At 35.1% G+C, this 144,179-nt stretch overlaps 1 protein-coding gene across 1 annotated transcript; it reads right to left on the reverse strand.

Moving 5' to 3' along the window:
• Positions 1–45,368: 45,368 nt before the first annotated feature.
• On the reverse strand, positions 45,369–71,877 carry LOC131161728 (uncharacterized). The gene is made up of 6 exons (XM_058117693.1): positions 71,196–71,877; positions 70,991–71,114; positions 70,642–70,798; positions 52,574–52,610; positions 52,212–52,476; positions 45,369–45,821 (listed from the first exon to the last, which is right to left on the reverse strand). Exons 1-6 carry the CDS (start codon positions 71,376–71,378, stop codon positions 45,742–45,744), a joined length of 846 nt encoding a protein of 281 aa, XP_057973676.1. The 5' UTR covers positions 71,379–71,877; the 3' UTR covers positions 45,369–45,741.
• Between the last annotated feature and the right edge of the window lie 72,302 nt (positions 71,878–144,179).

Consider the following 144,179-nt stretch of genomic DNA (forward strand, 5'->3'; position numbering starts at 1 on the left):
CCCAAAACAAATACAAACTTCCTAAGTTATTGCAATGAGAATGCAACACTCGGAAGTTCAACACAAGTCTTCTTAGGATAGGCTTATGAGCAAAGCCTCCTAAGAATACTTAGGTTATGCTCTCGTAAAAATTGATTCAAACACTTAACAATGAGAGAGCAAACCTCTTAATACCAACACTCAATACACTTACAGATGATATAGAGGATTGAAGAAGGTAAGTTTGAGTGTTTTTAAAGAGAGTAGAGATAGTAGTGAGAGTTTTTCTTAAGAGAAAATTTTTGGATTTTGTATGCTAATCTTATTGCTAATTTTCCCAAATGAAGGGGTATTTATAGACACCCCAAGAATTTTTACCATTAGGGACAAGACTGGTATTATTAGAAAAGTTTAATGATGTATTAGCCATTTTAACCTTGTTTTAAAAATATTAACCATGGTAAAAATTCAAAACAACCCGAGAGACCTAGTCGACCAGAAACCTTTCGGTCGACTGAAGTTCATATGGGTCGGTCAACCGAGCATATTTTGAACTAGGGACTTGGTCGACCGAGCATACATGTTCGAGGCGATTTTTCCATTTTACAGAAGTTCGATTGACTAGGCTAATTTTGAATTGATCGACTTGGTCGACTAGACCGTTGGGATTTTTCTTGAGGACCCTTGATTGACTAGGTTGGTGTAGTTCAAAATCCTCTCGGTCGACTAGGAAGTCAAAATGTTGACTTCCAAGTGGTTCGGTTGATCGAGTGTATTTGAACTATAATGGTTCGGTCGACTGGGCTATGGTCAACCAATTGACCCAGATCGGATTCGATCGATCGGGGCAGAATGAACTGCATGAGCCGATCGACTGAAAGTGCACAAAGTGTGCATTTCGGTCCTATTTTGATTCACAAGCACCCTATTCAATGTGCCTAACATATGTGAGTGCAAGGGTGAGTGTCCTAAGGTCTTTTCTAGGTCCAATTTTAGTTATGATTGAACTCTAAGCTTACCTATTAGACCATGCACATGGGGCGTGTGATTAGTACAAGTAAAACACCCTAATTTACTATTACAAACCAATTTTGCAAATGAATATTTATTACAATACAATTTGGTCTTCAATATTCTTTAGTTTTTACTTGCTTTGTGTCCATCTTGATCTTGGCAATTTTCGGTTCCTACACAAAGTCTCAAACACTCATTAGATACAATAAGTATTTGTTATAATCAAAATTGGGCGTGACCTATAACATTAACAAAGGGCTAAAAGAATAGGTTTCGAGCGACCAAACCTTGTGTTCAAAACACCTAGGTCGATCGAACCGTTGAAAGGTCAAATAGTTGACCTGACTTCGGGCGATCGAACCAAAAAGGACTTCACCATCCTTGATCAACCGAACACATACACTCACCTTTTTCACCAACTTGGCAACCCAAACTTTCATGTTCAAAATTGCCTCAGGCTACCGAACAAGCAAGTTCGGTAAATTGAACTTGACATCGGGCGACTGAATCTCAGACTTTTGGAAAATCGCCTTGGTTCAGCAAACTGACCCTTTCCTTAGGCACCTGAACGTGAAAAACAACTTTTTCACATTTTTCTATTCGGGCGACTGAAACTCTCAAATTGCTCAATTTTTACCGCAGGTAATTAGGATTAATTAAAGGTAAATTTATTTTAAAATTAAATAAACAAATTTTAGAATACCCTTTGTGTCCTAACGGTTATCTTTTTATTGAAGGCTATATATATGTCTTCATTTGCAAAAATTAAAGAAAGATTAGAGATTTAATTAGGTAAAATTTCCTTTGAGATTTTGAGAGCTCTAACTTCCCATACTAAGCCAAATTCTCTTCCATTGATCATTCTATTGCAAAATCCTTTTGAGTGAGAGTATCTTGAAAGATCCTACACTAGTTTATACTCTCATATTGTTTGCTTGATTTTGGATTGAGAGTTAAGCATAGATTTTTCCCTCGATTTTATTTGATAAATCTTTGTGTGGGAAAAATCTTATAGCTAAGTGAGTCTTTGCATTATTATTGCAAGGCTCATTGTGCTTGTATTTTTGTGTGTGCAAAAATATTTTTACAATCTTATATTTGATATTAAGAAAATTATTTTTGAGATATTCTAAGTTTCTATTGGTACAAATCTTTGAAACCCTAAACTATGATTAAGATATTATCTTTACATAGTTTCAAAGATTAGCTTGTTGATATACACTTGTGCTTGATTTGAGATAATCATTATTCTGAGTGTTGATTAAACACATACACCATTAAGCTTATAGTTCTTACATAATTAGTGTGCGTTGATTAATACTGGTACAAATCTGCTTGGTTGAGAATCATATATTTTGTACACATCTTGTATTGTAATTGATTATATTCCAGGTGTGGGCCTGAAGAGGGAGACTTGCCCTTGTAGAAGTCCCGGACTGGCTTCGACCCGGTTAGGAAAGACAGATGCACAATCCTGGTAAGGTGTAGTTGTAAGTTGAGGTCAGCCCTGTTAATTGACCTGATTGTAAACGGTGTCGTTCCACCCGTGAAGTGAGCCTATAGTTGAATCCTTGTGCTTATGAGCCAAGGCAGGGATGTAGGTAGTATTGGCCGAACCCCGATAACATATCATGCATGCACTTTACATTTTCACAATTTATTTACTGCATGTGTATGTTATATTATGAATGTTGTGCATGATTTAATTTCCGCATCTTACATTTATCTGCGCATTTGGGTTTATAAGTATATATAGACAGACCCTAAGTTGAGTATTACTACTGTTGATTTGGACATACCTAGGAATATGTATATATATATAGGTATATTTAAGTGTACGTGTGTGTGTGTGTGTATTTATGTATGTCTGCATGTATACTAGTGTGTGTAGTAATATATGTACATATATACTTGTATATGTATGTATGAATTCTCATGCATGAGCATGTATATATGTATATTTGTATGTGATACGTATGTATGTGTTTATATGTATATATGTATATATTTATATGTATGCATTTGTGTGTGTATTAGTGAGTGTTCCCTTACTATTTAATCTTGTCTTTATTGAAAGTTCAAAAAAAAAAAATCCCAAAAATATGGAATGGTCTATTGGTTCCCACAATTTGTTTGTGGCTAATTATGAAAACCTATGTTTTTCTAAAACTCGTGCATTTCATCATTTTCAATTTAAAACCATTTTCGAAACTCACCATTTTCAAATTCTAGTATACAAACTCGGCCCCATTTTCTTAAACTCTGGTTTCTCTAAGTCGGTAATACAAGCCTGACATTCTCAAAGTCATGTTCAAGTGCTCGAACAATGATACCTTCACTAGAGGACCAAAAGGGATTTTTCTTTTTTATCTTATATGTAAATTTATTTTAAGGCAACACATGCATAATTGAACCTTTTTTTTTTTTCATTTGAAGTCAATAATGGGCGAGGATCAATGGCCTTACCAATTTGTATTTGCGACAATAAGGATAGTCTAGAAACCTTTAGAACTTCAAGTAAAAACAAAACTCTGCATTAGTAACCTTTATCCCTAACATCCATAGGATAAAGGACTATCCTTGTACATAACTGTTAGGATACCAAAGAGCTTGCAATAAAGAGGCCGTGGTCATTATATCCTTAGTATTTCATGATAAGCTTGAAGTAGTGAATTTTTGAAGGGTACCCTCGACCCTTCTTGTACTCACGAAACATAGTAGTATGTCCTCCATAGGACAAAAGCTCCCGCATGGGCTATAAAATCAAAAACCTGAGATATTATGCAATTCAAGTGAGCATAATGACCCCAAAACCTTATTCATTTTGCTTAGTTTGCCTTGATTCATAATTTCTTGTTTGTGTAACTATTTTTCATCATTTCCTACATTGTACATTCTCTGTTATGATTCAAACTCTCTCAAGTTTCTCTGCATCTAGAAAATATCATCTCTTTCCTTGTCACCCTTTCGTTTAGGTCCCAAGTATATATGGATCTTCCAAACTCTCAGCAAGATGAGAAGTCTCACATTGACGATCGATAGTTAATTTGAAGTATTGGAGAAAGCAATGGAAAAGATAGTTTTGTTGAGAAAAAAAAAAAAGGCACCATTGAATTATCCGTCCCTTTTCACCATCAGAGAGCCAAGTTGATGAAGATTCTCCAATTGAAAAAGGAAGGCCAGATAAAGAAAGTGAGCAGATGAGTAGCACCAAGGATCGCATGGACTTCATTGAAGAAGATTTGAGAACAATCGAGGGCATGCAAGACATATAGGAAGTAGAATTTAAAGACCTTTATTTATTCACAGACTAAAAAATCCCTCCTCCCAAAGACCCACTTGAAAATATGTGCAAGGAAGATGACAATTTATTCTAGGATGAGAAGTTGCTTATACATATTTTTCATGAAAGTTTCATAGGGCCAACACTAAAATGGTATGCTTCCCTATATAAAGCTAGTATACAAAATTGGATGGAATTGCCTAACAAGTTCTTAAAGCAATACAAATTTAATTTAGATGTTGCTTTCAACAACCTAGACTTGCAAAATATGGAATGGAAAATGTCAAAAATATTTAGAGAGTATGCACAACAATGGAGAGGAGTAGCAGCTTAAGTTGACCCTCGTTTTGTTTGAAGAAGATATGGTGGACCTATTTTTGGGAATCTCAGAAGGAATCTACTATGAAAGGTTATTAGGCTTTTATAGTACTAATTTAGGTGAGAAAATTGAAAGAGGTTTGAAGAATGGAAAAATTATGGATTATATAGTGACGCAATCATCTCAACCATCAACGAAAGAAGAACCAATAATGAAGATGAAGTTGGAGAAGTTTGTGTCACTAATAATAGGGGTAGCGAAGAGGCAAGACCAAGGGCACATCCCATTCATTCATTTCATGCTTCACCCACCACCTATCCTCAATTTCCAATTTATATTCAACCATATATTTTCCCCAACACAATTCTCAAGGCCAAGACCTTTATATCAATCTACTACCCCAACAGTATATGAGTTATACCCAACACCATAAAATAAAGCTCCAAAGCAAAAAGTAGGATTTAATCCACTACATTTGTCACTAACAAACCTATACCACCAACTGGCCTCCTAAGGCAAGATTAGTCTAGTGCCTCTGACTATACAACCATCCTTAAAGTGGCACAATCCTAGAGTTTCCTATCGATTCCTTATTAACACTCTTGGTCACTCTATAGAGAAGTGCAAAACACTAAAGTACCAGATACAAGACTTTAAAAATGCCAAGATTGTACAATTTCAAACAAATCATGAAGGAGGCACAAGTGTAAAGGTTAAAGCCCCACAAGACTTTAGAGGCCCCTCAGTAAACATGATTGAGCATAAGTTAAAAAACCCTAGAAATCAGGATCAAGAAATCACTTGGCAAAGGTAACCAATTTGGGAAAAAAAGGTGGAATTCATTGAACAAACTTTGACTTAGCTATTCATCGAGGTTAGACGAAAGAACCTTGGTGATGGTGGTGAAAATTATCATATAAGATCATTACAGCAAGTTAGCATTGCTAATCTTCAGAAAAGATTCGAGATTATTAAAATAACTTTGGCAGAGCTTGTAAAGACCATTAAAGGGAAGAGTACTATTGATGATCCAGTTAGCCCTTTAGTCACTCACACCATCCCACTCCACCCACCCTTACTAGCACTGGAGCCCTCAAATTATTATAGGTCAAACATGTTAGGTTCCTTCAGTATCCTTTGCAAATACTGTAGTACTTAAAGGAAAGAACAGTAAAAAGGCTTATAATGTTCCCACCAAGTCAACTAGTCCAAAGCTCATAAGTCTTGCTAAGAGTTCACATCATTGCCCATCTCCTTAACAAAACTATTCAAAAAATTGTTTGCCCAAGGAAAAGCAATACCTATCCTATTGAAGTCTTAAGCCATAATGCAATACTTTAATTCAAAAGCCTTCACCAAATACTATATAGGAGCTCAAAGGCATGCCACATAAAATTGCGTCCAATTGAAACATAGGCTTCAAGACTTAATCAATACCAAACTCCTTGTTTTCAAAGCTGTAACATTCGTGAGAGAACAAATGCTAGTGCATGCCCCCTTATGATTCGAAGGAGTCAAGAATTCACTAGCAGGTTTAAGTCACATCTTGAAATCAAATTGTTGGATGTGATTTGTGTTGAGTCTTTTGCTCTCTGTTTGAATCATTACTTTTCCTTTATTGTAAACTTTGGTAAGCACTACCACCCTTTTTATGCTCTGCCCATTGCAACAAAACAATTTTTGTTGACAAAATTTTTTTTCTTGAATAATAATAAGCTCATTTTATGTATAACTTTTCTATTTATATCTCATTGCATCACTATCTTGTGTCAAACATTCCATTTTACTTCCATAAATAAATAAAAAAACTACTATAGAAAAGTCCCTATTTGGCAAAATATAATAAAGGTTTTGGTTGGATATATAAATCCTAATTAACTAAGGGTTTTTGGGAAAGAATAAGCGAAATAATAAAGAAAGATCCTAAGAGGACAACACAAGTGCAAGGATTTTTAGGATAAACAAGTACATGACAAGCTAAGTGAATGGAAATTCGACATTTCTTCAAGAACCTTAAGGTCTTTTACACTTCAATGTTTTGAGCAAGCTCGTGAATACCATGATAAGACTTAAATGATAGGTGGCCATCATTTCGCTGAACAATAATCCCATTTCCTATGTTGAGTTATCACTTGCTAACTCATTGAGCCTTTTAAGAGCCCTCGTTTCATGTACCCTTTATCCATATAATAAACTTGGGTAGGCCCCTAGTACCTCATGTCGGCCTAGGTGTGCATCTAGAGGGGGGTGAATGGACGTTCTTCGTAGATAATCAATTTTTCTTCAGACATAAAAATTCCTTGGCAAGAAGCAAGAGTGATATACCACAATATATTTCAAAGCAAATAAACACAAGCAAGTAAAGTAAGAAAGACAAGGAAAAGAGAAGCTTAACACAACAATGTTAACGTGGTTCGGCACCAAGCCTACGTCCACGCCTTGAGTCCAACTCAAGGATTCCCAAATCCATTAAGCAACCCCCTTCAAGGTAGAGAAGCCTTTAGAACACGGGTACAAAACCCAGCTGCTTACTAAGAGCTTCAACCCTAGTTGTTCACCAAGAACTACCCCAACAAATTTTCACCAAAAGCCTTCAAGATTCATAAACAACAATAAATGGAAAAATTACAATATGCTGCTCCTTCTTGAGTTGGTGATAGAGTATAGACCTCACACTACTCTCTTTTGCAACTGATGTGTAACTAAGAACAAGTAGCAAAAGAGCCTTAATCAAGTGAATGAACAAGTATGAATGCTTCAACTAACTTCACAAACAATCAATGTTCAATCAATGTCTTCAATGAATGCTTAGGGCTATATTTATAGCCTAGGAGACGAAATAGCCATTGGCTAGTCGTTGGGAATTTAATGAGGCAAGACAAATAAAAAACTATCCGTTTTAGTGCATTAATAACAATCTATCTTCATGCAAAACCATCAACGGTTTTCCCAGGCTTTCCCAAACCGTCGACGATTTTCTGTAGGATAGGCCCTTTTCATAAAACCATCTAAGTACTTGATTTGTTCCATTTTCCTGTGGGTGCTTAACCATTGTTTAAACAAAATGTGGACCAAGTTTATGAGATATTAAAGTTCTAATCTTGTTTAAAACTTGTCTTTATAAAAGTCTGTTAAGGTATAGGATATCTTGTAAAAGCATATTTGAAAACTTATTGAGTTTGTTAATGATACCCTAAAACTATCATGTAGATGCAACTGCTCAACTCTTGCTAAGTATTCTTACCAACATCATGCCATAAGAGTTACAGGAATATCCTACCTCGCACACAACCCATTATACATATAAAACATCATGTGGTCTTTGATGGTTGTGCCTTGAGTATTCCTTGTGTATGCTTTTGCTCATTACTTCATCATGGTTCCTCTGATCCTTACTGCTTGTTTTAGTATCCACATGTTTATTTGAGCTAAACTTGAAGAAAAAGATTAGCTAACCCAAGAACCACTAATGGGTTGTTATCATCAAAACAAGCTTGAATGAAGAACCTTAGCCACTAGGGCCAACATTCTCCTCCCTTTTGATGATGGCAAACCATTGGTGTTCTTTTGATAAGATTTTAAAAAAAAAATGCTCTCCCTCAAAATATGCATGCATGTTTGAAGAAATAATGTAACAGTTCTTCCCCTTTAATGTATGCATTATATGATCATCACATCATAGTTTATTTTAAACGAATCGAACGAAATTTCGGCAGCATGTGCTGTCTGTAAATAGAGCATTTTCAATAAAAAAATTGATTGATTTAAGTAGTTCAATATACACAACATATCAATAAGTCCAACACAAGCAGTTCAGTATGTCCAACCACAAGAAAATTAGTAGTACACGTCTGGTTAATAGTTCAACAATATTTCAAACAACAGTCAATATTTTCAATAATCAAGCAAGATGAATATAACCAAAAATTTAGCATGAAAGTCAAACGATGCTTACCATGTCAAAACAAAGTTTGAAAGATCATTTTAGCATATCTGTATCCATAGGAGTGTTTTACCAAGATCATGTACCATGCTCAATAGTGCATCAAGTCAACTAATGAATAAACAACACATTTTAGTGCAAAAGCATACACTTGTTAACCAATGTTAAATTTCAGTCAGCACAGAAAAGATACAACACCAAAGTTTCTCTCCAAAGAAAAAAAATTACCACCATTTTTTCAAAAAGGATTACCACCATTCTTTTCTGCCCCTTTTGCCATCATTAAAAAGTAGTGAGAGGTACCTAAGGGTTGTGGCGAAGATGCTCAAGAATTTCAGCTACAATGGAATCGACGTGAGCCATATGAGCCTTTTAAGAATGCTATAAGGAGTCAAAATAAGCGCGGTGTTCCTGATGCAAGGCCGCCTGAGTGGAGTCAATGGATTCAAACCAAGTACAATGTTCTAGTTCCATCCTTTCTAGGTGTTGCATAACGAACTCATGTGTCGGCTCAAGATACTCGGGTATGTCCATGAAAGCATTAGGGTCCTTTTCACCTGCTGCTTCTTTAGCTATTTCTTCTTGTCCTCAATAATGGGCCCTTTTTGTTGCTCTAGTTTTATCCATAGTGAGGTTTGTGCATCCTTCACAAAATGCATATGTTGCAAGGTAACTTATGAATATTCATCCTCTGATCTAGGAAATTCTTATTTAGAACTTGCGGCTTGTATGTCATAATGGAGGAATATGGCTGTAAGAAGATGACCATAGGGTAGAAAACTATTCTTTTTGTGTAGGTTATCTTCCATGACATGCATCAAGAGAGATGGCAGATCAATTCTTCAGTCATGCCAAACACAATACATCCTGAAAATGTCGGCCAGGGTCACTATGTCATGTCCACCATGCCTAGGGAGAACGTTATAGGTGATCATATGATGCATGACTCGAAATTCTACTGTCAGGTCCTTGGATTTTGGTTGAGCTACTACCGGTATCTGAGGAATTCCAGTCACTAACTTTAATGCAACATGAGGGTCAAACCATGTGCTATGCATTTTCTAGCCTTTGCTTAGGAGATTGGTAATGTCATAACGGTCACATTTGAGTATCTTACATAGGTTCGTAGCATCTAGAGAAATTTCCTCACCCCTAACCATTGAATGTGTGGGTTCCTTGGGGGCGCCAGAAACAAAATTGGCATAAAATTTTTTTACTAATTAAGGGAATATAGACTCATCGTAAGTAATCAAAAATTCCCAACCAATTCTTCTAAATTTATCAATGAAATTGGGAAGGTGCATTTGAAGGAAAGTGATCAAAACAATCTTGCTACTTACAATGTTCCTTTGTGATGTGACTAATCGGTATTACTGACAAGTTTCCTGGGAGGAGAAGAGGCGCTACCATTCATTAGAACACTTCTTTGTATGTTCTTCAGACTAAGGAGAGGAATTAGATTCCTCAAATGGTGAAGATGAGCTGCTAGGAGGTGGAGAGGGTGAAGGATCCCGAGATGCTTTGGATTTCTTTTGTGAGAAGCTGGCTTGACTACGAGCATGCTTGGGAGCCATGGAGAATGATGTTTGAGCATGCGACTGGGAAGAGGAGAGGGATCAGAGAGTGTTTAGGGGGAACAGAGAATGATAGATTGAAACAGAGAGGGTGAGGGTTTTAAAAATTTTAAGATTTTAATGAATTAATGACTTCTTCGCCTAGCTAAAATTGTTGATGATTTTTCTAGGTTTTTTTAAATTGTTGGTGGTTTGGTCTTAAAACCATCTGCCTATCTAAAATCGTCGACGGTTTTTCAGGGTTCCCTGAAATTGTCGACGGTTTGGTCCTATACCAAACCATCTTTCTTTCTTGCTATATGCTCAAACATCTTCACTATTTTAAGAGATGTCTTGAGAAGTACACATGCCTAGTTCATGCCTAATTTTGCAAAACCTCCTCATTTAGGGGTTTCCTCAAGATATCTGCTAATTGATTCTCGGTGTTAACGTATACAAGCTCAATGTCCCCTCTTTGCACATGGTCTCTAATAAAGTGGTGCCGAATTTCAATATGCTTAGTCCTAGAGTGCAGGCATAGGTTTTTTGAGATACTGATGGTACTGGTATTGTCACAATGAATTGGTGTACCTTTTATAAAAACTTTTATGTCCTCGAGTTGTTGTTTCATATATAATGCTTGGGCACAACAACTATCGGCAGCAATGTATTCAGCCTCGGTGGTTGAGAGTGCAATGGAGGTTTGTTTCTTACAAAACCATGATACAAAAGAGTGTCCAAGGAAGTAACATGTTCCACTAGTGCCTTTTCTATTTGTTTTTCACCCTCCATAGTTAGTGTCTGAATTGTAGGTGAGATCAAAGGGGGCATCCTTAGGGTAAAAGAGTCCTAAGTCATGTGTGCCTTCCAGGTACCAAAAAATTCTCTTAACGACATTTAAACGTGACTCTTTGGGGCATGACTGGAATCTGCACACAAGTAAACATTAAACATAATGTCTGACCTGCAAGAAGTGAGATACAGTAGACTACCAATCATCCCTCTATATAATTTTTGGTCAACATTCTTCCCTTTTTCATCAGTGTCAATTTTTGTTGTTATGCTCATAGGGGTTGCTTTGGTTTTTCCTATTTCAAGTCTAAATTTCTTGAGCGTGTCCTTGACGTACTTAGCTTGATTAATGAAAATTTCATTCTTCATTTTTTTTATTTGCAAGCCTAAGAAGAATGTCAATTCTCCCATCATACTAATTCAAAGGTCTCTTGCATAGTCCTAGAAAAATCTTTGCACATGATTTCATTTGTGGCTCCAAAAATGATAGTGTCTACATAGATTTGTACAATAAGCATATCATTTCCTTTATGTTTCAAGAACATGATAGTATCAAAGTGTCCTCTTGTGAAACCATTTTCCAAGAGAAACTTACTTAGTTGTTCATACCATGCTCTTGGATCTTGCTTAAGTCCATAAAGAGCCTTTGAGAGTTTAAATACATATTCAAGGTGTGCATGGCTCTAAAATCCAGAGGGTTGCTTAACATGGACTTCTTCATTTATGTATCCATTTAGAAAAGCACTTTTTACATCCATTTGAAATAACTTGAAGTCTTTATAGCAAGTAGCATCCTAATGGTTTCAAGTCTCACTACAAGGGCATAAGTTTCATCATAGTCAATTCCTTTTTGTTGGTTATACCTTTGTACAACAAGCCTTGCTTTATTTCTCACAATGTTACCATCTTCATCTTTCTTATTCCTAAACACCCATTTTGTGCCAATTATCATTGTGTTTTTGGGTTTAGGAACTAATTCTCATACTTTGTTTATTTCAAATTGGTCAAGTTCTTCTTGCATGGTGATGATCCAATTCTCATCATTTTCAGCCTCCTCAAAGTTCTTAGGCTTTATTTGGGATGTGAAGGCTATATGATTTCATCCACTTCTGAAGTGAGACCTAGTACTAACTTCCTAGGATGGATTTCCTATGATAGTTGGGTGATTTCTAATGAATTTCCATGTTCTAGGAGATCTTGATTTTTTTCTTCAGGCCTTTTAGATTCTTCCTTAGGAGACAACTCTTGATGATCACTTTTGATTTCTTGGGAATTTTCATTTTGTTCATCATTTATCTTAAGTTGCTCAAGTTCCCTTTCAACTCTCATGGTAGTCACTTGATCATCCAAGTCAACTGCTATTTTGGGTGCATATGGGTCAGTTACATAAAAAACAACAAGTGTTGACTCTTGAACAGTTTGGGTTCTTTTACTGAACACTCTATAAGCTTTACTATTCATTGCATACCCTAAAAGTATTCCTTAATCGAATTTTGAGTCAAATTTTGCTAAGTGATCTCATTCATTTAAAAGGAAGCATTTGCATCCCTCCTTAAAGTGTGAGATGTTTAGCTTTATGCCCTTCCATATTTCATATGGGGCTTTTGCCTATTTTGGATCTAATAATCACATGGTTGCTAACATAGCAAGTTGTACTAACAGCTTCAGCCCAAAAATATTTGGAAGATTGTATTCATTTAGCTTTATTCTAGCCATTTCCTGGAGCATTCAGTTCTTTATTTTAACTACTCCGTTCTGTTATGGGGTTTTTGGTGCGAAGAAGTTGTGTGAATAACTATTTTCATTGCGAAAGTATTCAAGTTCGTTGTTTCTAAATTCTCTTCCCCTATCACTCTTAATGTGAACAATTGGAATCTTTTTTTCATTTTGAACTTTTCCACAAAAAATAATAAAAGCATTGCAAGTCTCACTTTTGTTTGCAAGAAAAATAACCTAGGAAAATCTTGAGAAATCATTAACAATAACGAATGTATAAATTTTTCTGGTTTTGCTTGCAACATCATTTGGCCCAAATATATCAAGATGTATTGATTCTAAAGGTCTTGATGTGGAAATCATTTTCTTAGTTTTGAAAGATGATTTACTTTGTTTTCCACATTGGCAAGCATCACAAACTTTGTCTTCAATATAGTTGTCCTTACATAAACCATTCACTAGTTCTTTAGAGGATAATATATGCAAGAAATCCATGCTAGCATAACCTAACCTCCTATGCCATAGCCAACTAGTTTCACTTGTTACGGCCAAACATCTAACATCACAAGAATCAACATCATCAGATTCAATGGTGTAGATGTATGATTCATGTTTGCCTACTAAGATAGTATTTCCATTTAAGTCGGTTAGTAAGCATTGTGTGGATTGAAATAAAACATTAGTCCTTTGTCACATAGCTGACTAACACTCAACAAGTTATGCTTAAGTGTATCTACAAATGCAACATTATCAATAGATAGAGATGAATTACCTATTTTACCTTTGCCAATGATTCCTCCCTTGGCATTTTCTCTGAACATCATGAGCCCTTCTTTTTTGTGTGAAATAGAAGTAAATTTGCTCACGTCTCTCATCATGTGCCTTGAACACCCGCTATCAAGGACCCATTTGTTATTCATCGAAGAGGCCTTCAAGCAAACCTATAAATAGAATTAGGTGATTTGTTTTGGTACCCAATTTTCCTTGGGTCCTATAGGGTTAGTGTTCTTGATCATCCATATGTACTTCTTTCCTATCCCTTTATTTCCTCTAAAAGGACAAGTGAAGCATACATGACCATTTCTTCACAGTATAGACAAGTTTTATTGGTTTGGGTGCTGGATTTTTTCTTGGTAATAAGTTTCTTATGATGCATAGATTAGTGAAACCAATAGATTTAGACGATGAGAAACCATAACCTAAACCTTCTTTGAAAATCCTAAATTTTTGAGCCCCAAGTAATTTTTTAAAATTCTCCTTTCCATTGGTAAACTTGTAGATGGTCTTGCTTTGGTCCTCAATTTTCCATTTTAAAGACAAGTTTTCCTAAAAACTTTCATCAATTTGATTTTTCAAATTGTCAATTTTCTTTTAGAAAAACTCATGATCTAATTGAGAACTTTCATCAAGTTTTTCAAATTTTGATTTCAAAGACACATTTTCTTCTTTTAAAACAGAACAAAGACATACCTCTTTTTTCTTTCGTTTTGAGTGTGTTTCTTTAAAATGTTTATTTCTCCTTTTAATTGTAATTAATTCATTATAAAGTTTCCTACAAGTATCTCTTAATTCATCATATGAAGGAGAGTATTCGTCATCAGAATTTACCTCATCTAGCTGGTCCACCATGAAGCAAAAAATTTGCAACTTCTTCATTTTCTTTGTCGGTAGAGAGTCCATCGAGCTTATCCCATTCGGTTGCGTTCATAGCCTTATATTTCTTTTTATCCCCTTGTTGATTATTGTCTTTGTTTTTGAATAGGAGACATTTAGCCATTCGGTGTCTGGGATTCTTCCAATTGTAGCACTTCATATGGTCGACCGAACTTATAGTTCATTTAATTCCCGGTCGACCGAACTTCAAGCAACTCGGTCAACCAAACTTGGCTCGGTCGACCAGTGCTCTTAGGTTGCCTTATATTTTTTACCGTGGTTAACATTTTTAAACGGGGTTAAAATAATTAAATTGTATTAAAACTTTCCTAATAATTTCATATGTGTCTTGAACGGTTATATTTTTGGGGATGTCTATATATACCCCCTCATTTGGAATAATTATTAAGGAATTAGCAATCTTAATTAGGAAAAATACTTTGAAATTCCAAAATCTATAATACTCATCTTTTAGCCTCCAACACTCATTCTTACCAGATTTTATTGCTCAAATATCTTTGTAAGTGTGATTTGAGTATTATTGTTCTATAAGGTTTGCTCTCTCAAGTTTATGCTTGATTGATATTATTTTGTTTGAGAGCAAGACCTCAAGTATTCTTAGGGGACTTTATTAATAAGTCTTTCCTAAGAAGACTTCACTTGAGCTTCTGAGTATTGCACTATCATTGCAATTTCTTGAGAAGTTCTCTTTCGATTTTGGTTGCTAAAATACTTTCAAATCATTTTCAAATATCTCGTGTGTTTTTATTTTGAGAAAAATTCTTGAGGAGATATTTTTTTATGCTTTTAAAAGATCTTTGATGCAATATTCCTTGAGTAATATTATCTGTTGAACACAAAGATCAAACCTTTTTGCAAACAAAATCTATACATCTCTTGAGCTTTATACGTTGAGAAAATCTACTCATTAAGATATCCGAAGTATTGCTAATATCTTTGTCTAAGCATCGTGATTGAATATATATTGTGTGATGCAAAGATCATATTGTTTGCACTCTCATGCACTGATTACATCGCTTATATATTTATTTGAGAGTAGAACGTTAAAATCACATTGAGCTTACTTTATTATATCATTTGGTGGTGTATGTGATTGCGTAGATTGGGTACACATCTGCTTTACATGAAAGCATAATCATTGTTCCATTTTATTGTGATCAAATCTGTTGTATTCCATGCACGAGCCTAAAAAGGGAGACTAGCCTTGGTAAATAGTCTCAGATTGGCTTAGACCTGGTTAAGAAAGCTAGGTACGCCATCCTGTTAAGGCGTGTTGGTTGAGGTTAGCCCTTTGAATTGACTTGGTTGTAATCGGTACTGCTCCACCCGTTAAGTGAGCCTTTAGTGGAATTCTTGGCCTTTAGTTGGCCGAACCACGATAACATATTGTGTGCCTTGTTTATATTTCCGCACTTTATATTTACCGCACGTGTATGTTATGGTGTGAATGATGCGCATGATTTAAATTTCTACATATTATATTTATTGGTGCATTTGGAATTGCAAAAAAAGACCCTAGGTTGTATTATACGGCTATCTCATTTAACTTAGGAGATAAATTTTAAATTTCCAATTCACCCCCCTCTTGGGAATACACCAATTCTAACAAAATGTATTATTTATCATGTATTCTGAGAACATAATGTACTGTATTATACTAAAATAGCTGCAAATATGCTTTTCCTGTAAACTTGATTAACATAATACCATTTGAATAAAATAATATTCATGCCACACAATGCTGAATAAAATCATAACTTCCATTCTAAAATCATATTTCCTATAAAACAACAGTATTTTCCCAAATATGCATTTTCTACCAACATACTCATACATAAAATACATGCTTTCTGAAAATTAATTTTCTAATAAGTAATAATAATTTTCACGGAAAATAACTGCTTTAGTTTACTCCCTTACCTGACTTCTGAAAAGCCCTTATGAAGTTTAGTCCTATACCCAAAGGGTTTTCCGTTCAACACCCTGAAATCAACATTTCTCATAAAAAAACTTCAGTATTTTCTTGACTACTACAATTTCTACAACTATAGGAAAGTCAAATACTTAATATAAAGCCTTACCTTAAACTTGGGATGAAATCCAAGGCAGCCCCACCAACGATCCACCCCAGTAGATTTGAAAAGAACTTTCCCAGGAGTGTCGTGGTGGCCTCAGATCGTCGAACCGGTGAGAATCCGGCCCGAAAACTTAGAGAGAAGGAGTATGGGTCGAACAGGAGAGAGAGAGAGAGAGAGAGAGAGAGAGGAATTTGTGCGTGAATTTTGGCCAAAAATGAAGTTTAGACTTATTTATACACTGGCATTCGTTGACGAGCCACGTCACTTTGTCGACGAGGTCAAGAATAAAATTCGTCGACGAATACTTACTCCTCGTCGAAGAAATTTAGAACTGCGATATATCCTTTCAGTATCTTCTCATCGATGAGATACGCCCCCATCGACGAGCCCCTCATGTGTGCTTGTCGACAAGTGTTCGTCGACGAGACCCTATTTAATTTTCTTCTTTAATTCTTCTTCCTCTCCTCTTTCTATTATTAAATTACGATAATTATTCGGGTCCCTACAAATATGTTCCAAGATTTTAAAAATTAGAGTCTCTAGGTCTCTTCATTCCTAATGAGCTTTAAAATGAAATTTCATAATTTGAAAATACTCAAAGTACTTACAATACATTTCCTATTGACACTCTTCATTTCTTTTGAGCTCTTTGATAAACTTCGTCAAATTGTTGCTTTGAGTTTCTGAATTCTCAATATTGATCACTTGAGTTGATATGAGCTTTTAATGTTCTTGTGATCTTTGAGTCTTTCCATGTTGGTCTCTTAAGCTTTCAGAATTGATCACTTGTCCTCATAAAGTATGCTTTTGTTTCAATATCTGAAATATCACAACTTTGAAGAACATTAAATAACCTTACTTTGTTATCATCAAAATCAAGAGTCTTTAGCCTTATTTAGGCCAATAGAATATATATTCTTGTGTCTAAATTGTTGAATAAAATGACCAAGGAGAATGATGTTTTGAAAAATAAATACGAGAATTGGTTAAAATTATTTGAAATGGCAAAAAATTCTCATGCTTTGATTCTCAAATAAAAATATTTGAAAATTGATAAGCTTGAAAGAAAATTGGAGGATAGCTCCAAAATTGTTTTTAAAATTACCAAGGGCCAACGTAATTTTGAAAAACTACTTCGGGCCCAAAGAAACTCTCTTAGCAAAGAGGGACTTCGTTTTAATGGTGTTGAAAATATAAGATGACCTAATCTTTATTTGGGACATTTCACACAATCAAAATCTCAAATCGCACCTAAAGATCCAAGGTGTCAATTAAAATGTTTTAAATGCAAGCAAATTGGTCACATTCAATTTGATTGCCCACTTAGGAATAAACATGTAAAAATTAGAAAGGTATGGGTAGTTAAGGGTAATCCAATTACTAACCCTCGTGGACCCAACAGAATTTGGGGACCAATGTCAGTTACTTAGTCTACCTTATAGGTGTGTTTGAGATTGTCCTCTTCAAAGGATAGGTGGTACCTGGATAGCGGGTGCTCACGGCATATGGCCGGCGATAAAGCGAAGTTTGCATCCATCACTCCCAAGGATGGAGGGTACGTGACGTTTGGCGACAATGCAAAGGGATGCATCATCGGGGTAGGTAAGGTCGGTAAGGATCCTTCCTTGATTATTGATAATGTTCTATTAGTTGATGGATTGAAGCATAATTTGTTGAGCATTAGTCAATTATGTGATAAAGACTATAACATTTCATTTAAATATGATAAATGCATAGTTGAAAAATAAATTAGATCATAAAATTATTTTCACTGCAAATCGTCATGAAAATGTATGTACTACTACTCTTAATAATCTAACTTCACAACAAGTAACTTGTTTTTCTGCAATAAATGAAGCTAGTTGGTTATGACATAGGCGCTTAGGACACACTAGCATGGACTTGTTGTCAAAACTAGTGAGAAAAGACTTAGTGAAAGGCTTGCCTAAAACACCATTTGTGAAAGATAAAATATGTGATGCATGTCAAATGGGTAAGCAAACAATATCTAGCTTTAAGAAAAAGAAATTTATATCTACCACTAGACCACTTAAAATGCTTCACTTGGATTTATTTGGTCCTCCTAACTCTGTGCAAAGTCTAGGTGGAAAATCATATGCTTTTGTTATTGTTGATGACTATTCTAGGTTCACATGGGTGTTATTTCTCTCACATAAAAATGAATCATGTGAACAGTTTACTAAGTTATGCAAGAGAATTCAAAATGAAAAAGGTTATAAGATAACTCACATAAGAAGTGATAAAGGCACTGAATTTAAAAATAATGGCTTAGAAAATTATTGTGACCTAGAGAGCATATCATACAACTTTTTTGCACCTAGGAACCCTCAACAAAATGGTGTGGTAGAAAGAAAGAATAGGCCATTGTAGGAAATGGGCAGGGCTATACTGAATGAACATTAATTACCTAAATATTTCTAGGCTAAGGCTATAAATACTGCATGTTATGGCATGAATAGGGTGTTAATTAGACCTTCACTTAACAAAACCTCATACGAACTGTGGAACAACCATATACCTAATATTTCCTATTTTCATGTTTTTGGTTGTAAATGCTTTGTGCTTAGGGATAATGAGCATCTAGGAAAATTTGATTCTAAATCTAATGAAAGCATTTTCCTAGGTTATTCTCTTAATAGTAAAGCATATAGAATTTTCAATAAAAGAACTTTAACTATCATTGAATCTATTCATGTTGTATTTAATGAATCTAATCAATTTTCTAAGAAAGATGGTGAAGATGATATTGACATTAGAAAATGCTTAGACAAGCTATCTATTGAGAAGAATGTGAATGAAAATTTTGAAATAAATGATAAATCATCTGAAGATAATCAAAATGAGAATGAAGTTCAGAAGCTGCCTAGGGATTGGAAATTTATTAGGAAAATCCTATAAATCAAATCATAGGTGAACCTTCCCATGGTGTAGCCACAAGATATTCCTTGCGAAACCTAGTGAGTCACTCTACTTTCTTGTCCCAAGAAGAACCTAAAAATATTAAAAAGTCATAGATGATGAGTCTTGGGTGATGTCTATGTAAGAAGAACTTAATCAATTTGAAAGAAGCAAAGTGTGGGCCTTAGTTCCTAGGCCTTATGATCATACAATTATTGGAACCAAATGGGTGTATAGAAATAAAAAGGATGAGAATGTGGTAGTAACTAGGAATAAGGCTAGACTAGTTGCCCAAGATTATAATCAGGATGAAGGGATAGATTTCGATGAAACATATGCTCCTGTTGCTAGAATGGAAGTCATTCATATGCTACTTGCTTATGTTGCTTTTGAGAACTTTAAATTATATCAAATGGATGTTGAAAGCACATTTCTTAATGGCTACCTTAATGAAGAAGTATATGTAGAACAACCACCCAATTTTGAAAATCATAAATATCCAGATCATGTATACCGGTTGTCCTAAGCCTTGTATGGATTAAAACAAGCTCCTAAAGCTTGATACGAGAGGCTTAACTGTTTTCTACTAGAAAATGAGTTTACCCATGGCAAAATTGATACTACACGTTTCATCAAATTCAAAAATGATGATATGCTTATTGTTCAAATTTATGTTGTTGATATCGTTTTTGGAGCCACTAATGATGAGTTGTGTAATGAGTTTGCCAAATGTATGCAAAGTGAATTTGAAATTAGCATGATGGGTGAACTTAGTTTCTTTTTAGGGCTGCAAATTAAACAAGTCAAAAATGGAACTTTCATATGCCAAACTAAATATGTCAGGGACTTGTTAAAAAAATTTAATATGGAAGATGGTAAAATTCTTGGTACTCCTATGAGTTGTTCCATCAAACCTGATAAAGATGAGCAAAGAATCCCTGTTGATGTGAAATTGTATCGTGGCATGATTAGGAGTCTTCTATATCTCACACCTAGTAGGCCTGATATTATGTTTAGTGTGCATGTGTGCTAGGTTTCAGACCGCTCATAAGGAGTCTCATCTATTAGCAATTAAACGAATCCTTAGGTATCTAGTTGGAACCATAGAGTTAGGATTATGGTATCCTAAGCATATGAATTTTGAGATTGTTAGTACTCTTCTTATCAACCATAGAGTTAAGATTATGGTATCCTAAGCATACGACTTTTGAGATTGTTAGTTATACTGATGCTGACTTTGCCGATAGTAAGGTTGATAGGAAGAGTACTAGCAGCACTTGTCACTATTAAGGACAATCTTTGGTTTCTTGGTTCTCCAAGAAATAGAACTTAGTTGCCTTATTCACAGCCGAAGCAGAATATATTGTGGCTCTTAGTTGTTGTGCTCGAACTCTGTATGTGAAACAACAACCTGTGGATTTTGGGTTACACTATGATACAGTACCAATTAAATGTGATAATACTAGGGCAATCAATATCTCAAAGAATCCTACCTCACATTCACGAACTAAACATATTGAGATTAGACATCATTTCCTTCATGATGATACGCAGAAAAGGGATGATGCACTTGAGTTTGTGTGCACAAATGAGCAGTGGGCAAATATTTTCACTAAACCACTCCTAGAAGATAGGTTCATACAGATTAGACGTGAGCTAGGTCTAATGCACAATAGGGCTGCCTCCTAGATATTTGATAGATTGCATGAACTTAGGGGGAGCTTTCTAACAATCTTAAGTCTAAAAATTGATATAACAATTGGTATCACTTTCAATCTTTCATTGGTTTAGATTTTATGAATTTGTTGTGTTTTGAAATGCAAAATCTTCATATCTATTGCATGATGATGATTGTATTTATCTTTTATGTTTTGATCATACTGGGCTATTTGGGTTAAGTAGTTGTGGATAAACTGTTAATGTTTAAAACTCAAAATAGGTCATTATTATATAGGTATTTTTAGGAAAATGTCCTATTTTCAAACGGCATGCTGCCAAAGTTTCTATAAACTTTCCCAAATCTATCTTGTATATTAACGCATCATAACCAAAACCTATGACTATACGTTTTATATGTTTCATAGCCCTTTTTGCTGTTGCCAAAAGGGGGAGAAAAGGCAAACATTGGGTTAGTGGGTACTACTAGAAAAATTGGCTACTTGAAAATTATTTTTATTGATAAATCTTTAACATTATGCACATTGTCAGGGGGAGCCTTTCAAGGCTATGCCCACTTTTTGCATGGTGTATTTGTCATCATTAAAAATGGGGAGAATGTTGACCTCATAGGTCATACCCTGTTTTGATAATGACAAATACTCAAGTATTTGATGACTATCTAGTTTGTGTGTAGGTTTATATTAGCAGATACATTGATCACACATGAAGTAAAGACTGAAGACCCTGAAGATTATTTTATGCTGTAATTTATATCATTATTAAATTCGAGTCTATAATAGTAATAATAGGAACAAGGTTTGTAATAATCTCTGCATGTCGTGCATATAGGTTTATTGTAAGCTCATAAACCTTAGAAAGACCTTTGGTCCCTACACAAATACACAAAATAGTCTCCATAATCCCTCATAATATCAAGGGAATAAATTGAATTGTAGATGGACTTAATAGGAAAAAATGTGAGAGGTCGGGCGACCAAACCCTTTGTGTTCAAAACACATCAGGAGCCTAAACTGTGGACTGATCAACAAGTTGACCTATGTTCAGCAGGACGAACCAAAATGCACACACCGTCCACGGGTGACCGAACTGTTGAGGTGACCCCTTTTCACCTACTCAGCCAACTGAACTTTACGTTCAAAATGGCTCTGGGTGACCGAACACTTGAGTTCATTTAACCGAATGATAGACTAGGCGAATGAAACATGGATAGAATTAAAATACCAAGGTTCAGCCAATCGAGCCCTAATTCAAGCACCCGAATGTTCAAAAGTTACTTTTTTTAGTTGAGTCTATTTGGGCGACCGAACCATGGTTCAGCCACCCAAAAACTCTTGGGTTGTTTATTTTTTACCGAGGTTAAAATTATTTAAACATGGTTAATTTTTCTAAATGGCTTTTAAACAATTCTAATAATGCCCTCTGAGTCATTAACGGTCATAATTTGGGCAACTTATATATATAGGGTCTCATTTGTACTAATTAGCAAGAAATTAGTGAAATCATTAACAAAATCCTCTCAAACCCAAAAAACGTATTTTGCCCAATCTTCTTCAAATACTCTCATACAATCATTCATTTGATTAATCCTAGCATTGTGAGAGTTCTTATTGTGCTCATTGCTTTGATATATATTGCTTAATACTCTCATTAGATTGGTTGTTGATTATTTGATTTTTGAGAGTTAAGCAAGAGTGTTTCCCACAGATTTAATTTGATAAATCTTGTGTTTGGAAAAACTCGTTAGCTTGTGGATCTTTGCATTATTATTGCAAGATTCCTATAGTTATAATTTTTGTTATGCAAAATATTTTACAAGCTATATCAAACAAATCTTGTGCTTATTTCATTGAGGAAAATATTTTGAGATTGTTTGAATATTGTTTGCAACATCTTTGAAATCCTAAACTATTATTGAGAATTTGTTATACTTTGTTTCAAAGAAATAGCTTGTTAGAATACTCTTGAGCATATTTGTGAATATACCTTGCTGAGTGTTTGCTTCCACAAAATCACATCACTGAGCTTACAATTTCCTATATTGTTTATATGTGGTTGATTGATTACATTGGTACATATCTGCTTAATTGAGAAGCATAATCATTGTACCTAATTTAGTATTGTGTAATACTATTGTATTTCAGGCGTGGTCTGAGGGGGTGGTATTCCAGCCCTGTAAGGATTGTACGTGAAGGTTGAGGTCAGCCCTATGCTAATTGACCTGGTTGTTTAGGTGCTGCTCCACCCGTTAAGTGAGCTTATAGTGTAATCCGTGTGCTTGTTAGCTCAGGCAGGGACGTAGGAAGTTTGCCAAACTTCGATAACATTTTTGGTGTCGTCTCCATTTACTGCTTTATTGTGCATGCTTAGTTAAATAAATTGTGTAATTAAATTTTTACTGATTATTTATATTTATTTATTTTATATGCATTAGATTGGCCTTAGGCTTGCATAATACTCTTGTTAGTGAATTGACCTCAGGAACAAATTTATTAAAATACCAATTCAACCCCCCTTTTGGGATTACAGTAAATCTAACAAGAAGTTGTTTAGGAAGGATACATGATGAGTGAAAAGAGTTTATTTGAAAGATTGGTAAGGTCGGGCGACTGAGCCTGTGACCCCAGTCGACTGACAAGCTACTAACTTGTAAAAATTAAAATTCACCAATTGTCAGGCGACTGACCTTAGGACCCCAAGCCACTGGAGTGAGGGAACTTTAAATACTCCTTAGCACAAAACCCTAACTTTTCAAATCCTAGTCAACAGACCCTGTTTCATCACTCACCTAAACTCCCTTCTCATTGATCTCCATTGAATCTAAACCTCAAAATCCTCTGATCAAAAGTGAGAAAATCATCTTCCTACATCACCTACCCACAACTCCTAAGGTTTTAAACACTCAATTATTCTCCTTTGAAATCAACATGCCTTGAACAAAGAATACGGAAAACCGTAGTGTGACTTCGGGCAAGGATGACAAAAATATATATTGAGAGATGGCTCATTGCTCCTCACACCAAGCACAATATCAAAACTATCTTCGCTCCACAGAACCTATCCTAGGTAAAATCCTTGATACCGTGTTCTTTAAATCAGAGTTTCCTGAAATTCTATCGATGTTTAAGGAGATAGGTTGGAAAAATTTTGTTGTCTATCAATCAAAAGGGGTTTATCCGAATTTAGTAAATATTTTTTGTACGAATATGGTATAAGAAGAATCGGTAGTCACTAGGGAAAGGCAATCGCCATAACTGCACAGACATTGGCCCCCATTCTCCATATTGGCGAAGGTGACTTTGAGTGTTCGGCTTTTGCACAAACATAGATTATGGAACTAGGTTTCACACCTAAGGAATTCTCACCCTTAATCATGGTTGAATAACCCGTATATTTTGGAAATCCTCCTTTTTATAAACAATTGAACCCCCAAGCACAAATTCTTTGAAAAATTATCCTGTACAATATTTTACCCCAACCTGGTTCACATGATTATATGTCTTACGTCAACTGCTTTGTCATGTGGTGTTTGTTGAAAGGGAAGAAAATCGACTTGTAAAATTTAATTCTTAAATGGATGTGGTCAAGATTGGAAGCCCGACATGTTACTCTTCCATATGGTGGTATCTTTAATCTTCTATTTGCTCACCTTGATGTCACCACTCCTATCGAGCTGTTTATAAAATGGACTAGATACGATCTTTTCTCTTCCACAACCCTGAAACAAATGGGATACAAGAAACATAAGAAGGGTTGGTTTCTGAAAGGAATATGTCCACCGAGACAAGTAGCTGGACCAGCACCTGATCAGCAATAAGAACCCGAGCTTGAAGCTCCTTCTTGGTTTATTCCATTCCATCATCAGTTCACTACTTTCAATAGTGATATGCGTTTAGGACTTCAGTCTCTTCATGAAAGCCTTGTCTCACTTCATTCTACCTGTTCCTCACTTTACCAACAACTTAATCGTATGGAACATCATCAAGCTAGTTCCTTACAGAGAGTAGATCCTATGGACATTAACTCTGCACCTCACAGTGATGATGCATTTGATGAGGACTCTGAGGAAAATGAAAGTGATGATCAAAGCTTTGAAGAAAATGCAGATGATGAGGATGTAATTGATGATGATTGATATCTCTTTCTATTGCTTTTTGTGCTATGTATCTCAGTTATCTATTTGTATTTTATTTTCAGTTTTCATTTTTTTTTTTTTACTTTGGTTTGTATCTCCAAATGTTTTTGACACTGTATACACCTTTGGATGAATATAATTATTTTTTATTTTTGTGTTCTATTATGTGTCTACATTTGCTTTGCTTTGTTACTTTTCGCTCTTTGATTGATGTCCAAAGGGGGAGAAAGTGCGAGAAAAATTGAGATAAATAGCAAATTTAAGATAAATAACAACATTGTGGAGATAAAATGCAAAGTTGAGAAATTTGAGAAAAATTAAGATAAAATGTAAAATTGAGATAAAATTTAAAAGGAATATGACCATGATGAAGATATGATGATATGAGACATGATATGATGTTGCTAATACTGATATGATGATATGAGCTATGATACACTGGTACTTGATTGATATATAGATCTTGAACTTACATGGAATTTTAAATTGAACATGGAACTATTTGATTGTATGAATGATTTTTTTTTTCAAAACATTCTTATTAGTGTTCTTCTTATAAGGGGGAGCCTTATCAAGATTCACTCACTTTCGCTCCTTATTTATCATCATCAAAAAGGGAGAGATTGTTGGCCTAACGAGGCTTACGAATCTTATTTTGATGAAAACAAATCGAAGGAATTTAACATGCTTTGGTTAAAGTGATGATGTTTCAGGAATCAAGCATTAGAGTTCAAGATCAAGTGATTACAAGTGTTATGAAAGCCTACATTCTAAAGACAAGTGATCAAAAGAAAGCTCAAACGATCAAAGAAAGACAAATCTTATGAAAACTTTAAAGAATATTGAAGGTCAAGTCAATATGGACTCAAAGAAAGACATACATGAAGACTTCGTGTTTAGAAAGTTTTTAAGTCTTAAGAAAATCTTATGTAAGTACTTCAATTAAAAGTCAATATGGATGCTTTGAAGCTCATTCAAATTAATTATTGACTTAGAGACCAAATTTTGAAAACCCCGAAAAAAATTTTCAAACGTCTCAAAACAATTTTACCTGTCCAGGCTACTTACCCATTATGGTCAAGCGACTGAAATTTATGCTGAAGCAGTTTTTGGAAGATAGAATAGACCCAGTCAAATGACCCTGTGAGTCCAAGTGACTAACCCCGATAAGTCCAGTCGGCTAAAATTCATAATGACTATTTTTAAACAGTGAAGAAAAGTTTCTAAATTAGATTTCCTAGAGCCCAAACTTTGTAAAAATTTGGGAAACATTTCAAGCAACTTGGGCAACACGAAAAAATTACTTTTTAACTCTATAAATACATGAAAAATCAAAATATTTCATACATAAAGAATTACAATCAACAAATCAAAGCTATATTGCTCTCACTCTTTAAAAGCTCTCTTGCTCACACATTCTTGCTGAAGTGTTAATGAGTTTTCGTTGATACTATAGAGACCCGAAGAATTATAGTAATTAAATAATAAAAGAAATGAGAGAAAAGGATTTTTCAAAAAAGGGGTTTCAACAAGGTCTCGTCAATGAGTGTAGAGTGCTCATTGACAAACAGGCTTCTTGGGCCAGTTGACATGGACGCGTGTCTCATCGACAAGATATTACTGAAAGGGTTGATTTCAGGGCATGAAACTCATCGACAAGGATTAAGTGTTCATTGATGAACTCCCTTCATGGACTCCTCGGCAAGATGACGTATCGCATTGACGAATCTATGTTTTATAAATATGTTAAACTCGGGTTTCAACAAAGTAAAATGTTATGCAAGGGTTTTCTCTCTCTAAAAACGTCTTTCCCACCTTCTCTCTTCGATTCCGGCATCGTCCTTCACCAGTTTGACGATCAGAAGCTGCCACGCTACTCCTGGGAAAATTCTCTTCAAATCTGCTGGAGTAGTTTGTTGGTTAGGCCTACTTAGGCACTATCCCAAAATCTGGGTAAGTTGGGTATTTTAATTTTTATAGGGTATTTGGTGTTTCTAGACTAAGGAAAATGCTTTAGATAGAATAATACTGAAGTTTAGTTGGGAAAAATGCAATTTCAGGGTGTTGAGCTGCGGAACACATGGGTGTAGTTTTGGAATATTTTATTGGATTCTCAGTAAGCCAGGTAAAGGGTTAAATTAAGTCAACCTTTTTCATGAAATTATTTATTATTGTACAAAATTTATTTTTAGGAAAATATATATAATATTGAATTATGTTTGGGAATACTACCGTTGAACAAGAAAATTATTTTAACACATTTTATATGGAAATATGATTTCAAAATAAATTATGAGTTTAAAAGGCTATGTACATTTGTGTGGCATGCGTATAACATTTCCATGAAAATTATGTTAAATTGAAATATTATGATTTTTCCAAGATAAGTAAATTATGACAGTGTCAGGAAAACCATAAAAGTACAGGAACTAAAGATTATGTTAAAAAGTGCAAGAATTTATGTTTATTACGTTATGAATTATGCCAACATAAATTCCATGATTTTTAACATTATGAATTATGCTGGCGTAAATTCCGTGATTTTACGTTATTAATTATGTCGGCATTGATGTCGTGATTATGTATGATAAGTAAGAAATCATGAAATATATTTATGTCAAATATTACTCTGAATTGCGAAATAGTTATGTTTTTATATGGAATATAGTAGATGTTATCAAAACCTGGATAGTTTAGTTCAGTTTTATGAAGCACGGTACAGTAGGTGTATGTTTATGTTTACGTTTACGTTTACGTTTATGTTAGTGCTACCACACATCTTATGTAGAGTGTGGGAGATAGCAGTCGATGTGGCTTTATGGGAGTGTTGTAGTTCGCTTGGTAGTCTGGCACAGGTGGAACATGCCCATCGTACTTACACTATAACCGATATTTGACTTTGCATGGTCGGTCAGCCATTGCGAGGTCCCGCCTTCTGGCCGCACAACCCTGTCATATGGGGGGTAAGACTTGACAATAGCTAACTAACTAGCTATCCTGGGTAATAATTCGAGTATGATATGTTTATATAAGATGATTTTTCAGTACATAAATTTAGTATGCTAAATCATGTTATGCTAAATCATGTTTTATTCAAATATGATACAACTGTTTATACCTTATATGAATTATGTACTGTTTATATATATATCACGAAAAATACTCATGTTGCCACACACTGATATTAGTTTATCTCCCTTTCTAAGAGGTGTCTCGCCCCAGCATTACAAACATTGCAGGAAATCCAGGTATGAGGGCGGATAGAGCCCCGCAGCAATAGAAGTGAATTGAGCTACCCTGTCTGTAGGGTAAGTGGGTGAGCTAGGGTAAGATGGATTTTTGGGTTACTAACCTAGGATACTTTTTGGTCTTTTGGGATGTATGTATATGTATATAACTGATTTAGTAGAACTCTGGTATGGTTTCTGGTGTTTTATGACATGTATGTAATTTTATGTTTTCCGTTACTTAGGTATCAGAGTTGTATGATAGATATATCCCTAGTACCCATGGGTCTAGGTTGATCTCGACTATAACAGCTTAGCAGGACTATTATGTATGTTATTATGTGGAATATATATATGGAAAAATAGGTGGGTCGTTACAGATACAACCACACGATTCTTGAGCTTTTACTGAGATTTTTTCAATTTGAAGAAGAACCCGTTGATTAATTTCTTGAACTTCAAATTCATTCTCTATTGATATTTAAATTGAAGTATATTAACTATGCTTAGCCTTGTAATAATCAGCTCTATTTTGAGTGTGCCTTTGTACACAAGAATTTTTATTGTTCTTATTGTTTTTTGATGGTTTAAGATTGTTGAATCGTTAGAATACCGAGAGTGGGGTATCACTTGGAGGGGAGGGCTCCATCCTACTTGAAGGAGTGTGTAAACAGTTTTCACCACCTGGTTAAAGGAGTGGTATAGTGTAATTCTTGGGTGGTGTACCTAAGGCAAGGACGTTGGCAGGTATAGGTGAACCTTGTAAAAATCTCGGTGTCACTCTCTTCCCCATTCTCTTTTAAATTTTTGCACATATATAAACTGCGTTGATGCTTATTGAACTGCTATAAATTAATTTGTGATTGAGAATTATGGAAACCTTCTAAGGGAGTACATTGATTAAATCTTGCAGAATCCTTCTAAGGGAGTACGTTGATTAATATAGGTCATTCATTCATCAGCTACATACTTGACTCCAATATCAAAATCAAAATCTTGGAGCTTGCTGAAACATCTATATTGATTCATATTGTGAAGCTTATCTTGATTGATTGAATTGAATTATTGAGTTTTGGTTTAATTTTCTGAAAAAAGTATTGAGAAACTTACAAAGAATTCACATTAATATAATCACCCATAAAGATTTAAATTAAATTGTGTCTTGGCTGATCTTGTGAATTGAAAATCAAACCATATATGTGTGATTGCTAAATCTGAAAATTAGTTAATAAAGAATTCACAAAAAGAGTTTCAAAGAAAGTTTTAAATCCCAATTCACCCCCCTCTTGGGAGAACACCTTAGCTTTTCACAATCCAATGTTAACTTAAATAAAAATAAATCCAACACGAGCTTAAACAAAATGAACTAAGCTCAAATAAAAGCTTAAATTAAAATAAACTCAAACAAAATATTAAAGTAACAATAAAGTAAAGAAAAAATAAATAAACAAAGAGAAGGGAGGGAGGAGAGAGAGAGAGAGAGAGAGAGAGAGAGAGAGAGAGAGAGAGAGAGAGAGAGAGATGGCTGAATAGGGCCCCTAGGCCTCTGCACATATAGCAGCCATAGCTGTTGTGTCTTTTTCTTATTTTCTTTTCTCCTAGTTGCGGCTCCCCTCTTCTCCCCTTTTGGTTGCAGCAGGCCTCCCCAAAAGCTCTCCAAAAACCCTATTCCTTTCTACTTCAAATTAAAACGCTATCCTCCTTTTTGTTAAAAGCTTCCAAGTGGTCCCCCCTCTTTAGTAGCTCACGGCCGCCCGCCCAAGTAATCCCTTGCTCATGCCACCTTATTTGCGTGGCACGACCCAACTCTCCTTCAATTGCATGGCTTTGCATGGCCCATGCAATGTGTTTTTGGGCCTTCTTTATGCTTTTATATCTTCCCCCAAAAGTAGACCTAATACTTTTTTGTTCCTAATTATATGCATGGCCTATGCAATTCTCATACCAAAATTTATGCCCTATTGTTGCATGCATGCTCTTGTGAAAGCTGCTGCACTTTTGTTTTGCATGAATTTGGGCCCCTATGCACGACTGCTATAGCAGGTGCAAAAATTGCAATCCCAATTTTGGCCTTGATGTAGTCAATATATCTCAAAATGCAAAACATGAAAGTTATAGATATTTTTCTTGGCTTTCCATAGTATCTTGAATCATCTCAATTAGAGCTTGAATGAGAGAATCATGCTCAGATTACTAAGCGATGTTGAAACTATCCATAATCGCCCAATTAGCTTCATTTTGCACTTAATGCTTCCATTTGCATCATTTTGCATGGCCTATTCCACTTTTTGCATGTGCATATTTATTTCTTCTTTGATTCCAGAAAATAGCTTGTAAAAATTAAACACAATTACTCATAAATTTACGAATAAAAATAGAATAAAAATTCAAATATTATAAATTGAGCTCAATATTGAAATATTGGATGTAATTAAGCATTTAAGTAAAATTGTAATCCTTAATTAATGCTTTTAAACACCTAATTATGCAACTTTGACACATAATCACACCCTTGACTAACAATTTGCTAATCTTTAGCAAATAATGTGAATGCATTCATACCAGGGGAGTATCAACCATAATTCCAATACTTTTGAAAATCACATGCCATGAAATATGCTTAATGAGTTTAGGAAGACGGAAAATAGATTAAGTCAAGTTAAGTATCAACTAAGAGATTTAGGCACCATTTAGTAAATCAACCAAGGTAATGGAATGTAACAAAGCTCACGTGAATGGAAATAAGGCTAGAATTCCAAGATTGACTACCAATAGACATTAACAGTTTCACTTACAACAGCTAATCTAAGACAAACCGCATGGTCTTACTCTAATTCAAAACCATTGTAGTGGTTCACACTATTACATTTTAAAAGGCACCCACTTTTTTATTTAGTTAGGACCTCGGTAGTAGGTAGCCTTTTCCAGTACATGAATGTACAATGGTGGGTGCAAGTTTATAAATTGAACTGACAAGTCTCTGAATTTGAGTCGCTACAATGAATCTGTTTTGTTACCTGCATAGAAGTTAGCCTCAATTAAATTAAAACTCTCCAAAGTATTAAACAAAACATGTGCATATTGACTTCATTGTTTTAACAAGATCTTTCTCCAATATGTTTTCTACGAAATTCACTTCTTTAAGAACCAGTCTTTGAGGTAAAGGTGTCGGAACAGTTACCTTTGGTTCTTCAGAAATATCAACGCTAAATTTTTTACCTGGTTCCTTGAAAGTTGAATTCTTACCATTCTAATCAGCCTCTTTATTTGGTGTACTAATCACTTTACCACTGTGGAGATTTGTTACAACATTGCAATCCTTGACATTTACCCCAGTAGAAGATGAAAGTTCTATGGTTGAAACCTGCACTTGAGTATTTAGCTGAGCTTGAGATGGGGATTCACCTTCCTGTAATGCACTCAATATTGTGTTCAACCTAGTCAAATCGGTGCTTATCTCATTGATGGCTTGAGAAGTCTGAATATTGATCATATTTTGGCTCACCATGAACTGCTGAAGTGTATTAGCCATATGTGTCATGCTATCATCAAGAGACTTCTTTGGTGGAGTAGCTACATTAGATTGGAATCTTGGGGGTGGCTGATACTGATGCTGAGGAGTGGCCTGATGATATATCGGCTGAGAAGGTGGTCCATAGAACTAGGGAGGTTTCTCCACTGCTTTCGCAGCTTCCACCTTTTTTAATTCTATAACCTTTAACCTCCTAGTCAAAGTAGTAACACGAGCTTGGAGATCACTTTTCTCTTTTATTTCATATTTACCTCCACCATCAATTGCTCTGAGAGGTTGTGTTTCCACTAGTGCCCAATCAGATCATGTATTCCATTGTTGGACACTTTCAGTAAGATAATAAAAAAATGAGAGTGTTTGATCCGGTTCCTTACTAAAGAATTCCCTATTCCACATGGTTTGTACAAATTGTTTGAATTAGGGAATAAGGGCTATGTAAAAATAATTAAACCAAATCTTCGCTTTATCCTTTAAAGAGAAAGGAAATAAACGAAGTTTAATAAACTTACAAGTGTCATCTCTAGTAATAAAGTAGTGAAAGCCAACTCAAAGTCTGTTAGGTGCTGGTAAGGACTCTCAGAATCCATCTCGTAGAACTGAGGTATCACAGACATCATCCCATGCTTAATCATAAAATTAGATGCATCATTAGGTAAAGTAATGCATGATGGTGTAGTGGTTCGTGTGGGATGCAAAAATTCTTTAAGAGTGCATGGTGCAGGTCCAGTCATAGTTCATTCAAAACTCTTTTTCACAAAAGGATTGTATAAATCAATTTCAGTATCCTCACTTGTAAAAGAAACCGAAGAACTATCTAACTCTGTGTTGTGAATATCTCTAGTAGTACTGGGTGTAATTTTTTATAATCTGTTTGAAGTGTCTCTGACATAAGGCATCAAACATCAATCTAAATAGCAGACACCCACCAATACAATAGAAAACAAACAAAAATGCAGCAAAGATAAAGCAACCAAAATGAGCATGAAATTTTATTTATTTATTTATTTTATATTATGAGAAAAATCAAAATAAAGGGAAACCACTAGTTTGAAACTAAATATGACAATTTCCTAGCAATGGCGCCAAAAACTTGACTCACTGTAAAATGAGCAACGCAAAGGTTATCCCAAGTATAGGAGTTCTGTCACGTAATAATTGGCCCAAATGGCCAAATCATTTTTTGAGTAAACGTAGATTAATTTCAAACTCACATTAAAAAAAAGGAGAAAAAAAAAAACCATTTACTAAACACAGTTCAGCTTCATATTTCTAGGTATTTGATAGTTTGTAATGAAATTAAAATAACGCGGGACATAAACTACGAACATAACATGCATAAAGTAAATGACAAGGAATAGAAAATGGTAAATAAACAATGGTAAGTAAATTACAAAAAAAAATTAAATGACAAAAAGACTAACTAAATGTTTAAGCAATTAACTAACAAATCAAAGTAAGAATTTCATTAATCTAACAAAAACCATTCAATAATAAAATAGGCTTAACCCAACACTAATTTAAAAAAAAACTAACTCAATCCAATAATAAATTCCAACAAGATATTCAAATAATATTAAAGTATAAAAGAAACATTCATTTAATAAACATTCAACTATGAAATTTCCAATCCAAGGTTAACTTAAATAAAAATAAATCCAACACTAGCTTAAACAAAATGAACTAAGCTCAAACAAAAGCTTAAATAACAATAAACTCAAACAAGATATTAAAGTAACCATAAAGTACAAAAAAAATAAATAAACAAAGAGAAGAGAGAGAGAGAGAGAGAGATGGCCGAATGGAGCTCCTAGGCCTTTGCACACATAGCAGCAGTAGCTGCTGTGTCTTTTTCTTCTTTTATTTCCTCCCAGTTGTGGCTCCCCTCTTCTCCCTTTTTGGTTAAGGTAGGCCTCCCAAAAAGCTTTCCAAAAACCCTATTCCTTTCTACCTCAAATGAAAACCCTATCCTCCTTTTTGTTAAACTTTGCAGAGTGGTCCCCCCCTCTTTAGAAGCTCACAGCTGCCCCCCCTCCCCCCACCAAGTAAACCCCAGTGCATGCCTCCTTATTTGTATATTTGCATGGAATGGCCCAGCTCTCCTTCAATTGCATGGCTTTGCATGGGCCATGCAAAGTGCTTTTGGGCCTTCTTTATGCTTTTATATCTTCCCCCAAAAGTACACCTAATCCCTTATTGTTTCTAATTGGCGACATAACCCATGCAATTCTTACACCAAAATTGATGCCCTATTGTTACATGCATGCTCCTATGCAAGTTGTTGCCCTTATGCTTTGCATGAATTTGGGCACCTACGCATGGCTGTTGTAGCAGGTGCGGTAACTTCAAACCCGATTTTGACCTTGATGTAGTCAGTATCTCTCAAAACTCAAAACATGAAAGTTGTAGAACTTTTTCTTGGAATTTCCGAGCATCTTGAATCATCTCAATCAAAGTTTGGATGAGAGAGTTATGCCTAGATTATGAAGCGATATTGAAATTGTCCATAATCGCCCCATTAGCTTCGTTTTGCACTTAGCACCTCCATTTGCATCAGTTTGCATGGCCCACTCCACTTTTTGCATGTGTATCTTTATTTCTTCTTTAATTCCCGAAAGCACCTTGCAAAAATTAAACACAATTACTCGTAATTTTATGAATAAAGAATAAAAATTCAAATATTATAAATTGAGCTCAATATTAAAATATTAGATGTAATTAGGCATTTAAGTAAAATTGTAATCCTTAATTAATGCTTTTAAACACCTAATTACGTAACTTTGATGTGTAATCACTTTGATTAAATCAGTTGAAGTAAAAGGGTTGGTGTTTAATCATACTATTGTTGCATATACTCTTAGATAAATCAACTTCCACAATTGAAAGTGTATTTGAAAATAAATTTGATTCTAGCTGAAAATCAAATGCTGAAAAATTGATTAACCGAATTCATTAAAGCTTAAGTTTTTTTTATTGTAAATTCAGATTTTATATTTACATTCATATTCATATCTAGGATGTAACGACACGACCCTTTATACGTACCCAGATTGCTACCATACATATATAATACATGTACCTGATAAATATACATAAACAACTCGCCCTAAATAGGGACATATGGGTGTATCTTATACATAACTGTAATTCAAATCTTACGGAAAAACATAAACAACCATAGGGATTCTATTAGACATATACCAGAGTTCTAACTGTATCTTTAATACATAGGATCCATACTTAAAACATAAACTGTATTACATCCCCAAAAGAAACTAACCAGGCTAACAACCCTATACTAGTAAAATAATTACTCCTATCAATCATATTCTAAGCTCCAAAGTCTCACTAGAAGACTAGGATCGATGCCCTGAAGGACCTGAAACAAAGGTTGTAAAATTGGGGTGAGACACTTCTCGCTAAGGTGGAAGATATTACAACAGCACGTGATTACATAAGTTTGTTCTAGTTAAAATAGTTGCACAATTCCATATTCATATTACTGCACTATAGAAGATATACAAATATAATTCAACATCGTTACAAGTGGGAGTTCCCGAGGTTACGGCAAGGTACAAGACCATACATTGTACGATCCCTCCACACGGTACTCAACCCTGTGACCTTGCCCATTTTAGTTTTTAAATCATGTATATGAATATTTTGAACAACGAACAACTTTGAAATGTCATAATATGCCAATTTACCCCATGGCACGGGTTGTGCACTAATAACTTTGAAATGCCCTGTTTGTGTAGCCACTCTCAAGCATCTATTATATAGTCCGACTGCCCTACCTAGTCCATTATTTCACCAGTGGTCCCAATACTCCTGCAAGCTGACTATCTCTGTACCCACACTGATTCATATGTGTGGTTGCATTGTACTTTACTAGCAACGGAACTGCGCCTTTAGAAACTGGAGTATCTTTCAACTCCTTTAATCTGAAGTATCTTTCAACTCCTTTAGTAACAAGTTGTGGTCTCATTTATCATATATATAATTTATAATGAAACCATAATAACCTATGCATTTCCAGTATTTTCACAATCTCATTAATGAACTAAACGAGCATTCTTTCTTTCTTTCAAACTGAGGTATCAACTAACACACGTACTCTCGGTTTACCCTTTTTCACATATAAAGCCCAATATTTAACCGGCATCTGTTTTCCACAATTTCAGATAGTATAATGGAACCTTAGTTCATAACTGTATATACCAATGCATTATAAGTCCTTTGAATAACATATATAACGTTCGTTTTGTCAAAAAACTGCTTTAAGGAGTAATTAGTTCAAAAAGTCATTTAAATGAAAAATGAGGGTTCAAACATCTCCTATTAGTAGTTTAAAGAAACTAGATAAGTTTTTAAAACGTTTGAAGATCATATGCAAAATCCCTAAATTTACAAAACCGTAAAAATAATTAAATCGACACTTTTATCTAGTAGAATTTTGCAAACGAACAGTCATAACGTGCATAATAGTATAGACTACAGTTTTACCGGTTTACTTTTCAAAATAAATAGATATAAACAAATCCCCTTACCTTAAGCCTAAAATCGAAATACGAACGAATTCATCCAAAACAACGACTCGAGGTCCCCAAAACTAAAAACCGAAGAACAATACTTTAATATAATTTCCCATACTATCGATCTACCAAACCAAAACCGAATTAAGACCCTTACCTTGATTTTAGGGAAAATCCCAAAATTCCACAAATGTTGATCCGTTCCACAATAAACATAGAGATTCTTCTCTTAATCCATGTGGAAACGACGGATCGTGGATTCCGACAACAAACGAACCGAAATCCTTGAGAGAGAGAGAGAGAGAGAGGGTTGGTTCGAGTTCTAGAGAGAGAGAGAGAGAGAGAGAGAGAGAGAGAGAGAGAGGGAATGAGAGTTTATAAAATTAAACCTAACTTAACCTTTAAGTAATCAAAATAAATATCTCCTCCAAGATATTTATATATAAATATCTCAAAATATCTCCTTTCAAAATATCTTCTCCAAAATATCTCCTCCAAAATATCTCTTTATTTATTTATTTATTTATTTATTTTTGAGTCGGGTTACTACAATATCCCCTCCTTAAAAGAATTTCGTCCCCAAAATTCTCCAACCGATACCAAGAACACTCTACCTTACGTCGAAGACCTGAGTCGGCAGCCACCCACAAAGCAGCTCTGGCCCGAATTTATTATCTACCCTCGCTTATGACAAAGGAATACCATGGTTACAATGCGATGCTTTGGAAGATTAGACACACACACAAAATTCTCCTGAAGACCATACCACCTATACTACTATACGTAACTACGTACCATCAGCAAATAACTACGGGTACTCTTGGTGTATCTCTGACTCTTAACTCCCATGCAACTTCCTCCACTGCATGGTTACGCCATAATACATTCACTAGTGGTATTTCCCTAGTCCGTAACTACTGAACTTTCCAATCTAATATAAGTACTGGCACCTCCACATATGATAAAGAATCACTGATCTCTAAAGGTTCATAACTCGGCATGTGCAAAGGATCCGACACGTACTTCCTCAGCACCAAGATATGAAACACATCATGGACTCTAGATAGTGCTAGAGGTAAAGCCACTCGATAAGCAACCAAACCTATCCTTTCCAGGATTTCAAAAGGCCCAATATACCGAAAACTTAGCTTTCCCTTCTTTCCGAACCTCATCACCCCTTTCATCGGACTGATCTTCATAAACACCACATCACCTACCTCGAACTCCAGCTCTCGTCAACGAGTATCACCATAACTCTTTTGTCGACTCTAAGTTGTCCTAATTCTTTCCCTGATCAATTTGACCTTTGCAAAGGCCTACTGAATCAGCTCCGGACCTTGTATATGTCACTCGCCTACCTAATCTTGGTAAAACAGAGATCGACACCAATGACCATACAATGCCTCATAAGGTTCCATCTCTATACTGGCCTGGTAACTGTTGTTATACGCGAACTCGACAAGCGGTAGATACCGTATCCAACTATCACCAAAATCTAGTACACATGCCCGAGGCATATCCTCTAGCGTTTGAATAGTCCTCTTAGACTGTCCATCCATCTGTGGGTGAAAAGATGTATTGAATGTGAGCTGCGATCTGAAGGCATTCTATAGACTCTTCCAGAAATGAGACATAAAATGCGGATCTCGGTATGAAACAATAGAAATAGGGACACCATGGAGTCTTACTACCTCCTGCATATAAAGCTCAGCCAACCTATTCAGAGAATAGTTGACTCTGATTGGAATGAAGTGTGCAGTCTTCATTAGCCGATCCACTACAACCCATTTAGCATTCTGACCATGCACTGCCACAAGTAACCCCGTTACGAAATCCATCGAAATGTGTTCCCATTTCCACTTGGGGATGTCAAGTGGCTGAAGTGGTCTTGTGGGTCTTTAGTGCTCTGCTTTGACCTACTGACATATCAGGAACTACTCTATAAAACGAGCGATCTCTCTTTCATGTTGGACCACCAGAAAGATTCCCTCAGGTTTCGATACATCTTCGTACTTTTAGGATGTACGGTGTAGAGTGAATGGTGTGTCTCCTCCAGAATGACCCGTTTAATCTCAATGTCATCTGGTACATATACCCTATTATGGAATCTCAACATCCCATCACTTGAGATACTGAAATCCGACTTTAAACCATTCTAGACCCCTTCCATAACTTCAACAAGCTCAGGATCCAGCTTTTGTGCTGAACGTATCCTCTCTTATAAGTTCGGCTGTACCACCAAGCTAGAAAGAACAGCATGATGATTTCCTTCCACTACTTCCAAGCCCAACCTTTCCAAGTCAATACAAATCTGGTGCTGAACTTCCACTGCAAAGATTAACGCATCCACATACTTCTGACTCAAAGCATCAGCTACCACATTTGCTTTACCCGGGTGATAGCCAATGAAACAATCGTAGTCCTTTATCAATTCTAACCATCTACACTGCCTCATGTTCAACTCCTTTTGGGTGAAAATGTACTTCAAAATTTTATGATAGGTAAAAATCTCGCACCTTTCACTATACAAGTAATGCCTCCTAATTTTCAATGCGAACACTACTGTAGCTAGTTCCATATCATGTGTCAAGTAGTTCTTCTCGTACTCTTTAAGTTCGCAAGAAGCATAAGCAACTACCCTTCCCTATTGCAGGTGCATTAGTCAAACCGAAAGGCATAACCATAAATTCATAATGGTCGTACTGAATTTGGAAGGCTGTCTTTGGAACATCCTCCGCCTTCACCTTCGGCTTGTGATACCCAGATCGTAGATCGATTTTGGAGAAGATTTGCGTGCCCTGTAGCTAGTCAAATAGATCATCGATCCCAGGTAACGGGTATTTGTTCTTTATTGTTACCTTGTTAATTTCCCTGTAGTCGATAAACATCCTCATCAACCCGTCCTTCTTCTTCACAAATAGTATAGGTGCTCCCCAAGGAGAAACACTCGATCGAATGTACTCCTTGTCCAGCAGCTTCTAAAGTTGTTCCTTTAACTCCCTCAATTCTGCTGGAGCCAAAAGATACGGAGCTTTCGATATTGGCACCGTACCAGGAACCAACTCTATACCAAACTCCACCTCACAATCTGGAGGTAATCCCAGCAAGTCTTCTTGGAACACATTTGGGAACTCACAAACAACAGGAATCTCTTCTAGTTCACATTCCCCTGTCAGTGTGTCTTTCACAAATGCCACATACCCTTTGCATCCCTCTAAAAGTAATCTCCTAACCTACAAAGTTGAGAGGATCCGTGGCGCGGAGCCCATACACGACCCTAAGAATCTAAATTCCTACTTCCCTGGAAGTCTAAACACCACTTCTCTCCTATGGCAATCGATACTGGCATAATTGGAAAATAACCAGTACATACCCAGAATGATATCGAAGCCATGTATATCAAATTCTATGAAGCTAATTGATAGTACTCTTCCTTAGATCACTATTGGAAAGTCACGAACAACTTCATTACATACGACTACCGACCTTGAAGGCGTAGTCACCACTAATTCAAAATCTAAATGTTGAGTCTCAATGCCACACATTTTAACAAATCCTCGGGAGATAAAGGAATGTGTTGGCCTCGAGTTGAATAGTATAACATCTTTATTGGAAAGCATGTAAATATTACCTATTATCACATCTCCAGCGTTTTCAACATCCCTTGGAGTCAAGGAGTACACCCTAGCCTAGGCATTACCCCCTTACTGTCCACCTCGTGGCACCTGCGCACCACCTCTAAAAGGCTTATATGGAGCTCCACTGTAGTTCGGCGAGTTGCAATCCCTCGCCTAATGATCCATATTTCCACATCGTAAGCAAGCTCTCATGGCCTTCCAACACCGCCCTGCATAAGGCTTCCCACACATAGAACAACCAGCAGTGAACGTGGTATTCTGAGAAGCACCACTATGGTTCTTCTTCTTCTAGTTTCCTTGCCTCGTACCATAGGAATAATTGGGAGGCGTTGGGATCTTATTCGAAGCCTGAACCACAAGGTCCTCCTGTAGACTCTCCTCTGCAACGATGGCTTTGTCCACCAAAGCGGCAAAGTCTTGCATCTGCTAGATGGTCGTCTACTTCTGTATCTCCTTCCTTAGACCCCTCTAAAATTTCCATGCTTTCATCGTCTCATAAGGGATCATGAATGGAGTGAATCAGGAGAGCTCCTAAAATATGGCAGCGTACTACTAAACTGTCAGCTGCCCCTATGCTAAACTCATGAACTCCTCCATCTTTACATTCCTAACCATGGCTGGGAAGTATCGTCCAAAGAACAACTCTCCAAAATGGGCCCACAATATCGCCACTAGAATGGGTTGATGCTCCTTAAGCATTCTCATAGACTTCTACCATCTTTCTACTTTGCTTGACAACTTAAAAGTTGCAAAGGCCACCTTCTACTTTTCAATGTAGTTCAGGACGTCCACTATCTTCTCAATCTCCCTAATCCAATTTTTCACTTGAACTGGGTCTGCACTCCCCATGAAAACAGGAGGTTTTAGTCGAGTGAACTGATCAATAGAACAACCCAGCTCAGCCGTAGGATGATCGTGCCCCCTATTCGTCCTAACCACCTCAGCCATTAGCTGCTGAGCAAAGTCCCGTAGAATATTCATGGAGTCATTGCCAACCTCAGGGCCAACTCCCTCACTGTTACTGCCTCCAACATTGGCAATATTTTTCCTAGATTCCACCCTAAAAAGTAATTGAGAAACTCATCTTAGTACTTTAATACTCTACATATCAGTTACTATCACAATACTAATAGACTCGTGTTTCCAATTCTACCGCCCCTCTACTCGGAAACGAAACCTTCAGTAGATTGTCATGGTTTCCTGAACCATTTGAAAGATCCAAAAAAATCACGGAAGTTTATCGATGTATTCATGTCTCCAAGTATAATAAGCAAAACTCAAGGTCTTATCCATGTCCTTTACTCTGGTATATTCTAGACTATAGAAAGTAGCAAATCCTGAGTTCTGCACATATCCCTAACCAAGCAGTATGAATAAAATCACACTTCTGATTGGTTAAGGCTCTGATACTAACTGTAATGACTTGGTCCTTTATATGGACGCAGATTACTACCATACGTACAAAATACCTGTACTTGATAAACATACATAAACAACCCGCCCTAAGCTGGACATACAAGTGTATCACATACATAACTGTAATTCAAATGTTTCAGAAAAACATAAACATCCATAAGGATTCTATTAGACATATACCAGAGTTCTAACTGTATCTTAAATACATATGATTCATACTTAAAACATAAACCGTATTGCATCCCCAAAAGAAACTAACTAGGCCAACAACCCAGTACTAGTACAAAAACTTACTCCTATCAATCAGATTCTAAGCTCCAAAGTCTCACTAGAAGACTAGGATCAATGCCCTGAAGGACCTGAAACAAAGGTTGTAAGATTGGGGCGAGAGACTTCTCAGTAAGGTGGAAGATATTACAATAGCACGTGATTACATGAGTTCATTCCAGTTAAAACAGTTGCACAATTCCATATTCATATTACTGCACCATAGGAAATATACAAATATAATTCAGCATCATTACAAGTGAGAGTTCCCGAGGTTAGGGGAGGGTACAGGCCCATACAATGTATGATCCCTCCACACAGTACTCAACCCTATGACCTTACCCATTTTAGTTTTTAAATCATGTATATGAATATTTAGAACAACGACTAACTCTGTAATGTCATAATATGCCTATTTACCCCGTGGCCCGGGTTGTGCATTGATAACTCTAACATATCATGTTCGTGCAGGCACTATCAAACATCTATTATAAAGTCCGACTGCCCCATATGGTCCATTATTTTACTAGTGGTCTCAATACTCTTGCAAGCCGACTATCTCTATACCCACATTGATTCACATGTGTGGTTGCACTGTACTTTACTAGCAACGGAACCGCGCCTTTAGAAACTAGAGTATCTTTCAACTCCTTTAATTTGAAGTATTTTTCAACTCTTTAAGTAATAAGATGTGGTCTCATTTATCATATATACAGTTTACAATGAAAACATAATAACCTGTGCATTTCTAGTATTTTCACAATCTCATTAATGAACTAAACAAGCATTCTTTCTTTCTTTCAAACTGAGGTATCAATCGGCACATGTACTCTCGATTTACCCCTTTTCATATATGAAGCTCAATATTTAACCGGCATCTATTTTCCACAGTTTCAGATAGTATAATGGAACCTTAATTCTTATAGTTCATAAATGTATATACCAATGCATTATAAGTCCATTTAACAGCATATATCATGCTCGTTTCGTCAAAAACTGCTTTAAGGAGTAATTAGTTCAAGAAGTCATTTAAATGAAAAATGAGGGTTCAAGCATCTCCTGCTAGTAGTTTAAAGCAACTAGGTAAGTTTTTAAAATGTTTGGAGAACTTATAAAAATCCTTAAATTTACCAAAACCGTAAAAATAATTAAACGGACACTTTTACCCAGTAGAATTTTGCAAACGAACAGTCATAACTTATATAATAATATAGACTACAATTTTACCGGTTTACTTTTCAAAATAAACTGATGTAAACAAATCCCCTTACCTTAAACTTGAAATCGAAACACGAACAAATTGATCAAAAACAATGACTCGGGGTCCCCAAAACCTAAATACTGAAGAAGAATACTTCAATATAATTTCCTATACTACCGATCTAGCGAACTGAAACTGAATTCAGATCCTTACCTCGATTTTAGAGAAAATCCCGAAATTCCACAAATGAAGATCCGTTCCACAATAAACGTAGAGATTCTTCTCCTGATCCACATGGTAACGACGGATCGTGGATTACAGAAACGGACAGTGCAAAATCCTAGAGAGAGAGAGAGAGAGAGAGAGTTTATAAAATAAAACCTAACTTAGCCTCTAAGTAATCAAAATAAATATCTCCTCCAAATATTTATGTATAAATATTTCAAAATATCTCCTTTCAAAATATCTTCTCCCAAATATTTCCTCCAAAATATCTCTTTATTTATTTATTTATTCATTTATTATTATTATTTTTATTATTATTATTATTATTATTATTATTATATATTTTTTTTTGGTTGGGTTACTACATAGGACACTCGATTGGTATAGTACGATCACTGAATCGATATAAAAGGTTAAAATAACGAAGGGTTAAAGTAAATAGAAATTCTGCAAATAAATTTTTTAATAACCCAATTCACCCTCCTCTTGGGAATTCATCCTAATTTCTGTTGTGATTGAGATTGTGATTGAAATTAATTTAAAGGTTTAAAATAAACTAAGCTTCCGTGTAATAAAAATTTTAAATACCCATTTCATCCCCCTCTTGGGATTACACCGCTACTTTCAAATAGTAACTCATTAAGAACAGGTCCTATCTTTAATGCACTCATTTGACTCCCAAGCGAACAATTAGTGCAATAGCACAAGGACACCTAGCCGCGCCCCACCCCCCCACCCCCCCCCCCCCCGGGCCAAGGATGCACCCCAAATATGATAGAATATAATATATAATCTCCAAGATCCTTTTCTAGTTCACTCAAAAGTATTTTTGTTCAGAATTAGTGAGTTTATCTAAATAGACATATACAAGTCGTAACCAATTAGGATGGATTTTTAATAAGCACTCCTTGAATCAAAAATAAAATATAGAATGAAAGCCCCTTCTGAAATAGAATAGTGTAAACTTTTGATTGTTTTCAAATTGAACAATCTCCATAATATATCGCATTCTATAATGCTTTCACACAATAACTATCTTCAATAATCAGGTAGCATTTGATTTGGAATAAATGTCCAATAGATAATTTTTGTCAAGACGAAATACTAGAGAAAACCTTCTTTCCAAGAACCAAACTTCCAATATTAATTTGTTTTCCAAGTCAAACATTTGTTTCAATTGAAAAGTCAACCATTAATAGCTCAAAGAATTAACCTTATTGTGATATATGATTAAGAAATTAATCATGATTAATCAAGTGATAGACAATCAATGCAAATGATAGTTTAAGCATAATTATCTTCAATAAATGTTTTATGAGATGTCTATCACAACATCTCTAAATGCATATGTTAAAGCATATGTATTTGCATTTGTGATTTTATTTGTCAATGTATCTGTAATTGCATCTATTAATGCATTTTAATTGCAGCTGCCAATGTTTTTGTAAGTCCGTCTATAATTGCATAGTATCATTGAACATATTCAAGCATATATAAGTTTTGGCACACATTAAAATCTAATCCCAACACATGCTTGTAGTAAAGTTTTGCCAAATGAGAGCTATTTTTCACTTAAAATATATTACTTCACTACTCCTTATAATATCGTGTCTGATGCTTGGCATGCATCATCATTTGAATACCTTTCGGGATAAAATGGAAACTAAAAAATTACGATCTAAAATGATCTCATTTAACTTAGTTTGCAAATATATGCATCAACATAACTAGTTCATCATATATGATTAACCATAGGATTGATGTGGCTTGTTTCTTATGTAGAGATCACAGGACTTGACAATTAGATGAAGTTCTTTCTATTCCTCTTGCGGTTCATTAATAACATTACATAAACATGTCAACTACAGGTAGAATATGTATTGGGATTCACATGATAAAAAATTGAATTTCTTATCAGCAACATAAACAAAATTCTTTTTCTAATACACATGATGGCCTTTCTCAAAGTGAACAAAACAAAACAGAGGCATAAAATTTTATCAAGCTCATGCCCTCCATGCATATATCAAAGGGAAAGCAATGACCAAGAAGAATTTAAGTCCATTACTAATCATGCTGCAATTTCTGCAGAAATGTTTTTTGAAAAATCTGAACCATCAATTGAAATCACCAGAACATGTTTTTTTTTTTTTTTTTTATCCCAAGTTAATTACAATTGAAGAAGGGACTTCAATTTCATTCTAGCTGTTCATACATTAGATATGGAAGTACATTAAGCAAGAGACTCTGCATAGAATGAGTAGATCAAATAATGAAAAAATAACGGATGAATTTCAGTCCTTTTGGGGTAAAAAAAATAAAAAGAAAAAAAGAAGAAGAAGCAGAAGAAAATATCAGCATAAATTTGTCGATTAGTCCATCTTTGCCTTTAAAAAAACAAAAGAAGAAAAGATCAACATAAATTTGTTGATTAGTCCATCTTTGCCTGCCATATATAGCTGATGGGATGACAAGTGTAGTCTCTTCAAGGCTGTATTCTCAGGAAACTACAAAGACATGGAGAGAGAAGATCATGAAGAGCATATGAGGAAGCCCTCAAGATTGTATATAATTGATCGAGACATTATGAGCACCGCTTGATTCTGCTTTGATAAGATGCTCTAGGTACTGTTGGGACTTTCTGAAGTAGGTACCCCAGCTGCTTCTGTTTCTGTAGAGGTATGCGGTGGAGTTTGTGAATCTGACAAGCACCCACAACCACATATCCAGCTCTGATCAACTGTTTGTTTGTGTAAAACCCTAAAAAAGATGAGGAATACAAGTGCCCGTGTGTGTGTGTGTGTGTACAAGTAATGGTAAATTTATCTATTCAGATTTAAGTTGACTTAACTGTGAAAATTTAACACTTCTTGGCTTAAAGTTAAAATTGTGATAATTAAAACTTAAAAGTTTTGTTTGAATTGAGAATACTGTTGAAGAACAAAAAAATTCATTTTCACTTGTTATGACTATCTATCTCAATACTTAAAAAATGAAGATTTGTAAAAGATTGCTTCCACACTTCGAACCTGTAACCTCTAGATTACACGGCATGAACTCTGTCATTTCATAAAAATTCCTAATCATGGATTTGAAATAGGTAAATTATGGAATTTCTATAATTAAATTATTTTCATAATTTTAAAGTAAAAAATATTGTCCTTTTTTAAGGTTTGGAAAAAAATGCTCTTTCCTCCTTAGAAATTTTAAGAATCTTAAGGCCTTCCTTTGAGATTTTAAAAATCCCACGACGAGCTGGAGGTTTGTGTTCTTTTAACAAACCTCAAGGAGGCTATGGAATGTTTGAAATTTTAGAAAAGATTCCTCAATTTTTTTAAATTTTAAAAAATGTAAATATCCTTTAAACAAATATCAAAGGAAATCCTTTTTTTTATCCTAATATAAGCTTAAAAAGAAACACAAGAGGGTAAATCTTTTAGCGTCATAAGTTACCTATTCAAGTTCAATCATGCTTTTTCCATCTAATTTGTAAACAATATAGAGTGTGACTTCCCCGAGCGATGGCTCAGGTGACAATGGCAGGCTTAGGATGGGCCACTTGTTGGTTTAATTCCTAGGTTCGATTCCTGCCCTAGCGAGCAAATCATGTATTTATCCCTGCGCCATGAGAGGGGCCTTGTTGTGTGGGTATGGAAATAGTCTGAGTACCATGTGTCACCACTAGAGTGTGTCAAAGTGTGTCCGGTCAATGAGAGTGTCAGTTGGAGTGTCAATTGGATGTGCCGGAAAGGTTAAGACGCCATAGGTAAACGGTGACAATAAAATAAAGTAAGGAATAGTGACACATTGACCGGCACAACTCATAAAAAGGAGAGAGTGAGAAGTGTCTGAAGTGAGCTTCGCCAGGCTAGAAGCCATTGGAATTCAATGGCAAAGGCATTGGGGGTGCCCAATGTTTGGCCAACTCTGAGCGCAGATTCCGAGATTGCCATCATCTTGATGTTGAAACCACGTGCAGCCGCTGTTGGTTAGCACTTTGCTAATCTGGCAAGGCCTTTCTCTGACCCCACACGTGGTCAATATCGGTCCCGCCATAAATCCGGCCAACAGCTCATCTCACGTGGTTTTTCTTTCCATCTGGCCCCCAGCTCCCATAATTATATGGATAAATTACACAAAATAAATTATTAAAATTTATTTTTATTTAAATAGCATATAATATAATTTAGATAGATTTAAATCCAAATATCATTTTTATTCTAATTTTTATTGCGGAAAGGCATTTTTTATTTTTTTAAGTTGTGGAAAATAGTTTCTATTATTTAATTTTAAATTTTCCAAAGGATTATAAAAACTTTTTGTTACTTTTTAATTTTTCAAGATTTGTATTAAGAAAATAAAGAATTTTATTTAAACATGAAATATATATATATTTTTTTTCTTTTGTACTTTTTTTTCTATTTCAAAATAATAATAAAATTTATTTTTATAGTTTTTTAAAATTTATAAAAATTAATATTTTGAATAATGGAATTTGAGACTTAACTTTGGATTTGCGCATATTGTTTTTAAAAAAAATGTTTACACAATTTATACAAATTAAAGTTAAAGATCTCAATTATATATTCTCATATGCAAAGTAAAAGTTAAAAATCTAAAACATTAATGAAATGATGTTTTCATATTTTATATATAAATTTAGAAAATTAGAAAATAAGGTGACATTTTTGTAATTATTTGAAAAAATAAGAAATAAAAATAAAACTAGATGCGTAAACAAATGGTGTCAAAACTATTTATTGTTTTTTTTTTTTATACAAATTTTATAAAATGATAATTAGTTAACTTTCGTGCAATATTTTTTGAAAAATTAAAATGAAAAATGAAAACTGTTTTTTAAAACTAAATAGGCCTTCAATTTTTTAAAAATACTTTTGTACGAGAGACTACTATTACAGACGTGATAATGACTTAATGAGGACAACACATCATTAACAAATTATTATATTAAGAAGATAAAATTTTTACCCTTTTTTAATTTTTTTAAAAAATAGTACAAGATTTTGTTTGAAGTTGAATTTTCTCTAAGATTTGCATTGATAACTAATTACAATTTTTTAAGAAAAAAGTAATATAAGACTTAGACGTTGATGACGTAATTCTCTTTTATTGATATGTCATTCATATTAAAATTATGTTATCTTCACCACTTGTGTGACAACAATTTTAGAATTATAAAAAAGAAATTAAAAATATCTTCAATAGGAACCATAAAATATAATATAGTAAACTCTGTGCTCTAGATGCATGTCAAATTCAAATCAAAATCAAAATCAAAATCAAAATCAAATCCAAAGTAAGAATGCTATGCTTTCATATACATCACCAATACAAAAAAATACCAACTTTATATCCCATAACAATAACAATAATAATAATAATAATAATAATAATAATAATAATAATAATAACGACAACCACAACAACAACAACAACAATAATAATAATAATAATAATAATAATAACTCATAAGTGAAAATGCTATAAATTGGCCAAAAAACAATTTGTGAATAACTCGTTTTTGTTATCCTTAGCTTTAAATTGAATTATTTATATCTTCTGAATAAATTTACATTTAACATTCTATATGGGATATGCTTTTAGATATTCAATTCATACTTTAAAAAGAAAATCTAAATTCACTTGTAGTAGTTGTGCACATTGATGATGAAAGTTTTGACTATATATATATAGACATGCACACACCAATGCACAATAATATTCAACTAATATCTTGGTGCGTTCAAGTTTAATGACACTTTTTCATGTGAAGCTCATATGCCATTCAAATAAATAATTTCAATTGCTTGATCAAAAGCTCATCTCATACCTAATATGTTAGTCAAATTCATGCCCCCATCAAATAAGGTTGTGAATTTTCATCAATGTAATGAAAATTTTACTTTTATTTTTAGATTTTGACATACCCTAAATATACCAAGGTTAAAGGGTCAATTTGTCATATGGGAGAATTAAGACGCAGCAACAATAAAGATCATCAACACTCAAAGATAACTACTCAGAATGGGTCAAATGCCATAAAGGTCAGAGTGATTCACACCCACGCCATAAATAGCTAGTGTCAACTCTATAAAGGCCAAGAGTGATTCACGCCTGCACCATAACTCACCAATAAATGGCATGACATCCTCGGGTCAAATTCGGCCGCTATAAATAGGGACTCGTGTGGAGAGGCCAAGGTATCTCATTTTCAATCCATCTTTACTGTTGCTTCATACCTCTCAAAATCAATCCCCGACTTATGCATTAGAGAGATCCCTCGAAATACACCCCGGGTCCTCCAAGCCAATCTTCTCTTTGTCCTTTTTAGGTGATCGAGATCAGAAAGTTCGTCGAAGGTCATCGACATTTTTATTCAGCAACAGTTGACGTCATCTGTGGGAATGCTTTTGAGAGGCTTTCTTCCTACTTCTGATCTTCAATTCTTGAATCATGGTAACAACCACCAATTCCAGGTCTAATCCTATTGCAGGTGGTTAATCACCCCAGTCCGTCCACTCTATGCTTGGAGATCGTTCGAGAGTTACAAGGGAGGAATTCCTTATCTTCCAAAGGAGGATGGAAGCCTCCCAAAAGAAGAAGGAGGATATGTTCAACGTGCTCTTACAACAAAAGTGTCGTGGAGAACTTCTCCTCCACCAATAGCCGGTTGATCCTAACTCATAGGTGAAAATAGAAAACCCGAATGAAAAAACTACCCCTGTAAAGAAGGTAGGAGATGCAAACAGTGTGGGGATCAATGAACAATGATCGAACAAACTAGAGAAGAGGATCAAGAAGATTGACCAAATAGAAAAGATGATGAAGGAGGCTCGTACTAACCCATCCCGTTGGGAGACTTCATTGAAGTCTTCAAATCCACCCTTCATTAAAGAAGTGATGGAGGTTTCGTTTCCATGTAAGTTCAAAATGCCTACCTTTGAAAGGTATGAAGGCTTGACCAACCCGGTTGATCACCTGGATACCTTTAAGGTGTTAATGCAACTGCAACGTGCACCGAATGCTATCATGTGTCGTGCATTTGCCACCACCCTTAAAGGGAATGTCGGGGCATTGTATCGAACCCTGAAGCCCGGATCCATCAAATCCTTCTCTAAGATGGAACAACAATTTGCCGAACACTTCATTAGCCGTCGTAGGATGACAAAGACCTCAGCTCATCTGATGAACCTGGTCCAAAGAGAAAGGGAAATGTTGAAAAAAATTCATACATTGCTTTGTCGCTGCTACCCTAGAGATTCACAACTTGGATTATGGGGTAGTATTGGCAGCCCTAACCACGGCCCTCCAACCTGGGGACTTCTTGTACTCCCTAGGGAAAAGGCCTCTGGTAGATATGGGGGAACTAATGGCACAGACACAAAAATATATCAATCTAGAAGTAGTAATGGCCACAAGGAGAGACTGAGTTGATTTGAAAAGTAAGAGCTAGAGGGATACGGGGGAGGCCTCCAAAACAAGGAAGAAGTAAGAGAGTAGCAAGCTGCAGAGCAGCCCTAGGGGGTTAGGACATAGGTACAAGTAAGTTTCAGTCCAACAATCCCCTAAACGTCTCGCGTACCAATGCCCTAGGCGACTCTGACCCAATCTAGCATGCATATAAAGAAGAATGTCTCATAAAATTGCATCTCTATCAGTCATATCTTTGAACATTTTGTGTGCCTCTATTAAATTATCAAACTTTGGGTACATATCTATAAGTGCATTATCTGTCACGCTACTTGATTTCAGCCCAAAAGATGAGCACAACTCAATATGGAAAAAAGAACCGGCCCAATTGATTAGTAACGCTCGTGAGGCCAGAAGGCTACTCAACAAATAAGCACAGCTCATTAGGCAAAATCGGCTCAACTGACGAGCAAAACTCGTGAGGTCAAAAGACTGCCTAACAAATGAGCACAGCTTATTAGGCGAAATCAACTTAATTGATGAGGAAAGCTCGTGAGGCTGGAAGACTGCCCAACAAATGAGCATAGCTCATTAGACGAAATCGACCCAATTGATGAGCAAATCTCATGAGGCAAGAAGACTACCCAATAAATGAGCACACCTCAGTAAGCGAAATCGGCCCAACTAACAAGCAAAACTCATGAGGCCAGAAGACTTCCTAACAAATGAGCACAACTCATTAGGTAAAATCGGCCCAACCAACGAGCAAAACTCGTGAGGTTAGAAGATTGTCCAAAGAATGCCCCACGAAGAGTAGTTCGGCAAAAATGCCTTACAAAGAGCAATTCGACAGAAATTCCTCACCAAGAGCTGCTTAGCAAATATGCCTCGCGAAAAGTTGCTCGGCAAGAAAAATGCCTCAAGAAGAGCAACTCGGCAGAAATTCCTCACTAAGTGCTGCTCAGCAAATTTGCCTCACGAAGAGCTGCCTTGTAGGAAAAATGCCTCAAGAAAAGCTACTCGAAAGAAATGCCCCAAGAAGAGCTACTCAGTAGAGAAGCCTCACCAAGAGCTGTTCGGCAGAAATTCCTTACCAATAGCAGTTCGGCAAGAATTGCCATGAAGAGCAGCTCAGCGGAAATTGCTCACGAAGGGCGACTTGGCAAGAACAGCTCGACAAGAATTGCCACGAAGAGTAGCTCGACAGAAATTGCCCACGAAAAGCAGTTCGGCAAGAACAGTAATTGTGTTTATCGAGGATTATTTAATATTGGATGGTAAAATAATTAAGCCTTCCACAATGATCAATACGATATTTTCAAGAGTCCCTTTCATCCAATAAAAATATTTCAAATAATGGACTCATTATTTGAAATATTTTCGTTCAATAAGAGGAACTAATGGAAGGATCACGCTAGATAACCTTACTCAAATTCAATCAAAAAGTTAGGCAGGAGATTGACAACCAAGAAGTCGATATCAACTAATGTCTGTGGTTTCATGTGAGCTTCACCCAAGTAGCTACCAAACATAGCAGCATTCATGTGTACGTTAATCCTCAGTTATTGTAGGTGGATGTATGCATGTGTACGTGCATGTGTGTAGGCATGTGTGAGTGTAAGCTCGAAATCTAATGGAATTAGAAATGCTAGTGGAAGACCTGTAGAATGAGGAAGCGGGTGTCTGGTTAGTTGTCGTGGCGCTGGATATTGAGGAGGATAGGCAGATGTCCCCTGGACTTGCGGAGGATAGTAAAGGACAGACCGTGCTCCAGTGCGATCTCCGTGGAGCGTACCGGCTGTGCCCCTAGGAGCTTGGAAAGAATACGAGTATCCATAAAAATATGGAGAGCCCCCTCCAGAAGAGGATGCTCCGTACAATTGATGATAGTATTGTGGTTGCTGAGGTTGGGAGTTGTAGGGCATCTGCAACCCAAGCAAGAAAAATAAGAACTATCATTGGTTATTATTTCAATTATGATTTCCAAAGTGCTAATTATGAAAAAAATAAAGTGGCACTAACCTGCTGGTACCAATAGTCAGGTGTGCAGGTTGCATATCTGCAAAAGTTAGGTTCATTGGAAAGTTAGTACAAATAGGAGAGAGTTTAGTTCCTTCGTCTTCCAAAAAAAAAAGTGAAAATTCTCTATTTTTGTATTTTAAAAACAGTCATTCTAATAATTTTGATTAAAATATCTGTTCTTGTTTTTTTGGTGCAAGAACCACAAACCCACATTGAAAACTCATTTTTGGAAAACTTGAAATAAGTTGTATCTTGCTCAGACCAATAAATGGAATTGAAGTTATAGTTAAAGTTGGTAGTAGAAAATCAAAATAATTAATTATAGTAGGCATAAATGGGCTGAATGAAATATGTTCTTTTTTATACATACACATATGGCTATAAAAAAACTTATCTAGTTTCCATTTTAGAAAGATGCAAGAATAACTAAAAAAACCATTAAAAGTTTATGATTTATCAATCATTATCATTATAGATGGCACTGACAAAAGAGTGACAAAGATAGAAAAGAAATTGATTTATCATTTGTGACATCTACTCATGATTTTGAATCAACAGATGTGTTGTATAATGATCGCATATAGGATGTACAACGGAATAAATAAAACACAACAAGTAAATAAAACACAACCAGTAAATGAGAAACAACCAAAACAACGACATGAGAATTAATGAGGTTCGGCAAAGCCTACATCCACGGAAGCAATGACACAATAATTTCACTAAGAAATATCAAAGTAAACAATACACTTCACAATGATCTCTCTCTTATCTCAATACATGCCCAAAAGAACATAAATAAGATTCTCTCGGAAGTTTCCCTTTGAATTCCCAACCACCCCAACGTTCCCATTCAAAATTGAAATATTTTCTTGTAGCCCAGATGGACTCGTCGATGAGAACAGGGCACTCATCGACGAGCCAGAGAAGGCCACTCGTTGACTAGTACAACCACTTGTCGAAGGCCCCATTTTTCTACTTTCGGTATCTCAAAAACTTAGAACTTTTGGGCCTCACCGTATCTACTCATCGACGTGGACAGGGCACTCGTCGACGAGTCCCTGTTGTGCAGCACCCTTATGTTTTTCTTCCTTCCTTTGTTTATGAAACCTCAAGTATAAGAGCAACACCATAAACAACAATCTCCACCTTGATGATTATACGCCCCTTAGAAGAACCTGAAAAACATATCTACCCGCTCCACCTTTAACTTGAAACACTCGGTTAGGTTTGTCTCCCTTCTATCAATTGGAGACATGGAGTAAGTTCAAGCGATGCTTGAAGTTTTCACTAGTCATTGATTTTTTCAAAATATTCGCTGCATTTTCATACGTGTGAATCTTCTCCAATACGAGTTCACCTGAAGTAATCAATTCTCGAACCCTGTGGAACCTCACATCAATATGCTTTGTTCTAGCATGGTACACTTGATTCTTTGCTAAGTAAATAGCACTCTGACTGTCATAGCACAACACAACCCCATCTTTCTGTAATCCCAGCTCTTTAACCAAACCGGTAAGCCATAGGGCTTCCTTTGCAGTTTCGGCAATTGCCATATACTCAACTTCAGTCGTTGACAATGCTAACAGAGATTGAACCATGGATCTCCAGCATATAGGTCCTCCTACAAGGGTAAAAACATAACCTATATTAGGACTTTTGTCATCCATATCCCCCACATAATTAGAATCAACGAACCCCATAACTGAAGGACAACCCTGTTACTTGCTTAATATGATGCAATATCCCAATGTACCATGTAAATATCTGAATATTCATTTGATAGCTTCCTAATGTTGTATTCCTAGATTAAAGAGAAACTTACTTACCACACTCATAGCATGTGCTATGTTTGGCCTCATACACACCATGACATACATTAAACTCTCCACAGTGCTAGCATAACGGACCTTTGACATGTCTCGGATATCCTCATCCGTACTTGGGCAATCTGCAGTAGACAACTTAAAATGACTCGCTAGAGGTGTAAACACCGGTTTTGCATCAGTCATGCTAAACCTCTCCAACACCTTCTGTACATAACCATCCTGAGATAACCATAACCTCCTTGCAATTTTGTCCCAGCGAATCTCGATCCCAAGTATTTTCTTGGCTGAACCAAGATATTTCATGTCAAACCCTTTATGCAACAGTTCCTTTAACTGATTCACCTTAGTTAAATCTTTTGCAGCTATTAACATGTCATCAATGCATAATAACAAGAAAATAAGAGAACCATCATCAAGCTTGTTCACATATACGTAACAGTCACTCACATCTTTTGTAGCTAATCTTGATTATGTAAGAATCAAATCTTTTATACCATTGCCTTGGAGACTGTTTCAACCCGTAAAGAGATTTCTTCAACTTCAAAACTAAGTTTTCTTTCCCCGGTTCACTGAATCCCTCTAGTTGTACCATATAAATTTGTTCATCCAAGTCACGCGAAGAAATAACGTCTTCACATCCATTTGCTCCAAATGAAAATCAAAATGAGCTACCAACCCCAAAATAATCCTTATAGAAGTATGTCAGACCACAGGTGAAAAGATCTAATCATAGTCTATCCCCTTCTTCTGTGAGTACCCTTTTGTCACCAACTGTGCTTTGAATTTCTCTCCACCTTTTCTAAAATTGCCTCATTTTTCCTATATACCCATTTATAGCCTATCAATCTCTTTCCAAATGGAAGCTTCACCAAATTCCATGTTTGATTTTTATGTAGTGATTCCATCTCTTCAATCATCACACCCATCCACCTACCTTTCTCTTGGTGGTGCACTGCCTCTTGAAATTTAGTTGGATCGTTGTAACTAGTAAGAAAAGCATAAGATACTAACTCTTCAAACCCATACCTTGGCAGAGGCCTGATAGTGATAGGAAGATCGTCAACTTGCTAGTTTCCCAAGCTAGAGCTCCCTGCAACCATAGGACCATGATCATTGTCATTGTCTTGAACTTCCAACTCCACCTACACAACATGTTCATCTTTGCCCCAGTTTTCTTGCTCCTATTTCTGTTCATCACAATCTTGAGTACGCTTCACCATAGCCTTCTCATCAAAGACTATATCCCTACTAATCACTACCTTGTTTATCGTTGAGTCCCACAACTTGTACCCCTTCACACCCTTTTGATATCCCAAAAAGATGCAATGACTAGACTTCAGGTCAAGCTTAGATCTCTCCTCACTAGACACGTGAAAATAGGCTAGACACCTGAATACTTTCAATTTGGAGTAGTCTACTGCACTTCCCGTTCAAACATCTTCTGCCACTTTACCCTTTAGTGATGTTCTTGGTGATTGGTTTATCAGAAAATAAGTCATACTAACTGCCTAGACCCAGAAGTTCTTTGGTAGCTCTGTATTAAGTCTAAGACACTAAGCTCTTACAGCCAGAGTTAGATTCATCCTTTCAGCCACACCATTTTGCTGAGGTGTCCGACGAATGATAAAGTGTCTCTTAATGCCCTGTTGCTCACAAAACTCCATAAATCAAGAATCGGCGTATTCGATCCCATTGTCCGACCTTACACATTTGATTCTCCTCCCCGTATGATTTTCCACTTCAGTTTTGCACAATTTGAACCTAGCAAACGTATCAGACTTATGTCGCATGAAGTATACCCAGACTTTCTGTGAGTAATCGTCAATAAAACTCACATAATACACATGTATACCTCTTGATGCTACTTTAACCGGGCCTCAAACATCAGAATGCACATAATTAAGAATACCCTTCATCTTATGTACACTTGATTTGAATTTTGCCCTGTTTTCTTTTCCAAGAACATAAATCCTACAAAAGTCCAGCTGACATAATTTCAAACCCTTCAAGAGTTTCCTCTTGAGTAATTCCTTCATACCATGTTCCCTCATATGCCCTAAAGCGCATATGCCACAAGGCGGTTCCATTAAATTCAGCATCTACGGCTACAGCTCCACTTACAGCAGTAGTTCCCTTCAATGTGTAGATATTTCCATCTAGTTTTTGCCCTTTCATCACAGTCATATTTCCTTTCCATACTTTCATAACTCCACCTTCGGACTTGTAATTGAAACTATTACAATCCAAGGTACCAAGTGATATCAAACTCTTTCTTAATTCGGGAATATGTCTTACATTACTCAAGGTTCTCATAGCACCATTAAACATTTTTTTCTTAACATTTCATATATCAATGATCTTACAAGAAACATCATAATCCTTAAGAACTGAACTTGAATTTACTAACCTCTAAGTGCTGAACCACTCCTTGTTTAGAGTCATATTGCAAGAACATATCAAGTCAAGTATCTAAGAGTCCGTAAGAATATCCAACCCCAATGAAACTGAAAGAACATCACCATCACTATAAACTGAACCTCCTTCTTGAACCACATTCACTGATTTTGAAATCCCCTCATGCTTTTTAGCATTTCGTTTCTTCCAATCTAGACATTGCCCCCTTTTTACCACATTTATAACATTGAATTTCCTTTTTCTTCTTGGATTGAGGGTGGGATTTATGACTTGGCCCACTTTTGAAATTTCCTTTACCACGCTCATTGTAACCTTTCACCATAAGTCCTTCTCCTTCATCACATATTTTTAGCCTTTGATGAAAATTCAGTAAAGCACTTGTTACCTCTTCTAGATCAGGAGTCTCTTTTCACGACGTAAAAGTGGTAACTAGATTTTCATAGGTATGAGTCAATGGAAAAGAGTTTAGTAACATCAAAGCCTTATCATTATAATCAAACTTAACATCAACTCTCATCAAATCACTTATGATTTGATTAAAGGCATTGATATGTTGATATAAGTTTGATCCTTCAACCATCTTAAGCCAATAAAGATGCTGTTTAAGAAAAAGTTTATTATTAAGTAATTTGGACATGTATGACTTTCTAAGTTTCACCATATAACCGCTAGAGAATCCTCCTCCATCACACGATAGAGCACTTCATCGGCCAAACACAAACGTATTATAGAAGTGGCCTTTGCTTGCAATTCTCCCCAGGTTGCCTTATCCATTCCATCCAGTTGAACGCCAAGTAAAGCCTTTCCCATTCCTTATTGCACAAGTATATCTTTAACTCTCCTCAGCCATATACCGAAATTTTTAGTTCCCATCGAATTTGACAATGTCAAATCTTACAGAAGATGATCCTGATGTCATGACAACAATTGCTCTGCTACCAATTTGTTGTATAAAGATTGGATATATGATGTACAGCGAAATAAGTAAAACATAGCAAGTAAATGAAACACAACCAGTAAATGAGAAATAACAAGAACAACAACATGAGAATTAACGTGATTCGGCAAAGCCTACATCCAAAAAAGCAAACGACACAAGAATTTCACTAAGAAATATCAAAGTACACAATACATTTCACAATGATCTCTCTCTTCTGTCAATACACGCCCAAAAGAACATAAATAAGACTCCCTTAGAAGTTTCCCTCCAAATTCCCAACCACCCCAACATTCAAATTCAAAATTCAAATATTTTTTCGCAGCTGAGATGCACTTGTCGATGAGAATAGGGCACTCGTCAATGAGTCAGATAAGGCCACTCGTCGACTAGTACGACCACTCAATGACGACCCCATTTTTCTACTTTTGGTATCTCAGAAACTCTAAACTTTTGGGTCTCACGGTATCTACTTATCAACAAGGATAGGGCACTCATCAACGAGTCCCTGCTGTGCAACACCCTTATGTTTTTCTTCCTTCCTTTGTTTATGAAACCCCAAGTATAAGAGCCACACCATAAATAACGCGATTCATTAAACAACTCATTCTTTATCTTCTTCCTACTATTTGGGGGGAATGAAATGGAATATTTTCATCTATAGTGCAAGGGGTAAACTCGGACTCGGATAGGATAGGATATGATTGTGCGTGTTGGGCTCTTTAGGTGTCATATTTTGGCTTTTACGGTACTATTGACCCTTAGGTTAAGTAGTTGTAATGTTTTATTATGTTCCACCTCTATTATGCTAGAAGTAAAAGGTTCCACACGAGCTCCCATTCTACAACGTGGTGGTAGGACAACTATGGGATTGACTCTAAGTGTAGATAGGGTAAAATCTATAAGGGTCATGCAAATACATAGGCCCTTTCTCTTTTGGATGAATAGGGTGGTTTAGAAGGCGCTTTCCGATCTATGACCCCTTTGAATGAAGGGTTAGGTAGGCGAAAAGAAGCCCACTTTGGTGTTTGTGGTGGCTTTGAAATGAGTTGGGGGTATGCTAAGAGAATCGTACAACAAGGTGACTACTAGATGATCATGGCTGAGGATTGTCACAATGCTGTTAAGAAGTTTTAAATATGCATGTAAAACTCATTCTAATCTAATTCATACACCTAATACCTTCACTCTTTACATCCTATGAAATAAACCCACCCTTTCTAGCCTTACTCAAATAAGCTAGGTGAAATTTAATGCATTTTCTAGCTGGGTGAGCTTGTCATCATTCTTTTGGGTGGCCTCACACTGAGGGGATACAATTGATTGTCTCAAATTGATATTATAGGAATTGAAGTCCCAACTCTCTACCTTTCCTATGCCCATTTCTTTGTTATCAACCAAGGTAGTGACTAGCTAGTTGTCGATAATGAACTTTAACCTTTAGTGTAGCATACACCAGTCGTATAGGGAAGAGCCTTGCTAAATGGAGCCAAAGTATTCCCAATAGGAAAGTGAACGATCCCTCGATATCAACCGCATTCAAACTTATCTAGAATTGGTACGACTCAATCCCCCTTTACTTGGTAGGGCTTGAAAGGCTTGACTATAAGCCCACTCCCCAGGATTACATTAAGAGAGTAGGGAAGATTAGAAAAGCAAGAAGAAATAAGGAGCCTAACCCATGTGATCTTATGCCTAACGACTAAAGCTCCCATGTCTTTCTTTGTTGGCCAACTCTTTGTTGGCCAACCCAACCAATGATTTACATCGTGTCATTCTTCATTTTTGGAAATAAAAGAAAAAACAAAAAAAAAAACAAAAAATATGGTTTTTTTTAAATGGAAAACTTTTTATATAATCACATCATTTCAATCTCACTAGGGTTAATCCTTTTGATATCAATTTTTGGTGCCTTTAGAACTAGACAAGTCCTGGAAAAAGTTCCTTGAATAATTTACCATATAGTATCCTTGAGTTAACATTAACTACATTGAAACAAAAATTAGTTACTTAAAATGCTTTATAAAACTTATACAAATACATATGTAAATGTGAACTTACTCGAAGAACTTGATTTGAACTACATAGTTGAACTTCTTGTTTGTATAGATGAGTCTATTCATGAGAAGAATCTTGGGCTAGACCAAATCTATTTAGATCTCATTAGTAATAGTACAAAGAGTATCCACTTTTTTATTTTTTTTGAATTTTAGATACTTGTGCACATATCAGAGGCAACTATTTAGGATTTGTTTTATGGAAGCAAATAAAAAAGGTCCATTTTCCCACGTAATTTGTCAGGATTTGTTTTATGGAAGCAAATAAAAAAGGTCCATTTTCCCATGTAGTTTGTCAGTCAAACCAAAGATTCTCTTCCCAAAGTAATAGATATATCCTTTTCTATTTGGACTTATATCAACGTAATGAAAAAACCATCCCTTCCTATTTATTTGTCCTGTCATTCATAAGCAAGAAATGAAAGAAATTTGTCCATTTGGATTAGTTTTGACATAGTAAGCATGTCCATATGTTCATTTAGAAAATTGTTTTCTTAAAAGTAATAGTTAATTTTATTATACCATACCTTCGATGCTTGCTTTAACCTACATAATGATTTGTTTCGTTGGAGGATATGTCCTTCCATAAAATACCTGCAAGTTGGTCCTCATAAACTTTTTCCTCAAGCAAATTCTCTAAGAGAGTGAAATTAATATCCACCATATGTATCTTTTATTTATTTTGGGCCGCAAAAAAAAAAAAGAAAAGAGTATAAACCTTACTACTTCCAAATATGTACTAAGTGCAAACATCACACCATACTCGATGCTAGGTCTTTCGTTGTATACTTTCACAAACAATCCCACTTTACATCTCTGTGCTTCTCACTTGGTGATTTAATTGACTTTGTAAATTCATTTTACTCCAATTTCTTTTGTTCGTCTAGGTGTGTTACTATCTACCAAGTGTCATTATTCTCAAGCATATTCATTTCTTTACTATTGGCTTTCTCTAATTCTAGTCTTGTATGCATCATCTAAATTTGTAGGCTCACCAATGGCAAACAAACAAAAGATATAGTTAGGATTCTTACTCAAGGTGGTATTTTAGTTCATATTCAATTTAATGATGTTGAAAAAAATTGAATGGTTGATAATTGATGATGAGGGGTAACCAATATGATGATAGTTGTAGCATAGTCAACACCAACTATTTATAATTTTCTTATTCTTTTTCAGATAGAAGGAAAGTGCATTTCTCTCTTGGTGTACTCCAATTAATCTTGTGTACTCTCTTAAGCAACTCAAAATATTTGTTAATAATGATTATTTGAAACTTATACTACACGTGATAAAACACACTCCTTGTGTTTGCCGTCTAGTTAGCATGGTATGATTTTTATTTATTACTTTAGTGTATTCAATGCTTCCAAACATCCACAAGCTAATGATTCTTGATTTCATTTCACTATGTTCTTCTTACAGACTTCTATTCAATGGATTTTTTGCTAAACATCAATTCGGTAAGTGCACTACACAATTGATCATATCACCCAAAATTCTCTAGCCCCTCTCTTGCTCTTCAATATGCATACTTGCGATGTTGAGAATAGGCATATTCTTCATTTACACAACATTGTTTTTTGTTGTGATGATCCCAACATTATACGCATGATGAAATGAATCTCATTTTTCAAAAAATTTAAAACTATTTGAAATAAATTTATCACATCTATCAAGTCTCGCCTTAACTTGTAGCCTTCTCTTTTTCAACAATATTGGTTTTGAATTTTTTGGAAACATAAAACACCTCCACCTTTTCTTTTAGGAGATAAACTTATATATTTTTTTAATTAAAATTATCAATAAAAAGCAAGAACTAATTGTTCTTAGGAAATAATGATGAATTAGTTGGCCTATGCACACATATCTACATCACTATATTGTAAGGGTTCCTCAGCCTTTGTGTTAGCCTCCTTTATTAGAGTTTTTCCAAAATGATTCCTAAAAACAGATCCTTGACATAATTGGTTTGGTTGTTCAATGGAAGAGAAATATTTCATAATTCTTTTCTTGCTCAAGAGTTTTAAGCTAGCCATCAAAATTCAAATGTCCAAATCGTAGATGCCAAATCAGAAATGAATTTTTTATGTAAGACTTTTGGCATTTGGCAATATCAGTTTATTTGTTCAAAATGAACATATTATTTCTTGTCATCATCACTTAGGCCACTAAATTTCTCCTGGAATTTTTTATGAATAGATCACGATCTCTTATTTAAACATCAGATTTCTTTCTAGAAGTTTCCCTAAACTCATAATCTTGTTTTCATAGTTGGCCCATCATACAAATGAGAAATGAATTGGAGCCTTCCATCATTCAAGATGGATAAAGATTTCTTATTTCCTCACACCATAATTTTGGATGAGTCGGCAAAAATTAAAATGGTGCTCATTAATTAATCGAATTACATGAACAAGCTTTTCTTCTACTCATATTGATATTTTCCTTATCATAGGATACCATGTTTTATTTATCTACTTTGTATGCCAACAACAATGTTGACTCAATATTTCTCTTTTCCTCTTTAACACAGTTATTCTTCTCCTCAAAGGAAATCACTAGTCAATGCACAATCATATAGATAATAGCCAAATGATTTTGGCCACCCCTATATTTACTATTGCCTTTGAGTCTACATTTAGCACAAGAGGTCATGTTTTTTATTCTTTTAGGACATCATCGACTCCTAAGATTGTGGAAACTCTTATATGTTCTCAAGGTTGGTTGCAGAATTCACCACTACCAGTTAACTATGAAACGAAGAAGGCCTTGAAAAACTTGATAAACTTGGAAAATGTAAAAGATAATTTCTTAGTGTTTATCCTTTTTTTTTTCCTAATTGTTTTATTCTAATTAGTATTTTGCATTCACTTTTTCTTTTTAATTCATTTCAAAATTTGATCTTCTAGTATTGGCCTCGTCGATGATTTGTTGGTAAGATTATATATTCATTTCTTTTATAAATATTGATAATCAATTTTATTTTATTTTGTTACAACCTTCATTTGCTTTATTTTATTAGAAAGAATTGTATGGAGATCAGAAAATTGAAGCTACAAATTTGAATATTGAAAAATGTTGATGACTTCAATTCTTTGAAAGTTCTAGACATTGACTTTTTTTTTTGGTGGAAAAATTTAATGTTTGTTTTTTGGTTTGTAATTTAGATATTTCATATTTTCTTATTTATTTTGAATATTTGTTTATTTTGGGAAAGTAGGTACAAGAAGATCTAACCATTAAAGTGCCTAAGATTTTGCTCTCTTATTTTGTGCAATCAGGGATAAGGAGACTTAGTTATTAGAGTGCCCAAGATTGGGACATTGTCGCTAATTGATATGCAATTTGCACTATGACGATTTATAGGAGGCTAAGAGAGATCCAAAAGTGATCGATAGAAAAGCTATAGTAAGAATTAGGAACAAAAAGAAAAGGATGTATGTTTTCATATTTCCATATCAATTGTTATTTAAAAGTTTTAGTAGGACCAGTAAACAATAGATTCTCAATTATTTTTCCATAATCCCTATATTCTCAAAAGGTCCAACAGGTTCTCAACATTCTAGGCTATCTTGTAGCTTCAAATCTTTTAAAATTGTAAATCATTATGAAAAATCAAAAGGTCTAGTAGGTTCTCAACAACCTTTTGTGCAAAAAAAAATCGTTATATATTAAAAAATCCGATTAAGAACCAAAAAAATCGTAATCGAATTGGCCAATATTCCATTCTCCAAGGAATTGCCAATTTAGTTCGATTTCGGTTTCAGTTTCAATTTGACTAAATTTAACATGAGCAAATACATGATGCTAAAGAGGCACTTAATTCAATCACAATTTTTTTATCATAGTATTTCTCTCTTCATCATAATTCTGTTGAATTATTATTATTATTATTATTATTATTATTATTATTATTATTTTGCAATACAATTTACATGATTTATCCAATATTTAACTAACAATTTATGAAGAAGTGTGAATATACAAACACTTCTCCAATTAATTAACAAATTTTCAATTGCCATAAGTTTCTATCATTAAAATAGAACATGCTGATTGTAGTTCTCAATTCAATTGAAGAGAAAATTTGGTCTATTGGTAGGTTGTTAGGCTAACACAATGAAAAATGGTCCCATGCTCTAATTATTTTGGACCCTTCCTTTCACTATTAAAGTTTTGAGCTTGTGGCTTCAAATTTTAAAAGTTTCGGGATTTGTATTAAAAATTGGAAAAATTATTTTGTTTCTGAATTACAAGATTCAATGGTTTCTCTAGATCAAAATCAAAATTAGTTGAATTCAGAATTTTTGTATGATGGTGATGTAAGAACATTATATGATGTAACATACATACTGGATCTAAGAAAGAATTTAATTTCATTGGACACTTTGGATTGTAATGAGTTTAGTTATAAGTATGAAAGTGGGGTAATGAATGCGTGTAAAGGCGTTCTAATGGTGATATGAAGGGACAAAAGTTAGCGGGAAATATCGCACTATTGGGTACTACAGTTGTAGGTGGAGCTGCAGCTGCATATTCCGATTAAGATAATAATATTTTGTGGCATATGTGGTTAGGGCATATTGGTGAGCATGAGATGAAGGAACTTCATAAGAGGAATCTTTTGATGTGTGTCAAAACATGCAAGCAGAATTTTTGCAAATATTGTATTCTTGAGAAACATAATAGGGTGCAGTTCAAAACAGGCACTCACAAGACAGAGGGTATTCTTGACTACATTCATTTGAATGTTTGGGGGTCAGTGAGAATAGCATCATGTGGTGGACATATGTACTTCGTGAGTTTTATCGATGATTACTTACGAAATGTCTGGGTGTACTTTATGCAGCACAAGTGAGAGATGTTTGCTAGGTTTAAATTGTGGAAAACTGAGGTGAAAAACCAGACTAAGAAAAGAATTAAACACCTCAAGTTAGACAATGGAACCGAGTACGCTGATTTAAGGTTCATGGAGTTTTGCAAGTAAAATGGCATAAGGAGACATTTCACAGTACACCGTACACCACAACAAAATAGCATAGCAGAAAGGATGACCTGAACTCTAGCTAAAAGGGCTCCATGTCTTAGGTTGAATGTAGGGCTAGCAAAGAACTTTTGGGCCGAGGCAGTGAGTATGGTGTGTTTCTTGGTTAACTGATCACCAAGGACATCACTAGAGGGGAAAGTTACAGAGGAGGTGTGGAAAGGTAATGCAATAGACTACTCCGGTAGAGTATTTGGTTGTCCAGTCTATGTGCACATTTCTAGTAAGGAGAGATCAAAGCTTGCTGCAAAGTCTAGACATTGCATTTTTTTCGGCTATCGTAAAGGTGTGAAAGGGTTCAAGCTATGGGATCCAATAAAAATAAGGTGGTGATTAGTAGAGACGTGATTTTCGATGCCAGATAACTAGAGCCAAGATAAGCATGTTGCTGACTTTTTGAGTCTGCTCCCTATTTTGATGCTGACAACGCACTTGAAACTAGTGTGTGTGTGTCTAGCACTTGAACATGTTATAATTCAGAAGACACACATGGAAAAGGGTCATGGAAGTCAGAAGGAACTCAAAGAACACATACACCTGGCATATTCCATGATGTGAAGAGCAAAGAAGAAGAAAAAGAAGACATTTGTTTTAAAGTTGTAAATGCATTTTTGTTTTTATAAATTGGTTTATAATAATGCATTGCATGCATGATGTAAATGAAAGTTCAAAATGACTGTAGACAAACCCTAGGGACCAACACACTTCACAGAAAACTTTTTCTTAACAACTAAAATCATTCAAAAAGGTTTAAATTGGTTAGGATAAAAAACAGGGCTAAAAATTAATTTTACAAAGGGTCGACCGACGTTGTATTTTTAGGCTTAATTAAAAAGTCTCGGTCGACCGACCCTTTATATTTTAAAACACCTTAGCCAATCGAACTCGCCATAAGGACAGAATTGTAATTTTGGTAAGCTCGGGCGACTGACTGAATGCTTGGCCGACCGAACCTATATATTGGTTGTTTTAGTTAACCTCGACCGACCGAACTGATTAGTTCAAATACGCTTCAGCCAACCAACTATGAAGAACTAGAAGACCGACATTAGGCCTGATCGACTGAACCTACAAAGGTTCGGAATCGCCTTTGGCTCAGCCAACCGATGTTCTTCACGGCCAATCAAACCCCAAAACTGATTTCAAATTTATGAGTGTGGTTGGCCGACCGGCCCGAGCGCCAGTTGACTGAACCTCTCAGGTTCAGTAATTTTTTCAGCGTTAAAATGGGATTAAACTTCAATTAAACTTTTCTAAAAATTCCCGCTATGTCCATAATGGTCAAAATTCTCCCAGACTCTATATATATCCCTTCATTACTCAGTTTTAAGCATGATTTTAGATTAAAAATCCTCTGAAAATATTTTTGAGTTTTTATTCTTATATACTCTCCTATATTTATCATACTAAAATTTTTCAAGAGTATAATGATTTGGGCATATATTTTTTTCATATAAAAAATTTCTTACTCTAATTCATTCTTTTATTTTCTAAATCATTCTTGAGTGTAAAACTATAGTTTCTCCAACATAGTTTGTTTTGATAAATATCTTTGGGAGATAACTTTCTTCAGCTTGTGAATCTTTGCATCTTGGTTGCAAGATTCAAAAGCTTGCTTTCGTGCTAATTGTAAAAATATTTTTAAGAAGCATATCTTCATTATCTCATATACCTTTATTTCTGAAAAATCATTTTTGAGGAGATCATATTATTTGAGGTTTAGATATTTGAAAAGCACATACTTCATATTTCATTTTTATAAAAAATAATATATATTTATTTTGGAAAAATCATTTGAAAGAAAATACCCTAGTTTCTCCTTTTATTCTTTCAAATATAATTTTGGGAGAAAAGTTCTATTAGGGTTTGTATCTTTGAAGTGTTTTATCATATACATCTAACTCAAAGATTGCATAAGTTATTTTAAGAGAAACACATACTCACATTGAGCTTGATTTCATATCTTGTGTGAGTGCATTGTCCTTATTATTGTACATCACCTGCTTAGTATAGAGCATTGTATTGCACACAAATATTTGATTTTGTTTTATTCCCAACGTGTGGTTGGAAGAGGATTGTAATGACCTGTAACGTGCACCGGATAGACTTAGACTCGGTTAAAAAAGTCCTAAACCGGTTCAGACCCGGTTAGGAGAATTAAGTGCACCATTCTGTAAGGTGTTGTGAAGGTTGGGGTCAGCCCTGTAATCTGACCTGGGGTATTCCCTCGCCCAGTAAGGAGAGGATGTTGTATTTGGTGTCGCTCCACCCGTTAAGTGAGCATCTAGTGGAATCATCTTGCTTGTGAGCATGAGGCGGGGACATAGGCAGTATTGGCCAAACTCTGATAACAGATCTTGTGTCATTTTTTCTTTCCCCTATCTCTTTACATTTAATATATGTATGCTTGATCTTAAATTTTTGTGAATGCTTTATATATTTTAAATATTTGCATACATATTTATTTGGGAAATACTAAGCTTGCTATACTTTTTTTGATTATCTGCTCAGTTTGATATTTGTGGTATTTCTGTTTGCATAGGATGACCCTAGGTTATGTAATACTATCTGGGATTTAGATTCAACCTATGAAGAATTTTTAAAATACCCAATTCACCCCCTTTTGGGATTACACCAAATACACACACATGTGGTGTAGGTGGAGCTAAAGATGGCTCAGTGTAGTGATGACAATGTTTAAAATACAAGGAGTTCTAACTCAAAAAACCAGCAGGATCACATTATCGCTATACACTGACCCAGACGCACTATCAGGCCACTGCCTAGGTATAGATTTGATGATCTGGTGTCTTATGCTCTCATTACCAGTTACAAGGATCCAACTACTTTTCGAGATGCAGTGTGTAATCAGGAGAAAAGTAGATGGATGGGTGCTACGGTAGAGGAAATGGAGTCATTGCATAAGAACCAGGCGTGAGATTTTATGGAACTTCTAGAAGGGAAGAGGGCGATAGGTTGCGAGTGGGTTTATAGGAAGAAAGAAGCAGTATCATAAAAGGAAGGTAAGAAGTTCAAGGCTTGGTTAGTAGCAAAGGGATACTCACAAAAGAAAGGAATTGATTATGATGAAATCTTCTCCCCTGTGGTTAGACATACTTCCATAAGGGTAGTGTTGGGATTAGTGGCGCATTACAATATGCAATTTGGAGCAAATGGACGTAAAAAATAACATTTCTCCACGGTGATTTGGAGGAATAAATTTACATGGTATAACCAGAAGGGTTAAGTCAACCTTGATAGGAGCATTTTGTTTGTAAATTGAGGAAGTCACTTTATGGGCTAAAGCAGTCTCCAAGGCAGTGGTACAAATGTTTTGACTCCTACATGATCTAGATAGGTAGCAAGACGTGTGAGTACGATTTTTGTGTGTATGTAAAGAGTCTTGAGGACAGTTCTCTCATTTTTTGTTGCTTTATGTTGATGACATGTCGATTGCTGCAAAAGACATGATTGATGTAAATTAGTTGAAAACTCTGTTGAGTAAAAAGTTTGACATGAAATATTTAGGTGTAGCCAAGAAGATTCTTGGGATGGAGATTCGCAGGGACAGAACTGCGAGATTCTGGTTATCTTAAGGCAGCTATGTGGAGAAGGTGCTGGAGAGGTTTAGCATGGTTAATGCAAAATTGGTAAGTACACCATTAGAAAATCATTTTAAATTGTCTAGCGCTTAGTGCCCAAGGACGGATGATGATATCTGTGACATGTCAAAGGTCCGCTATGCTACTGCAGTGGGGTGTTTAATGCATGCTATGGTATGTATGAGGTCGGACCTGACACAAGTTGTAAGCGTGGTAAGATTTTTTTTTTTTTCAAATCCAAGTAGAAAACATTGGAATGCCGTCAAGTGGATTTTTAGATACTTACGGGGTACTTCTCACTATGGCATCATGTTCGGCAGGCAACAGATCGAGTGATCCATAAGTTGGAGGATATGTGGATGCTTTAAGTTAGGGATCTAGATGACAAAAGGGTATGTGTTAACCTTTGTGGGAGGGCCTATTTGTTGGAGTTCTATGGTACAATCTTTGATTGCATTATCAATAACTGAGTTGGAGTATATGGAATCGCCGAAACTGCCAAGGAAGCATTGTGACTTACATTTTTAGTCAAGGAGCAGAGTATACAGTACGGTGGATTTCTACTGCGTTGTGATAGTCAGAGTGTCATCTATTTGGCGAAGAACCAAGCGTATAATGTAAGAACCAAATGTATAAATGTGAGGTTCCATAGGATCTGAAAGTTAGTTTCTTCAACTGAATTTGTGTTGATTAGTTCAAGCATTGTTTGGACTTACTTAATGTCTCTAGTTGCTAGATGGGAGGCGGTCCCAACCTATTTTCTTAAGTGGAGCAGCGGGTTATGTTTTTGGTTTTCTCCTAAGCGGTGTATATTCGCCAAGGTGGAGATTGTTGTAATATGTGGCTCATATTTTGAGTGTAACGCATGTACAAAGAGAAAATATGGTAGAAAACAACAGATGCGTGCTTACAGGAGCAAATCATCGATGATTTGCATGAAATCGTCGACGGTTTTGTCAAAAGGAGAAGGAAACGGTAAATTGTTATGTTGTGTTTTATTGACTGTTTGGTCTTGGTTTTAAATCGTTGGCAGTATGACTGAAATCGTCGACGATTTTTTTTAGTTACTTAGAGTTGGTTTTAAAATTTTGAATTGGAAAGTCGTATAGGTTGGGTTTCGAGAGAAAAAGCTCCGGGAGGATTATATGTACATGTTGTATGATGTAACTCTATATCTTTGGACACAAGATAGTAAAATTTCATTGCCGTTTACTCCTGTGGATGTAGGCATTGCCGAACCACGTAATTCATCGTGTCATTGTTTTATTACTTTCATAATAATCAGTGTGACTGTGTTTTTTATATATTTAACTATTAAGTGCTGCATTACATGTGAGATTTTTGTTTTCGGTGCGCATTGATTTGCCCAATAGTATTATTATCATAATCACAATTATAGTATTAAAACTAAAATAATTAATATTTTATGTCTACAATGTGGTATTATGTGCATCCACGAAGACTATGCATCAAATATTTCTATGATCGTGATGTGTACTAGCAAACGGAGTAATAATGCTATTTCATATAGCAAAGAAAAATTAGAGAAGATCTCTTTAAAAAAAATTGAAAAATTAGAGAAGTGGATATAGAAATAGACACAACGAAACTCTAAAATTTTTTTTAGGGATTTCATGGAGAGCTTAGTTGCAGAGGTATTTTTATTTTTATTTTTTGTTTTCATTGTGGTATAGAAACATAAAGTCTAGCAAAAACACTCTTTTTTGGTCATTAATTTGCAAATTTTCAATTCTTTTTTAATCTTGCTTCAATAATTGTGTCCTATATTCACTTATGTAGATTACAACGTTTGAATTTAAATAAACATAAGAATAAAATCATCCTTATATTTCTTTAAAATCTAAAAAATAAAGACCCATTGAAAAATATTTTCACCAAAATTTCAACCTTTATTAATTATTGCTTGATGCAAGGATGAAAATAAAAATATATTATATTGAATGAAGATTTAGCCCGATCTAGTTGACTAAGCCTTAAATACTTACATGACATTTAATTTGTAAAACTAAATTAATTAATGAGTGACAATAGAAGAAAATAAAAATTCAAGTAAATTATAAAAATCTTAAAATAAAATGATAAATTTTATTTCTTTAATTGTTTATTTTATTTCGTGAATGGAGCAGAGAGTAGAAGACTAATAAAGGAAATGCCACTCACCCGTAAGATGGATAAATGATCGGAGGAGGAGGAGGAGGAGGAGGAGGCGGCGGCAGTGACGGCGGCAATGGAGGGAACGGTGCTGTGACTGCGCCGTAAGATGGCGCTGCTCCCGGTGGTGCCCCTCGCTGGAAGTGACTCCCTCCCTGATTTCTTCCTATATTACAGTAAAAATACAACAACCGGATTAATTCTCAACTCTCAACAAGATTATTTATCCAAATAATAATAATAATAATAATAATAATACACTTCATTTTTAATCATTCCTAATTTTTTTTTCGAATTAAAAATTACAAATATATGACAGTGGTATAAAAGTGAAACGTTAAATATCAACGTATAAGACCTCGGGGTGGCGAAGGCCGTGGCCGTCCCAATGAAGCAATGTTACAATTGGCTGTTCTTCCGTCGATCACTGGGTTCGGATTGGCGCAGGCCCTTCTCGCCGATTCCGGCTCACGAAATGTCACCTGCATGTCACCGGAAACTTCAGCTGCCTAGCGTCCACGGTGAAGAATTGATTAAAACAAGAGAAATAAAGAGGGACAGACAAATCCGTATCCTTTTGATTTTCCGGTGTTCTTATCGGTGATAATAACAGCTTCAAGAATGTCTCCAAACTGCTCGAAATATCTTCTCATTACAGGGGTCTCAGTTTCCCAAGCCAGGCCCCCGACGAACACTTTGGTGAACGTTGTGTCGCCGAACTGCGATCGGTAAAGCGGGTATGCCATGGCATGCGTGCGTGCGTCAATTAATCTAAATCATCAACTCTTCCAGTACTACTGGCTATGGTTCTTCCCTATCCATCCACACCAGCTGCTCGACGATATGATTTTGCGGTAGCTGCAGATCTATATTTGCCTGTAGTTCCATCGCTCCAGCAGCAGAAGAATCATTGAGAGGCAGCAAGCTAGTTCGCGAGGCAGAGAAAAAGATAGGAGATAGTTCGGTGATGACGATGAAGATGATGATGATGTTGTTGTTGTTGGTAATTTGAGGAGTTTCATTGAATTGAAACAGAGAGGGATGGGTTGTTGATTAATTGTTAAATTAACAAGGGGGATGAGTAGTTTTTATTTTGTTTTTGATTTATTTTATATTAAAGTAGTGGCAGAGATGGAGAGAGAGGGGGAAGAGATCTGACAGCTGCAAACGCTTATTTGCTGGCGATGAGGAGGAGAGGGTGGACTTGTATATTATGGAATGACAGCTGCGAGACTACGGGCACTTGAGTCTGTTTTCCCTGTCTCTCCACATTAATATACGCCCCCCTCTCCGCACGGTCCAATCATTTTTATTACTACGCCCCTTTTCTTCTTTTTTTTTTTTTTCCCATGGGTAAACAAGTTAATAGTAGTATATAGCAGCATGGATAGAACGAAATTGAAAGGCCTTCGAGATGATTAAAATCTAAGATTTTGATGTTGGAGGTTATAGGATTTGAATTTTGAATGGATGAGACATTATATTTGGTTGTATAAGTCAAATTTATTTGAATTTAAGTTGATGAGAAAAGGTTATTAAGCTAACATTCTAATGGTTAAGGTTTATAATGTTTATATTCTATGCTGTTGTATTTATTTTATAAATGAGCATAAGGAGATTTTTGTGATGCAAAGTAGGAAATATTTTTTTTCAGCAAACTTCCAATTGATGATATAGTGATAAAAGAGTCAAATTCTTTGCAAATATTCAATGTTTGGCTCAATAATTGCTTATTCAAGCTGTTTCAATAATATAAATAAGTCATGATTGCATTAAGATTTAAAACATATAAATAAATGAGCCAAACTCAGTCATATTTGGCTCATCAACACGTGAGTAAGTGAACTCAATTTAAAAATTGAAGTTTTCCTTTAAAATGAATTTTTTTTTTTGTTGCATATATGCTCAAATTTTAACTCCTGGATTGCCTCTTTAAGTGACTTCTTTATAAACTTAATTTAAATTGAAGTTTATATATATACACAAACACGCATGCATACACGTGCACAAGCGCACACACACACATACACATACATACATTCATACATACACATATACATATAAAACTACTTTTGATGTTATATATTCTTCAAAGTGACAATTTTTATTTTGAAAAAAACTTCCTTTTAAAACACAATATTTTATATTTTAATTCTCGTAATCCTTGAGAAGATGAAACAATGGGCCATATGAGTTAAGTCTCCTCTCTTGTGATGAGCAAGCACCTTTTCCTTGTTTGTAATTATTGAAAATTAAACTTGACTGGAGTCGTCGGCAGTCGCGCCAACTAGCCGCTTCTGTTGACATTTGAGATCGGCGGCCACAAACTCTTCACCAACTTCAGCCCACCATTGTTGATTATAATCTTCACCTATCGTCCATCCTTTGCTATAAATAGATGTGTGTGTGTGTGTGTGTAATGTAAGATGTAGTGTACAGAGGGTGAATAACTAGTGAGAGATTTTGTATTGAGATTTTCCTCTGTAATTTATTTCTAGTTTATTATTGAAATTAATTGTTTTGCAATTAAGTGCAACTCTCATTGAGTTTCAATCACAACCAGTGATTGAGTGAGTTCCCTCCACCCATCAGTGGTATCAAAGTATTAGGTTTGTCGAAATTCGCCAAATAGAGGCGAATAAAGAGAAATTCAAATTTTCTCCCAAATTTGTAGTTGCTAAAAATCCAAAATTGAGTATACCATTGTGAAATTCACGTTGAGATGAGTTTAGTGGTGAAAACCGTGCTTCAAATAGAATCCGGGAGCCTCTATACGTGCTCACATGCGCTGACAGACGAAACGGCGTCCTCCACATGCGCTGCACGCTCTAGCGAAGACACTGACCGCCAACGTCATGCTCCTCACGTGCCCACACGTGTCTTCTTTGCCTGGCTGGTGAGATCCGACCCGGACACCTAATCTACAACCCAGCCCAACAACCAGCAACCCAAAACCGACCTCGCGAGCACGACTTGACCCAGCTAACCGACTTGCATTTAGTCGCCTACACATGGCATGCGCAAAATCTACCACGTGTCCTAACGGTAATCTGATGTCATTACACTCCATTAAGTCAAACCATTAAAAAAAAAAAAAAGGTCCAAAACTTATTTTGGCTGGTTCAGTGTGTTTTGAACTGGTTTTTTGCAACCCAAAACCAGTTCCTAAAGTTTTTCGACCTTCTGAACACATTGCTAGCATTAGATTTGCCAAACTCTATTCTCCTCACTCTATTTTTTGATATATTAAGTCTAATGGCTAACGATACTACGCAAGCTATTATTCCAAAGCTGACATGAGGGAACTATGACAATTGGTCTATTCAAATGAGAGCCCTACTAGGTTCTTAGGATGTCATGGACATTGTTGAAGATGGGTATATAGAAGATCCATCAAAAGAAGACGAAACATCTATGTCTGATGCTTAAAAAACGATCTTGCAAGCCAATTGAAAGAAGGATTGTAAGACGAAGTCTATAATCTACCAAGGCCTTGATGAGGCCACATTTGAAATCATCGCCTCCGCTAAGACGTCTGAAGAAGTTTGGGACTCTCTCCATCGAACACACAAACGTGCAAACAAAGTGAAGAAGATTCGTCTTCAAACATTGTGAGGTGATTTCGAATCTTTAAGAATGAAATCTACTGAATCTATTGCTGATTACTATACACGAGTTATGGTAGTACCAAAATAATTGAGAAGAAATGGAAAGATTCTCAACGATGGGAGATTTTGTCAAAAAAATTTGCGATCTTTAGATCCAAAATTTGATCATATAGCGGTAACCATGGAAGAAACAAAAGATTTGGAAACCATGTCAATAGAAGAACTTGTGGGCTCACTCCAAGCCCATGAGCAGAAAGTCAACAGAAGGAGTGAAGATAAAGCACTGGAGCAAGCCCTCCAAACGAAGTTGTTCCTTACTATAGATAGATACGACAAAGAGGGGACATCATAGTGAGGAAGTGGACGAGATCGAGGATCTTGTGGAAGAAATTTTGGAAATTTTAACTCTAGAGAAGGTGGTAGAGGTAGAAGAGGTTCCACTAGAGAAGGACACAATCCATAGAACTATGTCCCACGAGGCAGAGGACAAGGAAGAAGAGGGGGATACAATAACTGTCCGAACGTAGACAAGAGAAACGTTTAGTGCTACAATTGCCACAGGTATAGACACTATAGTAATGAGTGCATAGGTTATCCCATCACGAAGTAAATGAAAATGCTAACTTTGTAGAATAGGAGAAAATCGAAGGAGAATTGTTGATGCTGATGGCACACAGTTCAACCCACAAGGACCAAAATGTTTGGTACCTTGACTCTAGAACCAGCAATCACATAACTAATAAAAAGAACCTATTTAATGAATTTGATGAGAAAGTCCAGGGAGAGATATCATTTGGTGATCTCTCTAAAGTCTCAGTTTGAGGAAGGGGAAATGTTCTAATCAAGAGGAAGGATGGAGATTGTGTTTTTATCTCCAATGTGTACTATGTGCCATCAATGAAGATTAATACACTTATTCTTGAATAGCTTGTGGAGATAGGCTATCGAATTTGTTGGGAATAAAGAACAAATTCCCGAAACCTGTGAGAAACAAAATAGAAGAAAAAAAAATAACGCCAAAGAAAATCAATCACACACACAAGACAATATTTACGTGGTTTGGTAATTTTGCCTACGTCCACGGAGTTGCAGGGATTTCAATATTATCAGGAAGAAAACACAGAGAGTGCGGCGATACAATGCTCTCCCTCTCGCTCTCACGCAGGTACAACCACGCCAACCCTAATCACCCGAAAGCAATCCCTTTTATATGTTGCGCCTAGGGTTCCGTTTCGAATGGGCTCCAAAATTTTTTGGACTAAGCTTTAAGATAGAAATCTCTAATTAAATAGGGGTCGGGTCGTCATCCAAATTAAAACACAACTAGGCTCCACAAAAGCCCAACAGAATTAACCTTAAAGATAAGCAGATGGTGATAATAGATGCTCGAGGTAAGCTCGTTACTCAAGTACAAATGATAAAAAATCAAATGTTTCTACTCGCCATTCAACATGATATGCCAAGGTGTTTGAGTATTATCATCAAAGACTGGCTATGGCATCTTAGGTCCGGACATCTGAACTTTGAAATTTTGAAATAGTTGGGAAACAAGAAGATGGTGAAAGGATTACCCAACATCCACTACCCAAGTGTGATATGTGAAAGTTGTGTTCTGAGCAAGCAGCACAAAAATAGCTTTGGAAAGCAAGCCGACTAGAGATCTCCATGCCGCTCTAGCTAGTATACACAGACGTCTGTGGTCCATTGAGGCCATTTTCAAATGGAAAGAACTGATACTTCCTCACCTTTATTGATGATTATAGTAGGAAGACTTGGGTCTATTTCCTAAAAAGGTAGTTAGAGGTGTTTGACAAGTTCAAAGAGTTCAAAGCCGTTGTGGAGAAACAAAGTGGCTATCGCATCAAGTTACTCTAATTAGATGAAAGAGGAGAGTACAATGATGAAGTTTTCCTAGAATTCCTTAGGCAATAAGAGATTCAAAAATAGTTCACATTGACCTACACTCTCCAGTTGAACGGTGTAGCTGAGAGGAAGAACCACACGATCCTTAACATGGCCAGGAGCATGTTAAAGGATAAGAATGTGTCCAAGAGTTTTTGGGTAAAAGTAGTATCATGTGCAGTTTATCTGCTTAATAGGTGTCCTACGAAGAGTCTTGATACGAAGACGCCACATGAAGCCTAGAGTATTCACAAGCCCAGTGTGAGTCATCTTAGAGCGTTTGGCTCTATAGCATATGCCAAAATCCCAGAGGCAAGTAGGACAAAGTTGGAAGATAAAGGAAAAAAATATATCCTTGTTGGATACGACAACAACACCATGAGATATCGACTATACAATCCCATCAACAAGAAAGTTATTCACAGTAGAGATGTCATTTTTGAAGAAAATGAATCCTATAAGTAAGACTAGGCTGAATCTTCCAAAGATATGAAATTGACGCTTGAAGGAGAAGAACCTACACAGAAAAGAGAAGTGGCGATTGAGTCACAAGTTCCCGAGCTGCAGACACCTCCACATGGTTCACCACAGAGGAATGAAGCTCCATCACTAACTGATCGTGAAATCTTAGACATGAGGCCTAGAGGAGCTCGTAATCTAGCTGATCTGTATGAAACTATAGAACCAATAGAGGAGCATGTTACACTATATTGTCTATTGTTGACCAGCGACCCGATTAGCTTTGAGGAGACTAACAAAGAAGACAAATGGAGAAAAGCAATGGATGAGGAGATTCAATCCATTGAGAAGAACAAGACTTGGGAGTTGACAAATCTCCCGAAGGGCCGCAAAACTATTGGTGTGAAATGGGTCTACAAGACAAAGAAGAACGCTTAAGGAGAAGTTCAGAGATAAAAAGCAAGACTTGTCACCAAGGGCTATAGGCAAAAAGAAGGGATGGATTTTGGAGAAATCTTTGCCCCAGTTGCCCGACTTGAAACTATCAGATTACTAATTTCACTATCAGCACAAAATGGATGGAAGATTGACCAGATGGATGTGAAATTAGCATTTCTAAATGGTTTTATAGAAGAGGAGATCTATATCGATCAACCACTAAGATATGTGAAGAAGGGAGAAGATAAAGTGTACAAGCTGAAGAAAGCACTCTATGACTTGAAGCAAACACCTCATGCGTGGAACAAGAGGATTGATGAATATTTTTAGAAGAATGGATTTGAGAAGTGTCCCTACGAGCATGCACTATACATGAAGATGGAGACATACAGGAGCATATTGATTGCTTGCCTATATGTTGATGATCTAATTTTCACTAGCAATAATCCAGAGATGTTTGTTGCTTTTAAAAAAAGCATGATTAAAGAGTTCGAAATGACGGATATTGGCTATATGACTTATTTCCTTGGTATATAAGTCATGCAAAGCAAGAAGGGAATCTTCATCTCCTAGAGCCACTATGCAAAAGAAATACTGAAGAAGTTTGGGATAAACAAATGCAACCCTATGACAACTCCGGTTGAAATGAGATTGGAGTTGAGAAAGAATGAGCAAGGAAATGTTGACCCCACATATTTCAAGCGTTTGGTTGGAAGTTTGAGGTATTTGGCATGCACCAGACCAGACATGCTCTATGGAGTTGGACTTGTCAACAGGTACATGGAGACTCCCAACCAGTCTCATTTGAATGCAGTGAAAAAGATACTTTGTTATGTCAAGGGTACCATCACTGATGGTGTGTTTTATTCATCAAGAGGTGATTACACACTCATTGACTATTCAGATAGAAATTGGGGAAGAGATCTTTATGAAATAAAAAGCATGACTGGATTCACATTCTTCATTGGAGATACAACGTTTACATGGTCATCAAAGAAGCAACCCATTGTAACATTGTCATTATGTGAAGTTGAGTATGTTGCTGCTAGCTCAATTGTTTGTTAGGGTATATGGGTCAGGAATGTACTGAAGTATCTAAGATCTTTTCAAGATATCCCCACAGAAGTCTACATTGAAAACTGATCAGCAATTTCACTTGCGAGGAATCCAGTTTACCATGAAAGAAGCAAACATATTGATACTCGATATTATTTTATCAAGGAGCATGTTAATAAGAAAGAAGTGGAGTTGATATCTTGTAGAACGTATGATCAGATTGCCGATATTTTCACGAAGCCACTCAGGCATGATATTTTTGTAAAACTGAAGACAATGCTCAAAATGACAAAACTAGAAGAGTCATGTTTAAGGGGGGATGTTAAAAATTAAACTTGACTGGAATTGTTGGCAACCACACCAACCAGCCGCTTTTGTTGACATTGGAGATCAGTGGCCACCAACTCTTCACCAACTTCAGCCCACCAATGTTGATTATAATCTTCACCTATCATCCATCCTTTGCTATAAATAGATGTGTATGTGTGTGTGTAATTTAAGATGTGGTGTAGAGAAGGTGAACAACTAGTGAGAGATTTTGTATTGATATTTTCCCCTATAATTTATTTCCATTTTATTATTGAAATTAATTGTTTTGCAATTGAGTGCAAGCCTCACTGAGTTTCAATCACAACCAGTGATTGAATGAGTTCCCTCCACCCATCAGTAATAAGTGTTATGGTTTCAATATAGGAGAGGGATCACACTTCCAACTTTGAGGCTATTGTTAATGGTGTTATATATATGTAAAAAAAACATATTTTACGGGATGTTGTGGGTTTAGATGGAGAGATATGGTGAATGGGATGTGAATAGACTCGTTATGCCAATCTCCTTTAGAGAGAGGTGTAATGATAGGGATGATGAGAGTCATAGAACTTGTAGAAATTATAGAAGGAGGGAGAAAAGGGGGAGATGAAAAAAGTTATATTAGAAGAGGTAAAGAGAGATAAGGATAGAAGATACTAAGGGGAGAAGAAAGTGAGAGAGAAAGAGATAAGGAGATAAAAGGGATAAAAGACACTATGGCCTGTTTGATGTTAGGTTATTGCATTATGTGTTTTGAATTGATTTTAAGATGTTTACAAGATAGTTCATAGACCTATTTATATTTATACCTATTTAATTTATGCCTGGTTGATGTCAAACCTTCATCAATTATAAGATTACAAATCATAAATTCAAGCCATAAATCTTAATTATAAATTTAGTATGCTTCTAAACATTAAAAGTTTAATCATAAGATAGTACAATTTTATAACATTAAAGCTACTTTATTATAGTTGACATGTTTGTCCAATGCTTGTTCACCTAATCGTCTGATGACTAGGTGATCTTTGCCTAATGACTAGACAATCAACATTGCCTAATGGCCATGTGGCCTTTGTCACCTACATATCAACTTCTAACTCTTGTGTTGCCAAATTGAGAAGTGATTAGTGTCACCTAGTGACTTGGACATCTATGACTGTTGGCCTAAACAAGGCTTACGACTCTTAATTTTGATGAAAACAAAGTAAGGTTATTTAATATTCTTCAAAGTTGTGACATTTCAGGTAAAATAGATATTGAAGCCTAGCATACTTCATATGATCAAGGAACATCTTTTGAAAGCTTATATAAAATTCAAGTGATCGATATTAAAAGTTCAAGGATCAATGAAACTTAGAACCAAAGAGACCTTAAAGCAATAAAGATTTGAAGTTCAGAAACAAAGAGAACTCAAAGCAGTAATTTCAAGATTTCAAGGAGTTCGAGAAATGAAGAGAGTCAATAGGACATATATTGTAAGTACTTCAAGTAGATTCATATATGAAATTTATTTTTGAAGCTCATTAGGAATAAAGAAACCTAAAGACCTTAATTTTAAAACTTGGAACATGTTTTTCAAAGAGAACAAATTGATATTCCGAATTGAGAAGCAAAGAGAGTGAATACAAAAATATTTTAAAAACTAGATTTTTTACCCGACAGTAGCCTAACTGAATATTGTCAATAGGCTGACACTTTAAAGGTTTTTCAAATACATAGACAGAAGGTCATTAGGCTACTATTTGGACCTTGACAAGCACCTGATGGTGCAAATTGAGAAGCCTATCCATGTTTCATCAGGCTGCTGTCACCCTTCTGCCCATTTTTTAAAATAGGGAATTTCAGTGACAAGCGCCTAACCACAAGGTGACGGGCGACTGCTACCCTACTGCTTGTGAAAATTAATTATGTAATTTATTGATAGGCGCTTGACTAAAAGCTCTCGGGCAATTGCCACATGGAAGATTTTAAGTTTTATAATGGACATATTTTTGAAAAATATATTGCTTGGGGCTCAAACCTATTCAAAACTTGGAGACTGCTCCAAGTAAACTTGGGAATCAAATTAGACACTTTTATAAATCTATAAATACCCTCAAGACCAATGAATTTATACACCAAGAATCAATTACAACTCTCATACTCTCTTAATTGTTCTCAAACTCTCAAAGGCACTCTCATTCTCATTTTGTGCATGAATCCTACTAAAGTACTGTTGTTTTTCATCACTGAAATTGTGCATTTAGTTCTAAATCTTTCATTCATTGAAAGAACCATTTGGTAACATACTCTTGGAGCTTCAATTTGATTTTCATATTTGAATTGTTTTGAAGTATATAAATTGAATTTGTACTAATCAGCTATTTTGAGAGCATCTCTTGCACACCTTCTTTCAAATCTTGTCTTGTAGATTGATTGATGGTTCAGGTGCTTGAATTGTTGGACTGAACGAGAGGATATCATTTGGAGAGGCACACTCTAGCCTAATTGAAGGAGTGACCGAGTGAGGGGTATCACTTGGAGAGGTGGCCTTTAGCCTACTGAAGGATTGTGTAATGGTGTTGTTCTGCTCGGAAAAGGAACTGATATAGTGGAATCCTTTAGCGGTTTGCCAAAGGTGAGGATGTAGGCTGGGGATAAGCCGAACCTTATAAAAACCCGGTGTCATTCTCTTCCCTTACTCTTTTTACTTTCAGCATACATAAACTGCGTGGATGTTTTATATTTCTTAATCATATATACTATGTGGATTAGATATTAAATAAACTTAAGCTTAATTTGTTTTTGGGATTACGAAAACTGAAAGGGAGTATGTTGGTTTATCCATACTCTGCGGAAACGGTAAGGAAGTGCATTGATTGGTTAAACACCCAAAGACTCTTTAACTGAAAGTTTATTTAAAGTCTAAAGCTTTTGGAAAGACTATTGGATTTTATATTGCACTTCATTTTGAGAAAAAAAATTGATTATTACAGGGCTTTATATTAGCAAACTTACATTATCAATCTTTACTTTAAAAGGTTGAATTAAAATCATATATACAGGGCTGCAAACAACCAAAAGTTGAATTCTTATGAAAAGCTGAACCTTATATCTTGGTTTGGATATTGTGATAATTGATTGGTTTGATTGGTTGATTAAGTTTTATTTTATTGTGTGGTTGTGGATTGAATAAAGATTTAAAGCTTTTGTTGTAAGTTGATTAAATCAACAAGAAGTCTATAATCGATTAAAAGAAGTAAAAGAGGTTAAGAATTCTTAAAAGGAGTTAAAATAAAATTTTTAAATCCAATTCATCCCCCTTTTGGGAATGTTATTCTACTTTCAATTGGTATCAGGGTGGGGTTATAACAAATCTTAACAAGTAGTTATATAAAGATCTTAATGGCTCACATAGGCGTAGCTCCCTTTGGAGAGGGTCAATCCTCAACTAGGCCACCCATCTTTTGTGGTTTAAATTATACATTTTGGAAACAAAGGATGAGAATATATCTACAAACCATGGATTGGAAAGCTTGGAAGGTCGTCACACATGGTGACTTAATTCCTACTAAAATAATAGATGACAAGGAAATACCCAAAGAAGAAAAAGAATGGACTGACCAAGACCATAGGATGTTACAAGTAAATTCAAGCGCTATGAATGCATTGTATTGTGTCTTTAATATGAATGAATTCTATAGGGTCATGACTTGTAAATCAGCCAAACAGATTTGGCATAAATTAGAAGTTACTTATGAAGGTACTATTGATGTAAAGGACAATCGAATCGATATGCTCACTAACGAGTATGAAGCTTTTAAGATGAAAACGGATGAATCAATCACTAGTATGTACACTAGGTTCACCCACATAATAAACTCTCTAAATGCATTACGAAAAACATACACCACCTATGAGATGATCCGAAAAATACTTAGAGGGCTGCCACCTATATGGGAACCAAAAGCCACTGCAATAACCGAAGGAAGAAATTTGAAAATACCTCCTTAGATGAACTTATAGGTTCTCTCCTCACATATGAAATGACAATGAGTGAAAGAAGTGGAAAAGCTAAAGCTCAAGAATCTATAGCCTTCAAAGCTTCAAAAGAAAACTCTAGTAGTGAAGATGAAATGGATGAAGATGAACTAGCTTATATCTCTAAGAAACTTGCAAGAATACTAAGAAGGAAGAACAAATTGAAAAGAAAATTCCAAAACTCCGAATCAGATGAAGAAGAAACTAATACAAAGAAATCAAAGAATAAAATGCCCACATGTTATAATTGCAAGAAGGATGGACACATAAAACCAGAATGTCCACTAAAGAAATAATCTAAGAAGAAAAAGAAAAAGGCAATGAAAGCCACTACTTGGGACAATATGAGTATGTTGGAATTGGTGTGATCTCAAGAGGGGGGGGGGGGTCAATTGGGTTTTAAAAACTTTTTGGCTAATTTAAACAATTTGCCGATTTACCACAGTATCATATCCCATTCAACATGTATACGTGTATGTAAAGCGAGTTTAATAATAAAAACCAACATACACGTGTGCAGTATCTTATTTAAATCAAATGTGTGCATGAGAATAATTTTGATATTAAATAAACATTTATACACATTATGAAATTAAAGTGCATGAATTTAAATAAGACAGAAAGAGCGACACCAGATTTGTTATCGAGGTTTGGCCAAACCAACCTACATCCTCGCCTTGGACTTACCCCCAAGGATTCCACTATGCCTGCTCACTTAACCGGGCGGAGCAAAAGCCTTTTACATCCTCTCCTTACGGGGCGAGAAAAATACCAGCTCAATTGCTAGGCTGATCCAAACTAGTCTCATTTATGGGGCTGCGACTCCCCAGTTCAATTAACGGGCTGAACCGAACCATTACATAAACACCATTTTTGTACATAAAATATGCTTCTGAAATACAAGCAGAGATGTACACAATAAGCTCAGTAAAAGTATGCACTCCAATGATACGAAATAATGCTCAGGGGAGTAAGGGTGCTTAACTATATTTAAACCCTAATAAATGTTTTTTCCAAAAAGATATTTCAATAACACTATAGGAGAATCTAGGGTTTTTCTCTTTCAATGATTTTTGCACAAATAGAATGTATATGAAAAATAGGTATTATGTTCTCCAATCAAAGATTTATGCAAGTTAGAAATACTTGGAGAATTTAGGAGTTAAGCTCAATAGAATATTTGTGCAATAAATAACTTCTCCCAAAATATATTTATCAAGGAAATAATCCAGGAGAAATGCAAGCAATACTCTCAAAGATTGATTTTCAAAAAGTAAGTAACAAGTGAGAGTATATGCATATAAATACAAATATAAAACCCAAAATAAAATACTCTTTTTGAAAGTCATTTTGAGATAAAACAAGTGACAGAGAGTTGGAGAGATTTAAATAAAATATTTTACCCCAAAGAAGAAATTTTTGCAAAAACAAGTTAGAGGAACTTTGATTAACTGAGGAATAGAGAGAAATTTAGAGTTAATCAAAGTTGCTAATTTGGAGTAATGATGGGGTATTTATATAGTTTGTGGAAAATATGACTGTCGGGGACACGCTCGGTATTTTGGAAAAGTTTAATTAAGTTTAATGACATTTTAAACACTTAAAAAATATTCCAACCTGAGAGCACCAGTTGACCAGAAAACTTTCTGCTGACCGAAGTTCATATGACTCAGTCGACCGGGCCAATTTTGAACTTCAGGGTCGGTCGACCAGGAAGGGCGATTTTTCCAAATTAACACGGTTCGTTCGACCAGGTGGAAAATGAACTAAAGGTTCAGTCGATCGGAAGAGGGGATTTTTCAAAACAGTGAGGTTCGGTCAACCGGGACATTTTGAACTGAGAAGTTCGGTCGACCAGGTTGTTGGGGCATCTCCCGAGGAACCTCCATCGACTAGGTAGTTGGTATGCAATTTCAACTCGGTCGACTAGGTAGTCAAAATGTTGACCCTAGGAGGTTTTGGTCGATCGGGGCCTATTTGAACTATTCAGTTCGGTCGACCAGGACATGGTCAATCATTGACCTAGACCTAGGTTTGGTCGACCGGGCTACAAATGAATTATAAGGGTTGGTCGACCGAAAGTGCTCATTTTGTGCATTCGGTCCTGTTTCAGCCAATAATCACTCTAGTCAAATAACTAACAAATATAAGTGCAAGAGTGAGTGTCCTAGGGTTATTTTAGGTCATTTTGAAGACACTGAAAAAATCTGGTGTCGGTCGACCTTTGATCGACCGAAGTTTTTGTAAACTTCGTTTTAGCCCCGATTTTGACCCTAAAACTATTCCAAAAACTTTGTATCATTTTGATTTATTTAGAAAAAAGTTTTTGGTGAGATGTGCTAGTTCCTAGGGTCTATCTATGGTCATTTTGAGCATTCAAACACATCATGTAGATGCATGCAATATTACAGACCAAAGATAAAAAATAAATGCATATACAAATTAAAAACAAATGTCTTCGTCTTTTTGCTCTTTCGATTTCATGGAATGTGTTTGATCGTATAGTCTTTAAGTCCTACAAGATTCCATCGCCGTTGCCTTATGTGTCTGTTAAATTAATGGACCTGTTTACATGCTAAATACACACATAAGAAGCATGTGCTTTATCAGCATCAAAATAGGGATCAAACTCAAAAAGTCAACAGAGTACAAGTAGTTTTGATAATGAATCAAGTGACCAAGAGGTTGCTTATACTTGCTATATGGCTTGGGATGATGAGGAAAGCTCCTTATCCAAATCCTTAAATAGTTCTTATAGTGATTCATCTAATAAATCCAATGATGAAAGCATGCCATCTTATGAAGAACTTTAAAATGATTTATTCTAAGTGCATAAGATGTTAGTCAATGTAACTAAACAATACACATCATTGAAAAATAAGAATGATGGAGTGATGAAAGTGCTAGAATCGATTAAGATTGCTGTAAGTGAAAAAGATTCAAAAATCAAGAAAATAGAAAGTAAGAATGAAGCTGTGATAAAAGAGTTAGAATCTAAAAAATCTTACTGAAAAAGAAAAAGACTTGAAAATCAAGAGATTAGAAAGTAAGAATGAAAAGTTGATAATAGAGCTAGAAGATCTAAAATCCCAATCCTCTATGGAAAATGAGAAAGACCAATATATTTCAGAATTAGAGAATAAAATCAGAAAAATGTCTCAAAATCAAGAGAATGGTAAAAATATAAAAAATTTAGAAATTTATGATCTTAAGAAAGAAATTGAGGATCAAGCCAAAATCATTTACAATTTCACAAAAGGAAAAGAAAAGTTTGACAAAATGATTGGCTCACAAAGAATGTTTCTAAATAAAGAAGGCATAGGATTTAATGGGGTTGAGAATACAAAGAAAAAAATCTCTACATGGGATCCTTTACAAAACCCTCTAAAAATTATGCTAGCACTTCTTCAAATGCTTACACTCACACCACATGCTATCTATGTAAAAAGAAGGGACATATAAAGTTTGAATGTCCATTAAAGAGAAAAGGTGTGAAAACAAAACAAGTTTGGAGAATTAATGAAACATCACTTTCTAAACCATCGGCACCAAAGAAAGTATGGGTACCTAGATAAAAGGCCTAGTTCAAATCATGAAAAATCTCAAAGAAGAGTTTAAGAGCTTATTGAAACAAATAAAAACAAAAATAACATTATTGGAAAAATCATACTATGATTCATACAAGCCTTAAATTAGAAAGTATTAAGATATACGAAGCTTGGAAACTTATATGAAATCAAAGAAAATCTGAGCTTATTGCTTAAGTATTTTTTTTTCTTTAATGAAGAAAAGATATTTCAGAATGAGAACAAATTGTGCAATATTGTAGTACAATGAACATGATAATGCTATGCTCCATCCTTAAATGTTTTGCTGATATGCTACATGTGTATATCTTGAAATCTCCAAAGACATGAAAATGATTGATGATTTGTGGCTCACTATATATTGAAAATATGAGTATGGACTTATTAAGCATGATTTAGAAGCATAAATTTTGATATATGAATATGAAATTAATTCTTGACCATACATGCTAATGATGGATCACATGGATAAATTGAAAAATTTGCATCTAAATAATATAGTATCCATGAACAGTGCATAATGTGACATTAGCATTAGTATCTATAAAGTATATTGGTATCCATGAATATATCAATTAATATTTGAGCATGACAAGCATAATTATATCCATGGGCATGTTATGACATTGATATGATATTGATATTTGATATTAGTATCGATGAGCACATACATGACATGAATCAAATGTTTGAAACATAGATGATAAATTTAGAAAGCATAATTGGTATCAAAACTGAATGTATTAAATTTAGGGTGAGTATTATGACTCATTGCTTGTATTATGATTTTTTCTTAATTTTTCAATTGTTATCTGAATTAATGAAATGTTCAATTAGTATTGTTCTTTAATGTTTTAATTGGTATCACAAATTCAAAAGTTCAATTGGTATCATGAATTAATGAAGTTTTCAATCGGGATCATGAATTAATGAAGTTTTTCAATTGGGAGATGTTACGACACACATATGAATTACAAATATGAAATATACATGACTATTTCACTATTGAAGCATACCACACATGCCATTTTGAAAAATAATGAATTGAGTGTGTACATATGCTTGATATACATGTTTGATATTCATATGCTCAAAATATGATTTTATTTGAACTTAATCATTTTTTATATCCTACTCTTTTTGATTGATGTCAAAAGGGGGAAAAGTTTTGAGCAAAAATTGAGAATGGTAATGAAAAATTTGAACATGATATATTTATAAAAAGAAGGAGAAGTTTTTTGATATTGAATGATCTTGAACATAAACAATGTGTGATATGCATGATGTTTAATGAACAATGTGTGATATGCATGATGTTTAATGATTATGAATGAGCATGCATGATATGAAATGAATGCTCTAATAAAATTATGAAGCATATGAAACTATGCTATAATGTCAAACTTTGAAGTTTTATGCTTATTGTAAGGAGGAGTCGTTTAAGGCTTACTTATTTTTGCTCCTTATTTGTTATCATAAAAAAGGGGAAAATTGTTGGCCTAAAAAAGGCTTATGACTCTTAATTTTTATGATAACAAAGTAAGGTTATTTAATATTCTTCAAAGTTGTGATATTTCATGTAAAATAGATATTGAAGCCTAGCATACTTCATATGATCAAGGAACATCTTTTGAAAGCTTATATAAAATTCAAGTGATCGATATTAAAAGTTCAAGGATCAATGAAGCTCAGAACCAAGGAGACCTTAAAGCAATAAAGATTTGAAGTTCATAAACAAAGAGAACTCAAAGCAGTAATTTCAAGATTTCAAGGAGTTCGAGAAATGAAGAGAGTCAATAGGACATATATTATAAGTACTTCAAATAGATTCATATATGAAATTTATTTTTGAAGCTCATTAGGCATAAAGAAACCTAGAGACCTTAATTTTAAAACATGGAACAAGTTTTTCAAAGAGAACAAATTGAGAAGCAAAGAGAGTGAATACAAAAACATTTTAAAAACCAGATTTTTAACCTAACAGGAGCTTGACTGAATATTGTCAGTAGGCTAACACTTTAAAGGTTTTTAAAATACACAGACAGAAGGTCATCAGGCTACTGTCTGGACCTTGATAGGCACCTAATGGTGCAAACTGAGAAGCCTGTCTAGGTTTCATCAGGCTACTGTTACCCTCTGCCTATTTTTTAAAACAGAGAATTTCAGTGACAGGCACCTGATCACAAGGTGATAGGTGATTGCCACCCTACTGCTTGTAAAAATTTACTATGTAATTTATTGAAAGGCGCTTGACTCAAAGCTCTCAAGCTATTGCCACACAGTAGGTTTTAAATTTTATAACGGACATATTTTTGAAGAATAGATTGCTTGGGGCTCAAACCTGTTCCAAACTTGGACACTACTCCAAGTAAACTTGGGAATAAAGTTAGATACTTTTATAAATCTATAAATACCCTCAATACCAATGAATTTATATACCAAGAATCAATTACAACTCCCATACTCTCTCAATTGTTCTCAAACTCTCAAAGGCTCTCTCACTCTCTTTTTGTGCATGAATCCTACTAAAGTACTGCTGTCTTTCATCATTGAAATTGTGCATTAAGTTCTAAATATTTCATCCATTGAAGGAACTATTTGGTAACATACTCTTGGAGCTTCAATTTGATTTTCATATTTGAATTGCTTTGAAGTATATAGTTTGAATTTGTACAAATTAGCTCTTTTGAGAGCATCTTTTGTACACCTTCTTTTGAATCTTGTCTTGTAGATTGATTGACGTTTTAGGTGCTTGAATCATTGGACCAAATGAGAGGATATCGTTTGGAGAGGCACACTCTAACCTAATTGAAGGAGTGACCGAGTGAGGGTTATCACTTGGAGAGGCGAGCTCTAGCCTACTGAAGGAGTGTGTGATGGTGTTGTTCCGCCCAGAAAAGGAACTGATATAGTGGAATCCTTCGGTGGTTTGCCAAAGATGAGGACATAGGCTAGGGATAAGCCGATCCTCGTAAAAACCTAGTGTCATTCTCTTACCTTACTCTCTTTACTTTTAGCATACATAAACTGCGTGGATGTTTTAAATTTCTTAATCATATACCCTATGTGGTTTAGATATTAAATAAACTTAAGCTTAATTGTTTTTGGGATTACAGAAACCGAAGGGATTATAGAAACCGAAGGGATTACAGAAATCGAAAGGGAGTACATTGGTTTATCCATACTTTGTTGAAATCGTAAGGAAGTACGTTGATTGGTTAAGCACCTAAAGACTCTTTAACTGAAAGTTTATTTAAAGTCTAAAGCTTTTGGAAAGAGTATTGGATTTTATATTGCAATTCATTTTGAGAAAGCAAATTTATTATTACAGGGCTTTATATCAGCAAACTTACATTATCAATCTTTACTTTAAAAGGTTGAATCAAAATCATATATACAGGGCCGCAAACAAACAAAAGCTGAATTCTTGAGAAAAGCTGAATCTTATATCTTGGTTTGGATATTGTGATTACCTATTGGTTTGATTAGTTGATTAAGTTTTATTTTATTGTGTGGTTGTGGATTGAATAAAGACTTAAAGCTTTTGTTGTAAGTTGAATAAATCAACAAGAAGTCAAGAATTGATTAAAAGAAGCAAAAGAGGATTTAAAATAAAATTTTTAAATTCAATTCACCCCTCCTCTTGGGAACGTTATTCTACTTTCAATGACATTCCCAAGTGTCATGGGTTGACTATTTTCACACCTTTGTGAAAGGACCGTGCAACGCTAGCTAAAGTACTTTTACTTAACTAGTCAGCCTATCATATATCATAATTCTTCCAAGAAATACTTTCATTAGCATTCATTCAAATATAAGAGAAAGCAGTATGCAATTATAAAAGCAGTGGCAAGCAAGTTGTAAACATTAATGAAGCAACACAATTGATTAACAACATCTTCGTTAACATTGTCACTACAAAAACCAAGGTTATTACTGACGATTTGAAACCGTCAGTAATACTTATTAATTAGTGATGATTTTGTGAGTACCAAGTAGTCATCTTCCAACTAGAAAATGCTCTGGCTACCTCAGAGGCACGTGACATTGTTCCCAAATCCGTGTAGTCATCTTCCAACTAGAAAATGCTCTAGTTACCTCGAAGGCACGAAATGATTTTTTGGCGTAATCCTAAGAGGGGGGAGGGGTAAATTGGATATTTTAAAAATATAGATAAACTTTTTAGCCTATTTTTAAAACACAACCACTCTTAAGTCTAGAGTTAATTAAACAAGCACAAGACTATAAGTATTTAAACATATAAGTGCGGAAAATTAAATAAGAGTAGGGGGTAGAGAAAACAAATACCGAGATTTTTATGAGGTTTGGCTATTCTTGCCTACATCCTCACTTAAAGAAAACCACTTGAGGATTTTCACTAAATACTCCTTCAACCAAGGTGGAGCCACCTCATACAACACTTCTTCAATCGGGCAGAGATACCGATTACAACATTTCTTGCAGGCAGAGTGACCTCTTCAAGCAATATGCTGTCGCTTGGCACGATTCAAAACCTAAACCGAAAAAATACGAATAAGAATAAAGATTTTGGGAAACAATGAAATGTTTCTTCAAAAGCTAGTTAGTACAATGAAAAACTTAATGCACTCTCACAAGATAAGATTGAAGCTCAACAGAGTTTGAGTGTTTCTCTCAAAAATGTTTTTACAATAAATGAGAGTAGATGATTTTTTATGTGAAAAGTATGTATAATAAATGTTTCAAAGATTCAATAGCAATAAATGATCTCTCCAAAAGTATTTTCAAAAAATAAGAGTAGGAGAAGTTAGAGTTTTTCTCTTAAAAATATTTTTACAAATAAATGAGTTTAGGAGAGCTTTGATTTGAGAGAATGAATATAATAAATGCCCAACAATGTGAGAGTATTAAATGATATTAGCAAAAAGTATCTCCAAGCGTTTTGGGTTTTGTATTTATAGATAAAACCCCAATATAATTGTTATATGACCGTTTTACAATAAAATAATAATATAATTTGAATTTCATGGCCATTTTTGTGCTTAAAATAGCCTTAACCTGCGAGTTCCGATCGATATACACAAGGTCCGATCAACCAACCCAGGGGCGATTTCCATTTTAGCGCGGTTAAGTTTGTTTGGCTGATAATATGATCTGCCGGATCATCCTCACATGAATGCCGAGCGCCGAGCTTATGATTTGGTCAATTGAGCCCTTCAGAAAAATTGAGTTTTTGGCCTTCTCTAAACTTCGGTCGATCGGGCTTAACATTCGGTCGACTGACCCCTTTAAGAATTTGAGTTTTAACATTCTTTCAACTTCAAAAACTATTTCAAAACTTTTGATTTTGTTTATCATTTTTAATAAAACGGTTTTCAATGAAATCTTGAGTTCCTAGGGTCAATCTATGGTCATTATTAAGCTTCAAATCAGATCAAGTAAGGTATGCATATAGAATTTAATCTAAATACATTATAGCTGAAAAAATACATGTCGTCACTTCGTGTTCTTCACTTTGCCATGGAATTAACCACATGATTTGTACTTTGAGTGCCTTATGGCTTTCATATTGCATTTACTATTTGTGTCTTTTGAAAAATAAATTTGTTCATACACTAAACGCACAAATGAGATGCTTATGATTTGTCAATATCAAAACGAGATAGGACTCAAAAGTTCAACAATCTCCCCCTTTTTTTATGATGACAAATATGAGAGCAAAATGAGGTTAGCCTGACAAGGATCCCCCTTAAAATACTCATAATGTAAATGTTAAAACTGTATTTCAAGCATATTTAAAAGGAAGATTGTGGAATTTTTGAAGTTGAGAAATTTTGAATTTTAGTTCAATTTGCATGCACTATTGAATTTGATTTTGAAAACAATTTGTTCAAATGAAATCTAAGACAATTTTGAAAATTAAGAAGTAGGATACATTAAAAATGAATTTTGGAAAATTTGCTCACACTTCTCCCCTTTTTGTCATCAACAAAAGGACTGAGCTAAGCACAATATCATTTAAGCATAAAAAGAATCCCTTATCTTGGAATCTTCCCATTTTTGACACAAAAATAGGCTTCGATGATAGACTTGTAGCTGTTTGAAAAAAAAATTTGGCAATTTTGTACACAAAAGCAGTATAAGTGGCCATTTGAGTTCAATATGACATGTTAAGCATGGTAAGACCAGAAATATCCATAAACCATCATAGTTCTGATGTTACATAGGGCCTATAAAGATTGGAGTTAAAAAATAAGGCTTACGTAAACTGAGTGTTGTTTTGAGCATATTTTCAGTTCAATGGATGAATTTTACCATGATAACACCTAATTTGGCAATAATTGGATAGCATGTCGTTCTTAGGCCATCATGCAATCATCCTAATCAACTACCAGCATGTAATCACAAGGTATGCATCAACCATGTAGGGGGTATTCAATTTAATTAGCATGCAATCAACCTAATCAACTGCCATCATGCATTTCACAAGTTTTGCATCAACCAAGCAGAGGGTATCAAAACAACTCGCATGCAACAACCTAGTTGTTTCTACAACATGCAATTCTCAAGTTTCTGCATCAACAATGTAGGGGGTATCCATCAATTCAATATATTCACAAGCAGTTCATGCTATAATCAAAATTAACCATCCATAAATCGAATTTAAACATTCAGTACTGTTCTCACAAAAGCAACCAAAAAAAAAAAGAAATCCATAAATAAGATAAAATAGTGAGTGTTTATAATTATAAAACCAAAAAGTCATATTGTTCATAAAACAAATTTGCTTCTCCCCCTTAATGAAGCAACCTACTTGTTAGTCTTAGTGGCTAAAGTTTCCCATTCTAGTAAGTTTTGATGATAACAACCCATTAGTGTCCCTCAAATTATCTAATCTATGGATTCAAGTTTAGTACAGGTAAATTAGGAAAATACATAAGAAAGGAGAATAATCAAACAAGTCTTAATAAGGCAATGAGGAGATTTACAATGATGAAGCACTGAGCAAAGGTCCTAACCAAAGTACATACATGGAACACTCTAAGCACAACCAACTAGAGCATATATGAAGACTTATATTATTTACATGTGTTAATTTAGGTGTAATCCCAAGAGGGGGGTGAATTGGATATTTTTTAAAAACTGTTGACCCTATGGGTCACACTCGGTTTTGATAATGACAAATACTCTAGTATTTGATGTCTATCTAGTTTGTGTGCAAGGTTATATTAGCAGATCAATTGACGGCACATGAAGTAAAGCCTGAAGACCCTGAAGATTTGTCTTGTGTTGTAATTCATATTATGTTTATCATTGGGTCTGTAATAGTAATTAGGATATCGGTTTGTAATAATCTCTGCATGTCATGCATGTAGCTCAAAATGACCGTAGAATGACCATAGGGGATGAATGACTTTAGGGCACCCTTCATTCGACCTTCGGTCGACCGACGCTGGATTTTTGGGACTATCTCAAAATGGCCTCGGTAAAGACCCTAGTATGACCTCAGGACCCAACACTCACACACATATCATATAATAAATAGGAGTGTTAAAATTGTGCTTAAAATGAATATTATTAGGGATTTTGTGAGAGGTCGTATGACCGAACTAGGAGTTCAGAACTCCTCGGGCGCCCAAACTGTTAAGGAGTCAACAGTTTGACCAAGCTTCGGGCGACTGAACCTAAAATGACCTTATCGTCCTTAAGTGACCGAATCTTTAGAAGGGCATTTTTCACCAAATCGGGCTGCCGAACCTTTTAGTTCAAAACAGGCCTTGGGCGACCGAATCACTTAGTTCGGTTAACTGAACTTTACACTGGGCACCCGAACCACGCGGCAAAACTCTCCGACTTTGATTCGGACTGCCAAACCAAGACACGGGTGACTGAACTAATTAAAATTACTTTTATCACTGTATCTGTTTGGGTGATCGAACCTCGATTCAGCCACCCAAACCTCGGCAGGTTAGAATTAATTTAACCGCGATAAAATCAGTTTAATTTGGGTTAAATGTGCTTAAGCGTTTTTGAGCTTTTCTAATAATACCCAATAGGTCCCCAACAGTTATAATTTTACCCTAGCCTATAAATATGGGTTCATTTGTGAGGATTAGCATGAGATTAGCCAAAAACAATTAGTAAAAAAATCCTCTCTTATTTGAAAATCTCACTTTGCTCAAATACCCTCAAATACTCATTCCTTTGATAAATCTTGGTATTGTAAGAGCTTAGTGAGTGTGCTTGTGATTGCTAGTATTACCAATACTCGCAGTGTGCTTGTGTGATTGAGATAATGTTTTTGGGGAGTTTAGCTTAGGTTTATCCCACAGATTTTCATACTATAAATATTGTGTTGGGATAACCTAGTTAGCTTAGGATATTTGCATTGTTATTGCAAGTGTCCAATAGCTTTGTTTTTGGTTGTGCAAAGATATTTTCAAACAAGCAAGTATTTTCAAACTAGTAGTTTGCCTATTTCATTGAAGAAAATCTCCTTGAACTAGTTTGAATATCTGATTGATATCTTTGGAATACTGATGTGCTATTGATTTGTGCTTTGCTTAAATTCCAAAGTATTGCTTGTTTAGAACACTCTTGAACATTATTGTGATCATATCTTATTGAGTGTTATTTGCATGTATATACACATCACTGAGCTTACATTTACCTACATTGTTGATGTGTATGTGATTGATTAAGTATACTGTGCGTATTTGGGTACATATCTGCTTTACATGAAAGCACAATCACTGTGCCAACTTGATTGAGAAAAATACTGTTATATTTTCAGGCACGGGCTTGAAGAGGGAGACTAGCCCTTTGAAATATTCTCGGATTGGCTTAGACCTGGTTAGGAAAGCTAGGTGCGCCATCCTGGTAAGGCGTGTAGGTTGAGGTCAACCCCACTAATTGACTTGGTTAAGGTTGAGGTCAGCCCTATGGTAATTGACTTGATTGTAATCGGTGCCGCTCCACCCATTAAGTGAGTCATTAGTGGAATCCTTGTGCTGGTGTAGCCAAGGCGGATACATAGGGACAGTTGGCCGAACCCCGATAACATATCATGTGTCTATTTATATTTCCGCACTTTATATTTACCGCACGTGTATGTTATAGCGTGAATAATGTGCATGATTTAAATTTCCGCATATTATCTGCATATTTGGAACTGCATAGACAGACCCTAGGTTGTGAATGTACTGTTGTTAAACTAGCTAAACCTAGGAAAAATTTTTAAATTCCAATTCACCCCCCCTCTTGGGAATACACTAAAGCTAACAAAAACCTTTAATATTATTTACACCTTAATCCCTATTTCTATATTTAATCAATTAATTGCACCTATTTCTATATTTAATCAATTAATTGTAGGGGTTTGACACTGATTCAAATTATTATCTCAATGAATTTTATTTTACCCAATTAATTATCAAGTGCTTGTGGGACTATTCAACATACACACATGCAAGATAGATAATGAAATGCGTTGTGGAAAATAAAAGGAGTAAAGGAAAAGAGAAGGCAAACACAGTTTTTATGAGGTTCAGCCAACCCGGCCTACGTCCTTGCCTTGAGCAACCCACTTAAGGATTCCACTAAATCCCTGCTCCTTTAACCGGTACGGAGCTTCCCTTACATCGACTGCTTACAAGAGGCACAACTTCCTCCTCACCCGGTTCACAACCCGAATCATGATTACAATATAGAATTTCAAATTTGAAAAACAACTCAATATTGCTTCTAACAAAGCTAGTGAGTGCACTTGAATTCCTAACACATATCAATATGATGAAACTTGAAGCTCAATATGTATGTAACGATATAATCATTATATGGATGATATACTTCACACAATTTCCTTTTTATCAAATCTTCTAAAATAATGGTATAAGTAAAAGCTTTGGAGAAATTAGGATTCTAGTTCAACTTATTAGATGCATGAATACCAAGCGTGATCTTATTAAAAAATTTGTCTTGAATATAGTAAAGATCTAAATCAAAAAGTTTTCTTCCAAGTATCTAAACACAATATGATCTTTGTAATATGCAGATATATGTATATATATGATATGAGTTCCAAAGATCAACAAACCTAGTATAATATTTTTCAGAAAATATTCCTCAATAATATATATAGTTATGAACATTAAGGATATTTAATCAAGTGGTTTGGTAATATCGAAAATATTGAGTCTTTAACTGAATACACACTTGAATCAAAACCGTTTAACCAATGGCGAAAACTTTTCTCAAATAGTGATATTGTCAAAACAATTTAATACTGGCACTCTCAAAATCATTCTCTTAACTAATATTCAGTAATGGATTTTGGGATGAAAAACTCTTTGAGAATAAATATTAACAAACAAATCAATTTAGATGAAGAGCTTTATGAAAATAAATATTAACAAGAAAATCGATTTACCAAACCTCAATACCAAAATGAAAGCACAACGAGTGCTAGATTGCCTTTTGAAGATCAAGATAGCCTTAGCTCAGATTTGACATATAAACTTTGAAATCCCAAGAAAAAACTTCAGCAATGTGATCAAAGTTCTCCCAAGTTGTGCTAAAATGTACAATATGTTCAATCGTATGCCAAAGGTCATTTCTATTAGGGGCACTAGGGTTTAGATGTTGATTATATAGATAACTTTGTCCTTAGGATGATTTCTAACTGTTGGATCAACTTGATTGTGGAAATAACTGGCGTGTTCTCTCATTGAAAATCAAATTTTTATTCTTCCTGTAAGTTCAGACGACTGAGGATTAGAACTCAAATGATTGAAATTCCTTAGAGCTTCATAAAATGAAACCTGGACACAGGGTCAGATGCCTGAAGTTTTTGTTCAGAATTTTGAAGTTGCGGGTTCAGACGACTGAAGTCAGGGTTCAGTCTTTTGGTGTGCTTCTACCTATTTCTGTGTTTCTCCAATAATTCTTCAGACAGCTGAACTTAATCTTTGGTCTTCTGAAGAAATTCTTCAAACAACTAACCTTAACTTCGATCTTCTGAAGTTGAATCTTCAGACGACTAGTTAGGGAGTTCGGTTTTTTGAGCTGAAAATTTTCTAGATTTTTCTTTTTTATGTTCAAAAATATGTTTATGCTCCATTTCTTTGTTCTTTTATAAAATATTTTCCAGGGTTTAAAAACTCTCTAAGTCCATAAATATCCCCTAAAGATGTTCATGAGATGCATGAGTCCTAAGGTTAGTCTACGGTATATTTTGAGTCTCAAATTAAATCATATGAAATATGTAAATACATTCAAATCTAAATACCCATTCCCATGACGATCTTGAGCTTGCCGCTTGCATCTTCATTTTTCAACTCTTTTAGTTCCATGGATTTTGCCAAGATGTATGTACTTTAGTCTTCATGGCTTCCATGACCTTCTATCCTTCCGTGCACACTAAATATTGTTCCTGTTCACAATCTTAATGCACAAATCAAATACCAAGTGATTTGTCATTATCAAAACAAGATTGGACTCATAGAGTCAACAACATATTTGTTGGGTTGTCTGTGAGGTAGGACTTACTTTGTAACTCTTGTGTGTATGATGTGTGTAAGAATACCTTGCTAGAGCTAAGTAAATGCATATGCATGTAGTTCATATAATATAGCACATCTAAACTAAGTTTACACTTGCATGCCGAATTATTCTTAATGTTTTAAATGTCAAAAAAAGCTTTTAAACTTGGTCTTCTAAACAAAACATCTTCAAACAAAATTTGGACAAGCATTAAGCATCATTAGATCATATGTATCTCATTGGCACTTGTCCTTGGATGAGTTAGCTCATTTAAAGGCATACTAATGTTGAAAATAGGGGACTAGTTGTGATGACTCGAAAATTATGCTATAAATATTTTTTTTATAAAATATGATATGTATGCCCTAATACCAAGCTGTGATACCCTGTGCAGTACTCCATACACAATATCTGTATAAAATACACTATAGTACCCTGTGATGCCCAAAGTGGAACCAAGTACAACAGTCCTCAAACATATCATACTACATAGTGAAAACATCAATATATGTATATACATCCAACTATAATACCAAAGTTCTATCAACATAGTTTACATAATTCCCAATCCTTAAGATACACAAACTACTATCTTATACATCATGGTGTCCCACCACTACTTACCCTGAACTATACTTTCAACTTCTGCCCTAGAGAGCTCTAAGCCTGGTTACCTGGGTTTCCTAAAATGATAGAAATTATAGGAGTGAGACACCTCTCAGTAAGAAGGAATAGATTATTGTAGTGTGTGACATTATGAGTTTTATTGTTCTAAAATACAATCATTATTTACCTTTTCTTTCACTGTGAAATCATGTAAAACTGTATACATTTATATAAATATATTTCAAAATACTTTCCTTTCACATCATACTCTATAAAAGATAATGCTTCTATATAAGTAAATGCACATATATCCATAGAAGAACTACCCTAGATAGATAAACAACAACGTCATGTATTAACCTCGCATGATCTGAGTTGTGCGGCCCGTAGGCTGGACCTAGCCATGGTTGGCTTAACCAGACCAGACTAAGTCAACTGTATCTATATCTGTATCTGCAACTATGAGTACGATTGGCCTACCCAAATGGTCTGGACTTCAGGGGGTAACTCTACACTTCAATGGCACACTGTATACCACATACACTTTATGCGAGAAGTGTGGCTGCACCAGTATCTGTGAAGCTACGGTACCATGCTTAGCTATGGTCCATCAGGGTTCTTAAACCATATATTGCAATTTCTAGAACAATATAGTACATGATTTCATTCACAACTCATTATAAATTGTCATACTATAAATCTGTATAAAATCATTGAAATACTGTAAATATGTATAAAATACCATCATACTATAGTTCTATATAGAACGCTATCATTCTATGATTTTGTATCAAATGTTGTACTATAGTTCTATATAGAACACTATCATTTTGTAATTCTGTATCAAATGTTGTATTGTAGTTCTATATAGAACACTGTAACTTTGTGTAATATCTGTACTTTAGTTCTATAAATAATGATGTGATACTGTATAATATCTATATAAAATCTGTACTGTAGTCCCATATAGAACACTGTAATACTATTTAAAATCTATATCAAATACTGCCACACTATAGTTCAATATAAAATATCATCATACTATAAGTATGTATAAATCCATATCTCTTTCTCTATATACATATTATCATAAAAACTACAAAAATAATTATGCATAATATTCAACTCATCCCACACATTTTAAGTGATAATCTATACTATAATATTTTGCTGAAAATATTGGTATAACCATCTCTACGGTTTTACTTAACTCAATAACCCAACTTTCTCAAAACATACATATATCATTTCCAAAGTTCCCATTTTCATAAATATGTATACTTAGGAAAACACATATTGTTAGCTTTGGTGTAATCCCAAGAGGGGGGGGGGGTGAATTGGTATTTAAAAATTCCTTCGTAGGTCAATCAGTTTAGCAGCAGTATTACACAACCTAGGAGCAGTCTAAGTATATATGAAATTGTAGATATGAAATATTTACCAATATTTAAAGCATACAATGCAATTTTAGTATTTCTCAACTCAATGCAATTCTGTGTCTATTAGATACGCAGTATATTCAGCAAGGAAATTAAATTAAGCACATAGCATAATCTAATGCAGGAAATATAAAAGTGACACCGAATATGATATCAGGGTTCGGCCAATCCTGCCTACGTCCCCACCTTGACACACCCACACAAGGATTACACTAAGACTCACTTAACGGGTGGAGTGACACCTAAACAACCAGGTCAATTAGCATAGGGATGACCTCAACCTTTACACACAATCCTTATCAAGCTGGATTACCACCCCCTCAGGCCACACCTAGAATACAACAATATTTTTCTTAATAGGACTGGTGTAGTGATTATGCTTTCATGTAAAGTAGATATGTACCCAATATATAGCACAAACAAATATGCACTCATAGATGATATGGATTTAATCCTCAGGTGAGATCCAATATGTAAACTCTCTAAGATGTGTGAGTGTATGTATATGTGATAGTTCAACCTTTGATTCAAGATAAAATATTCAACACACAAATGATCAAAGGAAGTTTAACACAATCCAAATCAAATATCTCAGGGATATTCTAAGTGTAAAGCACAATAGATATTTTGGATTGAAGCTAGCAAAAACAATATCAAATATAATATGCAAGCTTGTGTAAAATAATATTTTTGCAAATCAAAATCCACAAGCTTGATGAGTATTGCAATCAAGATGCAAAGATTCACTAGCTATAAGGGTATTCCCGCTCAAGGATTTATTGTTTAAATCGAGGGAAAAAGTCTAGCTAAGAACTCTCATTGAAAACAATCAATCAACAAGCAAGGAGAGTTTTAGTAATGTAAAACACTCAATAACACTCTTGAGAACTTGATCTATCAAGGGAATAGAAAAATAGAGAGTGTATGGAAGTAGTATGGGCTAAATGAGTTTTGAAAATTTGAGAGAGTTTTTTCCTTAATGATCTTGCTAACCCTTAATTTTGCAAATGAGAAGATATGTATAGGCAAGGGAAAAATTATGAATGTTGGGGACGCAATGGGCATTATTAAAAAGATTTTAAATTAGTTTAACATTTTAACCGTCTTTAACCCCTTTAATTTTTTATTAAAAATTAATTTACCTCGTGAGATTCGGGTGCCCAGTCTGAGGTTCGGGTGCCCGAATAGACACACTAAAAAATTCACTTTTTAAAGGTTCAGGTGCCTGAAGAAAGGGTCAGTCGGTTGAACAAAAGATAGAATGTTTCTGTCTGTGGTTCGGGTGCCCGAAGCTAAGTTTCGTAGCCTGAACTTGCCAATTCGGTTGCCCGAGGCATATTTGAACGTGGGATTCGGGCGCCCGGGTTGGTGAAAAGGTGTTAGGGTAGGGATTCGGTCGCCCGTAGAGGATGTGGTCAAATATGTTCAGCCGCCCGAATCCATGTCAACATGTTGACTTGTTCGGTCGCCCAAGCCATTTTACACGGCTTAGGTTCGGTTGCCCGAACCGTCTCAACCTTTTCAATTTAAGTCCATTTTATCTCAATTTTGATCATTTGATTGTGAATGATAATGGGGAATTATTAGTGCATATGTATTGGGACCTAAGGTCTTTTCAAGAATGCCCAAAAACTTAGCGTTGGTCGATTGAAGGGTGCCCTAAGGTCATTCGGTCCCTATGGTCTTATTGAGCATTAAATCCTATCATGCATGCATATACATTATTATAGACCATATAAATTATTACAGACCAATTAAAAAGGAATGCAAATACAATAGAGAATAGGTCTTCATTCTTTCGATTCTTTAGATGCCATAAACTAAGCTTAATCTCCATAGCCCGTATGGCTTACTTGAGTTCATACCAACAGTGCATGCTAAGGATAGACTTGTTCAAGAAGCTCAGTGCATAGGTGAGAAAATTTGGTTTTTTCATAATCAAAATGGGATCAAAGAGTCAACACATATATATTATCCAGAATTCACATATTATAATTTTATTAGTCAAATTTCTGAAAATGGCTGACATAATCTATTCCCTTTACATGTTTCCTAGAAATGTGCTTGCAGGGATCCCAAAATTGTGCATGTGGTGCTCGCACAAACCCTGTATCAATATGCCCTAACTCAATCAGCTTAACCCTAGAATATTTACCATTTTAATACTCCTAAGCCCATACTCTTTCAATAACTAATTAAAATTGAAAAACATCTTCCTTACCTCAGTTTTGGAGTGGTGCCTAGAAAGCCTAAATAGTGAAACCTCTTTGGTTAAACTGTGGGGAATCATCATTGGGATCTTGAAATGATGTTTATCAGCTAATTCAGGAGAAAAATCAAAGAGAGAGAGAGAGAGAGAAAGAGTTAAGGCCACAACCCTAAGAGAGGAGAGAGAGAGTTTTATTTATCTCAAAAAAATGACTTGGATGCTTTATGTAGGCCATAGACCCGGAGCAAAACCGTTGACGGTTTGCCTTGAAACTGTCCACGGTTTGGTTTTTAACCAAACCCTTTTCCACCATTTAAACCTTACTTGGCCACAGTAACTCAAAACCGTCGACGATTTTCTGAGCTCACCCAAACCGTCGATGGTTTGGTCTTCACCAAGCCAATTTTTTTTTTTTTTTTATTGTTTCATTACTTACTAGTTTTTGTGTCTCTACATCCTCCCCTCCTTAAAAGTTTTTGTCCTCAAAATTTGCTATCTAGTACTTTTGTCCTCATTTAAAAGAAACCATCAAAATTTTATTAGTCACCCTCACGTATGGTGTAGGAATACCATGCTTACATATACAGTTCTGGGAGATTACAGATATCCAAAACACAAATCTCTCAAAACCACTCAAAACAAAAAATTATTACATGAAAATCTACAATTACATACACCTGAACTACTTAACTTGCACAAAACCTACTTACATACAACGAATCCTTACCTAAACCATTATTTTTCTCTTTCTGGATAATACTGGGCCCCACTAAATAGATGTGGGTACCCCAAGTGTATTTCCTCCTTTAGCTCCCATGAGGGTTCCTCAACGGCTTGGTTCCTCCATAATACTTTTACCAGTGGGATTTTCTTGGTGCATAGTTCTTGCTTTTTATGATCTAGGATCTGGACTGGCTCTTCATTATATGATAGGGTATTCCCAAGCTCCAGTGTCTCATAACTTATTACGTGTGATGGATCTGGGAAGTATTTCTTCAACATAGACACATGAAATATGTCATGGATTCTGGATAACCCTGGGGGTAACGCTAACTTGTAGGCAACTGGACTGATTCTTTCTAGTATCTCAAACAGCCCAATGTACCTAGAGCTTAGCTTACCCTTCTTCCCAAATATCATCACTCCTTTCATTGGTGCAATTTTCAAGAACACATTATCTCCTACACCAAATTCTAGTGCTTGTTGGCAGGTATCTACATAGATTTTCTGCTAAATCTAAGCTGTTTTAATTCTTTCTTGGATAAGCTTGATTTTCTCAGAATTTGCTGCACAATCTTTGGTCCTAAAATATGATTTTCACTAATTTCATCCCAATATAACCAATATCGACACCTCCAACCATACAATGCTTCATATAGGACCATCCCAATACTGGCTTGGTTGCTATTGTTATAAGCAAACTCAACCAGTAGAAAATACTGAATCCAATTGCCTCCAAAATCTAACAAACAGACCCACAACATATCTTCCAGTGTATGTATGGTTCTCTCTGCTTGTCCATTGATCTGAGGATGAAATGTTGTACTAAATGTCAGTTGAAAGCCCAAGGCTCCTTGAAAAATTTTACAGAATTAAGACGCAAACCATAGGTCCCAATCAGAAAAGATGGACACTAGCATGCCATGTAGTCTGACTATCTTCTGTATATACAACTCTGCCAATATACCCATGACGTAGTTAATTCTGATGGGAAGAAAATGGATAGTCCTCGTCAATCGGTCAATGACTACCCAGATGGCATCCTATCCATGAAGTGCCGGTGGTAACCCTATGACGAAATCCATAGAAATGTGCTCCCACTTCCATTTGGGGATGTGAAGTGGTTGCAACGATCCTGCTGGTATTTGATGCTCAACCTTCACCTGCTGACAGGTCAAACACTACTCCACATATTTGACAATTTCTCTTTTCATATTACTCCACCAGAAAGATATCTGCAAATCTCTGCATATTTTTGTGCTTCCTGGATGTACCATATATAGGGAATGGTGCACCTATTTCAAAATGGTATTTTTAATGTCAGTGTCATTAGGTACACATAACCTGCTATGAAACCTTAAAGCTCCATTATCTGGAATATTAAAATTGACTCCCTATCCACTCTGCACTTTATCCCTGATCCTTACCAATTCTACATCTTACATCTATGCAATCTTAATTCTCTCCAACAAAATCGGCTAAAGTACTAGATTAACAATTAATGCTTGGTGATTTCCCTCTACCATCTTTACACAAAGTCTTTTTAAATCCATTCTAATATGAAGTTGCGCAACCATTTTTGATATTGAGGCACTTCCTGGCTTTCGACTCAAGGCATCAGCTACCACATTAGCTTTTCTTGGGTGGTAACTGATGGTGCAGTCATAATCCTTTATCAATTCTAACCACCTCCTCTGCCTCATATTGAACTTCTTCTACATGAAGAAATACTTCAAACCCTTATGATCTGTAAATATTTCACACTTCCCACCACACAGATAATGCCTCTATATTTTCATTGCATACACCACTTCAACCAACTTCAAATCATGCATAAAGTAGTTATTTTTATATTCTTTAAGTTGTTGAGAAGCGTATGCAATGACCTTCCCCTGCTGCATCAAGACACACCTGAGTCCCTTTTGAGACGTGTCACTGTATATCACAAATCCACCATCTCCAGATGGAATAGACAAAATCGGTGTAGTGAAGAGTCGCTGCTTCAATTCTTAGAAAATATGTTCATCCACTCGAACTTCACATTTTTCCTCATTAACCATGTCAGAGGATCCGATAGTTAGGAAAAACCTTCCACAAACCGTCGATAGTATCTTGCCAGACCCAAGAAACTCCTAATCTCCTAAACATTCCTCAATCTCGCCCAATTCATTAGTGCTTCTATCTTACTTGGATCTACTGAAATACCGTCCCTCAATATCACATATCTAAGGAATGTAACTTCCTTTAGCCAGAATTCCCATTTCTTGAGTTTAGCGTACAACTTTCTTTCTCTCAACACCTGTAGTACCATCCTCAAAGGATTTTAGTGCTTCTCGAAACTCTTCGAATATGCTAGAGTATCATAAAAAGAAACCATTACAAACTGATCAAAGTATTCATGAAAATCCCTTTTTATTTGATCTATAAATGTCGTAAGAGAATTGGTCAGTCTGAAAGGCATAACCAAGTTTTCATAATGGCCATACCTAGTTTAGAAAGCCATCTTTGAGAAATCTTATGATTTAATTTTCACCTGATGGTATTCGGATCAAAGATCAATCTTGGAATAGATCCATGTTATAATGACTCCAAAAATAGTTATACAAGATTAGTGGAATGATCCTAATTAATTAAATATTAATCAATAGAATTAATTGAATGAATAATATGACAAACATGTATATACATATATATATATATATATATATGGATAAAGTAATATGCATATATATATATATATGTGTATATAATACTATTATAATACAATATAAGATTATAAAGTTTGCATATTACTTTATCCTTATATATATATATATATATATCAAACCAAACCTTTATTAATTCTTCAAGAAAGGTCAATTTTTTAAAAAAAGAGCGAGACATTTCAGAAAGCCCCTCCCCCCTCACGGCTCCATCTCTCTCTCTCTCTCTCTCCTCTCTCTCTCTCTCTCTCTCTCTCTCTCTCTCTCTCCTCTCTCTCTCTCTATTCTTTCAGCATGCTCTCACTTTCTCTCTCCTCAATTTATTCTTTGATTCTTGGCCGATTGAAGAATGAAAAATACCACTAGGTTCCTATCTTAGCCACCAACATTTTAATCGGAGTAGATTCGTGATTAAAGCGTTGTAGGCACCACTCCTAGGGTAAGGTAAGCTCTCTCTCTCTCTCTCTCTCTCTCTCTCTCTCTCTCTCTCTCTCTCTCTCTCTCTCTCCCTTTCTCCCTCCCTCCTCAATTTCTCTCGAATCTTTAGCCAAATTGACGACTAGACACCATCACAGGGTCCTAGGTTCGATCCTCGTCATTTTAGTTGGAGTAGATTTTTGTTTTTAGTATCCTAGGCACCACCCCAAGGCTAAGGTGAGGAGTATAAATTATGTGAATTATTTTAGAAATTCAACTGGTTAAATTGTAATATGTGATTATTAAATTGGAGCATTTGATTATATCAAATTTTGGGGAATGTTTTGGGATTAAGTTAAATTGTAGGGATTTGATTAAATTAGATTTTTGGAAATGTTTTGATATTAAGTTAAACTGCAAGGATTTTGTTAAATACAAAATTTGGGGGAATATTACTGGGATTAAATTAACATGCAGGGTTTGATTATATTAGGTTTTTGGAAATATTTCTGAGATTAAGCTAAATTGCAAGGATTTGATCGTATTATTTTTTTTAAAAAAATATGTTAGGAATTATATTTAAATATGGGAAGTGGATCATACCCACATTAGTTTTTAGAATTTAATCGGTTAATGGAAGCGTGTGAACCTAGGGATATTAAAATAATTGTAATTCTGGGGTTGAGTTGATTGAACTCGAGAAATGTGATTTCAGGGTTTTGAGCTCCGTACGCCACGGGTGAGGGTTTAGAGATTTTTAATAGGTCTCTTAGTAAGCAAGTAAGGGGAATAAATTATAACAGTCATTTTTGGAAATTATTGGTTGAATAAATATGTGAAAAAGAGAATATGATATTTTTCCTGAGATTATTATGATACGAATATCAAATAAAATTGTGTGACATATGATTTATACTGAAAATGCGTTTGAAACTGGGTTATGTAATTTGCACTGAGATTAAAGTGATTATGATATTTATATATTGAAATGTTTTATGCATAAATGAAGATAATGAAAATCAATTATGTTTTATATACTAAATGGTGATGATATGAGATTTGAAATATGAGAAATGATGAAAAGTTGAATACATAATTGTTTTATTGAGAACGATGAATTGTGATATGCCAATGTGTATTTTATTGGAAAATGATGGAATAGGATATATATATATATATATATATATATATATATATATATATGTATGTATGTATAGAAATGTTTTCTATGATAAACGAGGAAATAAGAAATATCGATATGCTTTATTGAGAAATGTTGAAATACATGAAATGAGATATATACTATTAAGAGATGGAATGTGTATTGATATGATGGGAATGAAACAGAAAATGGTGAGAATATTTTTGATGTGATGAAATGTACCAACATACTGAAATGTGAATATTAAAATGTGAATATTGAAATGTGAATACTGAAATGCGAATACTGAAATGGGGAAATGAGAACCCTAATGGACTGGAGTTGGATATAGAGCACGATACTGTTGCTAGTGAGGTGTTAGTGCAACCACATGGTCTCGTGGAGAGTGGGCGTTGCAGTTGATTGAGCCAATGAGAAGTGTAGTTTTGCCACCTGGCATCTGGACTAGGAGTGGGTAGGCCAATCGTACTATAGACAAATAGATTCCTTGTTTTGATCTAACCAGTTAAGCCAACCGCGGTTAGGTCCAGCCTTCAGGTTGTACAACCTGGTTATGGGGGGAAGCATGATGGTGTGAATATCCTCAGGGCAACCATGAGTTATAGACATATTGTGTATTTGATACTAGTGTCCACTCATGAGCTAGATTGTGAAATGAATATGAGATATGGAAGAATGTGAGTTTAAATGCATAAATAATTAGGGCTAAGTAAAACTCTTTGCTCAAGGGCTTACTGAGTAAGGTGAGTGCCTTGATAAGTATCAGTTTTAGCCACACCCAAATTAATCGAGTAAGGTTACAAATGAAATCAGAGTAGAGGGACGTTACATGTATGGGCGTGTAAACTCCCCTATCCTCGGGAACTGTTGCTGATAAATATTGGTTACATATGTATGAGTATGAGAAATGGTAACAAAGCTTATGAAATTATGTTTTATAACTATATGATTATGAGTACAAATCTTTATATTTTTCTTAGATGATATAATCATTAAAATGAGTATATTATGATATAACTAAACTCACATGTCACACATTGTAAATAATTTATTCCGTCTTACTGAAAGATGTCTCACCCAAATATCTAAACTTTTTATAGAATGATGACATACTTATAGATAGAGTTCTGAGATAGAGAGGAGCTGGTACCCTAATAGACAGGGTAAGTGTTTTGAGTTGGAGAAGTGTATTTTGTGAAATCTACTGGCATATTTTGTGGAGTTGTGGAGATGTATATGTGCATGTATAAATATATAGTACTCTGGTATTTGTATTCGGAATGGTATGTAAATATTGACTTCCGTTGTTAGGAATGTTTATATATGATGAACTGATTACCTGATACCCTACTATGGGTCAGGTCTTATTGAAATGGTAGCAGAGCTTGTGATGTGGCAGATGATTAATTTTTATTTTTTATTGTGGAAAAAAATGGTATTAAAAATCAGGACATCACAGTTTGGTATCAGAGCTTAGGTTGCTAGTTTTTGCAGACTTTTGTAAACAGAGGAATACAATACCAGGGGTTTGATCATGAGATAGAGTTTGCTATCAACCTTTCTTTGGGAATAGTTCTGATTTCTAAAGTGCCATAGAGAATGGCTTTGGCAGAGTTGAAGGAATTGAAAGAATAGTTGCAAGATTTGTTAGATAGAGGATTTATCAAACCTAGTGTGTCACCCTGGGGAGCATCGGTGTTATTTGTGAAAAAGAAGGATGGGTCAATGAGAATATGTATCGACTATAGAGAGATCAATAAAGTGAAAATTAAGAATAAATACCCGCTTCCTTACATTGATGATTTTCTTGACAAGTTTCAGGGGACACAAATTTTCTCTAAGATTAATCTACGATCTAGGTACTATCAAGCAAAGGTCAGGGAGGAGAATGATCTGAAAATAGCATTTAGAACACGGAATGGCCATTATGAATTTTTGGTTATGCCATTTGGACTGACAAATGCCCCTGGTGTATTCATGGACCAGATGAATAGGGTTTTCCTTTAGTATTTGGACCAGTTCATGGTGGTGCTTATTGACAACATACAATGTTGGCCTTACAAGGCTTAATATCCTATTTTGATACTAACAAACAAGTGGATCTTAACATGCTTGTACCTCAGATAAGGACGATTATATCAAGCTTGAAGGATGGATTTAAAGATTAAAACTTGAAGATCATGAGAGCATTGATATTAAAGAAAAAGCTTCAAGAATGAAAGCCAAAGTGATCAACATGGAAAGCTCAAATAAAGATGAAGCAAGCATAAAGACTTCAAGGAATTCAAGGATTGAAAATTTGAAAGAGTCTAAGAAATTCCATGTAAGTACTTCAAAGAATTTCAATATGGATGCATGAAGCTCCTAGGTTAATGTCTCGAACCTAGATACCTTTGAACATACTTGGAAAATATTTTTATAAGGCCGAAAATTGTTTTAAAAAGGTTAGAATCAGTTTTGGAATGAAAAGCACCAAAAAGAGGATTTCTCAAATGCTGTCAATTTTTCTACATCTGCATTGATGTGCATTTTTATACATTAAAAAAATCCTTATTTTAAAATGTAATCAACTTAAGAGTTTTAGGATTTTCTCTTATCCTTAATTTGACACCAAGATCATCAAATTTGGAGTTACAAATAAAAAGTTATGACTAAAATATTGAAGGGTGCTCGAAGTTGACAGCATGACAGACGGCTGTCAAGAACTGGGCAGTCGACTGCCAGTGCACTTTGAGGCATCTATGTGGGTTTGGATAGATGACTGCCACCTTTCTATCCCTTTGTTTTAACTGGATAGATGACTACCCAAAATGGACAGTCATCTGCCATGCGGCTGTTTTGAATTTTTTCATAACGGTCAAATTTTAAATAAGGTTACTTGGGGCTCAAAACTTATGGAAACTTGGGGAATATTTCAAGCCACTTGGAGATCAAGTTATACACTTTTTAAAGTCTATAAATAAGCCTCAAAGATCTTTGAATCAACAAAAACCAAGAATTCAAATTCTGAAAAAAGTTCGAAGTCTCTCTCAAATTGCTCTCAAATTCTCAAGGCTCTCTCTTGCTCTCAAGCTCACATATTGTGCACGAATTCAACTAAGTTTTTGTTGATCATCTTCTACCAGAATTGTGCTACAAATTCTAAATCTTTCAATCATTGAAAGAATTAATCAGTGATATACTTCATTAAGCTTCAAGTTAATTTCCATATTGTGATTTACTTTGAAGTATATTAGTTGTGCTGTAATTGGTGTACTAACTAGCTCTTTGAGGAGCAAGTTCTTTGTACACATCTATTTGATCTTAATCTTGTAGATTGAAGATTCCAAGGGTTGTTTAGATCATTGGCTAAGCAAGGGGATATTGCTTAGAGAGGCGGGCTCTAGCCTAGTTAAGGAGTGACCGGACGAGGGGATATCGTTTGGAGAAGGTGGGCTCTAGCCTTATCCCAGGAGTGTTGTAAAGGTTTGTTCCGCCCATTAAGGAAACAAGTTTAGTGAATCCTTTGGTGGTTTACCAAAGGCGAGGACGTAGGCTGGGTATAAGTCGAACCTCGTAAAAATCTCCGTCTCACTCTCTCTTTCTCTACTCTTTATTTTCAGTACATATTTAAATTGTGTGGATGGTTTAAATTGAAAATCATATATCCTATGTATATTTTGGAATCAAGTAAACTTAAAGTTTTATTTTGATTTGGGTTGCGGAAGCCGAAAGGGAGTACGTTGGTTAAACCATATCTTTTGGAAACCATACGGGAGTACGTTACTTGGTTAAACATCCCCAAGAGAAATTAACTAAAAGTTTATCTAAATTCTAAATATTTGGAAAGAGTGATTGGATTTTATATTGCACATTATATTGAAGAAGCAAATTCATTTATACAAGGCTTGGTTCGATTTTGGCTAATATAAACAAACAACCATCTTGAGTTTTTATTACATAAGTGTTGTGTATTGACTTGGTTGTTTGCTTTCTAATTATAGTTGATTGGTTTGGTTGAATGATTGGATGTTTGTATGGTTAAGGATTAAATAAAGAAACTAAGTTCTTGAGTGCTTAACAAATTAAACAAACAAGTAAAAAATTAGTTAAAAGAAATAAAATAAGTTTAAGAATTCTAAAAAGGAATTAAAAGAAATTTTTTAAAAGTCCAATTCACCCCCCTCTTGGGAAGCTATTCCTAATTTCAATTGGTATCGAAGCGGGGTTATAGAAACTCTTAACTAGAAGCTATAAAAAGATCTAAATGGCTATCTTAGGCATAGCTCCCTTTGTAGAGGGGCAATCTTCAATTAGGCCACCAATCTTTTGTGGTTCGAACTATACTTTCTAGAAAAAGAGAATGCAAATATATCTCCAAACTATGAATTGGAAAGCATGGGAGGTTTTCATGGAAGGTGACCAAAATCCCACTAAGATAGTTGTTGGAAAACAAGTGCCTAAGGAGAAAATTGATATGACTGACTTAGTCTATAAGATGTTGCAAGTAAATTCTAGTGCCATGAATGCTCTATATTGTGCTTTAGATGCCAATGAATTTAATGGAGTAATGACTTGCAAATCAGCTAAGGAAATATGGGACAAGCTAGAAGTCACATACGAAGGCACTATAGATAATAGGATCGATATGCTTATAAGCGAATATAAAGCTTTTAATATGAACCCAGATGAATCTATAACTAGCATGATTACTAGGTTCACTCACATAATAAATTCCCTAAATACATTAGGAAAAACCTACACTACTTATGAAATAATAAGGAAAATTCTTAGAGGGCTACCAACCGTATGGGAATCAAAAGCCACTGCCATAACTGAAGGAAGAAATTTGAAAAACACTTCCTTAGATGAGCTTATAGGTTATTTTCTCACATAAGAAATGACAATGAATGAAAAGAATGGAAAAACCAAAGCCCAAGAATCAATAGGCTTTAAAGCCTTAAAAGAAAACTCAAGTAGTAAAATCGATGAAGATGAAGAAGCCTTCATATCTAAAAAGCTAGTAAGGATACTAAGAAGGAGAAACAAATTCAAGAGAAGAAATAAATAATATGAATCAAATGAATCAGAAGAAGAAGTTAGCAAGAAATCAAAGAATAAAACTCCTACGTATTACAATTGCAACAAAACTGGACATATAAAACCAGAATGTCCACTACAAAAGAAAGAGTCTAAGAAGAAAAATAAAAAGGCCATGAAAGCCACTACTTAGGACGTGATGAGTACAAGTTGTTCTGAAATTGAATCAAGTGACCAAGAGGTTGCTTATATGTGCTTTATGACTTGGGGCGATGAGGAAAGCTCTTCATCCAAATCCTTAGATAATTCTTGTAGTAATTCTTCAAATGAATCCAATGATGAGGGTATGCCATCTTATGAAGAACTACAAAATGATCTATTCAAAGTACATAAGATGCTGATCAAAGTAAATAAAAAAAAATGCTTCATTGAAGAATAAGAATGAATGTATAATGAAAGAATTAGAATCTCTTAAGAATGTTGAAAGGGAAAAGGATTCAAGGATCAAGAAAATTGAAAATAAGTATGATGTTGCAATGAAAGAATTAGAAGCTAAAACCCTTGCTGAAAAAGGAAATGACTTGAAAATTAAAGAATTAGAAAGCAAGAATGAAAAAATGATAGAAGACCTCAGATCCCTATCCTCTACTGTATATGAGAAAGATATATATATATATATATATATATATATATATTTCTGAATTAGAGGATAAAAGAAGAAAATTATCTTTAGAGTTAGAGAAATCTCAAAAGAAGGTTAATAATAAGAAAAAGATAGAGATAAATGATCTCAAAAGTAAAATTGAAGATAAAGAAAAGATCATCTGTAAGTTTACAAAAGGAAAAACAAACTTTGACAAAATGATAGGTTCACAAAGAATGTCTCTAAATAAAGAAGGCATTGGGTTCAACGAGGTTGAAAATTCAAAGAAAAAGAATCTTTACATGGAATATTTCTCAAAAGCCTCTAAAGATAATGCAAGCACATCCTTTAATGCTTACACTAAGACTATATGCTATCAATGTAAGAAAAAGGGCCATATCAAGTTTGAATGTCCATTCATGAGAAAGGATGTAAAAACTAAACAAATATAGAGAGTTAAAGAAACATCATTTATCAAACCAACCAGACCTAAGAAAGTATGGCTACCAAGATGAAAGAATAGTTCATAAATGAAAAACTCCATGGAATAAGTCATTCCCCTTTAAAAATTGAGAAAGTAGCTTAATTCATGATCGACAAACAAACTAGTTGAAATAGAAAAACTTAACAAATGAGTTAAGAGCTTATTATAACAAATTCAAAATGACATTGTTGGTCAAAATCATAGGATGATTTTTACAAATCTTAACTTAAAAAAATATTAAGAAAATATCAAATTGAGGTTATTACATAAGTACTTCAAGTTGATTCAAGGATGATTTTTTTTTAGCAAAGACACTTAGAGACCTTAGTATAAAACTTGCAACAAGTTTTTCAAAGTTAAACAAGTTCATATTCCAAGATTAATTGAGCAAAGAAGAGAGAACTTAAAAAAATGTTAAAATGAGGAAAATCTATTGACAGATGACTGTCTATTCAGAGACAGACAATTGGCATGTTTTTGAAGTGTTTTTAACACAAGTCAAAAGACTGACAGATGACTGTCAAGTAATGGACAGACGACTGCTAGTGACCAATGAGCCGTCTGTGAGTGTTTTTCCAAATGACTGTCAACCTACTGTGTATATCGAAAAAATGATGAGTTCATGGACAGACGACTGTCACCATATGGATAGACGACTGTTACCCTTCTATTCATTTTTAAAAACCTGGTTGCTTAGTGACAGACGACTGCCCTCTGTAGACAGGTGACTATATAAATTTTTTTTAAAAGATATTTGAGAATGAAATGCTATATGTTCCATGCTTACATGCCTATATGATATGTTATATGCTACATGCTTACATATCTATGCTGCATGATATACTTGACTTATTTTGAAAATTTATGGGTGACTATGTTGAAAATCTGAGCATGAGATTGTTGAGTATAAGCATGAATGTTGATATAAAATCTGATTAATTCTTGACCATGAATGCTATTGATGAATCACATGGATAAACTTACTGCTCTTTGTATTGATATCCATGAGCTATGAAAGATATAATAATTATATTGATATCCATGAGCTATGCATGATGTGATAATGGCTTTTGTATCTATAAAATAATTTGGTATCCATGAGCTATGCATAATGTGATAATGACTTCAGAATCTATAAAGTATTTTGGTATCCATGAATATTTTTGGTATCACATTTTAAAAATTTTAACTGGTATCACAATTTAAAAGCTTACTTAGTATTTCAATCTAAAATTAAAATTTTTTTTTAAGCATGACAAGTATGATTATATCTATTAGCATGATATGACATTAATGATTTTAGCATAATATTGACATTTTATGTTTTGAAACATAGGATGATGAAAGCATAATTGATAACAAAAATGAATGTATTAAATTCAGGGGGAGTATGACTTATTGCTTATATTATGATTGTTTCCCTATTAATCAATTCAGAGAATTCTCAATTGGTATCATGAATTAAATTTTCAATTGGTATCAATTCTCAATTGGTATCATGACTTTTAAATAGATATCATGAATTCAATTTTAAATCGGTATCATAAAATCAATAATTGGAATCTTGAATATTGTCTAAAGGAAAAAGCTGTTAGTAATAAAGTTACAACTCATATACTTGAATGTTATAACACACTACACATGCTATATTGAAAAATAAATTGAGTGTGTGCATATGTTGATATGTATGTTTGATGATATCTTCAACATGTGATTTTACTTGAACTTAATCATTTTTTTTTTCTTTTTGATGGAGGTCAAAAGGGGGAGAAGTGTTAAGCAAAAATTGAGCGTGGTATTTCAAAAATTGAGCATGAACATAATATATATTAAAAGGAGAGAAGTACTTAATATTTTTGGTAAACTTGAACTTGAATAAAGTGATGAGCGTGATTGTAAAATGAAGTGATGAACATGATTATAAAAGAGTTTTTGAAATTGATATTGATCTTGCAAATATTGTTAAGATAATGCTTATTGAAAGATGGAGTCTTTTTAAGGCTCACTCCAATTTTTGCTTCTTGTTTGTCATCATAAAAAAGGGGGAGATTGTTGGCCTTATAAGGTTTAATATCCTATTTTGATGCTAACAAACAAGTGGATCTTAACATGCTATGTTAAGTGATGTATTTTCAGGACTAAATGAAGAATGCAAGGTTAAAGAGTTCACGAGAGCTTGTACCTTAGATAAGGATGATTATATCAAGCTTGAAGCATGGATTTAAAGATTAAAACTTGAAGATCATGAGAGCATTGATATTAAAGAAAAAGCTTCAAGGATGAAAGCCAAAGTGATCAACATGGAAAGCTCAAAGAAAGATGAAGCAAGCATAAAGACTTCAAGGAATTTAAGGATTGAAATTTTGAAAGAGTCTAGGAAATTTCCTGTAAGTACTTCAAAGAATTTTAATATGGATGCATGAAACTCTTAGGTTAATGTCTTGGACCTAGATACCTTTGAACATGCTTGGAAAATATTTTTAAAAGGTCAAAAATTGTTTTAAAAAGGTTAGAATCAGTTTTGGAATGAAAAACACCAAAAAGAGGAATTCTCAAATGCTGTCAATTTTTCTACATTTGGATTGATGTGCATATTTATCCATAAAAAATCCTTATTTTAAAATGTATTCAACATAAACGTTTTAGGGTTTTCTATTATCTTTCATTTGACACTAATATCATCAAATTTGGAATTACAAAGAAAAATGTATGACTAAAAGACTAAAGGGTGCTCAAAGCTGACTGCATGACAGACGACTGTCAAGAATTGGACAGTCGACTGCCAGTGCACTTTGAGGCATCTGTGTGGGTTTGGACAGACGACTGCCACCTTTTTGCCCCTTTGTTTTAACTGGATAGACAACTGCCCAAAATGGACAGTCATCTGCCAAGTTATATTGCACATCATATTGAAGAAGCAAATTCATTTATACAAGGCTTGGTTCAAATTTGGTTAATATAAACAAACAACCATCTTGAGTTTTTATATTACATAAGTGTTGTGTATTGGCTTGTGATTACGCATCAAAACTGCGTAATTGGGCATCTTAACCTGGGCTTTACGGTTTATATTTTTAATTAAATGTCCAAAATTGTCCAATATTTTAATAAAGTGTCAAAATCATCATTCTTGAACTTTATTGCACTATTTATGAAGTTTTGGTAATTTTTTGTTGTACGAAAAATCTCAAAAACAAAAACCGATACCTATTTGTATTTCGTACATAACTTTTTCGTCCAAGCTTCGATTGAGACGATTCAAATTTCTAGAGAAAGAGAAAAGGATTATCTACAACTTTCTTGTTTTGAGTTTTATGAGAAATGGGCTCTAGAAGAGTCAGATTTGTGATGAATAGAGAATGAAAAAAATGAAAAAAAATATAACAATTCGGGTTGGGTCAAGTTGCCGGGTCAGCTCCAATTGGGTCGGGCCAAACCGGGTCAAGTCTCTCACATGGATCCTAGGGCACAAGCCCTCTTCTTTTATTTATCCCTTTCCATCCTCTGCTCCCCGGTGCCCCCTGAGGCCCCTCTCTTTCCCTTTGCTCTCTTTCTCTTCTCTCTCGCTCTCTCCCTGAATTCTCTCTGTATTTCTTCTGGTTTTTTTTTCCCTTGGCTCTCTCTCTGTTTCCCTTTCCTTCTTCCCCTATTCCTCCTTAGTTCTGCCTCTCCTTATCTTCCTTGCTCTCTTTCCCTTCCTTCTTTCTCTATTCTTCCCCTCGTCTCTGCCCTCTCTCAACTCTCTCCCTTTCTTTGTTTCTCTTGCCCTCTCTTACTCTCCCTCTACTCTACCCTTTCCTTTGCTCTCCACGCACGAGACCAGCCCTCCACCAGACCCGAGCAGACCACTGCCTCCAGTCTAGCATAGAAACTCCAGCAGCAACAAAGAGGTCGTCCCTCTGCAACTCAGACCACAGGCTTCCATTGTTGTCGTGGAGCACCTAAAGTCTCTGCCATGCTCCCCCATGGCCATTCTGCAGTAGCTCCAGCCGAAGCAACCTCCGGCCACCCCAAGGTAGCAGCCGAGCCAGACTCCCCTCTAAACCCGACAACACCAGCATGCTAGTCCAGGGAACAGCAGCTCCAAGCCCCACCATAGCAACCCGAGGCTGCACCACCTACCCCTGCCATGGCCGCCTCTCTCTCTCTCTCTCTCTCTCTCTCTCTCTCTCTCTCTCTCTCTCTCTCTCTCTCTCTCACTCTTTCTCTAGAAAGTCTTTTTATTTAATTTATTTTCTTCTTTTTATTTTCTTTCAGTTTTTCTTTTGTTTTATTATTATTATTATTGTTATTTTCTTAGATAGTATTTTTAAATTGTTAAAGTTTCTTTTAGACTTGATTACTTTTGGGATCTTTATTAAAGTAAGAATTTTTATGGGAATGTTTAGTTAGGTCTTCATTTTTGCTACAATGTTTATTTATTTATCTATTTGTCTTTATCTTAGAAATTAAATCAGTTACCCTTTTAAAGTTTAATTTTTTATTGAAGCTCGATTAGTTTAGGGTTATTCTTACCAAAGTTCTCATTTTTATTGTGTTCCATTATTGTTTGCGTATCTTAAATTGTGATGTTGATTCGTAATTTTTGGTCCATGTTAAAGATTTGGGTTTTATTGCGTGCGTCTGTGTTTGGTTGAGTTTCCATTCTGTGCATTTTAATTCCATGTTCTAGGTTACCATCCTTAATTAATGCGTGCTTTGATGTTTCCTTGAGTAGGTTAGGGTTTCCCGTTTTTATTCTTTAGTTCAATACATGTTAGTTTTAGGACTTTAATTTGCGTGCTATTTAATCTGTTAAAAGTAAAATCAAACAATTTTGAAAATCCCGAATCTGAACTGAGTTCAGTACATCTTTATTTTCGATTGGACAAACGTAACATTTGAGATTAAAATGCATTCCCTGAGGAGACGATCTAGCCCTTGGGCTAAATATTACACAACGTAACTCCTATACTTGGGATAACTTTCGAGCTACTCATTTTTTGAGTGAGTCAAGTTTTTGGTGCCGTTGCCGGGGAATGTTGTTCTTAGTCTCAATTTTGCATTTTTCCCGTCATTTTTATTAGTTTTATGAAAAAGAAAAAAAAAAAAGCATAAAAGAAAAAAATCGAAAACAAATTTTGAGTTTTGAAAAAATGGTTGCACCTGTACCGTGCACGATAATAGACTTTTTGCAGCTTGAATATACCACTGCATCCTCTTCGACTGTTTTGCCTTATGACGAGCTTAATTTCATGATTCAGCGCGGGAGGAGGATGTCATTGCTACCCGAGTTCTACGGGTCGGAATCTGAGTGCCCTTATCAACATCTAGTAGGGTTTGAAGTAACCTGCAACATGTTTTTTTCTCATGCTAAAACTGATGAATCTATTCGACTGAATTTATTTCTTGCTACTTTGCAGGATAAGGCACTGATCTGGTTTCATTCCTTGAGACCGCACTCTATCATTAATTGGTTTGATATGGAGCGTGAATTCCTGCATGCATTTTGTCCCTCACAGAAAACTCAATTTTTGTAGGAACAGATTCTTAATTTTTGTGCAGTAGGATGACGAGACATTTCGGGCTTGTTGGGAGCGATTCAAGGGTCTACTAAGCACTTATCCACATCATGGGTTCGACTCATGGAGGTTAGTTGATTGTTTTTATACTGCTCTTACCCCTGATTGCAAGTGTTTTGTCCAAACTATGTCTAATGGAGAGCCCGTCAGTGAGGATCTAGATCAGGTATTATCATTCTTTGATTACTTAGCTGACAATGTCCCACAGTGGAACACACGATGCACTCAGGCACCCATAACTGCACACCCTATCAGCACAATCGGTGGCGGAGATGTATACGAGCCACCAAACTGCCCAAACAACCCTCCACCTTAATATCAGCCACAACAGATCTCTCCGAGCTGTACGTCGTCAGACATTTTCGAGGATAGCATAACACAGATGGTGAACATGCTCCAACAATTCATGCAAACTCAAGTCGATTATAATAATGAATTGCGGGATACCATTAATGCGATAAGCACGCAGTTGGACATCTTAGAAAACGAAGAATTGCCCGTGGAACCTCAGCCTAGTCCTCAAGAGTACCAGCAGCCACACCAACAAATACACGATGTTTCTCTTGAGACAGCAAAGGCCACCACTACTTCGAGAAGCGAGAAAGAATTTCCCCAACCTGAGATGCTCATCATCAGACAACCAGTTGTCCCAGCACTAGAAGTCATGGCTGCACCAGAAGAGGTCAAAGAAAAATCAAAGGAAACGGGGCCACAAGCGGAGCAGTTAGTTGATGAGGAGACTGATACTCATACAGAGTACCAACCTGTGGTACCTCATACTCCGAGCTCAGAAATCGTGAAATTGTCACTCCTACCTGAATCAGATGTTAAGGAGCCTACTGTGGAGGCAGACTCTTGCAGTGGTATAATGATATGTACACCCAATAAAGAGGGTGACCAGTCTGGTGAGCATATAATTTTCAAAGAATTAGGTAAAACCTTTAATGTTAATGCTTCTGAAGAACTGCAGGTAATTAGTCCGATCACTTTCCCTCATATGTTAGTTCGTAAAGAAGCACATTTCTTGGACATGATGTTGAATAAAGACCCTTTCTTGTCAACACAAGAGAGTTGACCTGCACACGTATTGTTTGGTATATTGATGAGCATTATTTCATTTTAGGTCGATTTTCGTGCAGGTATGACGACTGATCGATTGTGGAAGCTCAAATTTAGAGAACCGCCGATGCAATTTATAGACCTGCGGCCACCAGACGAAATTATTCCTAAGCCTCCGCCAGACAATTGTGATGTTTTTCTTTTCCTTCTTTTCCTTTTATTTTATCTTATTTTATTTTTAGTTAGTTTTTAGGTCTATCTCGTAGTTCGGTTTTTCTTTTCCATTACTTCGCCACTCAGGTACGCCCTACTTTTCGCGTGCACAATCTTTTCTATTTCCCTTATGCTTTCACATTGAGGACAATGTTCCACTTTAGTTGGGGGGTGTTAGTTTTACCGTGATCCCAAGAGGGGGGGTGAATTGGTATTTTTAAGAGGGGGGGTGAATTGGTATTTTTAAAATTTATCTCCTAGGTATTTCTCCTAACTGCAGTATGTTCACAAGCCTATGGTCAATCTAGTGCAAATAATGTAAATATACCAGAAATTAAATAAAGCAGTTTAAACAATCACATAAGCACCAGAAAGCAGTAAAGAAAGGAGGACACGCAGATATGTTATTAAGGTTCAGCCAATTGCCTATGTCCCCACCTTGGCTAACCAGCACAAGGATTATCACAATAACTTGCTAACTTAAACGGGTGGAGCGGCACCTATACAAACCAGGTCAAATTATCACAGGGCTGACCTCAACCTTCACCAATCCTTACCGAGCTGGATTACTGCCCCCTCAGGCCACGCCTGGAATCTCTCAGATATACAATCAAACAGTACAATATATTGGTGCTTTCACGTAAAGCAGATTTGTACCACAAATGCGCACAAACACAAACACCACAGATGATTTAAAATGTAAGCTCTGTGTGGTCTAAATATTTCAACTCTCAACTATGTTTTCTATCAGTGTAGTAAGTACGTGAGAGTGCAAACCTAGATAATCTTTGTATCATAGGATATTCAATCTAAGTGCTCAAATAAAGATATTATTCAAACTTCATATATTTCAATCAACAAGTTTTCTTAATACATATATGTATATGTTTGGTTTGCAAGATATATGAAATCTTTGTATTTCAGCAGATGATATAGACTTGTATGGATATTGCTACAAAGATTAATATAACACACACACAAATACCTTTCCACAAATATGTCAATATGAACACTACAAGATATTTGAGTATGTTTGAAAGTATTTTGCAAGCCCCAAACAAATACGAACTTCCTAAGTTATTGCAATGAGAATGCAATACTCGGGAGTTCACCACAAGTCTTCTTAGGGTAGGCTTATTGGCAAAGCCTCCTAAGAAAACTTAGGTTATGCTCTCAAAGAAAAATCAATTCACATATGCAACAAATGAGAGAGCAAACCTCTAAGCAGTAATACTCAATACACTTACAAATGATATAGATAGATGAAGAAGGTAAGCTTGAGTAGATTGCAAAAGAGTATGAGCAGTGAGAAGCAAAAATAAAGTATTTTTGTTTGAGAGAGATTTTCTTAATCTTTTTGCTAATCAGTGCTTAATCCACCAAATGAAAGAGTATATATAGACATACTGAAAATTTTGACCGTTGGGGACCTATTAGGGATTATTGGAAAAGTTTAATGACATTTAAATCAATTTAACCCTGTTTAAAATTATTAACAGCGGTAAAAAAATAGGAGCAACCCGAGAGGTCCGGTCGACCAGAAATGGTTCGGTCGACTAGGACTCAAATGGCTCGGTCGACCAGGGGACTTTTGAACTGAAAGGCTCGGTTGAACAAAGAGGGAGATTTCCCAAACTTCCGAGGTTCGGTCAACCTAGCCTTTTTGAACTGCATGGTTCGGTCGACCAGACCGCTGGGAATTCTCCCGAGGACCCTACGGTGACTAGGTAGTTCGAGTATAAAAGTGGTCAGTCGACCGGGAGGTCAAAATGTTGACTCCCAGGTAGTTCGGTCGACCAGCAAGAAATGAACTGTGAAGTTCGGTCGACCGGGCCTTAGTCAAATGGTTGACCTGGGGCCAGTTCGGTCGACCAGGCCAAAGTGAACTGTGTTGGCAGGTCGACCGAAAGTGCATCAAGTATGCATTTCGGTCCCGTATTAAACCAAACAAGTCCTATTCAAGTGCCTAACAAACATATGTGTAAATGTGTGTTTCCTATGGGCACTTGGGGTCCAAATTGAAGACACCGAAAAAGTCCGATGTCGGTCGAGGAAAACCCTAAGGTCTTTCTATGGTTATTTTTGGTTTGTAACTGGTTTGAGCTTACAAAATAAGTCATGCATGTGATGTGTGTGCTTATTACAAACCAAATACCCTAATTACTATTACAGACAAATTTCACTATGATTATTACAATTAAGAGCATGAGTTTGTCTTCAAGTTTTGAGCTTTCACGTGCCATTGATGATATACTAATATGAACCTGCACATGAACTAGATATTTATTAAATACAAGAGTATTTGTCATTATCAAAACCAGGGCGTGACCTATAAGGTCAACAGGGGGGATGAGCATTCGCATGTGACACTGTGCACGTACACGTACCGGGTTTTATATTTAAAAAAAAAATCAAAACTACAAAAAAAAAAATCAAAAAGAAAGAGAGAAAGAAAGAGGAACACTAAGGAATTACATTACATTGTGCCATGCTTGACATTTCGTATACCTTTCACATACTCGCATATAACTTAAGAATGACACACTTGAGTCAATCATGACACACTTGAGTCAATCATGCATAGTTTCTCTTTATATGATTTTATGACTTTATGAAGAATTGATTAGTCGTACATTCGTGTTAATCTGGTTATATAATTTCATGTATTTACACGGCATCTCAGAAGGCTAAATAAACACATTCACGTGATTCATTGCACTTAGGGTTCCTTGTGAGCACTAAGAGAATACCCGTGACGACTATGACACCTTGTGAGATATCTTTGAGCTATTTATCGTCCTTTTGAGCGTTAATATCAAATCAGAGTTCACAAAACTCAATTCTATTTTTTTTGGATGATTTCTTGTACACTAGTCTTTGTTTTTGATTTTCTAGTTTAGAGGTGACATCTAGTGGGGAGATAGAAACCTAGGTCTTGTAGCCTACTCAAAATGTGAAGGCTGAGCAACCCCTAGAGATAGACTTAGTTCATGGACCAGTATTCGAGCTCAATTCCCATTGATGATATGAAGATTACAAAGGAAGTGTTATGATTGTCCTAATTGATCAAGAAAAGACAAAAAATGAAGAATGAGCAAAATAAAGAATAAGCAATACACATGCGCATGGAATGAAAAGTCAATGCCGGTCCAAATACATATCACAAGGACACGACACATATTTTCCACGTATGAAGATTCTTCAACCGGTTAATGCCTCAGATGTATTCACGATAAGTTTGTGAATAAGTTGATCTAGGGTGGTCTCAGTTGGATATGGCGAGTAGGTGAGAAGATGCTAGGGTGAAGGATCCGACACCTCATAGATAGGCTAGATCCTTTCCAGACTAGTCCACTCCATATACTTAGCGTTGTTCCTTTTAATATGTGGGATGTTAGATCATGACACTCCTCCTCACATATGATGAGTGAACCCATTTTCTCTTAGTGTTCTTGAGGGTATACTAGTTAGGCCGAGTCAAAGCGATCGTTCTGTAGGTGTCCACTAGTATCCTAGGTGTACTGAGTCACACACATCACACACACCTCGAGAGTTTACCTGTTTATACTCGAATTTATATGATTGCATTAACTCTGAATGTGCCACTGATTAACTTCATGTGAGTATATTGCTCTCAAATCACATATAAATGATGAAACTTGCATGAGTGACGTGCTTTGGAGTCATGTGCATTGAATATGAACAAACTTGTGTGAAATTCAGTTATGTTCTTGTATGTGAAGTGGTATGCTTGTGTCGCATATGCATTGATTTCATGAGCATTGGAGTTTGTAGTTATAGATACCACCCTGAGATTCATTCATGTCATTTGCTAGAGACTAGCAAAATGTTAGTTGGGGGGTGTGATTACGCGTCAAAACTGCGTAATTGGACATCTTAACCCGGGTTTTACGGTTTATATTTTTAATTAAATGTCCAAAATTGTCCAATATTTTAATAAAGTGAGAAAATCATCATTCTTGAACTTTATTCCACTATTTATGAAGTTTTGGTAATTTTTTGTTGTAGGAAAAATCTCGAAAACCAAAATCAACACCTGTTTGTATTTTATGCATAACTTTTCTGTCCGACCTTCGATTGAGATGATTCAAATTTCTGGAGAAATAGAAAAGGATTATATATAACTTTTGTGTTTTGAGTTTTATAAGAAACGGGCTCTAGAAGAGTCAAATTTGTGATGAACAGAGAATGAAAAAAATGAAAAAAAATATAACAATTCGGGTTGGGTCAAGTTGCCGGGTCAGCTCCAATTGGGTTAGGTCAAACTGGGTCAAGTCTCTCACAAAGATCCTAGGGCAAAAGCCCTATTCTATTTATTTATCCCTTTCCATCCTCTGCTCCCTAGTGCCCCCTGAGGCCCCTCTCTTTCCCTTTACTCCCTTTCTCTTCTCTCTCGCTCTCTCCCTGAACTCTCTCTGTATTTCTTCTGGTTTTTTTTTTTCCCTTGGCTCTCTCTCTGTTTCCCTTTCCTTCTTCCCCTATCCCTCCTTAGTTCTACCTCTCCTTATCTCCCTTGCTCTCTTTCCCTTCCTTCTTTCACTGTTCTTCCCCTCGTCTCTGCCCTCTCTCAACTCTCTCCCTTTCTTTGTTTCTCTTACCCTCTCTTACTCTCCCTTTACTCTGCCCTTTCCTTTGCTCTCCACGCACGAGACCAGCCTCTCCACTAGACCCGAGCAGACCACTGCCTCCAGCCCAGCATTGAAACTCCAGCAGCAACAAAGAGGTCGTCCCTCTGCAACTCAGACCACAGGCTTCCATTGTTGTCGTGGAGCACCTAAAGTCTCTGCCTTGCTCCCCCTGGCCATTCTGCAGTAGCTCCAGCCGAAGCAGCCTCCGGCCACACCAAGGTAGCAGCCAAGCTAGACTCCCCTCTAAACCCGACAACACCAGCATGCTAGTCCAAGGAACAGCAACTCCAAGCCCCACCACAGCAACCCGAGGCTGCACCACCTACCCCTGCCATGGCCGCCTCTCTCTCTCTCTCTCTCTCTCTCTCTCTCTCTCTCTCTCTTTCTATAGAAAATCTTTTTATTTAATTTCTTTTCTTCTCTTTTATTTTCTTTTAGTTTTTCTTTTGTTTTATTATTATTATTATTATTGTTATTTACTTGGATAGTATTTTTAAATTGTTAAAGTTTCTTTTAGACTTGATTACTTTTGGGATCTTTATTAAAGTAAGAATTTTTATGGGAATGTTTAGTTAGGTCTTCATTTTTGTTACAATGTTTATTTATTTATCTATTTGTCTTTATCTTAGAAATTAAATTAGTTACCCTTTTAAAGTTTAATTTTTTATTGAAGCTCGATTAGTTTAGGGTTATTCTTACCAAAGTTCTCATTTTTATTGTGTTCCATTATTGTTTGCGCATCTTAAATTGTGATGTTGATTCGTAATTTTTGGTCCATGTTAAAGATTTGGTTTTTATTGCGTGCGTGTGTGTTTGGTTGAGTTTCCATTCTGTGCATTTTAATTCCATGTTCTAGGTTACCATCCTTAATTAATGCGTGCTTTGATGTTTCCTTGAGTAGGTTAGGGTTTCCCGTTTTTATTCTTTAGTTCAATACATGTTAGTTTTAGGATTTTAATTTGCGTGCTATTTAATCTGTTAAAAGTAAAATCAAACAATTTTGAAAATCCCGAATCTGAACTGAGTTCAGTACATCTTTATTTTTGATTGGACGAACGTGACATTTGAGATTAAAACGCATTCCCTGAGGAGACGATCTAGCCCTTGGGCTAAATATTACACGACGTAACTCCTATACTTGGGATAGCTTTCGAGCTGCTCATTTTTTGAGTGAGTCAACTTGGTTGTTTGCTTTCTAATTATAGTTTATTGGTTTGGTTGAATGATTGGATTTTTATATGGTTAAGGATTAAATAAAGAAACTAAGTTCTTGAGTGCTTAACAAATTAAACAAACAAGTCATAAATTGGTTAAAAGAAATAAAATAAGTTTAAGAATTCTGAAAAGAAATTAAAAGAAATATTTTAAAAGTCCAATTCACAACCCCTCTTGGGAAGCTATTCCTAATTTCAATTGGTATCAGAGCGGGGTTATAACAACTCTTAACTAGAAGCTATAAAAAGATCTAAATGGCTAACTTAGGCGTAGCTCCCTTTGGAGAGGGACAATCTTCAATTAGGTCACCAATCTTTTGTGGACACAACTATACATGTTGGAAAAAAGAGAATGCAAATATACCCTCAAACCATGGATTGGAAAGCTTGGGAGGTTATCACGGATGGTGATCTAATTCCTACCATGTTAGTGGATGGAAAACAAATACTTAAGGAAAAGAAAGACATGACTGAAAGAGATTATAAAATGTTGCAAATAAATTCTAGTGCTATGAATGCTCTATATTGTGCTTTATATGCCAATGAATTTAATAGAGTAATGGCTTGCAAATTAGTTAAGGAGATATGGAACAAGCTAGAAGTAACATATGAAGGCACTATAGATGTTAAGGATAATACGATCAATATGCTCACAAGTGAATATGAAGCCTTTAAGATGAACTCGGATGAATCCATAACTAATATGTTTACTAGGTTCACTCACATAATCAATTCCATAAATAGTCTAGGAAAAACCTATACTACTTATGAGATGATTAGGAAAATTCTTAGAGGGTAGCCACCTAAATGGGGACCAAAAGCCATTGCTATAATAAAGGGAAGAAATTTGAAAAACACTTCCTGAGATGAACTTTTAGGTTCTCTCCTTACATATGAAATGACAATGAATGAAAAGAATGGAAAAACCAAAGCCCAAGAATCAATAGCCTTTAAAGCCTTAAAAGAAAACTCAAGTAGTAAAATTGATGAAGATGAAGAAGCCTTCATATCTAAAAAGCTAGCAAGGATACTAAGAAGGAGAAACAAATTCAAGAGAAGAAATCAAAAATCTGAATCAGATGAATCAGAAGAAGAAGTTAGCAAGAAATCAAAGAATAAAACTCCTACATGTTACAATTGCAACAAAGTTGGACATATAAAATCGGAATGTCCACTACTAAAGAAAGAGTCTAAGAAGAAAAAGAAAAATGCCATGAAAGCCACTACTTGGGACATGATGAGTACGAGTAGTTCTGAAATTGAATCAAGTGACCAAGAGGTTGCTTATACGTGCTTTATGGCTTGGGACGATGAGGAAAGCTCTTCAGCCAAATCCTTAGATAATTCTTGTAGTAATTCTTTAAATGAATCCAGTGATGAGGGCATGCCATCTTATGAAGAACTACAAAATGATCTATTCAAAGTACATAAGATGCTGATAAAAGTAAATAAACAAAATGCTTCATTACAGAATAAGAATGAATGTATAATGAAAGAATCATAATCCCTTAAAATGCTGAAAGAGAAAATGAGTCAAGGATCAAGAAAATTGAAAATAAGTATGATGCTGCAATGAAAGAATTAGAAGCTAAAACTCTTGCTGAAAAAGAAAACGACTTGAAAATTAAAGAATTAGAATGCAAGAATGAAAAAAAATGATAGAAGACCTTAGATCTCTATCCTCTACAGTATATGAGAAAGATATATATATATATATATATATATATATATATTTCTGAATTAGAAGATAAATTAGGAAAATTATCTTTAGAGTTAAAGAAATATCAAAAGAAGGTTGATAACAATAAAGAGATAGAGTTAAATGATCTCAAAAATCAGATTAAAGATAAAGAAAAGATCATTTATAACTTTACAAAAGGTGAAACAAACTTTGACAAAATGCTAGGCTCCCAAAGAATGTTCCTAAACAAAGAAGGCATTGAATTTAATGGAATTGAAAATAAAAAGAATCTTTTCATGGGTTATTTCTCAAAGGCCTCCAAACATAATGCTACCACATCTAGTAATGCCTACACTACTACAATATGCTATCAATGTAAGAAAAAGGGGCATATAAAGTTTGAATGTCCATTTAAGAGAAAAGGAGTGAAAACTAAACAAATATGGAGAGTTAAAGAAACATCCTTTATCAAACCAACCGGACCCAAGAAAGTATGGATGCCAAGGTGAAAGACTAGATTATAAATGAAAAACTCCATGGATTAAGTCATTCCCCTTTAAAAATTGAGAAAGTAACTTAATTAGTGATCAACAAATGAGTTTAAGAGCTTATTCAAAAATGGCATTGTTGGCAAAATCATAGGATTTTTTTTACAAAGCTTAACTTAAGAAAATATTAAGAAAATATCAAATTAAGCTTACTACATAAGTACTTCAAGTTGATTCAAGTATGATTTTTCATTTTGAAGCTCATTGGGCAAAGAGACTTAGAGACCTTAGTATAAAACTTGGAACAAGTTTTTCGAAGTTAGACAAGTTCATATTCCAAGATTAATTGAGCAAAGAAGAGAGAACTCAAAAATATGTTGAAATGAGGAAAATCTGCTGACGAACGATTGTCTATTCAGAGACAGACGACTGGCATGTTTTTGAAGTATTTTTAACACAAGTCAGAAGACTGATAGACGACTATCAAGTAATCGACAAACGACTGCCAGTGACCAGTGAGTCGTTTGTGAGTGTTTTGCCAGACGACCATCAACCTGCTGTGTATATTGAAAAATTGATGAGTTCATGGATAGACGTCTGTCACCATATGGACAAACGACTATCACCCTTCTGTTCATTTTTAAAAACTTGGTTACTTAGTGACAGACGAATGCCCCCCTGTTGACAAGCGACTGCATAATTTTTTTTTAAAGATATTTGAGAATGAAATGCTATATGCTACATGCTTACATGCCTATATGATATGGTATATGCCACATGCTTACATACATATGCTACATGATATACTTGATTTATATTGAAAATTTATGGCTCACTATGTTGAAAATCTGAGCATGAAATTATTGAGTATAAGCATGAATTTTGATATGAATGCTAATTAATTCTTGACCATGCATGCTATTGATGAATCACATGGATAAACTTACTGCTCTTTGTATTGATATCCATGAGCTATGAAAGATATAATAATTATATTGATATTTATGAGCTATGTATAATGTGATAATGACTTCAAAATCTATAAAGTATTTTGGTATCCATGAATATTTTTGGTATCACATTTTTAAAATTTTAATTGGTGTCACAATTTAAAAGCTTACTTGGTATCTCAATCTGAATTTAAATTTGTTTTTTTAAGTATGACAAGTATGATTATATCTATTAGCATGATATGACATTAACGATTCTAGCATAATATTGACATTTGATGTTTTGAAGCATAGGATGATGAAAGCATAATTGATAACAAAACTGAATGTATTGAATTCAGGGGGAGTGTTATGTCATATATTATGATTGTTTCCCCATTAATCAATTCAGAGAATTTTCAATTGGCATCATGAATTAAATTTTCAATTGGTATAAATTCTCAATTGGTATAATGAATTTTAAATATATATCAAATTGGTATCATAAAATCAACAATAATGCCAAAGAAAGAAAAAGCTGTTAGTAAAGATATGACTGTTATAACACACTACACATGCTATATTAAAAAACTATAAATTGAGTCTGTTCATATGTTTGATACGCATGTTTGATGATATGCTCAATATGTGATTTTACTTGAACTTAATCTTTTTTTTTTTTTTTTCCTTTTTGATGGATGTCAAAATAAGGAGAAGTTTTAAAGAAAAAATTGAGCATAGTATTGCAAATTGCAAAAACTGAGCATGAACATAATATATATCAAAAGGAGAAGTATTTGATAGTGATGAAGCCTGATTGTAAAATAGGTTTTGAAATTGATATTGATTTTGCAAATATTGTTGAGATGATGTTTATTGAAAGGGGGAGTCTTTTTAAGGCTCACTCCAATTAACTTGAACTTGAATAAAGTGATGAGCATGATTGTAAAATGAAGTGATGAGCATGATTATAAAAGAGTTTTTGAAATTGATATTGATCTTGCAAATATTGTTAAGATGATGCTTATTGAAAGGGGGAGTCTTTTTAAGGCTCACTCCAATTTTTGCTTCTTATTTGTCATCATAAAAAAGGGGGAGATTATTGGCCTTACAAGACTTAATATCCTATTTTGATGCTAACAAACAAGTGGATCTTAACATGCTATGTTAAGTGATGTACTTTCAGGTCTAAATGAAGAATGCAAGGTTAAAGAGTTCATGAGAGCTTGTACCTTAGATAAGGATGATCATATCAAGCTTGAAGCATGGATTTAAAGATTAAAACTTGAAGATTATGAGAGAATTGATATTAAAGAAAAATATTCATGAATTAAAGTCAAAGTGATCAACATGGAAAGCTCAAAGAAAGATGAAGCAAACATAAAGACCTCAAGGAATTCAAGGATTGAAAATTTGAAAGAGTCTAGGAAATTTCCTGTAAGTACTTCAAAGAATTTCAATATGAATGCATGAAGCTCTTAGGTTAATGAATTGGACCTAGATACCTTGTAACATACTTGGAAAATATTTTTATAAGGTCAAAAATTGTTTTAAAAGGGTTAGAATCAGTTTTGGAATGAAAAGCACCAAAAAAAGGATTTCTCAAATGCTGTCAATTTTTCTACATCTGCATTGATGTGGATTTTTATCCATTTATAAATCCTTATGTTAAAATGTATTCAACATAAAAGTTTTAGGATTTTTTCTTATCTTTCATTTGACACCAAGATCATCAAAGTTGGAGTTATACATAAAACTTTATGACCAAAACACTGAAGGTTGCCGAGGCTGAAAGCTTGACAGTCGACTGTCAATAACTGGACTATTGACTGCCAGTGCACTTTGAGGCATCTGTGTGGGTTTGGACAGACTCTAGACACCCTACTGCTCCTTTTTTTTGACTGGAGAGATGACTTCCCAAAATGGACAGTCATCTGCCACGCGGTTATTTTGATTTTTTTCATAACGGTCAAATTTTTAAATAAGGTTGTTTGGGGCTCAAAATTTATGGAAATTTGGGGAATATTTCATGCCACTTTGGGATCAAGTTATACACTATTTAAAGTCTATAAATAAGCCTCAAATTTCATTGAATCAATACACCAAGAATTCAAATTCTGAAAAAATTCATAGTCTCTCTCAAATTGCTCTCAAATTTTCAATGCTCTCTCTTGCTCTCAAGCTCACATATTGTGCATGAATTCAACTGAGATTTTGTTGATCTTATTCCACTGGAATTGTGTTACAAATTCTAAATCTTTCAATCTTTGAAAGAATTAATCGGTGATATACTTCCTTGAGCTTCAAGTTAATTTTCATATTGTGATTTACTTTGTAGTATATTAGTTGTGCTGTAATTGGTGTACTAACCAGCTCTTTGAGGAGCAAGTTCTTTGTATGCATCTACTTGATCTTTATCTTGTAGATTTATGATTCCAAGGGTTGTTTGGATCGTTGGCTAAGCAAGGGGATATTGCTTAGAAAGGCGGACTCTAGCCTAGTTAAGGAGTGACCAGACGAGGGGATATCGTTTGGAGAAGGTGGTCTCTAGCCTTAACCAAGGAGTGTTGTAAAGGTTTGTTCCACTCATTAAAGGAATAGGTTTAGTGAATCCTTTGGTGGTTTACCAAAGGCAAGGATGTAGGCTGGGTATAAGCTGAACCTCGTAAAAATCCCGGTTTCACTCTCTCTTTCCCTTTACTCTTTATTTTCAGTTCATATACAACTGCGTGGATGTTTTTAAATATCTCAATCATAAATACTACTTATATTTGGAAATCAAGAAAACTTAAAGTCCAATTTTGATTTGGGTTGCAAAAACCGAAAGGGAGTACGTTGGTTACATCATATCTTGCGAAAACCGTACGGGAGTACGTTACTTGGTTAACATCCCAAAGATAAATTTACCAACAGTTTATTTGAATTCTAAATATTTAGAAAGAGTGATTGGATTCATTTATATAAGGCTTTACATCAGCAAGCATAAATTTTCATTCACTACAGGGCTTGGTTCAAATTTGGCTAATATCAACAAACAACCATTTTAAGTTTTTAAATTGCTTAAGTGCTGTTTATTGGCTTGGTTGTTTGCATTCTAATTATATTGATTGTGATTGGATGGTATAAAGATTTATCTTATATTCCAAGAGTACTAAATCTTAAATGATTTCATCAATCAATAATGTTGCAGTGAACTTATATTTGGCAATCAAATTGGTTGTTGGTTTAAGCATTGTGGTTGATTGGCTTGACTAGTTTAATTATTTTTGTGATTGAAGATTGAATGTTTTATTAGTTGTCTTTTTGATTGTTTAAAAGAAACCAAGTTCTTGTTTGATTGACAAAATAAATAAACAAGTTAAAGAATTGGTTAAATATTAAAAGAAGTTAAGGACTTTAAAAAGAACTAAGAAGAAAGTATTAAAACTTATGGAAACTATGGGAATATTTCAAAACCACTTGGAGATCAAGTTATACACTTTTTAAAGTCTATAAATATGCCTCAAAGATCATTGAATCAACAAAAACCAAGAATTCAAATTTTGAAAAAAATTAAAAGTCTTTCTCAAATTGCTCTCAAATTCTCAAGGCTCTCTCTTGCTCTCAAGCTCACATATTGTGCACGAATTCAATTGAGTTGTTGCTGATCTTCTTCTATCGGAATTGTTCTACAAATTTGAAATCTTTCAATCATTGAAAGAATTAATCGGTGATATACTTCATCGAACTTCAAGTTAATTTCCATATTGTGATTTACTTTGAAGTATGCTAGTTGTGCTGTAATTGGTGTACTAACTAGCTCTTTAAGGAACATGTTCTTTGTACACATCTATTTGATCTTTATCTTGTAGATTGACAAATCCAAAGGTTGTTTGGATCGTTGGCTAAGAAAGGGGATATTGCTTAGAGAGGTGGGCTCTAGCCTAGTTAAGGAGTGACCGGACAAGGGGATATCATTTGGAGAAGGCGGGCTCTAGCCTTAACCAAGGAGTGTTGTAAAGGATTTTTGTGCTCGTTAAAGGAATAGGTTTAGTGAATCCTTTGGTGGTTTACCAAAGGCAAGGACGTAGGCTGGGTATAAGCTGAACCTCGTAAAAATCCCGGTTTCACTCTCTCTTTCCCTTTACTCTTTATTTTCAGTTCATATACAACTGCGTGGATGTTTTTAAATATCTCAATCATACATACTACGTATATTTGGAAATCAAGTAAACTTAAAATCCAATTTTGATTTGGGTTGCGGAAACCGAAAGGGAGTACATTGGTTACACCATATCTTACGCAAACCGTACGAGAGTACGTTACTTAGTTAACATCCCAAAGATAAATTTACCAAGAGTTTATTTGAATTCTAAGTATTTGAAAAGAGTGATTGAATTCATTTATACAGGGCTTTACATCAGCAAGCATAAATTTTCATTCACAACAGGGCTTGGTTCAAATTTGGCTAATATCAACAAACAACCATTTTGAGTTTTTATATTGCTTAAGTGCTGTGTATTGGCTTGGTTGTTTGCTTTCTAATTATATTGATTGTGTTTGGATGGTATAAAGATTTGTTTTATATTCCAAGAGTACTAAATCTTGAATGATTTCATCAATCAAATAATGTTGCAGTGAACTTATATTTGGCAATAAATTTGGTTGTTGGTTTGAGCATTGTGGTTGATTGGCTTGACTAGTTTAATTATTTGTGTGATTGAAGATTGAATGTTTTATTAGTTGTCTTGTTGATTGTTTAAAAGAAACCAAGTTCTTGTTTGATTGATAAAATAAATAAACAAGTTAAAAAATTAGTTAAATATTAAAAGAAGTTAAGGACTTTAAAAAGAACTAAGAAGAAAGTTTTAAAACTTATGGAAACTCGGGGAATATTTCAAAACCACTTGGAGATCAAGTTATACACTTTTTAGAGTCTATAAATAAGCCTCAAAGATCATTGAATCAACAAAAACCAAGAATTCAAATTTTGAAAAAAATTAAAAGTCTCTCTCAAATTGCTCTCAAATTCTCAAGGCTCTCTCTTGCTCTCAAGCTCACATATTGTGCGTGAATTCAATTGAGTTGTTGCTGATCTTCTTCTACCGGAATTGTGCTACAAATTCTAAATCTTTCAATCATTGAAAGAATTAATCGGTGATATACTTCATCGAGCTTCAAGTTAATTTCCATATTGTAATTTACTTTGAAGTATGCTGGTTGTACTGTAATTGGTGTACTAACCAGCTCTTTAAGGAACATGTTCTTTGTATGCATCTATTTGATCTTTATCTTGTAGATTGACGAATCCAAGGGTTGTTTGGTTTGTTGGCTAAGAAAGGGGATATTGCTTAGAGAGGTTGGCTCTAGCCTAGTTAAGGAGTGACCGTACGAGGGGATATCGTTTGGAGACGGCGAGCTCTAGCCTTAACCAAGGAGTGTTGTAAAGGTTTTTTCCGCTCGTTAAAGGAATAGGTTTAGTGAATCCTTTGGTGGTTTACCAAAGGCAAGGACGTTGGCTGGGTATAAGCTGAACCTCGTAAAAATCCCGATTTTACTCTCTCTTTCCCTTTACTCTTTATTTTCAGTTCATATACAACTGCGTGGATGTTTTTAAATATCTCAATCATACATACTACGTATATTTGGAAATCAAGTAAACTTAAAATCCAATTTTGATTTGGGTTGCGGAAACCGAAAGGGAATACGTTGGTTACACCATATCTTGCGCAAACCGTACGAGAGTACGTTACTTAGTTAACATCCCAAAGATAAATTTAGCAAGAGTTTATTTGAATTCTAAGTATTTGGAAAGAGTGATTGAATTCATTTATACAGGGCTTTACATCAGCAAGTATAAATTTTCATTCACTACAGGGCTTGGTTCAAATTTGGCTAATATCAACAAACAACCATTTTGAGTTTTTATATTGCTTAAGTGCTGTGTATTGGCTTGGTTGTTTGCTTTCTAATTATATTGATTGTGATTGGATGGTATAAAGATTTGTTTTATGTTCCAAGAGTACTAAATCTTGAATGATTTCATCAATCAAATAATGTTGCAGTGAACTTATATTTGGCAATCAAATTGGTTGTTGGTTTGAGCATTGTGGTTGATTGGCTTGACTAGTTTATTTATTTGTGTGATTGAAGATTGAATGTTTTATTAGTTGTCTTGTTGATTGTTTAAAAGAAACCAAGTTCTTGTTTGATTGACAAAATAAATAAACAAGTTAAAGAATTGGTTAAATATTAAAAGAAGTTAAGGACTTTAAAAAGATATAAGAAGAAAGTTTTAAAACTTATGGAAACTTGGGGAATATTTCAAAACCACTTGGAGATCAAGTTATACAATTTTTAGAGTCTATAAATAAGCCACAAAGATCATTGAATCAACAAAAACCAAGAATTCAAATTTTGAAAAAAATTAAAAGTCTTTCTCAAATTGCTCTCAAATTCTCAAGGCTCTCTCTTGCTTTCAAGCTCACATATTGTGCGCGAATTCAAATGAGTTGTTGCTGATCTTCTTCTACCGGAATTGTGCTACAAATTCTAAATCTTTCAATCATTGAAAGAATTAATCGGTGATATACTTCATCGAGCTTCAAGTTAATTTCCATATTGTGATTTACTTTGAAGTATGCTAGTTGTGCTGTAATTGGTGTACTAACCAACTCTTTAAGGAACATGTTCTTTGTACGCATCTATTTGATCTTTATCTTGTAGATTGACGAATCTAAGGGTTGTTTTGATCGTTGGTAAGAAAGGGGATATTGCTTAGAGAGGTGGGCTCTAGCCTAGTTAAGGAGTGACCGGACGAGGGGATATCGTTTGGAGAAGGCGGGCTCTAGCCTTAACCAAGGAGTGTTGTAAAGGTTTTTTCCGCCCGTTAAAGGAATAGGTTTAGTGAATCCTTTGGTGGTTTACCAAAGGCAAGGCCGTTGGCTGGGTATAAGCTGAACCTCGTAAAAATCCCGGTTTCACTCTCTCTTTCCCTTTACTCTTTATTTTCAGTTCATATACAACTGTGTGGATGTTTTTAAATATCTAAATCATACATACTGCCTATATTTGGAAATCAAGTAAACTTAAAGTCCAATTTTGATTTGGGTTGTAGAAACTGATAGGGAGTACGTTGGTTACACCATATCTTGCGGAAACCATACAGGAGTACGTTACTTGGTTAAACATCGCAAAGAGAAATTAACTAAGAGTTTATCTGAATTCTAAATATTTGGAAAGAGTGATTGGATTTTATATGGCACATCATATTGAAGAAGCAAATTCATTTATACAAGGCTTGGTTCAAATTTGGCTAATACAAACAAACAACCATCTTGAGTTTTTATAGTACATAAGTGCTATGTATTGGCTTGGTTGTTTACTTTCTAATTATAGTTGATTGGTTTGGTTGAATGATTGGCTGTTTGTATGGTTAAGGATTAAATAAAGAAACTAAGTTCTTGAGTGCTTAACAAATTAAACAAACAAGTCACAAATTGGTTAAAAGAAATAAAATATGTTTAAGAATTCTAAAAAGGAATTAGAAGAAATTTTTTAAAAGTCAAATTCACCCCCCTCTTGGGAAGCTATTCCTAATTTCATACAGTATTCGAAGAGTCATGAAGAGCACGGGGAACGTTTAAGGATGGTTTTTCAGGTGCTAAAAGAAAGAAGTTGTATGCAAAATTCAAGAAGTATGAATTCTGGTTGAAGCAAGTCTCTTTCCTCGGACATGTGGTACCCATAGGTGTCATTGCTATGGATTCTCTTAAAAAAAAAAAGGAAGTAGTAGACTAGGAAAGGCGGAAAAATGTGTGGGAAGTTAGAAGTTCTTGGGATTAGCTGGATACTACCGCAAGTTTGTAAAGGGATTCTCTAAACTGTCAGGCCCTTTGAAAAAATTGACCAGGAAGAATGTGAAGTTTGAATGGATATATGAGTGTGAACAGAGTTTTCAGGAGTTGAAGTAGCGACTCATCATTGCACCGGTTCTAACAATCCCTTTGGGAGAAGGGGATTTTATAATTTACAGTGATGTGTCACACAAAAGGCTCGGTTGTGTGCTAAAGCAACAGGGGAAAGTGGTAGTTTATGTTTCATGGTAGCTCAAAGTATATGAAAAGAATTACTCTACCCATGATTTGGAGTTAGCAACGATGGTCTACGCATTGAAAATTTGGAGACACTATTTGTATGGGGGTAGGTGTGAGTTCTTTAGAGATCATAATAATCTGAAATACTTCTTCCCATAGAAAGAATTAAACATGAGGCAGAGGGGATGGTATGCTGCTATGGAGGATGATCACTAGGCATTTATTTCTAATTTGGTATTACAGCCCACCTTACAGGAAAGAATTAAAGCTTCTCAAAGGAGTGATGTAGAGTTTGTTGGAATTGGTGTATTCCCAAGAGAGGGGGGGGGGGTGAATTGGAAATTTGAAAATTTCTCCTAGGCCAATTTAGATTCCTTAACCAATATTGCACAAACCTAGGGTCTTTCTATACAATCACAAACTCAATCAAATATTTAAACAATTAAATGTAAACATTCAAGTGTTGAAATTTAAAGTGTAGAAAATAAAAGCAGACACTAGAAATGTAAACGGGGTTCGGCCAATACTGCTTACGTCCTCGCCTTAAGCCACAACTCAAGGATTCCACTAGTTGCTCACTTTACAAGTGGAGTAACACCGTTTACAACACCTTACCAGGATGGTGCTCCTAGTTCTCTCAACCAGTTCTAAACCAATTTGGGACTATTCATAGGGCTAGTCTCCCTCGTCTGACCATACGTCGAGAATACAATAGATAATCAAATAATTTTTTTTGTACGAGGAAATGCTTCTACTATAAGAAGATGTGTACAACAATAAGTACAAATAAACTCACGTATGATATGCAAATAAGCTCAATGTGAGAAAGTGTATTTTTCACTAAAAAATATTTCTCAATAAAAATCGTGTGTGAAAAATGATTTTCTTACTAACAAGAGTAAGAGACCTTCCAATAAAAATATATTAAAATAAGAATATGCTCAAGGTACTCTTTTCAGTATGTCAAGAGTTTTCCCAAAAAGTAGTTTTTCAAATAAAGCTTAGGGAAACTGGAATTCTTGCTCAAAAATAATTTTGCAATGAAGAATATCTGAGTCTTTGAAGTCTTGCAATATGTGTGCAAGATTCACAAGCAATAAACAAGTTTTCTCCAAAGGTATATATCAATGAATATATATAAGAAAACTTTGATTTACTCTCAAAAATAAAATTTGAAAGAATAAACAAGATGTGAGAGAAAACAATATGATCTGTAAAAACAAATCCCCAAGATAAATATAATGCTCGTTTGAAAATATATTTTTCAAAGTAATAATAAAGAGAGGATAAAAAATGAGTATAAAAATTTGAGAGAATTTTTCTTAATGATTTTTCTAATCTCATGCTAATTAAGACAAATGAAGGGGTATATATAGACTTGGGAAAAAATATGACCGTTTGGGATACAAATATCATTTTAGAAAAAGATTAATGATGTTTAATTAAAATTAACCTCATTTACCTACGGTAAAAAATTGATCAACCCGAGAGGTTCATCGACTATATTCAAGGTTTAGTCAACCATATTACTGAGTTCGATCGACCGCGGCATTTTTGACTAAGGTTTTGGTCGACCATATTAAGGCGATTCTGAACCCTCTGAGGTTCGGTTGACCAAGGCATGCTCAGTTGACCAAATTTTAAGGTTTGGTCGATCAGATCTGATTTGAACTAAGGGTTCGATCGACTAGGGCATTGAGAATAACCCATGTGCTAGTTCGGTCGATCGTAAGTGTCAAGGTCATTTAAAAGTGGTCGATTGAATAGTCAATAGTTGACTCTAGGAGGTTCGGTCAACCAAATATTCTCTGAAGGTTTGGGTTCGGTTGACCGAACACACTCAAAGTGTGCATTTAAGTGCTGATTTTCATTTAAAGTCATCTCTGTTCATATAATTATAATTTCTAAGTTATAGGGGCCTTTTCATGTGATGTTTAGGAACCTAAAGTCAATTTATGGTCTTTGAGCTAACCCTAAAAATCTGGCATCGGTTGACCGAAGGGTGCCCTACAGTCATTTGGTTCCCTATGGTCAATCTACGGTCATGATGAGCTTATCATTCACATCATGCATGCCATGCATTATTACAGACCAAATATAAAACAAAATGCATTACAAATTAAAAACATAAGTCTTCTTCTTCATCTTTGCTCTATTGCCTTCTTGGAATATGCCAGATGATGTGAGCTTTTAAGTTCAATTCTAGCTTCCATTTTCCCTTTCCTCATAAGTGCTGAAATTTAAGCCTATTCACATACTAAATACACACATAAGATACTGATGTTTTGTCAGCATCAAAACATAGATCGGACTCAAAAAGCTAACAATCTCTCCCTTTTTGATGATAACAAATACCTAAGAGCAAAATGGGACAAGCCTGAAAAGGCTCCCCCCAAGAATATGCATAGCTTAAAAATAAACAATATAGATTAAGCATATTCACAAAAGAAGACATCTCAAATAATATGCATTCAATTTTATCATCATAGCATAAGTTCATACATGCATGTAGCTTAGATATTTTAAACCAATAGAGTTAGTAAAGCTTATGGACAAAGTGCAGAAAGGACAAGGGGCAGAGTTCAGTATCTTAGATGATGGAGCTTTGAGATTCCGCACCAGGCTGTGTGAACCTGCCAACCCTGAGATTAACAGGATTATCTTGGAGGAAGTGTACTGATCCCTATATACAATGCACTCGGGAAGCACTAAAATGTATAGGGTTCTTGAGGAGTCATGTTGGTTGAGCAACATGAAGAAAGATATAGCTGAGTATGTAGCACAATGTTTGACATACCAGTAGGAGAAAATTGAGCATTAGCGACTAGCGGGATCATTGTAGCCACTCCACATCCCTAAGTGGAAGTGGGAGCATATATTGATGGATTTTGTCACAGGATTACTGTCGGCATTACATGGATTTTTTCAATGGAATTACCATCAGTATTTCACTCCCAGACTGATGGACAGTTAGAGAGAACAACTCAGATACTAGAAGATAGGTTACATGCTTGTGTGTTGGATTTTGGAGGAAACTAGATTCAGTATATGCCATTAGTAGAATTTGCCTATAATAATAGTGACCAGGCTAGTATTGGGATGGCGCCATATAAAGAATTGTATGGTCAAAGGTATCAATCTCCATTGTATTGGGATGAAGTCAACAAACGACATATTCTGGGGCATGAAATTATTCAGCAAATTTCGGGAAAGATCAGACTTATTTTGGAAAGAATTTAAATAGTACAGAGTTGGCAAAAGAGTTATGCTGAGACTCGCCAATGAAATTTGGGGTTTGACATGGGGGATAAGATATTCCTAAGAATTATGTGGTAAGGAAAAATTCTATTAGAATAAGTGATAGTTAGCAAATTTTGAGGACGAAATTTTTATAAGAAGGGGAGAATGTGATTACCTCAAAATTAGTTATACAAGATTAGCGGAATGATCCTAATTAATTAATTAATTAATAATAAATTGAATTAATTAAATGAATAATATGATAGATATGTATAGACATATATACATATATATAAGGATAAAGTAATATGCATGTGTATATATATATACGTATCTATATAATATTTTATAATATAATATAAGATTATAAAGTTATAATATATATATTTCAAACCAAACCTTTCTTGATTCTTCAGGAAAGGTCAATTTAAAAAAAAAAAAAAAAAAAAGAGAGAGACATTTCAGAGAGCCCCCCCCCCTCATGACTCCATCTCTCTCTCTCTCTCTCTCTCTCTCTCTCTCTCTCTCTCTCTCTCTCTCTCTCTCTCATCATGCTCTCACTTTCTCTCTCCACAATTCCTTCTCCGATTTTCGATCGATTAAAAAATGGAAAATACCACTGGGTTCCTATCTCTACCACCAACATTTTAACTGGAGTGGATTCATGATTAGGGCGTCGTAGGCACCACTCCTAGGGTAAGGTAATCTCTCTCTCTCTCTCTCTCTCTCTCTCTCTCTCTCTTCAATTTCTCTCAAATCTTCAACCAAATTGACGATTAGACACCATCACAGGGTCCTAGGTTTGATTCTTGTCATTTTAGTCAGAGCAAATTTTTGATATGGGTATCTTAGGCACCACTCCAAGGCTAAGGTGAGGAGTATAAATTATGTAAATTATTTTAGAAATTCAACCAGTTAAATTATAATATGTGATTATTAAATTGGAGCATTGGATTATATAAGATTTTTGGGAATGTTTTGGAATTAAGTTAAACTGCAGGGATTTGATTAAATGGATATTTTGGGGAAATATTCCTTGGATTAAATTAATATGCAAGGTTAGGTTTTTGGAAATATTAATGAGATTAAGCTAAATTGTGGGGATTTTATCATATTGGTGTTTTTTTTTTAAATATGTTAGGAGTTAAATTTAAATATAGGAAGTGGATCATACCCATGATAGTTTTTAGAATTTAATCGGTTCATGGAAGTGCGTGAGCCTAGGGATATTAAAATAGTTTTAATTATGGGGTTGAGTTGATAGAACTAGGGAAATGTGATTTGAGAGTTTTGAGCTCCATACGCCGCGGGCGAGGGTTTAGAGATTTTTAGCAGGTCTCTTAGTAAGCAGGTAAGAGAAATAAATTATAACAGTCATTTTTGGAAATTATTGATTGAATAAATATGTGGAAAAGAGAATATGATATTTTTCCTGAGATTATTATGATACAAATATCAAATAAAATTATGTGGCATATGATTTATACTGGAAATGTGTTTGAAACTGGGTTATGTGATTTGCACTGAGAATAAAGAGACTAATATTTATATCTTGAAATGTTTTATGCAGAAATGAAGATAATGGAAACCAATTATGTTTTATATAGTTAATGGCGATGATATGAGATTTGAAATATGGGAAATGATGAAAAGTTGAATACATAATTGTTTTATTGAGACCGATGAATTGTGATATGCCAATGTGTATTTTACTAGAAAATGATGGAATAGGATATATATATATATATATATATATATATATATATATATATATACATATCCTATATATGTATAGAAATGTTTTCTATGATAAACGAAGAAATAAGAAATATCAATACGCTTCATTGAGAAATGTTGAAAAACGTGAAATGAGATATATACTATTACGAGATTGAATGTGTATTGATATGATGGGAATGAAACAGAAAATGATGAGAATAATTTTTATGTGATGAAATGTACTAACATACTGAAATGTGAATATTAAAATATGAATATTGAAATGTGAATACTAAAATGTGAATACTAAAATGTGGAAATGAGAACCCTGATGGAGTGGAGTTGGATAAAGGGCACGGTATCGTTGCTAGTGAGGCATTAGCACAACCACATGGTCTTATGGAGAGTGTGGCGTGGCAATTGACTGTGGCGGTGAGAAGGGTAGTTTTGCCACTTGGCGTTCGAACTAGAAGTGGGTAGGCCAATCGTACTACAGATAGTCAGATTCCTTGTTTGATCTTACTGGGCAGGCCAACCGTGTTAGGTCCAATCTTCAGACCGCATAACTTGGTCATGGGGGGAAGCATGACGGTGTGAATATCCTCAGGGTAGCCATGAGTTACGGGCAGATTGTGTATTTCATACTAGTGGACACTCATGAGCTAGATTGTGAAATGAATATGAGATATGGAAGAATGTGAGTTTAAATGCATAAATAATTAGGGCGAAGTAAAACTCTTTGCCCGAGGGCTTACTGAGTAAGGTAAGTTCCCTGATAAGTATCAATTGTAGCTACACCCGAATTAATCGGGTAAGGTTGCAAACAAAATCAGAGTAGAGAGGTGTTACATGTATGTGCATGTAAATATTGGTTACATATGTATGAGTATGAGAAATGGTAACAAAGCTTATGAAATTATGTTTTATAAGTATATGATTATGAGTACAAATCTGTATATTTTTCTCAGATGATATAATCATTAAAATGTGTATATTATGATATAACTAAACTCATATGCCACACACTGTAAATAATTTATTTTGTGTTACTAAGAGGTGTCTCGCCCAAATATATAAACTTTTCAGGGAATCATGATAGACTTGTAGATAGAGCTCTGAGATAGAGAGGAGCTCGTACCCTAATAGACATGGTAAGTGTTTTGAGTTGGCAAAGTGTGTTTTGTGAAATCCACCGGGGTATTTTGTGGAGTTGTGGAGATGTATATGTACATGTCTAGATATATAGTACTCTGGTATTTGTATTCAGAATGATATGGAAATATTGACTTCTGCTGTTAGGAGTGTTTATATATAATGAACTGATTACTCGATACCCCCCTACGGGTCGAGTCTTGTTGATATGGTATCAGAGCTTGTGACATGGCAGATGATTAATTGTTATTGTTTATTGTGAAAAAAAAAATGGTATGAAAAATCAGGGTGTCACACATGTTCCCTGAAGTTGGTTGAACAAATCATGAATATGGGGAAGAGGATACTTATTATTAACTGTCACTTTATTGATCTCTCTGTAGTTGATACGCATCCTCATCGTCTCGTCTTTCCTCTTTGAAAATAGAACTGGCATTGCCCAGGGTGATACAATAGGTCTGATCCCTAGGGTGATACTATAGGTCTGATAAACCCCTTATCTAGCAATTCCTACAACTGCTTCTTTAATTCTTTTAATTTAGCTGGAGCCATTCCATAAGGATCTTTAGATATTGTTACCATCCTTGGAAGTAAGTCAATGGCAAATTCAATTTCACGATTAGGAGGCAATCCAGGTAAATTTTTTGGGATGACATATGAGAACTCCCTTACTACTGGAGTATTTGCAAGTTTCAATTCCCCTCATGGTGCTTCCTTTATATAAGCTAAGTATCCCTGACACCCATCCAGTAGTAGCCTCCTCGCTTGAATAGCTGACAATAGCTGTGGTGAGGAGCGCACACACGAGCCCACAAATTTGTACTCTTGCTCCCCAGGAGGTTTGAATACCACCTCTTTCTAATAACAATCGATACTAGCGTAATTAGCAGCTAGCGACTCCATTCCCAAAATCACTTCAAACCCATACATATCTAAAACTATGAGATTGGCTGGTAGCACTCTCCCTTGAATACCCACTAGATAGTCTTTGAGCACCCTTTTATACATCACTACTGATCATGTCGATGCGGCTACTAGTAATTTGATGTCTAACCACTGAGTTTCTATCCCATATAACTTGACGTACCCCTGAGATGCAAAAGAATGTGTGGCCCCTGAATCAAACAAAATAATAGCTTTATTTGAGAACATAAAAATAATACCTGTCACCACGTCGCCGACCGCCTCTACGTCTCCCAGTGGCAGTGCATAAACCTGCGCTGGGGCGGTGTTCCTCTGCTGGTTGTCTCGGGGTGCTTGATTG

Source organism: Malania oleifera, chromosome 8 (genome assembly GCF_029873635.1).
Source record: "Malania oleifera isolate guangnan ecotype guangnan chromosome 8, ASM2987363v1, whole genome shotgun sequence".
Lineage (NCBI taxonomy): Eukaryota > Viridiplantae > Streptophyta > Magnoliopsida > Santalales > Ximeniaceae > Malania > Malania oleifera.

Coding starts and splice junctions, on each gene's coding strand:
- LOC131161728 (XM_058117693.1), bottom strand. CDS start 71,378: ATGGCATACCCGCTTTACCGATCGCAGTTCGGCGACACAACGTTCACC. Junction 71,115..71,195: donor AATCAAAAGGATACGGATTT/GTCTGTCCCTCT, acceptor GGTGACATGCAG/GTGACATTTCGTGAGCCGGA. Junction 45,822..52,211: donor CCCGCTTCCTCATTCTACAG/GTCTTCCACTAG, acceptor GGTGCTTGTCAG/ATTCACAAACTCCACCGCAT.